At 35.2% G+C, this 144,179-nt stretch overlaps 5 protein-coding genes across 9 annotated transcripts; all 5 read right to left on the reverse strand.

Moving 5' to 3' along the window:
- Nucleotides 1–1,416: 1,416 nt before the first annotated feature.
- TOPBP1 (DNA topoisomerase II binding protein 1) lies at nt 1,417–44,623 on the reverse strand. 2 transcript variants are annotated; one of them, XM_051962660.1, is made up of 28 exons: nt 44,440–44,623; nt 44,056–44,146; nt 43,803–43,937; nt 43,544–43,687; nt 42,751–42,932; nt 41,711–41,907; nt 40,081–40,260; nt 39,176–39,330; nt 35,005–35,168; nt 34,602–34,846; nt 28,963–29,279; nt 28,010–28,185; nt 25,333–25,544; nt 23,573–23,856; nt 17,549–17,722; nt 17,357–17,466; nt 13,919–14,042; nt 12,340–12,489; nt 12,097–12,199; nt 10,328–10,520; nt 8,891–9,111; nt 7,651–7,817; nt 7,229–7,340; nt 3,629–3,792; nt 2,847–2,984; nt 2,243–2,332; nt 1,919–2,080; nt 1,417–1,629 (listed from the first exon to the last, which is right to left on the reverse strand). In XM_051962660.1, the coding sequence occupies exons 2-28, from the start codon at nt 44,137–44,139 to the stop codon at nt 1,486–1,488; spliced, it is 4,527 nt and encodes a 1,508-aa protein (XP_051818620.1). In that variant the 5' UTR covers nt 44,140–44,146; nt 44,440–44,623; the 3' UTR covers nt 1,417–1,485. The 2 variants fall into 2 exon arrangements, with proteins under 2 accessions (XP_051818620.1, XP_051818619.1); XM_051962659.1 differs by having other exon boundaries at nt 39,176–39,345.
- A 12,563-nt stretch (nt 44,624–57,186) lies between these two features.
- Nucleotides 57,187–87,158, reverse strand: LOC127538869 (DNA topoisomerase 2-binding protein 1-like). Of its 3 annotated transcripts, XM_051962662.1 has the most exons (14): nt 83,343–87,151; nt 82,482–82,570; nt 81,899–82,033; nt 81,431–81,574; nt 80,213–80,394; nt 78,418–78,614; nt 72,932–73,111; nt 72,373–72,497; nt 69,487–69,656; nt 69,089–69,303; nt 64,519–64,835; nt 63,410–63,585; nt 60,235–60,446; nt 57,187–57,331 (listed from the first exon to the last, which is right to left on the reverse strand). In XM_051962662.1, exons 2-14 carry the CDS (start codon nt 82,560–82,562, stop codon nt 57,309–57,311), a joined length of 2,157 nt encoding a protein of 718 aa, XP_051818622.1. In that variant the 5' UTR covers nt 82,563–82,570; nt 83,343–87,151; the 3' UTR covers nt 57,187–57,308. The 3 variants fall into 3 exon arrangements, with proteins under 3 accessions (XP_051818622.1, XP_051818624.1, XP_051818623.1); XM_051962664.1 differs by lacking the exons at nt 57,187–57,331; nt 60,235–60,446 and having other exon boundaries at nt 63,460–63,585; nt 64,716–64,835; nt 83,343–87,158; XM_051962663.1 differs by lacking the exons at nt 57,187–57,331; nt 60,235–60,446 and having other exon boundaries at nt 63,460–63,585; nt 64,677–64,835; nt 83,343–87,157.
- A 697-nt stretch (nt 87,159–87,855) lies between these two features.
- LOC127538870 (C-C chemokine receptor-like 2) lies at nt 87,856–99,887 on the reverse strand. 2 transcript variants are annotated; one of them, XM_051962666.1, is made up of 3 exons: nt 99,680–99,887; nt 91,812–92,042; nt 87,856–90,990 (listed from the first exon to the last, which is right to left on the reverse strand). In XM_051962666.1, the coding sequence occupies exon 3, from the start codon at nt 90,951–90,953 to the stop codon at nt 89,913–89,915; it is 1,041 nt and encodes a 346-aa protein (XP_051818626.1). In that variant the 5' UTR covers nt 90,954–90,990; nt 91,812–92,042; nt 99,680–99,887; the 3' UTR covers nt 87,856–89,912. The 2 variants fall into 2 exon arrangements, with proteins under 2 accessions (XP_051818626.1, XP_051818625.1); XM_051962665.1 differs by lacking the exon at nt 99,680–99,887 and having other exon boundaries at nt 91,812–92,601.
- A 6,287-nt stretch (nt 99,888–106,174) lies between these two features.
- On the reverse strand, nt 106,175–111,697 carry LOC127564552 (C-C chemokine receptor type 5-like). Its single transcript, XM_052001155.1, has 2 exons — nt 111,439–111,697; nt 106,175–109,485 (listed from the first exon to the last, which is right to left on the reverse strand). Exon 2 carries the CDS (start codon nt 109,472–109,474, stop codon nt 108,413–108,415), a length of 1,062 nt encoding a protein of 353 aa, XP_051857115.1. The 5' UTR covers nt 109,475–109,485; nt 111,439–111,697; the 3' UTR covers nt 106,175–108,412.
- A 15,641-nt stretch (nt 111,698–127,338) lies between these two features.
- Nucleotides 127,339–134,240, reverse strand: LOC127564643 (C-C chemokine receptor type 5-like). The gene is made up of 3 exons (XM_052001348.1): nt 134,145–134,240; nt 133,099–133,176; nt 127,339–129,440 (listed from the first exon to the last, which is right to left on the reverse strand). The coding sequence occupies exon 3, from the start codon at nt 129,427–129,429 to the stop codon at nt 128,380–128,382; it is 1,050 nt and encodes a 349-aa protein (XP_051857308.1). The 5' UTR covers nt 129,430–129,440; nt 133,099–133,176; nt 134,145–134,240; the 3' UTR covers nt 127,339–128,379.
- Between the last annotated feature and the right edge of the window lie 9,939 nt (nt 134,241–144,179).

Genomic DNA, 144,179 nt, shown 5'->3' on the forward strand with positions numbered 1-144,179 from the left:
GTTTAACTATTAAATGTTTTGATCATAGAGAAAAAAATAAATTAAGTTGCTATTCTTTGTGATTTGTGTCATAGTACTGTTAGATTAGTGGGTTATAGGCTGTATAGTTCCTACCTTCAAGAGCTTATAATTTTGGGAGGAAGATCTAACTTTGGGAGGCAAGTATGTTGAATGTGTACTAGAAAAAGAAAAATCCATTCAGGGAAATATTAGGATGGAATTAAAGGTAATCTGAATTGATTAAAATCTGACGTGGAGCTTAAATCAAACTAGGCTGGTACGGTGGCCTAGCTAAGTGGAGAGATCGGGTTCAAGCTCTGTGCTCCCCTTGCAATGACTGGAACGATTGCCTGACAGACTTGGTAAGGTCTGGATTCATGGGAAGCTGCCTCAATCTGCTGCTTGCCTGGTCCCTTGCTGAATGATTCATAGGCACCTTCTCAGGTAAGAGCGCCACCTTGTGGCACAATGGGGTTACAGCTACAGGCTCTGTGGAGTAATCTGCCTCAGATGCATGCAGGTGCAGTGTAAGATTTATAAAATCTTCATCTAGTATTGGAACACCTCCATCACATAAAAATGTAAATTCCCAGTAGGACTTTTTTCCTGTGCCAAGCCCTCTTAAAAGGGCCGGCTGTGTTCCTTCCTGTCTCCCAGTAATCTGTACCATTCGCCACCCACTGCTTGGTGGTGGTGAACATTTTTCTAGATAAGCTTCAAACTCCTTGAGGGGTGGGGACCAAGCTTCTTACAGAAGAGCTCTTTCAGTGACATAACCACCTAGGATAGTAGTACCTATGTTTTTCTGGGGGATGCTTATACTGCCTTCTCCAAATTTCTACCAGCATTTATTTGAAAATGTCACAATTTTACTTAGTGTCTTGGAGAAAACATTTTTGCCAACATCAGTATTCACTGAATAAGTACTGTAGATATTAAATGAGTATGAGATTGAATTAAAACCTAGAGATTATAGCACATTTACCTGACTTTAATTCATATAGTTCTCAGCTGTGGTTTAGCTCAGCTCAGTGCTGATATTTGAATTTCTGATAATTATACTAGAATGAATTGTTCCATCTTTGCTGCCTGCATTTATTTCTATGAATCATCCTGTGTGTAGATATTCTGATTTCTTCTCTAAAATGAGGCAAATATTTTAAAAAGCTTAAAATACTTGTAAATTACAGTTTAGCATGTCACATCTTTATGTCTGCTATAAAAACAAATTCCACTGTAGGAATACATATTTGGTGAATCTTTCTGACTCCAGGCCAGGCACTCTTATCCTGTGCCACTTAAAAAAAACAAAACCAAAAAAATAACCATACTGTATGTTAGATTTATGATTACATGATAAAATTCAGTACCAGATTAAAAAAACTTAGATAAAAATTGTAGTAATCACCACTCAAATTCATGAAATTAACATTGCATATTTTAATTTTCAACATATTTCACATTAAGTAAAAGTGCAGACCCAGATTAGTATATTCTCGGTCGCTTAAATTTATTAATTTCTGTAGGAATTTTTCTCTTCTCTGGTAATGCTGTCCCGGTTTCCTTATTATTTTGGAGAAACGAGACTGCTTCAGGTAGAGAATATTGGTCCGATAAAGGAGGAGATTCCTGTAAAACAAAACAAACTTTTTCCCCCTCCTCCTTGGTCTCAAAGTGCCATAGTGATTTCCTATCTGCTTTGGAAATATGAACTTTAGGGAAAAAGAGGTTCTTAAATTTTTAACAATAGAATCAGATGTTCTGATCTAGGTGAGGGTTACTATAAAGATGGACAGAGATGTACTTTGTTATGTCTTGTTCTATGTTATGGGAGGAGATATCAGTAAGCACCAAGGGTATGGAGAAAGCTTTTTTTGATTTAGTGCCTTCTGCAGTTAATTTTAAAAGTGTCACCAACCTGCATCAGGTAATCTGCAATGTATTCTGGCTTCAAACAGCTCACTTTCTGGGCAGCAGCTTCTGCTATATTAGCTCTGCTGTCATCTGGTTTTAGCTTACTAAAATCTGCAAAAAGGTGTGTGGCTTCTTTGAAGAGAGGCACAGAATGACCAGGTAACACCTAGTAGTAAAAAAAAGTAGGGTCACTGTCTTTATCAAATAGATCGATCAACTCCATGTTCTGATTACCATCTCAGAAAATGTGGGAAGATCTTATTAAAAAAAAAAAAAAAAACTTAGTAAAGTGATTTGATTCAATTTAGTTCATCGTGGTTCAACAAACCTTTGCTCCTCCAGACTGAAGAAGACGACGAAATCCTGCTTCTCTGGACTGATCGACATTTAAAATCACTTTCCACCCACTAAAAGCCCCCTACAGCAAAAGAAAAGCAAGTATTTAAATCAATTAGAACAATCCTTCTTCCTGACTCAAAAACCAGTGCTAGAAATTGACCCCGATAATAAAACAACAAAAAACATTAATAATAAAGCAGCTTTACTGTGTTTAGCATTTCCTTGAGTCTTTTTAAAGCAAAGAAGTATTTTTAGACTCCCTTGTTTTATTTTGAAAGTTTCTTAATTATTGCTTAAGGGCCATTTGGATCTATGTTCAGAAAGAAAAGATAAGATATAGAAGATAATTTGGAGAAAATTGGTTAGTTGAACACTAAAAATTTTTAAAAATTAGGTGGCATAAAAAAAATCTATAGCCAGATATGCTTTTCTATCTGAAGCTGTCATGCTTCATTAAGTTGCAAAGGTTTCCCACCTGTGGCCAGAGATAGCCGTTCTCTGAGAACGGTTCCCAGGTTCACTGGGTATACTGAATACATACGTACAATTTATTCACATTAACAACACACACACACACACACACAAATACGCACCTCCATAATACCCTCCTCTTGTTTTTTCTGTATCCTTTTCCTCCATCTCATTGCTGCAAGTGCTAGTTTCTTCTGTTGTATATTTATTCCAGTCAAAACATCAAGTATAGAACTACTTCCCCATTCATATTCTTCTTCCTAGAAGATTTTAGCCTCGGTAAAGATGTTTTCTAGCTTTTAATAAAATTGTAGCCTGAGGAAATGTCTGATTCTGAATAATCAAGTCACAACTACCATGGTAAACAACACTTTGAGACTAACCTACAAAAAATAAAAAGTATAAGGAACTTTTCACAACCCCATGCTGAACATGAATTCAGTGGATAGACAAGAAGATTTGATAAAAAAAAAAGGCAGTTAAGTGAATACCACGCTATCAGAGATTTTTGATTCTTCTAATGAGTTTTATTAAGCTAAATGTCCTACCACCATAAATAATATCAGAAAATAATAGACTGTAAGAGCTCTGACAGCAAATTTCCAAATGGTTATGCATATTAAAAACAAAATTTGTTATGCTGTTAAGCTCTGTTAAAAGCCATAGAGAACAAAGATTCAAGCAATTAAAATTTTTAGAATGGAATCTGGTTACTTGAAGTCTACTCTGTTAAGCTATTAACTTTTTAAAGCTTTTGGTGCCATGGAAAGGGTTGTGACTCTGTGACTTTAATTTAGATGAATTGTTAAGTGTACTTTTCAGTTCTCTCTTCCTTTAGCCATCTGAGTAATATTAAAGTGCTTGAATGGCAATAATGACTGGAAGAAAAATTACTAATACATACCTGGACAAAGTGTCCAGCTGCTCTACAAGCCTCTAGATAGGAACGATGAAGTATCCATTTCCCAGCTGCCATTGAAGCCAAATACTTCTCATTCCGAAGAGGATGTCCCACAATAATGTGTGTACAGCTTGGATCAAAGCACTGTTTCTCTAGCACAAGACCACCTAAAGGAGACAGTAATTAGCTATGTATTTAAGTAACTGATTGATTTCAAGGCACTTTTTTCTAGTAAGAAAACTCTTAAGCTGACTGTACTATAGAAATCACTCAATTAAAAAAAATTAATAAGCTTTTCATTATACAGACTAATATTGAAAATGGAGTAATCACTTATGATGTAGTCATTAATAGAAAAGAACTTTATAAAAGAGAAATTCCTAGAAAGTGGAGGTAAGCTAAAATTGACTTGAAGGAAAAAAGCAATTGTGAGAAAAGACCAAAGGAACGGGGAAAAAGCATAAGCTATTACATACTGATGTAGAATGGACTAATGTCATCACAATGCTGGGGTCAGGTACAGAAAATGGTGGATAAGCGATGTCTTGACTTGCAAGTGAATCATAATTAAGTGAAGCAGAGCTTCTCCAAGCTGACAGCCTCAATCTGGTTCCAAAGTCATGACAAAAGTTGGCCAGACTCTTCAGAGCTTGGCACTTTCCATGGCTATCCTCAACCTGGTTTAATCTGTCTGTTACTACATGGCTACTGTACCTGCTAGAATGAGAGTTGGGGTAACAGGATGACATCAAATGTGAACAAGCAGCTTGGAGAAAGACTTACAAGCTTGCACTTCTCAAGCATCCCATACCCATTAAAGGAACAACAAAAAATTACACATGGATGAAAAAGAAGGAAAAACGAAAGCTCTAATTTACACAAGCCATTTCTCTTAGGCTTTATGTGTTAATATATTTAATGGTCAGTCTTTAGGTATTTATTTTTAACCTTAAAGATATCAAACCAAAGCTTATGATTTTTATTTTTATGACAAAGCTTATGATTTGAACATAATAACATAAGATTTGTAAAGCCACTATTATGTGCTAAATAAGCATTTTATATAATTATCATCTCATTTGATCTCATCTTACTCTGGGAATGTTAAGACACCATTATTATCCCCAATTTACAGATGAAGAAACCAAAGCAGTGTTTTACATGATTGCCCCAGATCACAAAGTAAATTTCTGAAATTAGATTTGAACTCTGTTCTTTCACAAGCTCAAATACCATTTTCTTTTGCGATAGATTATATCTCATTCAATAGAGTGTATAGCACACACTGAGTGGAATAATGTTAGACCCTGAAAAAACCTTATAGATCATCTGATGACAAATAAGTAAACTGAACTCATGACTTTGCTATTCATCACAAAACTACTGGCAGATCCAAGCCTCAAACCTAGGACTTCAAAAATCCCAATCCAACATTCCTTCTACTATACTACAAAGCTTTCCAGGAATACAATAAAATTTCTGGCCTTCAGATTTATAAAAGAAATGGATTGAATTCGATTATTGCTTAAGTTCCCTCTATCTCAGATTCTATATATTTTGTTTAAAAAAAAAAATCCCATTTTAGCAATAGCAAATGTGTCTAGCAGCTAATTTAGTGACATGATAAAGGGCCTATTCATTCACTAAGAACATTACATTTTGTAAAAACAACTATTCCAAATATAGGAAGTGAGGATAGAAGGAAGGACCTAAGACAGCCACAATACTTCCTGGCAGTTGATATTTTGACTATTTGGGCCTATAATGTGAATTTTGTCAGATCAGAAAAGAAAAATCCATGCTGAAATCACAGTTTCGGTAGATTAGCACACTATCAATACTCTTCTCTATTTAAAAGATACCTGGGGACCTAACATTTTTAAAGCATTTTAAAAACTGACATGCTTTTCCAAAATGCATCAAATCTGTTGAACATACTTTTAAAATGCTTTCAAATATAGGAAAGCTTTAAAATTTAAGGTTTTCAGCAGGAGTATCAAAGTCAAATAGAAATCTATCCCTGGGAGCCCATATTATTTCAACAACCACAAGCTAAAACTATGTTGTAATTTTACATCTTTTGTTTAACATTTTCTAATTACATTTTAAACTGGTTTTGCTGCTTAATGCCTCTGGTTTTGAATATTTAAAGTGTCCTGAAAAATTCAATTGATTAAGAAAAGCTACAAGAGCAACAATCCTGACGTGTTCTCTACTAGAAATACTTTAGGGTTTCTCTCTATTTGAAGGAAGCTCTAGGAGTCCTCTTCTATATCATGGTTTTAGACACAGAAAACATTAGTTTTTTGCATATTATCTATTATCACTCTTCCTATTGCTTATAAATACATCACATACTTAGCATATGCTTTCTACACATTGAAGCAAGAAAAAGATTAGGTAATTTTAAAGCATAATAGTCTCAACTCAGTTATTTAGCATTATTCAGGAATAATCCAACAGGATTTCCTTAAGGTGGTTATTTTCTCCAAAGAAACAATTTAAACCATTCCCGTCTCTTTACTCTGTAACTACTGTTTAACATCCTATCATAAATCCACTAAGAGGGATAGCGGGATGGTCAACCCAACATATTAGGGACATTTCTTGAGTTATTTTTTACACAATGCAGATACCAGTGACAGACACCTGTGAGGTATGTCCTGACTCTATGTCCTATAAATTTTTTGGCTGTAAGCAATTCTCTCATACACATTTCCCTACTTGGCTTCAACATAAGGAAAATTGAACGCAATTTACTTTTTAATGACCTGACACTTGTTTCCTCACCAATTTTAGACAATCCTTTTATTCCTGATCCCTTAATTGATCACTTTTCACCAGAGGTTACTTTAAACCTTTTCTTTCAAGTCTACTACACCATTCTCTCTCCCAGCATAACAACCCTTGGCATTATTCCTCATTCTTTCTTCCTTTACTTCTGTCTCTAATGAAGAGAGGAATCTGCTTGCAATGGCCAACCCTTCTATGTGTATCAATGACACCCTATCCTTTCCTTCCTTTTATCCAGTAAACGCCCCATTTCATTTTAATCTTCAATCTCTTCCCCTGGACTGGTTTTTCTTACTGTCTACATACACCCTTTTCCCATCATCCATTCTACTTTGCAGTTTCTAAATAATGTGGCCTGGGATACCTGGTGATAAAGCTTATTCAAGAATTATGTTAAAAAACAATCCAAATATAGAGTTTTAAAGCTGTTATTTCAGGTTCTCTAGAGAGGTGTTGTTGCCAAGTGGTTATTATTGTAATATTAAATTAATTAAAAGGTTATTCTAACTTCTAGTGCAAGACTGCTTCAACATCAATTTTATGCAAGAGTTGAAAACTATGAATATTCAAGGCCCCAAAATCTTAAATGTAAACCCTGATGGATTAAATTATCATTACTTGAACTTCATGGCCTGATGGACTAATAAACAGATTCTGATCCTAGCTCTGATGTTGACTAATTGCCTGACACACAATGAATTTATTATTACCTCTGTCCCAGTTTTTCTGACTAGAAAAAGACTAGTAACATTTAACTACATAACAAAACTACTGTGAAAGTTTTAATGGTTTATGGAAAAATAATGTTACCCAATTCCTCAATTAGATGACAATAATCAATTCGCTCCTGAGGATTAAGAGATGATAGTTGAAATCGGTATTGTTTTTCTAATTCTTCAGGTGTCTCCTCTGTCTGTACTATCTGGAATAAACCAGAATTTCATATTTAGAAAATATTCACATTTTAAGCATATGCATATTTAGTACATTTCTTTAAAACTAATAACTTAATATTTAAAACCACATTATCATACTGGGAATAGTTTTTTTTTTTTTTTTTTTTTTAATAGTCTGAGGCAACTGGGGTTAAGTGAGTTGCCCTTGGTCACATAGCTAGTAAGTGTTAAGTATCCTGAGGCCAGATTTTAATTCAGGTCCTCCTGACTCTAGCGCCAGTGTTCTACCCATTGTATCATCTAAATGCCTTTTGGGAACTATTTTTTAAGTTTTACCTTTTCTTTGGGATGAGGAGCCACAGGTGGGTTGGCTAGGGGGAAAGCAATGCTGGGGGCTTGTGGTGTAGGGATAAAGTGGCTGTCTTTTGCTGTAGTTTCCAGGTCTTCACAAAGTAGCTCTTTTGGGGCCTCTGTTACACACTCATCTCCAGGATCACAGAGAGCTGAGAGGCAATAAAATGCAGCAGTAGGAATTTTGAATACAAATAAAAATAAATTCTGAGAAATATATTCAGTTTGGCACTTCAAGGAACCAAAAATACATGCAAAAGATGTTGCCACCTTGTATCAGGGATTTAGGAAAAGAAATTGTCAACTTTAAAGGGACAGAATTTTTTGTTTTCTCTAAATTTCTGTATTTCATTGCAGAACAATTCCAGTCTGAAAAAAGGGAAAGGAATTTACAGTGAGAACATAAGTATTAGAGAAAAGTACACAATGTATGATGTAAGAGAGTATTATGGAGAGAAAATAAAAAGCTAAGCTCTTCAGTGACAAACAAACTGAAATCGAGATGATAAAAAAGTATACATGATGCGAAGAATGTAAAGAAAGTGCTGAGAGAGAAATTGTTTTTATCAACACAGGAATGAAGAGAATCATAAAGGACTAGATATTTATCAGACATCAATTTTGGGAGGGAAGGTAATTGTGCTTGAAATGTTTTTCCAAATCCACCTTGAGGGCTTTAGTAATGATTCAAAACTGAACTTGTATTTGGATGTAGCTTTCAAGTGGCAACAGCACTTAAATTCTGTCTATGTTGTGAGTCTTCTTCAGTTCTAATTTACTTAGATTTAGATAAGGCTTTCTGTTTTCAGACTACAGAAATATATAAACATAAATTTCTTAAATATTATTGTCAAAAATGTAACCCTTTATCAAAATAGCTTTACTATCAAACAATGTTTATCTCTAGTTATATTTTAGAGCAATTTCAAAAGATAAAAAGACAAGGTATTCAGAGCTAATTTTTCAATTTTGCGTTGTAACATAAAAAGAAGCTTAAATTAAAAAATAAGAAAATTAGACAAAGGCAAATAATATTAAGTTGAGAAGAAAGGCAAGGATAAAGACCTAATCAACAAAACTTCTTATGAAGTATTGCAAATTTATGAATTACTTCTAAATTTAAAGTTATGGAATAAACATAAAATGGTTTGTATTTCCTATCTGCTATTATTAATAAGCAAAAAGCACTCTCATCAAACTAGTTAATGTATTTCTCTTTCCCTACTATGTTCAGTAACTGCAGAATCCTGCAAAGATTCCTGGAAGGCTGAATCTTCCAAATTCTTGACATTAGTTTGAAACTCCGGATACTGTGTTGGACACGTGGGCCACTGCAAGTTGCTAGCCAGCCTTGCTCTCTCCTCCCGTGCTGTAGGGTCATCCCAAATGATCTGTTCACTCTGGGAAGGCTCTGTGTTGACATCAGCAATGGCTAGACGAGACTGCCTAAGAAACACAAGTAAAAGATGATATTCAAACTATCTTTGCAGTGACAAAAACTCATCTTGTCAAAATTCCTTAGTTGCAGCTGGAATTTTATTTCCTGAACTTGTTCTTTTCCAATAACAACATTAAACAAAATTGTTCCAGTATCTTAGGAAAACATAATACATGCCCTGTAAGTAATTAAAAAAAAAAGGCATTTTATTGAGGTGTTTAATCTTTATGTGACCAAAAGGTTTCCCTTCTTTTCTTTGAGGTGGCGAAAGAGAAAGGAATACCTGTTTCTCCCATTTCCCTGTGACCTTGAGAATGAACCCTCTCATGACAAAAAATACAATAAGCAAAAAAAAAAAAAAAAAAAAAACAAAAACCCAAACACCCTGTAATTATTGAAATCTGATCACATATATAATTCTGTCTGTCCTATAAGTACCCCACTTTAGGTAATTTTTTTAGTAATCTGCAGTAGTTACTTTATCAGTAATGGCATATATTCAAATTATTACCATAAATAATGACAATAGCAATTCAATATAAACATTCATTAAGTACTTATCAGGGATGAAAACAAGAATTAAACCAGTTTCTTTCCTCAAGAAACTCACATTCTAGAAACAGATGAAAAACCATGTACATGGATAAGTAAATTACTGATAACAACTGGGGAATGAGGAAAGATTTCTTGCAGGAAGTGGGACTTGAACTGAAACTTGAAGAGATTCAGGGACTCCCAAGAGAACTACATTTTAGACAAATGAGAAAACAGGCAAAGACCGAGATAGAAGCAGACTCTCACAGATTAGAGTAAAATATCAACCAGGCCAGTTTGGATAGCACATAGAATGGAGGAGGGAAAGTAACATTTATCTTAATGCTGTATATGTAATGAGAAGACTTTATAAATCAAATTGTTACAAGGATTCAAGGTAGTTTACTCATAACAAAATAAACTCTATGGTCTTAGGTGGTTTTATTTCTATCTATAATCAAATATTATATGTTTTTTTTTTAATTGCTGAACAGTAAGTATAATTTTGTCTAAACACACCTACAAGGTCCTGGATTAAGAAAATGACCATGCTGAAAACTTTTGTTTACTTCACCTACCACACCATGCTGTTTTCTTAAAGTGCTAAACAGATGAGAAAAATAGTCTGAATTGCCTCCTTCTCTATGGTCTCTGCCCTCCCTCATGGGTCTCCCATCATCAGCCAGATACCTTAATGCTTCTAGGACTCTGCTTCGACCACTGCGTACAGAGCGGGTGCTATCAGGAGTGGATGAAGAGCTGTCACAGCCATTTCTGGAAAGGGAATTCCTCTGTCCATGGTGTTTTACTATAGATGTAGCAGACATAATCTCCTGTAGCTGCTTTTGGAAGCTCTTTCTCATTTCCAGAGTCTGTGTTAGAGCTTGGAATAATAATAAAACCAGCATCTAAGTTTCATGTGTTATTTCCTTTTTTCTTTTTCTTAAATGGGGCTTGGGATAGATTTAATTTTCAGGCTCTGGCTAAGTACAATTCCTTTATTATCTCTTCACTATCCACCTCACAGTAACATAGTAATTAAGCCTAGATGAAACCAGGAAGATCACCTTTTCAGCCCCATGATTTACAGCTGTAGAGCTTTGTTAAATGACTGGCTGCATCTGACACCAGATTCCAAATCAGGAATGTTCATTTCACTACAACATGGTATGGGATGCAAAAAACAAAACAAAACAAACTCCTGCCTTTTAAGGCTTCATATCATTTGAAGGCACATATAACACATGTGTAATAATCACAACACATACTAAGGTATAGGGATTGCTCTCCTCCTGAGATCTCATCCCATTCCATTCCTTTTGGTTAAATAGGGACATTTTATCTCCCCGGTTCTGTGAGGACAAGACTAATTGCCACTTCTAGCACCCAGCATGGCAGCTGCTCCATTAAGAATTGTGGAATGATGATAAGATTAAAGAATGGATACATAAATGATAGATTAGTTCAAAGTAACCCAATAATAAGTAGATGTTAGCCTGTTAAAGGCAGGTCATCAACACTAAAGATCATCACAGATTTACATCTGTCAAGAGACTCAAGGTTATCCAATGAACCCTATCATTTTATAACTGGGACATTGGAGGCTCCAAGAGGTAATGTGACCAAACAAGTGACATAATCAGACCTTGAACCCAAGGCTTTTCACTTTAAAATTCAGCATTTTTTTTTTTTTTTCATTTCTTTCTTCCTAGGAACAGACATTTTATTTTTATATGTGTCCCTCAACATTTAATTTTTTTCTTAAATAAACAAGCTTATTTTCTTTCCCTCTTATCCCTCTTTCACTTTTCCCATTTCATCACCACTACCTTTGGAAGGTCAAGCTCATGGTAATCTAATTTAATCTGCAGATCTACTATAGTATGATGAGGGATGAGGCACACAAAAATGTTTCCTTTTCAAAATAACTAAAATTTTTAAAAGCACTTTAAATTTTGTCTTAAAGCTCTTTTAGACAACTCTAAACAACTCTGTGAGGTAGATAGTATAAAAAGTATTAACTCCATTTTACAGATGATGAAGCCAGCATTGAGTGGTTAAGTGACTTAATTATTGAAATAAAATTTTGGCATGACCTCGGTCTCCTGACTCACAGTACAGCACTATATCCAGTGCTTAAACTGTGTACTTGTTACATATTAAGCCAAAGGGTGGCAGATATATATGGCAATATGGAGAGAGACAGTCACTAGGTATACAATGGAAAGAAGGCAATTTGTATTAAACATTTACAATTTTCTTTTCTTCCAATACTTCAAGGATCTCTGCTTTTCTCCCTTCAACAATACAGATCAATCTTTAAAAAGCTATTGATGGTAAAAAATATTTGTAATCTGGCAGCCATCCTGGTAATTCTTTACATAAAAACAAAATTTTAAAAGATATCTTTGTAATCCAATTAACTTTCTTATGACTGTGTTTGGACATGAAAATTTTACCTCCTTTGGGGATATTTGGTATTTCTCCATTTGTACTTGTAACTTCCTTTTGATCAATAGTCATATCTTCATCATTTCCTTCCAAAGATAAATGAAGAAGAGGCTATTGGGGGAAAAAATTGCAATTTCTCAAAAGACCATTATTTTGTACACACGTTCATGCACACACACACACACACACACTTTTGTGTACCCTATTATACAGTCATTTTAGTTGTTAAATGTATAATCTATATTAGATACCTCATCATCATCTTTGGCCATTTTACTAGTTGATGGAGACCGACTACTACAAACTCTGCCATCTTGCACTGCACTTATATCCAGACTCATTTTTGGATTGTAAGTATGTGGATAAAGAGATTCAGGAAGACGCCTGTATTCTTGAGCACTCTGTAACAAACATAATCGTAACAGTGTTGAAAAATTATTAACAGACCCACAATGTTATAGAATAAGGATCATCTTCATGTCTGAGATCAGTACAAAAATGTTTCCATGATTAAAGCAAATTTAATTGTTTTCCCTTTTTAAAGAGAAAAGTGTCCATTGAAGTACTTAAATTAATTTCATTGCTATGTTACTGTCACTGGCATGGGAGTGCATCTCTATATCAAACTAATATATGGAAATGATTCTCAACAAACTTTGGGAATAAACTACATATTTTTATTTTTCATAGCTTTTAACTTGTGAAAAAACCTTAAGTAAAATTTACCATCAAAAATCTAATGATTTAAGAAGAGTTTATGATTCAACTCAATGAAAGAAAATAATGATTAATAACAACTAATATACTTATTAAGCATCTACTGTGTGCCAAGCACTGTGTTATGGTGCTAGATAAGAACATAGTTCCTGCTTTCAGAGTTCATCATAGCTATGATATAGTATAAAAGTACACCAGAGGAAACTCACAGAGGAAGATTCAGAAAGGTTTTCTAGCATTTGAGTTAAGTTTTTAGGATTCAGAAATAATTTAATAGGAAGAGAGGGAGACGTTGTTTATGAGATCAGGCAAGAAAAATATGGCAGTGTCTAAATAGCAGAAGCATATACTTAATCTTAAAGATGGAGAACTCAAAATCCAATGAATTTCTTCCCTAGGATTCTGATCAGCTTACAGATGTCAAGAAGACTGAAAAACTCCCATTTCTTGAGAGCATGAATAGGGTTTTTTTTTTTTTTTGTTTTGTTTTTTTTTGGTCTTTCTTTGATTCATCAATACAACGTCTGGCACATAGTACGCACTTAATAAATGGCTGTTAACTGACTTGACAGGGAGGACACTTTTACTTCCTTAGGGAGCCCAAATGACTTCTGATGAGCCCTAATTGTTAGAAAGTGTTTTTCTTACACTGAAACTTAAATCTGCCTCTCTAAAACTTATATCCTTTGCTTGGGGAAAAAAAATGGTGAACCCCTGACTTTTGGGCACATAAGATGAATTTATCAGTGGAAAAAATGTGAAGAGTTTATTACCATATCTCAGGTCAGCGATCAAATCTGTAATGGGGTGGTGGCAATAAGAATAAAAAAGGAGGAGAAAGGTTTGAGGGATGTTGTGAAAGATATTCTTTATTTAGGGAAGAGCCAAAGAGAACATCAAAGTGATGGACAAGGGGCATTGGATGGTGAGTGGTAGCAGGTTTAGGGGGTGGGATAAGCTTTTTGGGGGACCAGAGTTTTATAATGTCAAGAATTACTTATGATAATCATAAAAACTGATCATCAGTTTATATTTAAATGAAGCTTGCTGTTACTTTAGAACAAGTTTTGTTTACATTTTCATTTAACAGAAAGGGAGAAAAATGTTACCTACTTCTAAAAGCCAGTGCTCTGAAACAATGTGTATCCCTCTTTCTTTAACAGCCTTATACTCTCGATTAGTGTCATTTGGTCGCCCTTGATAGATGAAATGAGTCACTGTTTCATCAAAACTCCATCTACAATGCAGGCAAATGAAATATAAATAAGATACACAAACCAGTTTAACACCACTGCTGCTTGGAATATGGGAATACTTTCAGATTCCAGAAAAAAGAAAGGAACTATACCATAATTGGTGTGTAAACAACTTAAATGAACTGAATGCCACTTCCTTTTAAGTTCTGACTTTAAGGAAAAATTTTTAGAAAGTACAGGTCTACTTACAAAACTTCAAATATATCAAAGAAAAAAGAGGGAAACACTTAAAATTATCCAAAAACAGAAACAAATTTTCTTCATGGATGACTAAATTTATATTAACATGCTTCATTTCCTCTAGCTCAGGTTTACTTAACCAGAGGCCATCCAGTAAGTATTTGTTTTTTCTTCTCCCTCTAACTGAAATTATAATCTACTATTAAAGTATAAAAGCAAATTTAAATTGGTCATATGAGCTACCAAAGCAAAAGATTACTGTTTGTGTTCTGTAATTATCTGGAAAATTTACCTCAATTCTTTACCCTACCATTGCAATAAGAAGTCTGTGGAATCTCTGTAAGCCCAGTGCCCAGCATATTCCAGACACTTAATAATGCTTGTAGATTTGACCGACTGGTTCAAATATTCCTTTGCTGTAAGGCAAGGGTTTGAGGCAGATCATCTCTTAAAGTCTCTTCAAATCTATGTTTCTAAAACATTAAATATTGCAGAATGCCACCTCCCCACTCCCCCCATCCTTTACCTCCCAACACCAATTTGGGGAAGGGAGGCAGGGTTAAATACAGAAACAGTTCTGACTCTTAGTGAGAAAACTGTCTGTATTTTGGGAACTCACAACCAACTTCCACTAAAGGCTCTTTAAGCACATTTGTTTTTATATAGCTCTAAGGTGAAGGAAAAATATGATATTAAGTATGACAAAAGCTACTTCAGGAAGACAAAGGACCAAGATAGTGAAGTTGAAGAAATAGTACAGTTCAGCTACCCCATCACTAATCAAGCATATTCCTAAACAACTCATCCCTTATACAATCAGGAAATAAGATCTAGATCCCTTAGGGATGAAAGTGAAAGGCTTCAGATTCCACATAAAAAGCAAAGTAAAGTTAGTCCTCACAGGTCTCAGCAGGAAGAAATTCTTAAAATGAAACTAACAGACTTTAGGGCTAAAACTAAAACAAACAGAAAATCCTCAAAACCTAGGCACTAAGGAAAAAGAAAATACCTTGGTGTAAGAAAAAAAGAACCACCAAAAATAAACTTTTGTTCAGGTTGATAATTAAAACAAACATTACGAAGGAAAAAGACTTCAACTTCTTTTCTCCTCCAGAAAAGATGTACACTGAGCTTCTCCCACGAGGGAGGAGGGCATTCTTGGCTTTAAGTGAAGATTAAAGAAAAGGCTTCTCTTATTTCTCTTTGTCTAAAGGAATGGGTTTCAACTAAAACTAATGGACAGGCAATGTCTACCGACCCGAAGAAGACCTAAAAAAGACCAAAAGACAATAATGGGAAAAAAAAAAGTCCTCAACTTCAATTGATCCATAGAGTAGACTTAGAATTCAAATCCTAAGGTATAAACATAAAAAAGAGTACAAAAAAGAATTTCATAATCCCAGATGAAGAATTAAATTTGTGTCTGAGTGTAACAAAATGCTGTAGTAAGGTAAAATAATCTGTGCTGACCTATAAGGTTGCCAAGCAGAAAAAGGAAGCAAAAGAATTGCTGATAAATTACAAGACTGTTTGTATAGGAACCTCTGGATGTCCTCAAAACCAGAATGCCTTGAGGATAAGGAAAAAAACTTAAATCAATATTATGTCAACTGGGGACCAATGTCTGGTAAACAGAAGCTAGAGATGTTTGATCAAAGGTATAAAAACTGGAGCAGTCTAGGGGAAATTTTGTATCCTTTTGCAGGCTGTTTATGCACAGAATGATTCTTATTACAGAATTCTATAATAAAACTTTTATCTTTTCTTCTTACTTTACCTTTCCCAAATTTTCCTATTTCTGTTGAAGGCATCACCATTTCAAGTTTTTGACCTATCACAAAAATGACCAAAACATAAGCCTAGAAAAGGATAACTTTAATAACTTCAGGAGACAAGAAAAATTGTTAAACCAAAGTCAAAAGAATGAGGAAAATGAAAGTACCTGAATCCTATTATTAAAAAAGAACCAGAATGTTATATTTTAAGAAATCTTATCGGGGGCAGCTAGGTGGCGCTGTGGATAGAGCACCAGCCCTGAAGTCAGGAGTACCTGAGTTCAAATGTGACCTCAGACACTTAACACTTCCTGCCTGTGTGACTCTGGGCAACTCACTTAACCCCAATTGCCTCAGGAAAAACAAACAAACAAATAAATAAAATAAAAAGCTGTAAATAAAAATAAATAAATAGATAAAAAGAAAGTAAAAAAGAAAAATTTGGAACTTAAGAAATCTTATCCAGAAATATTAAAATACAGGGGCAAAGTAAAAACAGAAGGAATTCAATAATTTCTTGAAAGAAATCTTGAATTGAAAATTCCCAAAATTTCCACCAATGAGATACTGAAGAACTAAAAACAAGATTCGCAGCTGACTGGATAGTGGAGTGCGATAATATATTCAGCTTGTTGAACCAAGAGAATGGTGCTTTAACAGAAATAGGAAAATTTGGGAAAGGGGAGATTTAATGGGAACAGATAATTAGTTCAGTTTTAGATATCTTAAAATTTAAGATATCCAGCTTGACATGATCAAAAGGCCACTGGCAACATCAGGTTGAAATTCAAGGGAAAGACCAGGAGTCTTCTATAAAGAGTTGTCCATCAAATTCACAGGAGTGGATAAGTCACTGAGAAAAAGGACAAGATATGAGAGATCTGGAACAGGAAAAATTGAACACCTATAGTTAAGAGAACATTCTCTGGATGATGAATTAACTGGAGAAACTGAAGGTGAACTCCAAGAGAGCAATATCATAGAACACTTAAGGTAAAGACAGTGGATAATAGCATAAACTGTAGTAGATAGAGCAAAACGGATTATATTTGAGAAAAGGATATCAGAGCTGTCAATTAAGAGATCACGGGTCACTTAACAAAATAAGAAGATAATTGCAAAGAGGTGAGGAGTAAGGAGAAGATGACAACTTATGAGAGTACAAGGTCCAGTGGAGATCTTATAAGAGTGGAGGAGACTTGGGCATATATGACAGCAGTAGAGAAGGAAAAAATTGATAAAGAAAGGTTAAGGACTTGAATATGGGGAAGAGGTGATTGAGAATGTAATCTCAAATGAAAGCAGGAGAACAGGGGATGCATTATTAAATAAATACAAACCTGTAATCTGCCCCGAGGGATGCTGCAATAGTATTTAGTTCGCTCTGTTTCTTACTGAGTTTTTTACTAACACATATAACTACATTGTGAAGTGGTTTGGGATCTTCCTCCTGTATGTAGAAAAAGAGAATAGATCAACCATAAATAAAGTTTCAAACCATTACTTCTAACTGTTAAGTGACCCAATTCTACCTCTTCTGTTTGAGCATTTTTCAAGACAGGGCTGGCAGTAAGAGCTACTGTGTGGCGAGTGCTATTTGCCAGAGCAAGTTTCAAGTTCTTGCCAATGACTTCAGAAAGTGGGGTACTCATTCTTCTGCTTCGTTGACTGGGACCTGATGGAGTTCCCAAAGCTGCCAATGCATCCTATTGATAAAGGAAACAGAATAATTCAGTTACATCTTTACCTAGCAATTTTATAGCCCCAATTTTTTTACTTAGCCCCCCTATCTATATTCATTCCATATGGGAGAAAATTCAGATTTTATAGCACTCTTAAAATACTTATAAAAGACTGTTTAAAAATCAAGCCTGAAAAAATTTTACCAGACATAGTCATATTTATTCACTGGGGTGTCAGAATAAAATAAATGAAATTGGAAATACACAATCATCACTTCTTATAGGAAGAATATAAATCCTATTAGCCAGAGAATTATAAGAAGCTCTCTATAGTGTACACTATAGTGTAGTTCACAATATATCTTCATCACAACAATCTTTGTGGTAGAGCAGTATTATCCTCATTTTAGATAAAACAGGATCAGAGAAGTCAAATGACTTACACATGGCTTCATAGCTAATAAATATTCTAGGATTTTCAAACATTACTCTCAATTATTCTAATGCATCAAAAGTTGTCTGTTTTTAATATATTAAGAAAGGACACATAAACAAGATGGCAGGGGGTATACAATGAAAGATGAATATCATACAAATAATCTCAACTCATGTTTACTGTTTTAAGGTTTACAAAAGAATCAGCAATATAACTATTATTTCCATTTTACAAAGGAGTAAACTGAGGTCCAGAGATATTAAAAACCCTTGTCTATGGTCTCATAGTAAGTAGAGCTGGCATTCAAACTCAGATCTTCTGAACATAAGCCAGCACTCTTTTCACTGTTATTTAACATGAAGAGTAGCTAAAGTAAACTGAAATGACTGAAGCTGGTGAAAAATGTTAGACATTGAAAAGAAATTCTTTTAAAAAAATGTTTAAAAGATGAACAGGACAGGTAAACTGGAAAAGATGGCATGATTTTTTAACAAATAACAAAAAGAAGGCAGAATGCTTCATTTTGTCTGTATTCTTCATCAAGAAATAATTTTTCTACTGTGCACAACAGACTGATAAGCAACTGAGGTAAATAGGCAGCAAGATAATACAAGACCATTCATCCCCATTCATGTTAAGTCAATCACATGCAAAATCCTCTCTAGGAGTTACTACTGCCTACTTCAAGTGCATTGATTTGTATGTAGCACAAAGGAGGCCCTAATTGGTGCTAATTTACTGATTTAAAAGATTTGTAGAAGTGACCACTTAACTCCTTCTGGTCATCTCCAAAAAGTCTTGGAGAAAAGGAGAATAATTCCAAGACATAAAAAAATATGGCACATTTAAAATCTTGAAAAATACATTTGATGTCATTCAAAATGTATATGAAACAGATAAGAGGATCACAAAGAGCAAGCACAAGCTCACTTAGAATAGATCATACTAAAATGAATTCCTTTTAGAAGCAGATAAGACTACAGATGGGGAGAAATCCCTGACAAAACATTTCTTAATCTCAATAGGCAATATCTTATTCAGGCTTGTTGGGAATAAAGGCCAACTCCAACGAGGAAATATTCCACAGATACTCATATAGATTTAATTACAAATTTTGATAGGAAAAAGCACTCAAATTCTAATGTTAGAAATAGTAATGAGGTTCCTAAATTAATCCTCCCAAAATATATTTAACATGTTACTATACTTCTGAAGTATTTTAGTGGTAGAGAATCTAACCACTATGTATAATGATGATTTATGTTTAAAATTCTAATGATTATCTTTATATCTTTATTTCTGAAGAAGAGAGAAGATACAACTCCCTTTCTTAGGAGATTATAGATGTGGAACATTATATATACTAAAAGACCATGTTAATATTAATTGGTTTTATTTTTTTATTTTAGAAAAATTTTAATGAACTTTTCTCGCTTATTGTCTCTCCTTATCTCTCTCCATTTTTTTGGCTGTTTTTCTCCTTCTACCATTAAAAAAAAAAGATACTTAAGTTAATTATCCATTGATTTACTATAACATATAGTTTAAGTTTTAGGCCTTAAAATTATTTTCTGCTAAACTTTGTTCTAGTTTTCCTAGCAGATTTTGTTATTGTCAAAAACTGTATCCACATGTAATTGGAAAAAAAAAAAAACCAAACAAAAATAAAAACAAAAAAAGGAAAAAACAAAACAGCATTATTTAAAAAAAAAAAAAAAAACTAGTTGAATTTAAATGAAACAAAATGAATTAATGCAATAACTTTCACTATTGGAAGAGGATGAATTTGGCAAAGTCCTATTTCTTTTTTTTTTTCAGAAAATGAAGAGTTTTTGATCTGGGGATTTTCACTTTCTAGAGCAGGCCAAAGTCTCCCTCTTCCAGGTATTATTTAAAGGATGAGCCCAGTGCCACCAAATGATGATTCTTTAGGTAAATATACTGAGGCTTCAAACATGTAACTCCAGTAACAATGACTGGATTTTTTCCTTCTTGCTTTAGGCCCAGGAATTCACTATTTAATTAGGTAAATTCCTTTATGAACATACATGCCAAGAAATGCATTAATATGCCCTGTACAAATTGAAAAAAAAAAAAAAAAGAAAATTGTGGCCCTATGTATTATTGTCCATAGGAAGCTTTAGGCCATCATTCCAATATACGTGCGTTGATTTCTATAAATACCAATGGACTACCAAGAATGGAGTTTTTTTGATATTAAAAATTTGTTTAAAAAACAAAAAAGTATTCTTTGTTGTTATCTTTTTAATATTCTTTGTTCCCTAAGAAGCTAAACTAATTTGACATCTTTCATAAAGAATAATAATCAAAAATCAGTAGGAAGGGCTTTGTCCTTAGTTGTTTTTTACTATTTTTCTAAAAAACTTGAAGACATAAGTATGTCAAATATGTATGTGATACAATATTAAATACAAAATTATTCTATGTAGTATAATAGATGAGACAAAAAATCACAATTATATGAACAAAAATATTATCAAAATATTAGAATTAATAAACTGAAAACTGAAATGAAGAGTAAAAGAGAAAACTATAAATGCTTAAAACCAACTGTGTAAAGTGTTGGGTGAGTGAGAAAACCTGGTTTAATAACATGGGGAAAAGGTCTAGGGATTTTGGATTACAACAGTGTCTTTACTATATTAATGCAACATCCAGATTAAACAGTTTCACTGAATTCTGGATTGTTAGAACATATCTAGATTACTGTGGCTTTTGTCTGATCTGGTTTGTTAAAAACATCTACGTGCTCAATATAAAGAACTACTTTTCTGGCTGTCTGAAATGGAATGGGGTGTCTTTTGAAGCAGTAAATACTCAATTATTGGAAATGTTCTCCTACTACATACCTACAAATTCTGAAACACTATGACCTCAGAAAAACCAAAACTGCTGTTGAATTAGAGGGAAATGGAAAGATACGTAGTATTTAGAATACTGCAGAATATTTTCAAAAATGAGGAGTGTTGTAAAGACATTATCCAGGAAATTTATGACAAGAAAAGGGCAGGCTAATTGTGTAAGAATGAGAGACAGAAGAGAGCCTGAGTGCCACTTCTGAGATAAGGAGAACTGTGATCTTTTACTCAAAGAATGAACCTTTAGTATATGGAGCAGGTCTTCTACATGGACAAGAGTTGCATATAATCAGAAGGCACGGAAGGACTGTGATCTGAATGGTAAGGGAATACTGACACCCTGAAACTTATAAATTCAAAACATGAAATTAAACTAGAGAAATCTGAGAGAAAGACAACAGGTTTTGAAAATGAAATCATATTTGCAAAAGTAAAAAGAAGTGAAGATGTAAGTCTAGAAAAGTAAAAACTTAGGAGAAACATGCAGCTCTCTTCAAATACTCAAAGATCTTTATCAAAGATATCTCAAAGATATTTATGTGTGTATACATGTATTTTTTATATATTGCTTTAGTTAACAACTCACATTTATAAAGTGCTCTCCTCAAAAAACTCTATCCTATTAGTTAGATTTTATGATCTCCATTACAAATGAAGAAACGAAAGATCTGAAAGGAGATTAAAACATACTGTTATAGAGAAGTAGATAATAGCTCAGAATGAAGGAAAATTCTGCATTTGTCCTACGCAATGAAGTGTTAATTTCCCCACTACTACAAGGGCATGAAAAGTAGCTTATCCCTGATAAGTCTGGGAGATGGTAGAAGGGATTCCTTCAGTAGGGGGCAGATTGGACTAGATGGATAATGTCTCTTTTCAACTTCAAAACTGTATGAGTCAAAGGCAGCTGGGTGACGAGTGGATAGAGCACCAGTCCTGAAGTCAGGAGGACCTGAGTTCAAACCTGATTTTGACACTTAACACTTCCTAGCTGTGTGACCGTGGGCAAGTCATATAACCCCAATTGCCTCAGCAAAAACAAAAACAAACCAAAAAACTGTATGAGTCCATAGTGCATATGGTATATGAATGACATCATTTCAATTTTTAATTAAAATCTCAATTTCTCCATAAAACTATTTCTTATGGCTTTACCCATTTTTGGGAGGGACAAAGGGGAAGGTGTTGTTCCATAGCTGAAGAGGGGAACATTCTTCTATCAAATACCACTGGCCAACAAGAAAAAAAAAATTGAGGGACATAAGTAAAAAGGAATTTTGATTTTGATTTTTGTCTTTTCTAAAAAGAAATGCTAAATGTTTTACTCATAAAATTTAAGGAGTATAAAATATAAAATTCTATTCAACATGTATAACAAATAATTTTTTTTTTCTTATTGAGGCAGTTGGGGTTAAGTGACTTGCCCAGGGTCACACAGCCAGGAAGTGATAAGTGTCTGAGGCCAGATTTGAATTCAGGTCCTCCTGACTTCAGGGCTGGTGCTCTATTCAATGCATCACCTAGCTGCCCCATAAATAATTTTTAAAAGAGTATGATGTCAGCCAGACTACTCATCCTAAATTTCTAGAATTGTTCTCCACCCTAGAATCTAGAAGTAGCTGAACAAAGAAATAAGATCCAAAGATTAAACTTTATATCCAGACTTGTTGGTTTACTGAATAGAAGATGGTATACTTTCAAAAATCTTATTTTTTAAACATAAGGATGGGGAAAAAGACAAAATGGAAAGAAAAAAAAAGTGAAGAAAAGAGATAAAGAGGTGCAAAAATTTGTAGTGATGAGTATGAAATTCTTTTAACAGCAGAAAGAGGTCACTGACTAATACAAAAGAAATAATGATTTCACATTAGTGCAATATGAGTGAAAATTATGTACACTTCAACAAAGTACCCTTTAAGATGATCCTATCTTCAAGATGGGACACTACCACTGTGTATCTTGTCCTCAGAAATACTTCAATAAAATGTCCATGAGTATCAATGATAAATCACCTTTATATGGTAATTTAAGATTTGCAAAATATTTTTAATTCATTTGATAAGACACTTTAATTGTGCAAGTGTATGGACAGATGACTCTTGCCTAATGACAACATACTTTATCATTGGAGTCAGAATTCAGAATTAGTGCTAGAATTGACTTTAGAAATAATCTGGCCTAATCTCTTCATTTCACAGTTGAGCAAAACTGATTTAGAGAGGTGAAATGATTTGTTTCAAAGACCTCCAGAAGAGTTGGGACATTCTGGTTTTCTGGACAGATGTTCTTTTCAATAGTCTGTTATAATACTATTTACTCCTTATTGCTACTATTCTGAAAGACTACAACTTTTAAAGCTGTAATGTGTTAGGGATTAACTAATACTATTATTTATTACAGAAGTCAAATCAACATTTTTATCTTCCCTTATCTTATTCAGATAATGTCAATAAAATTTGCTTGCTAACACTTTTGGGAAATATCTTATGGCACCATATGATAAGGGACAATAGAGTACATAAACTACAAGGCTGACAATACTAACCAATGAGCTCTTACCTTTACATCAAAAGAAGGTTTGAAGAGTTTGTCTTTGGACAAAAATTTAGACGGTGTGTCAAGATGCAGGGAAGGCTCTTTTGTAAGTGGCTGTACTTCAACAGGAGGGGCTGAAGATTTTCTAGTGTGCTGTGAGATCACAGTATGAAAAGTTTTACTCCGGAATCTATTTACATCTAAAGGTGTAATAGGTGGTTTTCTTTCAGGTTCTAGGACTGTACTAGAATTCTCTGAAGCATCTGAATAAGTCTTGTCTATTGTCATCTGAGTTTCAAAGCTTCCTTCTGTAGGATTAAAAGAAATGCAAATATGAACCAAAAATGCTCTCTAATGTCCAATAATGGTCCCAACAAACTTTTTTTTTTTTTTAAACATTATTTGTAGATATAACAGTCTCATATGTCCCTTATAACAGTTAAGCCAAATTTAGGGACAAGATCTGACAATGGATGAATCATTCTAAGCCCTGTGACTAATACACACGGAAAGGAGGGAGGTAATGCTGCACTCAATTTACTATGCCCTTAGCTTAGAGTAAATGTGGGTGTGTTGGAACAGGCTCACATCTATACGACTGAAAACAACTATTTTAGGAATGCATTAGCTCAATCTACCTTGGCAAGGGGAGAGGGAGAAGGGGAGGGAAGACACTGATCATTCAAAAATATTCTTTAGCAATATAAATTTTTAAAATACAGCTTAAATATAATTAATGCAACTTACACATCTTTCTGTGAGAAAACTAAAGTCCTCAACATAACATGTTCTCCTTTTCATTTTTTTTAATGTCTGAATGATCCTCACAAGATGTCTCATGTCTATTAAATGTCTACAGGTCATTGGTAGAATCAAATTAAAGGTGTTGCATGTTTATGACTAATAAAAATGAATGCACAGGTTGCTTATGTTTGTGGAGAAACAATGGAAGTTTAATAATCTGATCAAAGTTTATTATGTCCTCATATCATTTTTGTTGAGTTGAGCAGTGGTCCAGAGAGCTGTTTCTAGCACTGCTCTCAAACTCTGACCTTTCAACAGTTTGTCCTGAAATAACACCAATGAGTAAATGTTCTGAACTTAGGATCTGTGAACTTAAAAACCAAAACCAAATTTTCTCCTATTTCAACAATAACTTGTTTTCCCAAGTAATCCCATATTTTTTACCTTGAGTATTTAAAAACATTATTCTGAGAATGAGTCTATAGGCCATGGGCATCAGCAGACAGCCAAAAGGATCCATGATGCTAAAAGAGGTAAAAGACTCTTGATAGAGGGTTTTTATTCTATTTTATTTGAATGGTGACAAAATAAACATGACCCAGACCTTCCAATTTTACCACTTGTTCTATGTTCTAATTCAGCCACTTAAAAATATTTTTAAGAATCTTTGGAAAGATTTTTAAATTATTGTATATCTTAGAGGTTACAGATGATGAAAATTCTCTGTACTTATTTCCAATCTCAAAGATGATTTAAAACAGTAAACAAGTTTTAACTTGACTTTAAAATAGTGCCCAAAATACAAAAACAAAAATCAAAGCTCTTTCCTAGAACAGAGCCCTCAATGCAATAGAATGTCAAGACCTATGGGAACAGAGGCTTTTCCCATTTTTGTTTTTGAATCCTTTGCACACAGTTGACAAATCGATGTTGCTTTGATTTTCATTTGCCAAAAAAAGAGTTTTGAACTAGTAAATCTATAATTATATGAATCAAGTAGTAATAGAAATATTCATAGCAAAACAAAGTCAAATTGGCACCTGGCTTGGGCAGATTTCCAACCATGAACTTGCATTCATCTGCTCTCTTCCCCAACTTCGCAGTCTCTAATATCCATGCCATAGACACTGCAGGTAATCCCCATTTCTGTGCAGCCTGATATTTAGAACCATCTGGTTGTTTCACTATAAGATGGGTACTGGCAAGCATGTCTTTCTTTTCACTGTCCTTGCGCACAAAAAATTCCTGAACTCTGAAATTATAAAGAGTATACATATAGACACTTAATAAGCTAACTTGAATAATACAATGATTTATGTGAGCTGCACCAACCAAGGATACTGGACAAAATATAGTTGAGTTCTTCCAACTAATTAAAACTGCTACCAAAAAAAAAAAAAAAAAAAAAAAAAAAAGACTAGATATGATTACTTTTTTTTTTCAAATACAAAATACAAATATTCCTACAAGCAATAGCAAAAAAAAAAGTTTTAGCCTACACAATTATTTACCTACTTGTAGCCAGAGGCATATAAAAGTCAGAGAATAATAGTAATTTATTATTAAGAGTAATATCCTATCCAAAAAGCTGTTCTCAACTTTCCCAAGAACCAAGAGCTTTCACATACAAATCTTATTTGAGTTTCTCAACAAAGCAATGATGTTGAGTAGGAAAGAATTTATCATCATTTACAGCTGAGAAAACTGAGGCAGAGAGATGTTAGGGACTTACTAATATAGTGACAGCTGAGTAAAAGGGAAATTAGATCGTATTAAGGAAGATACCTAAATGTAAAAAGAAAGCTTGGAAGCTTATAGACAAAAGAATATATAATACAAACATATGCAAATTGCTTTATGTCTATCTGAAATGGTAAACTGAACAATGGATGGGAGTATTCAGATCATCTGTCTGAGAAGATGTGAACAATTGGAACTTTAAAAAGCTCAGATTTTTTTCCTTAAATTCCCATTTGTCTGGGAAAAGTATATTCTGAAGCAATTTTCCAAGTTAGTCTGATAGCCATGTAGCAACTAAGAGACAATGTGGTTTAGAGAAAGAAAGAAAGAAATATAAAAGCCTGGTATTAAGTCCCAATATTACCGCTTACTGGCTGTACAACTATGGTCAATTCATCTCTATGCTTTGTTTTCTTTATCTAGAAAATGTCAATACTTTCCTGCTTGTGAGAAGTTTTTCTTTTAAAAAATAATTCTTTTTGTTTTCCTTGTCACTTTCATTTCCAAACACCTTCCTTCTTCCCTATCCAGCTAGCAATTCCTTGTAAGGAAGAAAAAAGAAGATGGGGGGAGGGGAGGAGAGAAGCAGTTTGGCAAAACTCTCATGTTGCCAGAATCTAACATTATATGTAATTTTCTACACTCAAGAGTTTGCCCAACTTGCAAAGAAGGAAGACAGCTGCATGTTTTTATCTCTTCCCTGGAGCAGAAATGAAGTTCTTGTTAAGCACAAAGCTTTTGTTTTCTTTTTTTCTTAATTTTAAGAGTGCAGTCATTGTGAGGACACTTTTCCTGATTCTGCTTCTTTCACCTCTGCATCATTTTCCAATAAATCTTCCCAAGAAGATGTTGACATTTTATTGGGGAAAGAATAGGGAGGGGTAGACAGGGCAAAGACACAGGAGGAACAAACAAGACAGGCAAAGGAAAAGACTAGAAAAAGCATAATAGGACGAAGATGGGAGAAGCTAGGGAAGGGCACCTAGAGGAGGGAAGAGGAGCTGAATAATAAAACAGGAAAATCCTCAAAGATGGAGGTAAAAAAGGACTGCATTCAAGACAGAGAGATCACTTGAGCTGGAATGCACTGTGGCAGAATAGCACATCCAACTGAGAAGAAGGTGTAAAGGGGGGAGGTGTTAGGAACTAAGGCTACAAAAGGAAACTGGAAGCTGAATGGGCAGAAATTTAAATACAAGGCTCAGGATCTTGTATCTTATACTACAGAGGGAACTGGGATACTAAGAATGGAAATATAAATGAGGATATAAACACAAGCAGTTTTTGTCCTCAAGAAGCTTCTATTACAATGGGGGAGACTTTTGTGCTATGAAATCAATAGATTGGTGAGTGGAGTCATCAATAGAGCTAGCTACATTAGCAGAGGAGGGTAGCTTTGTTAGCTGGCAAGACATGTAAGGTAGATGGATGAGTAAGTCTTGGACTGGCTAGAGAGTAAGTTGGGTGGGTTTACTCTCATTCACAAAATCAGGACAGCACCAGCCCCGGGTTGGGTTCCTAGGGAAGAGTGAATAAGGAGAATATGTGACAACATTGCTGAAAGGAGACAAATATGAAGGGGAATGATGCAAAAGCTATTGTAAATTGAATGACTAGACATGGGGAGCAGAGAGAAAAGATGTCTTTAGAGTTTCTAATCTTGGGATCTGGGAAAATCATAGAGCCATGAACAGAAACAAGAGAGTTTTGGAGGTAGGGCAAATTTGAAGATAGTTAATCCTAATCTCCCTTTAATTTTGGACATATCAAATTTGAGGTACCAATAAGACACTGAGATGGAGATAATATTCTATGGGGGTGGTGACCTGGAATGGATCAGATTCACACACAGCCAGCTTGTTCAAATGACACTTCCTTCATGCCATTACTTTATACTCATATATTGCACACACAAAGACAAATTCTATTTCACATGTTAAGACTCTATCAAGGTTACTCACTAATGAGAAAGCATACCTTGCTCCAAGCAGGTTTGCTAAATATACCAAGGAATCTTTCTCTGCTCCAACAAATTGGCTGAATGAAAGAACACAGTTTTCTAAAGGCGTACCACTTCCTTCCAAGACTGGTACTGGTGTGAAGAGTGGATTTGATTCCGGGTCAAAAAGGTTTTGTTGTTCAATACAAGTAATCTTACAAGAGAGAAAACAAAAACAGGAATAAGGTATCAGGGTGTAATACAAGTTCAGTTACAAAAACTCTTGTCTAAATGGGAACCATTAATTATCAGTGCAAAATTAAATTTTGTTCTCAATATAATTTCAATCTTATATGTATTTACATTAAATGTATACACATAAAACACTGCACACTCCTTTATTGAGACTAAATAAAGAAAAAGGCTTTCAATGAAGTAAACAAGCACAGTAGATAGAAAGGTGTCTTTGGAGTCAGAAAGACCAGGGTTCAAGTCCTGTCTCTGATATCTATCATGTAGGAAGCTCTGGGCCAATGGCTGAAGTAAATTCTCAGAATCTTTGATGTTAATAAGGAGAATTTCCTCATCCATTCATTGTAACAAGGAAATCAGAGATTTGATGAAAAAAAAATTCCCTTCCTTATACAATACAAAGAAATTTATTAAAGCTAGTTCTTGAGATAAAATAATCATGTTCATCAGATTGGCCCTCCTTTAGATGAACCATGCTTTACAATTGTCCCTCCCTCCCAGAGAAGGGTCACTTCCAGGAAAGCCAATTACTTTAAATTTCAATATTTACTTTGTTTCTGAATCTAACACCTCCAGAGGGGTTAGTATAAAATCTATCAATTCATTACAGCAGAATTGTATATGCAATAAACAATCAACAACCAATAACACCAGCTATCCTTTAATTACAAATTCTGATCATTGTCTATTTTTAACAATGTTACTCGCTGATGTTTCAACTGCTACAGTTTCCTCTTACCAGCCATGTATTTGTAACAACTTCTCCTACAGTTGACTCCACTTCACACCCCAGTAAAGGAACCACAGCATAGTCAGCAATAGTTCTGCTTTGGAGGGGCAGAATTTTTCCAGCATTTTCTTTAATAACGTCGGCAATGCAAGATTCATCTTCTTCACTAAAACCCACAACAAGGAACTTCTTCCGGATAAACAAACCTTCAATAATTGTAGAGGTCTCAGGCAGTGAACTGTGGTTGAGGAAAGACTGGTTATCCCCTTGTACAGTAGTATGAGTGGAATCATTAAAGATCCCAGTTTCCAACTTCTCGCCTTCATCTGAAAAGAGAAAGGGGAAAAAAAAATTCTCAATGGGAGCAAATTCAGATTCCAACTATAATTTGTTGCTGGAGTTAGGCTCATGAGTCACATAAATGGCTTTTTTTTTTTTTTTCAGGAAGTCTTCTCATGTATTCTGAAGAACAATAATATTCAATTAAAGAGTGACAGCAGTAAAGAGAAAAAGAAAATTTTAAATAGCACATTTGCCAATGAACAATAACAAAAGAGCCACACTACGTTTAGCCATCTCAATCTTCAAGGTGCTCTCCCACCCCTGCTACTTCTCTCAGAAGAAATGGCCAGAGAGATAAAGAAGAGACAGAGAGGTAAAGAAGAGACAGATCAGATCAAGCACACATCAAGAAATCCAACATGGAAGTGATATGATGTTGAAAAAACTGAGAATTGATTTTCAAGATATCCTAAAGAAGGGAACATATTGAACAGATATATTATTATGTATATATTTCTGCTGTGTGTATATATATCTGCTACTTCCCCTCGCAAGAAAACCAGCTGGAATCAGAAAGAACATTTAGAACTGTAACCTCATTTTATAAAGGGATAAAGTGATGTCCTAAAGTTAAATGAAATGCTTAAAAATCAGACCAAAAGAAAGAAACAATGCTGGGACTTGAACTCAGGTTCTAGGACTCCAAATAATATACTTTAAAAAAAAAAAAAAACTAAATCACACTTATTTCTGAAGAACTTGTGATAAAGATACTTGAAGCGTCAAAAGAAATTAACAATTTGCACGAGAAAAATTTGCATATTAGCTATTAATATGTTTACACTGTATATATATATATGTAAGTATTGAACAGGAACTGAAGATAAACAATTAAGTTGATCCTACGATAAAAATAAATGCATAAGAAGTCAAGACTAATTGGCATACTGTAAAACTGTCTAGCAACAATTCAAATGTTTATTTCCCAGCTTTTTAACACTAAAATCTTCCCAATGATGCCTATGTGGATGCAAAGCATTATTAAGGGTCAAAAACTCTGAAGATTCAAAGTAACTTAAAAGCTGACTATTATTATTATCAAGGAAACTTACAATAGAGGATGAGGCATAAAAAACCAAACAAACCAAAAACTAATTAGAAAAGAAGGGACAACATTAATAAAAAGCTGAAATTGTATACTGGTACTTGTAGACTTATTTTTAAAATAAGGAAAATTTTTGTTGTCTATTATATACATTTCCCATATTCTTCCCTTAAGCCCTTTTCAGAGGGCAATACTTTTTAATAAAGAATTTTTAAAAAGAGGATGAAATAAGTGCCCCAAACCAATAAACAGACCCCAAAAGTCTGATATTACAAGTTATATTTCATATATGAACACCCATTTCTGAAAAGAAAGGAGATATCTTTTTACATAACTTTTTTATGGTAAAATCTGCCTGGTCATTATAATTTTGTAGCATTCAGATTCCATTCTTTTCTTATAGTTCTTCTCATTTACATTGTTGTAACCACTGGTAGAGCAATGAACCTGGAGTTAAGATCTGAGTTCAAATGTGGTTTCAGACACAAGTTTGTACATCCCTGAACAAGTCACTTAACTTTGAGCTGCCTCAGCTTTCTTATCTATAAAATGGAAATAATCTCAGGACCCACACCTCCCTGTGTTGTCATGAGGATCTAATGAAATCACATTAGCACACAGTATAAGATTTATACGTATATCAACCATCATTACTATATATATTGTTTTCTCATTTCTACTTATTTTCCTTTCTATCAGTTGCTTCGGTGGAAGAGATGTATTCAATTCAGGATCATGAATGTAGTAAAACTAAGTCTAAAATAAGTACAACATAGAGACTGTAATTAGATGATTATTCAGTTTGCTAATACTATAGGAGATCTAAGAACTCCTGATTCAAGAATATCTGAAGCAGAATTCTAATTTGGGCACTTTATTTTTCCAGTTGATCCTACTTTCCCCTTTAGCTATGATGTCAAATATATTGGATTAAAATACTCTGGGAAAAGTTATAGGATAGTTATATGTAGAACTGTTCCTAATTTGAATCAGCTTGATATTTTCCATCAGCTCATACGGGTCTTCTCTTTATTCTCCATGCTTACTTTTCCTTACATCACACTGATATCCAAGCCAATAATGTTTCAGTTTGTTGAGTCAGCCCATTTCTGGGCCCCTACTTTGCTTCCAAGTCCTTACTGCTCCCCTGGCTGTAAGAAGGTGGGCCTTCTGAGTGATTTCCTCACCAAGCCCAGGACACTCTTGGGATAACCTCATCATGCTGTAAAAGATGCCATTATGCTCACTGTGGCATCCCATCAGAGGTCAGACATCTTCTTTCTCACCCACTTGTGAGACTTATCAGTTTTTCTCTACTGTGTACTGGGCACCTTCCCCAACCACAAACCATATCCCCTCCTACCATTTGCTTTTTGGCTTATTTCTGTGTTTTCTCCTTTCCCATTAGATTATAATGGGTAGAGATTGTCTTTTTCTTATTTGTATCCCCAGTGTTTGGGCTTATAAATATTTGTGCCTGTGGAATATTTGTTTTAGTCATATACCTTGGGGTATACACAGAGTAAAGGGTACTCATGGATATTTTAGATATTTTCTTTGTATGATTCAAAATTGATTTCCAAAAAGTTCTACCAATTTACAGTTCCACCAAAAATATCTTAGTGTGTCCATATTTCCACAACCTTTCCAACAAAGATGGGAATTGCCCATCTTTAGTAATTTTTGTCAATTTATTGTATTAGCATGGAATGTCAAAAGATCTAGACAAAGGTCTATAAAATACTGGATGAATTTTCTACAGAAGACTTATAAGAGGACATAGATAGTAATCACAGGACAAGAAGGCATGGATAGGATACATTAGATGAGAGTGCTTGCATGATGAAATTACAAGTAAATCAAATTATTACCGTGAGTGTGTGTATGTGTGTATAAGAACTTATGGTAGGTAGAAGATGTTTCCTCAACAAAGAATCACAAATTTGAACCATAAACAAAATAAACTGCAGTACTGCTAAAATTCTACTTGTTTCACAATGAGGCTAGAATCTCTAACAACTAACTAACTAATCTCTAACAACTGACGTAAGTGTGGTCAAGAATTTTCAAAGGCTAACTCTTTAGAATAAGATTGAGCTGGAAAAAAAAAAAAAAAAAGGCTAACTGGACTAATGTCCACTAAATGGCCACAGACCATAAATCTCATAAAATAAGTTTATGTTCTCCAAAGTGCACTTATTGACATTGAAGAATAAAAGTATCAAATTCTTAATTAAAACCACAATATCCATGAAAGCAACAAGTTGCAAAAACCATAGGAAGAAAAAAAATTTTTTTCTTTGCTGAAGCAATTGGGGTTAAGTGACTTGCCCAGGGTCACAGAGCTAGGAAGTATTAAGTATCTGAGGCCAGATTTGAACTCAGGTCCTCCTGACTTCAGGGCTGGTGCTCTATCCACTGTTCCACCCAGATGCCCTGGAAGAAAATTATTTTAAGAGATTCTAGTCAGCCTGAAAGCTCCTCAACCATGCACCATTACTTTTATATCCTTATCAAGATTTAGCATACTTCTATGCCAGAGAAAGAACTTAAATATTTACCATTTATAAAACATGCCCACTAAACTTTCCTAATGAGATTTGATAATTTTCATTTTCCTCTTTATGGAGATGGCGCCTAAACCTGTGTCCAGACCTAGCCTCTAGCTTCACCATCTGTCTCATTTGAACTAATCTGCCCAATGGACATTTCAAAGTGGTATTCTTGAGGTATCTCCAACTCAAAGTGTCCACCACAGAACTCATCATTTTTCCCAAATCCACCCCTTCTTCCCAACTTTCCCATTTCTGTTAAGGATAGCACTGCCCTTCTAATCAACTAGAGTCATCCTCAACTGGATTTTCCCTCAACTCCACATATCCAATCTGGCCAAGTCTTGTCATTTCCACTTCTACTACATCTCTTACATTCATCTCTTCTCTATTTACAACCACCACCTGAATGAACTCAGAATTACACATTACAAGCTTATTTTAAGCACTGTGCTAAGTGATGGGGATGCAAATACAAATGTGAAATAGGCCCTGCTCTCCAGAAATTTATATTTTAGTAGGGGAGACAAAAGACATAGGGGGATAGAACCTAGGAAAAGGAGTTTTTCCCAAGCTTCTCCCTACTCAAATTCATATTCTATATGGCTGCCAAAGTCTCTTTTCAATTAATTTCAGCAACTCTTTGCTACTTCTAGGATCAGCCATAAAATTTCTATTTGGCATTTAAAGCTCTTTCCAAACTGGTCTCATTTTCCCTTTTCCACTCTTATGACACATTTCTTCCTCCCATGTAACAATGATCCAGACAAACCAGCCTCCATATAATGCTCTATTCCCATGTTTATGTAGCACAACACCCAGTTTCCTAAAAGACTTGACCTAAACAACACCTTTAGCATGAAACGCTATCCCCACATGATTATTTTTTATCTTCTTTGTGTCCACCTCTACATGTGCATAATGTTTTCCCTTTCCTTTAGAATCTAAGCTTTACAACTAGTGGATTCTATTTAGCTTTTTTCTTTTTTATTCCTAGCAACCGGCACAGCACTTGACACACAGCAGATGCTTTAACAAATCTTATTGAAGACAGGAGTTTGTCTTACTTGACTATGTATTTTTGCCACAGGTTTTTGTTTAATTGGGGAAGGAAGAAGGAAAGAACAAAATAATTAAAAAGAAAAAAAAAAACTTGATTGCTTGGAGATTCTGAGGGATATTGAGTTCATCCATAGAGCTGTTTTATTGTCAGGACTTTCAAAAAGCAGTTGTAATCAGAATTAGAAACCTATGTACAGAGGCTGCTCATTGCTGTGGTCAGTTTTTAAATCTTCAAAAGTTGTTTAAAAAAAAAAACAAAAACCCCAATATAAAAGCATCTTTCAATTTAGAAACCAAAACATAAATCCACACTACCCAAAGTTTTAATCTTAGTCTAATCTATAGTGAGATACAAGTAAAATTTACTGGATAGAGTACTGATGTAGCTGGGACTTGGGTTTTAGTTTCAGTTTAGCCACCAAGGAAATAAACTTTAAAAATACCCTTTTAGTGTCTTGAGTTTCACATTTACAAAGGAGATTAACAACTGCCCTCTATCTCACAGGAGTGTTTTAAGGACAAATAAGCTAAATTAAAATAAAAGTTGCTTTTTAAAAATCAAATAACAGTGACATAACAATTTTGGAAACAGTTTTAAGAAAAAGTTATAATTCTAATAAAATCAATCTGACTTATACAAATCTCACCTGTCATGTGGTCATTTACATACTGGGAAAGTAAATCTTCATCAGCTTTCTGATGTTTCTCTGGGCCCACAAATTCTTTCTTGGAAAAACTGTTATTTCTTTTCGAAAGGGTTGATTTCATTCTTGGCTGATCTGAAACAGTTATCTCCACTGGCTGGTAATTCAAATGAATATATGGCTCCTCAGAAAGCAGATAACCTTTACTAAAACATTCCAGTAGCCATTTTGGTCCCACTACATGAGGCCTATGAAAAAAGTAAATACAGTTACAACCCGTTACTTGATATATGAAGACCATTCTTTGTTCAATGGCCTTCTTTACAGAATTTTTATAGCTATGATTATAATTTACAATAAAGTCATTATCACCATGGAAAGTCTATAAAGTAAAAATAGTCAGAACCTGTGTGTTGATTTAGTCCAAAACTGTTTTAATTCATCATCATAATCTCCAACAATAACATGGGTCACATCTTCATTGAGCTGATTAAAACGAACTCCACCACCACAATTAATAAGTCTTCTCAGTTTGTCTAACTTTCTGCCACTAAAACCACAAAGGTATATCTGCAAAAAAAAAGAATTAAAAAATACTGCTTTAGGCTAACGTTTTTGGTTACATTCATAATCTAAATTCTACATAGCCCTTTAAGATCACAAGTATGCTTTTGGATTGGCAAAATCTATCCCCAGGATAACATGATCATGGTTCACATTTACACAGACCTTTTAAGGTATACAAAGCATTTTCCTCAAAATAATTTTGTTTAGAGAATTTGCACAAGGATTGAAATATAATCCTTATTTTACAAATGAGGAAATCGGAGATTAGAATGACCAAGTTAAGTATCAAATCAATTACTTATTCAGAGCTTCTGTTAACCTTTCTACTACACTAAGCTGCCTCCTAAGTCAAAGCTATTTGTTGACCTATTTCTCTTTGAGAACTTGATGCTTTTGCTAATTTAAGTTGCACTAGATCTTTTAAGTCCTATCATCATAGCAAAAAAGAAATGTTCCCTAAGCCATGCAACATCCACTCTACTTTTTTCCTCTTTATGCTTATTGTCTTTTTTCCTGAGATTCAGCTCAAGCCCTACCCTAAGCAGAGCCCCTTCTCAAGAATATGGATTTACAGTGGTTTCTTCTCTCATACCTTTTGTCTGCCTCACACTATTAAAACTTTGTTATATATTGAATATGTTCACACGGAATTCATTCCTGTTCCTGAATCCCAACCCTCTTACTAACTTCCTTTCCCCATTTTTCATCTTCCATTGACTTAGGTTTGAATTTTTGGTGTCCTCTTTGACTATTTTCCTTCATCTCTACAACCATCAGTTGCCATATCTTGTCAATTCTGTCAGTACAACGTTTATTTATTGTTCTGTCTTTACTGATATGACCTAACCCAGGTCTTTCTAGCTCCAAGTACCTTGACTACTTCCACTACCTAACTGGTCTCTTCCTCTAGGTGTTGCCCTCTCCAAACCAACATCCATAAAGCTGCCAAATGATATTCCTACAGCATAGGTCTTTTTTGCCCCACTCCTTAAGAAGCACCAGTGGTTCTCTAAAGCCTCTAGACAAAAAATAAACTATGTGACATTTAAGTTCATTATAAATGAAATAAAATCATGTCACATTTACTAAGCTCAACTATGTGTCAGGCATTATGCTAAACACTTGAGAGCAGTGCCTAATCTCAAGAAGCTCACACTGTAATGGGGAAGTCTCCATGCAACAACTATGTACAAACAAAATAGAAGGAACCTAAGAGGCTAGTGTCACTGGATCACAGAGTAAATAGAAAGGAAAAGACTAGATAATAGGAAGGTTCAGATAATGAAGGACTTTATAAGAATGGGTACTTTCTAGGTAATGACAGTGTCACCTCAGGATAGTATACAAGAGAAATAACAAAAGAAACGACAGGATTTGGCAACAGACTGGATACGGATGAATAGCAGATAGTGAGAAATCAAGATGACTTTTGGTTGCAAAGTCTGGAACAATGGTGATACCCCTGACAGTAGTAAAAAGAAAGTTAGGAAGAGGTGAATAATTGGGAAAGAACATATTAAGTTCATTTTCAGATATGTTGAGTTTGAGATATCTAAATCTCACCCAAGATGTTTAATAGTCAGTCATTTAATAAACATTTGCTAAATGTTTCCTTTGTGCCAGGCACCGTGTTAAGCTTGGTGGGTAGGCAATAAGCACACAATTATGTACAAACAAACTCTATACAGGATAGATAGAAAATAACTGAGGGGGAAGGCACTAGAATTAAGAGATTAGGAAAGATTTCTTATACAAGATGGGATTTAGTTGGGGTTTAAAAGAAGTCTGGGAAGCCAATAAGTAAAAGCGAGAAAAGAGAATCCCAGGCATGGAGGATAAAGAAAGAAAATGCTTTGAGCTGAAAGTGTCTTGTTTGTTAGAGGAATAACAACCAATGTCCCTGGATCAAAAACTATGTGTGTGTGTGTGTGGGGGGGGGGGGGAGGTGTAAGTTGTAACAAGAGTGCAAAGTTAGGAGAGGTTCAGATTATTAAGGGTTTCCAATTATATAACACTGGAGGTAATAAGTAGTCATTGGTTTACTGATTAGGGAGGTAACATGATTGGACATGTACTTTAGGAAAAATCACTTTAGTAGTTTGGAATAGGCAGAGACTCAAAGCAGACAAAAGTCTAGCAGTTACTGTAATAGTCTAGAAGAAATGAGAATCTGTATGTGGGACTGGGGGTGGTGATAAGTGCCAAGAAGGGGAGGCATATTTAAGAGAGGAAGCAAAGGTGAAATCAGCAAGGAAGGGAGGGAGAGAGAGAATTTAAGAATCATCAGCATAAAGATGGCAATTAAATCTATAGGAAATGATGAGGTCATCAAGTGAATTAGTATAGAGAAGAATAGAAGATCCAGAACAGAATCTTGAGAACATCTACAATTGGAGGACTAATCAGGAAAAAGATCCAGCAAAGGAGGCCAAAGAGGTGATAGACAGGTACGAAAACTGGGAAAGTGGTTCCTGAAAGGAGAGGGGGATCAAATGTCAAAGGCTAAAGAAAAGGTCAAGGAGAAGGCGTCCTGAAGAAAAGCCCCTGACTCTGGCTTTCCCATCTCAAAGACTACTGCAGCCGTTCTAAAGCTTTTATCCCTTTTCATATCTCACATGGTATTCCCTCCCTTCTCACACTCTCAGCTGAAGATCTTACCTTCAATGAAAACCCGAGGATCATTCACCTAAGGAAGCTCCCACTTTTTACTCTCCTTCTCTCACTTCCCCTACCTTATCTTTCCTCAGTGTTTCTGGGGTCTGGCATCATTCAACAGAAACTACTTTCTCAAAAGATACAAACCATTTGTTTTGATTATGGAAACGAATGGTCATCTTAGTCCTTATCCTTCTTGCCCTCTCTGTAGCTTCTGTCACTGCTGATCACCCTCTTCTTCTGCATACTTTTATCTTATGAAGGTGATGAAAACCTTTTATCACACTCCCCTCTTTCTCCTCATTTTCCTCTCACCTGTCTGACTCTTCATCTAGATTATGCCTACTAACCACAGGTATTCTCCAAATTTCTGTCCCGGGCTCTCTTCACTCAATGATATCATTAGTTCTTATTCATTCAACACTTAATTTTCTTCACAACACATAATCAACTTGTTGTCAAGCCCTACTATTTTGTACCAAACAATCTCTCGCTCACATCCTTCCTCTTCTTCTCTCTGCTCACGCAGAGACTTTGCCAGCAAGCTTGCAGATTCATCTTTCTGCCTCCAGTCACTGCCTATTCCTATCCCCGTCCATTTTTTGCTTGGCCGCCAAAATGACCTTTCTAAAACACAAGTCTGCCCATATCGTGATCCTTCTTGATATATTCCAATGTTTTCCTACTAACCCAGGATTAAATATCAAATCCTCTGGTTTTTAAAGCCATTTCACTCTCCTCCATCATGTATTCTAGGAATAAGCATCACTTGACTTTTTGCTGTTCTTCACATAGGACATTGCCATCTCCTGACAGAGTTTTTAAATTTCTTTTTTTTTTTTGGTGCTGAGGCAAGTGGGATTAAGTGACTTGCCCAGGGTCACACAGCTAGGACATGTTAAGTGTCTGAGGCCAGATTTAACCTCAGGTCCTCCTGATTTTAGGGCTGGTGCTCTATTCACTGCGCCTCCTAGCTGCCCCATGATACTTTTTTTAAAAATGAGAATATATGCCTGGAATTCTCTCCTTCCTGATTTCTAACTCCCAGATTCAACATTTATTTCAAATCCCATTTTCTGCAAGAGACCTTTTCTGTCCCCATTCTGACCCTCCACTATTATAGTACATTTGTATCTTCTATGTAGAGAGTTGTTTGCATATTGTTTCCTGCATTAGATTGTGAACTCCTTGGATGCAGACTGTTTTTGTCTTCCTTTGGATCCTCAACACTTATTGCAGTATGTGGCACATAGTAATTAAATAGTACTTGCTGATTGGTTGACTCAAAGGCCACAAAAACAAGGCTAATTAGTTAAAATGCACTAAGTATCATAAGAGTTAATTTACAAACATACACGACAGCCATCTAGTAAATCCTCAGGTGCTTGAAATGCGCTGATATCCAGATTTTGTAGATTTTCAAGAAGAGATCCCAATTTGTTGTTCATAATTGAGTTATGTGTAGACTCATTAATGCAACTTGAATTGATGTTAGATATGTGACTGACATCTGAAAGAGTACGACCTACATATCAAAATGTAATGAAGACAAGCATTCATAAATGAAGATAAATAAATCAGGTCCTCACTGATTATGTTTTTCCCCCACTGAACTTGATTTTGCAATCGAAAAGGATTTTTACTTTTCAATAAGATTCAGCATTTTAGCTAGAAGACAAAATATGAAAAGGGAAAAAAAAACTAAATGTGTTATACTACAGAAAGCTAATTTCATTTAAAAGACATTATTAGAATTCTTTCATGCTCTAATAGAAAATCCTCTCCCTTCCCCCACAAAGGCTTATCTTCTAAGTGCTAGGTTTAAGGGCTTAGAATATTTTAGAATTTAAAAAATTCCAAATTTTAATATATGTCACTCTCCATCAAACAATTTTAAGTTTAACATGAAAAATTGAACATAACACCAACAAAAATGAAGATAACAAACTATAACATGTAATAATATAGAAAATTAAACATGAAATTCAGGAATAATTTTGAGTGCTTTTCCATGGATCAATAGTGATATAATAAACCTAGCTGTCATATATCACAAAAACAAAAAACCTAAGCCCTTTATAATTCTGACAACCTATTTTTTTTTTACTGTCCAATTATAAATGAAAAAAAAAAATAGAATACTATGTCTAATTTTTAAGTAAGAAACATCTCAGTAAAACTAATTAAAACAAATTGTTCCATTCAACTAATCAGTACAGAAAAAAAAAATTACTTCATTAAATTACGGTTAGAAACTTACCACTAGCTTCACTATTCTGGCCAGTAGGAGTAGAAGTATCTGGTACGCTCTTTGCTTCTGATCTAGGCTCTATCTTGTACTTGGCTTCATCTTGACAGAAGCCCTTCTCAATACTGTGAAAAAACCACTGGATTGTCACACAATGTACATTCCATCTCTTGGCACATTCATATTTCTGACCTACCAGGTATGATAAGAAAAAAAAATTACAATCTACTAAAAATTCCTTTTATAAAATTTTTTACATTCTCAAGCATAGGGATAAAAAACTGAATTAAAATCACAGTAATAAAAAATATTTTGACACAGAGACAATAATTTATAACACTGATAAGTAACTTACTGTTTTAAAAAGAAAAAATTATTCTATTATCAAGTTGATTCAAATTAGAATCAATTCCACATATAACTTTTCTTTTCTCCAAATGTTTTAATAAAATATACTTCACACCATAACTGTAGAGAAAATGGGATCAAGTAGAAGAATAAAGTGGCCAAATTAGATTCTGTGTCAGATATTCTTGAAAACCAGGAGTTTTTGTTCTATAGCATTAGCAAACTGAAAAATCATTTAATTATAATCTCTATATTATAGTCATTTCAGACTTAGCTTTACATTCATGGTCCTGAATGAGAACATCTCTTTCATTGAGGCAGTTCAGCAAACACAAGCAAAGGTACCAGGTCCCCCTCTCAAGTCTATTTGTACACATATTGAAAAGCTCAGAAAGACATTTACAGGAAAATTCTACATACAGATCTTTATTCTAATGAGAAGCAGCACAGAGAAAGAAAAGAGCATGGACTAGCAGTGAGAAGACATGGGGTGTAGATTTAGGATCTGTGACCCTCACTATTGGTGCTGACCCCAGGTAAGTCATTTAACTTTCCTGAATCTCAGTTTCTTCATCTCTCAAACACAGATAATATTTACACTATCTACTTGTAGGAAGTGTGGTAAAGAAAAAAAAAATTTTTTTTATCAATTCTGACATGAATGTGAGAATCTGCTATTTTAGCAACATAGTAGAGACTCCAAGTTATCTTATGTTAACATATCTATCAAGTTTTTTTTTACATTCTTTGCTATCAATAGCACATCTTCTACTTTCTCTGGTTTCTGGCTCATCATTCTTGGGAAGTACCCATGCATACAGAACACAATCATTCAGTGACTAGACTGACCCTTAAAGCAGAACAAGAACAATTTGATAACTAGTGTTTAGCCAGGAGTAACAAAAATTAGTCAATTTAGTTAAAAAACGAACAACTTTAGCTAATAATATAGAAAACCATAAGATTTGGGAAAGGACTAAAAATGCTACCTACTCTTTTTTTTTTAATGTAACTAGGAGCATGATAATGTATTACAAAGCAAACTTCCAAGCAAACCACATTACCCATATGGTATTTTAACAAAGGAACAAACAAAAACTATTAAGAGACAACAGTTGTCAAATAGTCATTTTTCCAGTCATGTCTTGACTCTTCATAACCCTACTTGGGGTTTTGTTGGCAAAGATGCTGGAGCGGTTGCCATTTCCTTCTCCAACTCATTTTACACTGAACTATCTAGCTACCCTCAATCTGACATCAATAACAACAGTTATTTTTCTGGAAACATTTTTACCTTTTGGTTCATGAACAATGAGGTGTGTGCATTCATTCATTTTCAGCTGTCCCATGTATCGACCTCCATTCTCAACAGTAAGTCGCTGAACTGCCCTTCTATCCAAGCTGCATAAACCAGTCACGCAGATAGTACAGCCGAAAAATAATGGGCATTTGAAATCTTCCATATTTACATCTGTTAACTGTGTCATACATCTAGGGAAAATCAAAGTAGCAGAAGGAAAACCATTTGCTATACAATCCTCAAAATGTTCTGAAAAATTTTACTTGTTAGAAGCAACTAATATTGTATCCACTATTTTCTTCTCATGTTTTAGATTTACTGCAACATATTCAAAGTCATAAGAGGTCTGAGAAACACTCAGAAAAAAATCTGAATCCAAATTTTCTTAGGGGAAAAAAAAAATGACTTACACTTCCACAACCTCTCCCTAAATATACTACTCCAAAATTTCAAATTTCACACTAAGTGTTTTTATCCAGAGATTTAACTTTAAAAAGTTTCAATTTAAAAGCTTGAAATTACCCTCATACATCTCTCACTTAATCACTGCTTTGCAAACAATTAGGAATGCTTTAGCTTAATGGCAATTTATACTCAACATAGCCTACCCTTATTGAACCTGATATACATGTGAGCAATTCTGGGAATATAGTGATTCAAAGGAAAGTAAAAGGAGAGATATTAGGGACCTCAGATGTCATCTAATAAACCTCTTCATTTATGAGGAAATGGGAATCCCAGAGGGGTGAACTTTTTACCTGAACATTCAAACACATTCCAATGAGCCCAAATGCTCTGATTCCAAACTCAATACTCTTTCCACATCATACTGCCTACTACAGGCACTCATCAACATTCTGTGCCTAAGAAACTTTTACCCTTTTGAGTTTGGAAAAGAGAAGGGTGTTGAACTTGTTTAAGATGCTGAGTGATTAAAGAGAGAAGACAATCACAAAACTTTCTCCAAGGAAATCTTCAGATTGGCTTATATGACTTATATGTAATTTTCTAAGTCTTAACAATAAATAACTTACTTCTCTTGTGACTTCTTCCATAATTCTTGTACCCAAGAAGGAAGCATAATAGGTTTCCCTAGATTTGCAGCCACTAAATATTTTTTGCTGCCGACTTCTCCAGCAATGAGGTGGGTTACTGATATACTCAAGTCTCTGCAAACTCGTCCACCCATCATTTGTACATATTTATGAACTTCTTTCTGGAGTACCAAAGGGAGAGATAATAAGTATGTTAACATCACTATCATCAATTTTCTTCAGCAACATTATATTATATCCACAACAAATTCATATTTTATCACTATAACTGTTAAAATGCTTTTTTAAGATGAATAATTTACAAAGAAAAACAATTCTTGATATGATTACCGGCTCTGTTAGAAGACAATAGTTCACCAAGTCTTTTTTTTTTTTTTCCCATTAAAAATCCTGCCTCTAACCCAATTTACAAAGAGCATTTAGAACCATAAGGAGAGAAACAATGCTTTGAACGAGTACTTTGCTATAGTAGCTGGGGCAAGACTTGGGCATCTATGATCTGAAAGGAGATGAAGGGTTATCAGGGGCAGAAGTTAAGGAGTACCAAATTGCAAGTCCTGTTGAGTGGACCAAGTGGGTTACAACTTTTGCATGATATTAACCCCACTTGTGCTGGGTAGTCGACGATCACCTTTTTAACCTCTTATATTGCTAAATCACAGCCTTTTAGTCTGCATGATAGGAAACAAGATACAAAAGATTTCAGAGTATAGGTAGCCAGAGATTCCTATAACAAAGTACACACTGACGTTCTCATTCTACTACGTCTTACCCTTGTTTCTTTGTCGAGGCTTGTGCAAGAAATGGTGACATCGGCCATAACCATGTTATATACCGGGTACTCTGCTTTGGGGACACATCGCTGGTGCTGCATGCAGAAGATAACCACCTGCGGGCCCACGATCCTGCAGCCAAGCTGGGGAGCACACGCAGCCGACTGTCACTTAAGAGACTACGGGATGGGCCCTCCTGCTCCTTCCCCAATCGCGCTCCCTTCCCCAACAGCCGGGGACCCCAAGGGCACCAAGCACCTTTTTGAGATGATCGAAAACGAGGCCGCTGAAGGGGTCGCAGATATAGAGTGAGCGGTCATTGTGGCTAATGTCCAGTGCCTCCTGCTCCGTGATGGTCTGCAAGTACTCCTCCGACTGGAACTCCTTCATGGACTACGGGGTGAATGGACGGGAGGCTGGCCAGCCGCTCCAAGCTCCGGTGATCTCCGGTAGAAAACACCCCGCCCGCCCCCCGCCCCCGAGTCCCGCCCCCAGACCCCGTGGCGCTCACCCCGAGAGCTGCGAAGAAGAAGTCCGAGTTCCCTGGCGCCTTCACGAACTTCACGTAGTACGGCTCTCGGTCATTCTCGGACATCGTGTACCTAGGGGGGCGGAGGGATCACTGACGGCTACGAACCCCGGAGGAAGCGCAGGCCACGGGCGGCTGGGAGGGGGCGGGGCCGGCTGAGGCCTCCAGGGGTTCGAGCTCCGGCTGTCCCCTGGCCCGGCCCCAACCCCGCTCTTGGGACAGCAGACCAACGGCAGCGTCCGCCCTGCCCCGCCGTCCGGCGGCAGCCCCTCGAGCCACCGGCTCTGCCCCGCTTGCCCCTCGGGCCCAGAGCGGACACACAACGGTCGCTCTCAACGCCGCCCGCCGCCCGCCGCCCTCACTCACCACCCCGGGGCTCCGACGTCCTGAGGCGGCGGCGGCGGTGGCTGCAGACCAGAACGAGGCTCGGGGGTGAGGCAGCCGATGAGGCGTGCGGAAAAACCCAGCGCGCGACAGGGACTTGAGGGGGAGGGAAGGCGAGCAACTACGGAGCCCTGGGGCCGAGTTTCGCGCCACTCTAAGGGCTTCCTCTTCCGTCAGGTGGCGGAAGTGACGGAGGGGAAGGCGTGTGCTGAGGAGAGAAAGATTCCCCCCCCCGCAGCTCAGCTAGATTTATTTGCCAGCTTTCATCTTTTCCCACTAGGCGGAAGTGGCGCGATTCCCCGCTTCCGGGGAAAGGGAAAGACCCAAATTCAGTCACTTACTTCGGGCCCTCGCTGGTCTCCAAAGTTGTTTTTTCTAAACCTAATCCCGGAGCTTTGCCTGGCCCGGATTGTGGCTAGGCAGCCGGGATCAGGAGCCCCGCAGAGCGAACCCTCGTGGTCGGCGGGACCCTGGTCGTGGCCGGACCGACGCAGCGCCCAGGAGAATCGGGGAGGGGGTGGGGTGGGTGGGAAGGTTTGATTTGGATCTTGCCAAAAAGCTATACCCTTTTCTTCCCCTTATGGTCCTATTGTTTAGTTTGTGACCCGGTTTGAGATTTTCTGGGCAGGGATAATGGGATTGATGAGTGTGATTGAATCCCCTCAATTCCTAGTGGTCATGAAGTTAATGGCAATAAGAGAGCTGTTAAAAATCCCCTTTAATGGGTCTCAGGTTTAAAAGTGAATTTACTTATTCCCGAATTATTAATTGCAAAATGAAAGTTTATTGTTGGATAGAAATCAGTTTGCTGAGGAACTGACTTCTATAGTGGCAAAGACCTATTGGGGAAATGGAATTTGGCGCTGAGAATGCTTTCTCATCGGGCAAAAGGGTTCCTAATAAGTTGCTTGGGCCTCTTGCAAAGAGCAAGTCCAGATACTGCCCTTTTTAAAGAGCCCTGGGGCTTCAGGACTCAGGTTCCCAGGCTTGGATGCTTATCAATTTTCAACCCAGATCTCCTATTGGAATTAACAATATTTCAAAGGGGTGCTTTTGACCAGGATTTCTAATTGAATCAAAGGCTCTGGCATCCCTGAAAGATAACTTATTTGGGGAGGTGGTGGGGAGTATGCCTTCCCCAGGTGGGATTGAGACTCCAAAGGGATCACAGAACAAAAGGAACTACAGTTTCTTAAAGGGAACGTAACCTCTGTAAAGGAAATAGTTTGTTTCCCTCCCTCTTCAGAATGGCTTACCATTTCCTTCTTCTGGTATTTTACAGATGAGGAAACCGAGGCATCAGATCTGAAGTCCAGAAGATGAGGCAGTGCTCCAGGGTGCTTCTAACCTCTGCTCCCTGTGGCCCTGACTAGGCAATGGGGGTGCACATGTGGGGAATAAGGGAATAGGGATGTGGGTGTGCAGAGCATCCTTCCTCCTCCTCCCTCCTCTTCCCAGAATAATTAATTTTGTGTAGGAAAAAAATGATGATGACTTTTACAGGGATCAGTACAAGTATGATGAGTGGATCAGTACTTGACATTGCTGCAGGCAAGGGCCTAGTTCTTGTGCTGGGCTTGTTGGTCTGACTCGAGATCTGTCTGGTCTCACACAGGCACTTCTTACACTTCTCTTGGGAGCCCCCAGACCTTGGCTGACTCACCTTGGCCTTTCTCCCCTGTAGGTGTAGAACCTCTGCCTTTCATTGGGAGTGGGGAGGCCTAGTTCTGAATTAGAGAGAAACAGTTGTGAGCATGGGCCCTAGTATCTCTAAATCTGCATAGCTTCCCAGCAAGCCATTAGTGGCTGAGTTAAGCAAAATCTGTTGAAAATCTCAACCAGAAACAAGTTAATACACAGGCAAATCTGAGTTGGGACTTTGTTGAGTTTAGATAAAGAAGGCAGTGAACAGTTCCACCCCTGGATCACACTACAATGAGAGTATTGAAAACTTTTCAGGCCCCTACCTGGAGCTGTGAAATCAGCAGAAGGATGCAAGGACAGAAGCTCAGGGTAAACATTCTTCCCAGTGTGTAGAGATCAGTACTAATATAAAGTTTAGAGTCAAGACGTAGACTGAAAGAGTAAATAAAAGAATAACCAATGGACTAGTTATACAGTATATATATATACAACAAGAAATAGTGAGAGCTAATACAGTTTGAGCACAGGAGAAAAGAACTCCAGAACCTCTAAAAGCAAAGCCTTGTAAGAAAATGCAGGTTGTCTATAAATCCAAAAATAAAAAAAAATTTCTAGAACTAAAGCTCAAAATTCTAAAAACCAAAGAGGGAAATTCTGTGAAGATCATGGAATAAGACAAGAAATTACTTGACTCTCCTAAATCTCCCTACAAAAAATATAAAACATTTTGAGTGGCAGAAATAATTTAAAGTCGGGCAAAGTAATAGTCCATCTAAGTAAAATAAAGTTTGAGGAAGTTCTTCAAGATCTCCTGGAGTAATAATTTGATTGGATTGAAGTGCAAATACCTCCAGGCAGATACAATGGAATCAACAACAAACCTGTAGGCAGCTTCTGGAATTTTCACTCTGGACAGCCTTGGGATTTGATACTATTAGATCCTGGGAACCTACCCCTGCTAGATGCTGGATACGGGTGCACTCATCTGATGCAACCTTGGGCTATAGCGATGGCTGAGGAAGAATGAACCTACCAGGTGAGTATAGTCTCAGAGGGCAAGGAGCCAGTTGACTGTGGATACTTGCACAGTTTCTGGTTTTGGTTCAGGGCAGAGAGGTGAGCTGAAGCTTCCAATTACAGAAAGGATCACTGGGAACAACAGTGATCAAGGTGACAGTGTTGCAGAGGGATCTGATTGTGACTCAGGGCCTGAGAGAAATACTTCAAGTTAGCCCTCTGGATAGATGTCAGAAAAAAACAGGCACAAAAAAAACTTGAAAACTGAAATATTATTCTTCCACACCTGGGACTAGAGCCCAGCAAAAAGCAGAGAATAAGCCACTAAAAACCCCATAAAACCCCAACAAAAAAACCCACCATCACCACCAAAAACACCAATTATAAAATGAATAAGCAAAAGAGAACTCAACCATTCATAGCTACTGTGGTGACAGAGAAGATCTAGATTCAAACTCAGAATATGAAAATTAAAACAGCTTCTGTTTCAAAGTAAAACACAAAATGATCCAAGCCCAAAAAGTTTTTGTAAGAGTTTAAAAAGGACTTTAAAAATCAAGAGAAGTTTAAAAAAGAAAGTTAAAAATCAAGAAAAATTAGGGGGGAAAGGTAATGCAAGAAAATTATTAAAAATTCAACCAAATGGAAAAAAAAAAAGATCCAACTAGAGAAGAAAATAACTCCTTAGAATTGGATGAAGAGAGTAGATGCCCATCAATTGGAGAATGGCTGAATAAATTGTGATATATGAATATTATGGAATATTATTGTTCAGTAAGAAATGACCAACAGGATGATTTCAAAAAGGCCTGGAGAGACTTACACGAACTGATGCTGAGTGAAATGAGCAGGACCAGGAGATCATTATATACTTCAACAATAATACTATATGATGATCAATTCTGATGGACGTGGCCATCTTCAGCAATGAGATGAACCAAATCAGTTCCAATGGAGCAGTAATGAATTGAACCAGCTACACCCAGAGAAAGAACTCTGGGAGATGACTAAGAACCATTACATTGAATTCCCAATCCCTATGTTTTTGTCCACCTGCATTTTTGATTTCCTTCACAGGCTAATTGTACACTATTTCAGAGTCTGATTCTTTTTGTACAACAAAACGGTTTGGACATGTATAATTATTTTGTATTTAATTTATACTTTAACATATTTAACACATATTGATCATCCTGCCATCTAAGGGAGGGGGTAGGGGGAAGGAGGGGAAAAATTGGAACAAAAGGCTTGACAATTGTCAATGCTGTAAAATTACCCATGCATATAACTTGTAAATAAAAAGCTATTAAAAATTTTAAAAACAGAAACAGACTGAAATTAAAAAAAAAAAAGAATTGGATGAAGAGAAGCTAATGCCTTCATTAAGACACCAACGAATAATGAAACTAATATACATATTAGCCAATAATAATGAAACTAATAAAAAATAAGAATAAAAAAAATAGAAGAAATTGCGAAAGTTCATTAGAAAAACTGACCTGGAAAACACAGATACTGTAAAAATTGTGTACTCCCTGAAAATTATGATCAGAAGGAGTAGATACTATAATTAAGGAAAATTGCCTCATAATTTTAAAAGGAAATGGTAAGACAAATAGAAAAGTCTATCAATTACCACCTGAAACAGATCCCAAGGTAACTTGTAGGAATGCCATACCTAAATTTTGAAGCTCTCAGATCAAGGAGAAAATATTGCAAACAAGTAAAAGAAAATGATTTAAATACTGTGGATTTGAAGATTGAAGGTCATGGAGCAATATATTCTGAAGAACTAAGGAGTTGAGTTTGCAAGCGGAAAAAAACACAGCAAAACTATTATCTTGAATAGAAAAAAAATTGGATATTTATTGAACAAAAAGAACTTTCTGGTATTTGTAGAGAAAAGACCAAAACTAAATGGAAAATTTTATCTATTAGATTCAGGAGAAACATAATAAAGTAAGCATTAAAGACTGATTATAAAAGACTTAAGGTCAAAATTTTCTTAAATGGGAAAACATTTGTAACTTAAGAATGATGTGATTTGAGCAGGATTTCTGAAGAACCTGGAAAGACTTAATATGAAGTGATACAAAATAAAATGAGCAGAACCAGGAAAAAAATTGAACACAGTAATAGCAATACTGTAGATGATTAATTGTTAATGACTTGGCTATTCTCAGCAATACAGTGATCTGAGACAATTCCAAAGGTCTTATAATGAAAAATTGTATCCATCTCCAGAGAAAGAATTGATGAGTTTAAATGCAGATTGAAGCATACTTTATTTTTTTTTTTCTGTTTGGGTCTGTGTCTTCTTTCACACTATGACAATATAGTAACAATGTTTTGTATAACTGAACATACATAACATAACAAATTGCTTACTGTTTCAGGGAGGGATGGAGAAAGAATATTTAGAGCCCCAATTTTTTTTTAAAAGTTAAGAACTCTACATGTAATTGGGAAATTTTTAAAAAGCATATTACTTGAGTAATTTGAAAGAGTATACATAGATAGCTTGACATAGGGTTGAGTATAATGGGATGGTCCTAAAAAATAAAATTGGGTAGGGAGAGGTAAAAGCAATTATCTCATATAGATGAGGAATGAATGGAAGAATTGCTATACTGGAAGTTGAAGTGGGGACTGGGGTGCTAGAATCTTAGTCTCATCAGAATTAGGTTAAAGAGAAAATAATACCACTTAGAAGAGGACAAAAATCTTAATTTACAGAGAAATAGAAAGGTGAGGGAATAGGACTAGGAAGAGACTCTTAGAAGGGGGGGTAGAATTAGGAAAAAGAGAGTAAAGGGAGAGAATAAGGGAAGGGTTCTTAGAAGTGTGGATTGGGGAGACAGTGATTGGAGGTAATTTATACATTTGAGGGGGGATAAGGTAAAAGCTGGAATAGTTTCAGCTGATAAAAAAAAGCAAGAGTAACTTCATGATCTCAGAAAAAGTTAAAAGATAAAAACAGAAGGTGCCATAGATAATGAAGGAATATCAATATTAGATCTATATACTGCAAATGATATGTAATCCATATTTTTTCTCTCTCAAAACTAGATAAATCTAATGAAAAAAATTAGACATGAATTTTAGATAAGCTAGAGATGATAGGTATCTAAAGAGGATGGGAATAGAAAGAAATAAAGCTTTTTCTCAGTGGTACATAGTATCTTTATAAAAACTGACTATTAAGACACAAACATTTTGTAGTTGCAGAAATATAGAATGATGCTTTTCAGTTCACCATGCAATAAAATTATATTTAAGGGACCATGAAACAGATGAAAAATTAGTTCAAGACTAAATAACCTAATCTTTATAAAATACAGAGTGAGCTAAACAACACATTATTGAAACAATACTTTTTCAGCAATGTTTCTACTGCGCTTGTATCCTAAAGAGATTATAAAGGAGGGAAAGGGATCCATATATACCAAACTGTTTGTGGCAGCCTGTTAGAATTCTTACAAGGTGCTAAGTCAGTGGAATTGATAGAGACAGTGGTTGTTTAGCAGGGTGCTTAACAGTTCTCTCTCTCTCTTTTTTAAATAACTTTTTATTGACAAGGGTAATTTTTTACAGCATTATCCCTTGCACTCACTTCTGTTCCAATTTTTCCCCTCCCTCCCTCCACCCCCTCCCCCAGGTGGCAAGCAGTCCTTTACATGTTAAATAGGTTACAGTTTATCCTAGATACACTATATGTGTGCAGAACCGAACAGTTCTCTCGTTGCACAGGGAGAATTGGATTCAGAACATATAAATAACCCGAGAAGAAAAACAAAAATGTAAGCAGTTTATATTCATTTCCCAGTGTTCTTTCTTTGAGTGTAGCTGCTTCTGTCCATCCTTAATCCATTGAAACTGAATTAGCTCTATCGAAGAGATCCACTTCCATCAGAATACATTCTCAAACAGTATCCTCAACAACGAGGTATATAATTATCTCCTGGTTCTGCTCATTTCACTTAGCATCAGTTTATGTAAGTCTCGCCAGTCCTCTCTGTATTCATCCCGCTGGTCATTTCTTACAGAACAATAATATTCCATATTGTTCATATACCACAATTTACTCAACCATTCTCCAATTGATGGGCATCCATTCATTTTCAAGCTTCTAGCCACTACAAACAGAGCTGCCACAAACATTTTGGCACATCCAGGTCCCTTTCCCTTCTTTAGTATCACTTTCCCGAAGTAGAAACACTTTGGGATCAAAGGGTATGCACAGTTTGATAACTTTTTGAGCATAGTTCCAAATTGCTCTCCAGAATGGCTGGATGTGTTCACAATTCCACCAACAATGTATCAGTGTCCCTGTTTTCCCACATCCCCTCCAACATTCCCATTATCTTTCCCTGTCATTCTAGCCAATCTGACAGGTGTGTAGTGGTATCTCAGAGTTGTCTTAATTTGCATTTCTCTGATTAATAATGATTTAGAGCATATTTTCATATGACTATAAATAGTTTCAATTTCTTCATCTGAGAATTGTCTGTTCATATCCTTTGACCATTTATCAATTGGAGAATGGCTTGATTTCTTATAAATTAGAGTCAATTCTCTGTATATTTTGGAAATGAGATCTTTATCAGAACCTTTGATTGTAAAAATGTTTTCCCAGTTTATTCTTTCCCTTCTAATCTTGTCTGCATTTGTTTTGTTTGTACAAAAACTTTTCAATTTGATATAATCAAAATTTTCTATTTTGTGGTCAATAGTGATTTCTAGTTCTTCTTTGGTCATGAATTCCTTCCTCTTCCATAGGTCTGAGAGGTAAACTATCTTATGCTCTTCCAATTTATTTATAATCTCATTCTTTATGCCTAAGTCATGAACCCATTTTGACCTTATCTTGGTGTACAGTGTTAAGTGTGGGTCAATGCCTAGTTTCTGCCATACTAATTTCCAATTTTCCCAGCAATTTTTGTAAATAATGCGTTCTTATCCCAAAAACTGGGGTCTTTGGGTTTGTCAAACACTATTATTAAAGTTATTGGCTGTTTTGTCCTTTGAACCTAACCTATTCCATTGATCAATTAGTCTATTTTTTAGCCAATACCAGATGGTTTTAGTAACTGCTGCTTTATAATATAATTTTAGATCTGGTACAGCTAGGCCACCTTCATTTGATTTTTTTTTTTCATTAATTTCCTTGAAATTTTTGACTTTTTGTTTTTCCATATGAACTTTGTTGTTATTTTTTTCTAGGTCATCAAAATAGTTTTTTGGGAGTCTGATTGGTATAGCGCTAAATAAATAGATTAGTTTAGGTAGTATTGTCATTTTTATTATATTTGCTCGCCCAATCCAAGAGCATTTAATATTTTTCCAGTTGGTTAGATGAGACTTAATTTGGGTGGAAAGTGTTTTGTAGTTTTGCTCATAAAGTTTCTGATTTTCCCTTGGCAGATAGATTCCTAAATATTTTATACAATCAGTAGTTACTTTAAATGGAATTTCTCTTTGTAACTCTAACTGTTGGGTTTTGTTAGTGATATATAAGAATGCTGATGACTTATGTGCGTTTATTTTGTGTCCTGCAACTTTGCTAAAGGTGTGGATTGTTTCTGATAACTTTTTAGTAGAGTCTCTGGGGTTCTCTAAGAATACCATCATATCATCAGCAAAGAGTGATAATTTGGTTTCCTCATTGCCTATTCTTATTCCTTTAATCTCTTTCTCAACTCTTATTGCCAAAGCTAGCATTTTTAATACAATATTAAATAGTAATGGTGATAGTGGGCAACCTTGTTTCACTCCTGATCTTACTGGGAATGGTTGCAGTTTGTCCCCATTACATATGATGCTTACTACTGGTTTTAAATAGATGCTACTGATTATTTTAAGGAAAAGTCCATTTATTCCTATACTCTCAAGAGTTTTTAGTAGGAATGGATGTTGGATTTTGTCAAATGCTTTTTCTGCATCTATTGAGATGATCATATGGTTTTTGTTAATTTGATTATTAATATGGCCAATTATACTGATAGTTTTCCTAACATTGAACCAGCCCTGCATTCCTGGTATAAATCCTACTTAATTGTGGTGTATTATCCTGGGGATGATTTTCTGTAGTCTTTTTGCTAATATCTTATTTAAGATTTTAGCATCAATATTCATTAGGGAGATTGGTCTATAATTTTCTTTCTCTGTTTTCAACCTACCTGGTTTAGGTATCAATACCATGTCTGTGTCATAAAAGGAATTTGGTAGGACTCCTTCATTCCTTATTTTTTCAAATAGTTTATAAAGCATTGGGGCTAATTGTTCTTTGAATGTTTGGTAGAATTCACATGTAAATCCATCTGGTCCCGGAGATTTTTTTTTAGGGAGTTGATTAATAGCTTGTTCTATTTCTTTTTTTGAAATGGGACTATTTAAGCAATTTACTTCCTCTTCTGATAATTGGGAAAGCTATATTTTTGGAGGTAGTCATCTATTTCGCTTAGGTTATCAAATTTGTTGGCATAAATTTGGGCAAAGTAAGCCCTTATTATTTCTTTAATTTCCTCTTCATTGGTGGAAAGTTCTCCCTTTTCATTTTTAAGACTGCTAATTTGATTTCCCTCTCTCCTTTTTCTAATCAGATTTACCAAAGGTTTATCAATTTTATTGTTTTTTTCATAAAACTAACTCTTAGTTTTATTTATTAGTTCAATAGTTTTTTTTTACTTTCTATATTATTAATTTCTCCTTTTAATTTTAGAATTTCAAGTTTAGTAATTGATTGGGGGTTTTTAATTTGGTCTTTTTCTAGCTCTTTAAGTTGCAGGCCCAATTCATTGATCTTCTCTTTATTTTATTCAAGTAAGCCTCTAAGGATATAAAATTTCCCCTTATTACTGCTTTGGCTGCATCCCATAAATTTTGGTATGATGTCTCATCATTGTCATTATCTTGAGTGAATTTATTAATTGTGTCTATAATTTGCTGTTTCACCCAATCATTCTTTAAGATGAGATTATTTAGTTTCCAATTACTTTTTTGGTCTATTTACACTTAACTTTTTGTTGAATGTAGTTTTTATTGCATTGTGATCTGAAAAGAAAGCATTTACTATTTCTGCCTTCCTGCATTTAATTTTGAGGTCTTTATGTCCTAATATATGGTCAATTTTTGTGTAGGTTCCATGAACTGCTGAGAAGAAAGTATACTCCTTTCTGTCACCATTCAGTTTTCTCCAGAGATCTATCATACCTAATTTTTCTAATATTCTATTTACCTCTTTAATTTCTTTCTTATTTGTTTTATGATTTGATTTATCTAAATCTGAGAGTGCAAGATTGAGATGTCCCACTATTATAATTTTGCTGTCTATTTCTTCTCGCAACTCTCAACTTCTCCTTTAGGAAATTAGATGCTATACTACTTGGTGCATATATATTTAATACTGATATTGCTTCATTGTCTCTAGTACCCTTTAGCAAGATATAATTTTCTTCCTTATCTCTTTTAATTAGATCAATTTTTGCTTTTGCTTGATCTGAGATAAGGATGGCTATCCCTGCTTTTTTTTGACTTCACCTGAAGCATAATAGATTCTGCTCCAGCCTTTTACCTTTACTCTGTATGTATCTCCCTGTTTTAAATGTGTTTCCTGTAAACAACAGATTGTAGGGTTCTGACTTTTGATCCAGTCTGCTATCCGCCTCCTCTTTATGGCAGAGTTCATCCCCTTCACATTTATGGTTAAAATGACTAATTCTGTATTTCCTGCCATCCTAATATCCCCAGATTATATTTTTTTTTCTTGCCCTCCTTCCCTTCTTCCCTAGTATTAAACTTATTGGTCCCATTTGCGTCACTCAGCTCTCTTTAGTATCCCTCCCTTCTCCCTTTGAATCCCTTCCCCTTTCTTGTACCCTTCCCTTATTACTCTTTTTCCTTTTCCTTTTTTTTCTCCCACTTTTTAATGAAGTGAGAGGAGAATCTCTGTAAAACAAATATGTCAATTATTTCCTCTTTGAGCCAACTCTGATGAGAGTAGTTTTCACACAACGTTCCTCCCCCTTTCTAAGTTCCCTCATATATGATAGGTTTCCTTTGCCTCATCGTCACATGTAGTTTCCCTCTTTTTATCTCCCCTTTTCCCTTTTTTTCTGAAACTATCCCCTTTCCATTTCTACTTCCCTTTTTTATGTTATATCGGTAAAATCAAATTATACATATGGTTTTTATGTATATCCACAACAGAAATACAATTCTCAAGAGTTCTTTTTACCTTTTTCTACTTCTCTTGAGTCCTGTTGTTGGAGATCAAATTTTTTGTTTAAGTCTGGTTTTTTCCTTAGAAACAAATGGAATTCCTCTATTTCATTAAATGTCCATCTTCTTCCATGGAAAAAAATACTTAACAGTTCTCTAGATGTACTTAGTACTTATTAGAGTTCCACAAGATTCACATCTTTAAGAGAGCATATACAAGGAGGAGCCCACTAAAGGACAAGCCCACAGAAGCCCACAAGCCCACTCTTGGAGGCGGAGTCAGATTCATTCCATATTCCACCTTTGTGCTGGCTGGAGATTCGGAGGGAGCTAGAGGCTGAAGCTGGCAGGGGCAAAGGACTACAAGCAGAAACTAAGGAGAGAGATATCCTCTAGAAAGCTAACCAGGCCCAAGGAAACACAAGACTTGGACAGAGACAATAAAGGATTTGGACTTTAATCCCTGGCTGCATTTGAGGTGATTATTACTCTGAATTGAAATGAAGGCTGCTCCCAGAAGCCCCCCCCCCCAAACCTGCTCCCAGAGAACATTTAAGAGAAGAACATCACAGCAGCTCTTTTTCTAGTGGCAAAAAACTGGAAACTGAGTGCATGCCCATCAATTGGAGAATGGTTGAGCAAGTTATGGCATATGAATATTATGGAATATTATTGTTTTATAAGAAATGATCCCCAGGATGATTTCAGAAACGTCTAGAGACACTTATATGAACTGATGCTAAGTAAAATGAGCAGAACCAGGAGATTGTATACTGCAACAGCGAGATTATACGATGGTCAATTCTGATGGAATTTCTCTTTTCAATAATGAGGTGATTCAGACTAATTCCAATGATTTTGTGATAAAGCCATCTGCACTCAGAGAGGGGACAATAGGAACTGAATGTGGACCACAACATAGTATTTTTATTCTTTTTGTTGTTTGCTTGCATTTTGTTTTCTTACTTTTTTTTTTCCCTTTTTGATCTGATTTTTCTGGAGCAGCATGATATTTGTGGAAATATGTACAGAGTTGAACATATATTGGATCACTTGCTGGCAGGGGAAAGGGATGGGGAAAGGTTGGGAAAAAATTAAGTTTTGTAGGGATGAATGTTGAAAATTATCCATGTATATATTTGAAAATAAAAAGTTTTAATTGAAAAAATACTAATGAAGGTTTCCACAAAAGAGATCAATTAAAAAAAAAACCCAATTCTTTTCTTAAAGATGATAATAATGAAACATCAAAACCTATAGGATGTAGCAAAAGCAGTAATCAAAGGAAAATTTTTATCTCTTAAATGTTTACATCAATAAAATAAGCAGACTAATGAATTTACTATGTAGTTTTTAAAAATAGAAAAAAGCTCACAATCCAATGAAGTAGTCAACAAATATGCATAAATAACCCAAACACAGTGAAAAGTAGGAATTCTAAAAAAAAAAAAAAAGATGATAGAATTGAGGGGTTAGGAAAGGCTTCCTAATGATGTTGTTAGTTGGGATTTGAAGGAAGCCAGGATACAGATGGATAGTATTCCAGGAATTGGGGGATAGCCAAAGAAAATGTCTGAAGGCAAGAGATGGAATTTTCAAGAACAGCAAAGAAGCCAGTATCATTGAATCAAAAGGATTAAGGTACAAGAAGACTGGAAAGGTAGGAGCAGGTTAGGTTTGAAAGAAAGGACTTTGAATATTGAACATTTTGTATTAGTTACTGGAAGTAATGAGAAACTGGAATTTACTGAATAGGGGAGTGACATTATTGGACTTTTGCTTTAGGAAAATCTTTTTTTGGTAGTTAAATGGAGGATTTAGACAAAATTATTATCCAAAGCAACATAATGAAGTAAAATAAAACTTTATTCAGTCCACATATGAATACAGTTTAAAATTCAGTAGAATGGTGCAGTTGGCTTCTTGTAGACCATTGTTACGATTCCTCACTGAAATTAATTTCATTCTTATTATAAGGATGGAAATGTGTTATCTGAAAAACAATAGATCACAGGAATGCAATAGCAGCAGTAGGTAGCGACAATAATTTTGGTAACTTGAGACTTTTGTTTCAGGTGATAGTTCTTAGTATCAATCAAGAACAAGTATTCTTGAACAAAAGTGAGAAGGAAAAAATCCAACCCACAAGGTTGTAAGGTATAAAAACAAACATCACAGCAAAAATTAACTTACAAATCTCACTTTTTTGCTTACTTGTATATCAATGTTTTCTTATTCTCTCATAGCAACAGTTAACAATAAACAGTAAGAAGCCAATAAATGTTTCTAGGAATTTTCATCACATAAAGAACAATTAGATTTGGCAGAAAGGTAATCTCTGCCTTCCAGTTGAGTTTGGGAAGGCATTTAGGGGGAAAAAAAGCTATTATAACTCTTCTACATAGAATTGTAAAAATGCTACAAGGTACCATTGTAAATTGAGAAAAATATTTATATGTGGACAATTGTCAAGTTAACTATATTATCAAAAATCAAACTGAAAATTGTGTTTGTACAGTAGCCTGCTACATAGAATGCTAAAACAATTATAGAATTTGGGATCTCTGATACTCCTGCCTATGAATCCAGAAGGATCCAAAAAAGCAAAATAGAAACAACTAAGTTTAGGAAATAGATGTTGACCATAACTAAGTACTTTATCTTTAATCAGAATCACAAGAAAGGCATTGCCTATAACATCATGTATAAACCATGAGCAATAAAGGAATGACATAAATTGTGCCATACAGGCTTTATCATTACTTTCATGGAACTATGTTATCAAAAGAAGAAACTTTTATTAAAAACATTGTAGAAGGTTGATGAAGTATAATTGCTCATCTTGGGCTGTCTTGTGAAGGATATTTTTTTTTTTCTTTTTGTTTAAAGTAGTATCACTCTGGGAAAAAAAAGGACTAGTTTAGTCATACATTTTCTAAATCTCTTTTGGAGAACAGTATTCTAATATCGCTGAATAAAATGCTACTGGTATTTATGCAGCTTACATACATTTACATTTTCTCACTTGCAAAAATTAAGGTCATCATACTTCTCCCTCCTTCAAATTGTTATAAGAAAATCTCTTGTGAAAGTGCTAAATAAATATGAATTAATGGTATTTAGAAATTAATTCTATCTTTAAGGTCATCTTATTAAACTGCCTCATTATATGCTTGAAAAAGATTTGGAAAGGTAGGCTGACTTTCTGAAGAGCATACAGATAATAAGTAGCCAAGGGATTTGAACCCAGGTCCTTCCTTTACTTTAATATTAATCAGAATAGCCTCATATAATTAGTGAGTTGCCATGATTTGTGAAATGAAAATTTAATAAAGCCTATTTGGTCATTGTTTGGGTCCTGATTGATTCAGATTAAGTGTAAATAGCAATCTTTTTCTGCTTTGGCCAGAAACCCTGAGGGTCTTCCCCTTCCAGAGTCATTTATTTATTTAGATTTTTTTTTTTTTTTTGGACTAAGTGAAAGAGGAGATTCTTTGCCTGAATTGCTACCTTTCCTTAATCAGTGAACGGGTGTGGCCTCAGTCAAACTAAGATCTTTAGTTCAAGAGCTAAGTTGGAGACCTTTGCTCATAAAAGCCCAAGTCTTCCACCCCATCCAAGTCCATCTCCATTCGTTCTGATCTATATCCTACCATTGGACTTAGATATCTCTGATAGGGAAAGTGAAGCACTTTCCTTCACTTATATCCAATTCACTTGCTGTCATGACATCGCCTCCCTGATGTCATGGTCTTCTTTGAGAACGAAACAACCACCACCACCTTTCTGAAGCAGATTCTGGGCTCATAAAAGTATTTTGAGAGAACTTTTAAGCTCATAGGACCTAAGAGAACTGGTGTTTTCATTCATAGTTTTTATGAATGAACATTTCAATCACCACACAGAAAACAGGAAGAGGTGGCAGCCCCTTGAAAAGAAAGAATGGCATCAGGAATGACGGGAAGGCCCCAGCGTAATACAGCCAGGGTATTGGCTTGCCTTGGACTGTGTGGGTGATGGCCATGATCTTTTAGTCTGGCATCCAGGAGCCCCCAGGAGGGCAGCCTTTAGGAGGAGATGGAAGTCCCAATCAAGGAGAGAACTCTGACTCTGAGAGTATGGCCTGACCAGGTGTTACTTCTGTTTCACAGATTCTAAGAGGTCAACTAATTAAATCAAGAAACATTTATTAAGCATTTACCATGTTCCAGACATTCTGCTAAGTACTAGGAATACATAGCAGAAACAGACCATTACCTCAAGAAAGCTTACCTTCATATAGTTATTATAATTTTGGAGAATTCATATTTCTTTAATTTCTTATAAGATTGTCCTGGAACAGCATATTTATTGAAAATTGCTATAGAGAATTTTTGCCTCATTTTAGTTATATACAGTTTAGTAGAAGTCAACAACACAAAAAAAAAAAAGGTATCAGCACTACCAACAATCTAGATCTTCATGTTTTACCTCCTTTTTTTTTTTTTTTTTTGAGATTATGAAAAAAGACTGAAGTTGCTCATCTCTGGGGTACAGTCAGTCAACATTTACAAATGATGAAAATTAAATGTTATCTATTTGTACAAGCACCACTTATTCATTTTGCCATCCCCAAAGATAATATAGAATAGTAGTTTATCAGATGTTAATAAAAAACATGACTGCTCAAACTATAAAAGTAAAAAATGAAAGTTTTTCCCTTAGGAGGATATTTAGTACAATTTGGTATCTTTCACACCCTGATATTTGCCTCTAACATAAATAAATCAGTTACTTCATTGTAAAATAAGAGGGTTGGACTAGAAGAGCACTAATGTCTCTTTCAGCTTTATGCCTATGATTATGCATCAACAAGTGATAGAAATAGTCATAACAAAACAAAATCAAATTGGCAACCTTGTTTGGGTAACTTTCCAACCAGAAATTTGCATTCATCTGCTCTCTTCCCCAGTTTAGCAGTCTCCAATATCCATGCCATAGACACTGCAGGTAATCCCCATTTCTGTGAAGCCTGATATTTAGCACCATCTGGTTGTTTCACTATAAGATGGGTACTGGCAAGCATGTCTTTCTTCGCACCATTCTGCCCCACAAAAAATTCTTGAACTCTGAAATTGTTAAGAATGATACATACAGACATTTAACAAACTGACTTGACTAATACAATAATTTATCTAGGCTGCAAGCAAATAACCAAAGATGCTGGACATGCATTAGTTCAGTTGAAGACTGTGAATAGAGGGAAGGGGATGGATGTAAGAGATGTGGTAGAAGTGGAGATGGCAAGACTTGGCCTGATTGGTTATGTGGAGTTGAGGGAGAATCCAGTTGAGGATGATTTTAGGTGATTGGAAGGGCAGTAATATCCTTAACAGAAATAGCAAAGTTAGGAAGAAGGGGTGGGTTTAGGAAAAGTGATGAGTTCTGTGGTGGACACTTTGAGTTGGAGATGCCTCAAGGATATCCACTTTAGTTCAAATGAGAGTGGATGGTCAAGCTAGAGGCTGAATCTGGACACACAGGTTTGGGAGCCATTTCCATAAAGAAGAAAATGAAAATTATCATAACTCATTAGAGAAGTTTGGCAGGCATGTTTTATAATTGATAAATATTTAAGTGCTTTCTCTGGCATAGAAGTGTGCTAAATCCTGTTAAGAGTATGAAAGAATGGTGCATGACTGAAGAGCTTGCAGACTGACTAGAATCTCTTAAAATTTTTTTCCTGTGATTTTTGTAACTTGTTGCTCAGTGGTAGGCTGAGCTAATATAATAAAAATGATAATTCTACCTAAATTTATGTACTTATTCAGTGCCATATCAATCACAGTGCTAAGAAATTATTTTATAGAGCTAGAAAAAATAATAACAAAATTTATCTGGAAGAACAACAAAAGGTCAAGAATTTCAAGAGAATTTTTAAGGGGAAAAAAACAAAGGAAGGTGGCCTACCTGTAACAGATCTAAAACTATATTACAAAGCAGCAGTCATAAAAATCATTTGGTACTGGCTAAGAAAGAGCAGTGGATCAGTGGAATAAATTAGATTCATAAGATACAATACTCAATGATTACAGTAATAAATCCAAAAATTTCAGCTTCTGAGATAGGAACTCACTATATGACAAAAATTGCTGGAAAAACTGGAAATTGGTATGGCAGAAACTAGGCATTGACCAACATCTCACACCAAGATAAGGTTGAAATGGATTCAAAAAGGGTGATTACTATAAGTAAATTAGGAAAACAAGAGATAGTCTGTCTCTCAGATTTGTAGAGAAGAGAGGAATATATGGCCAAAGAACAACTAGAGAACATTATGAAATGCAAAATGGATAATTTTGATTAAATTAAACTAAAAAAATTTTGCACAAACAAAACCAATGCAGCTAAGATTAGAAAGGAGGCAGAAAAGTGGGGAATTTTTTTTTAATAGTCAAGTGTTTCAGATAAAAGCCTCATTTCTAAAATATAGAGAATTGACTCAAATTTATAATAATACAAGCTATTCCCCAAGTGATAAATGTTCAAAGGATATGAATAATTTGATAATGAACAAAGAAATTAAAGGCATTTCTAGTCATATTAAACTATTAATTAGAGAAATGCAAATTAAGTACTCTGAAGTACTATACTTCACACCCTTTAGATTGGCTAAATTGATAGGAAAAAATAATGAATGTTGGAGGGAATGTGGGAAAACTGGGATACTAAGGCATCGTTGGTGGAGTTGTGAAATGATCCAACCATTCTGGAGAGCAATTTGGAACTTTGCCCCAAGGGCTATCAAATTGCATACCTTTGATCCATCAGTGTTACTCCAAAGAGATCATAAAGAAGGGAAAAGCACTCCATGTGCAAAAATGTTTGTGTCAACCCTTTTTATAGTGTCTAGGAAGTGGAAATTGAGTGCACATCTCTTAGTTGGAGAATGGCTGAATAAGTTATGGTACACGAATGTAATGGAATATTAATGTTCATTAAGAAACGATCAGCAGCATGATTTCAGAGAGGCCTGGAGACACTTACATGAACTGATGCTGAGTGAAGTAAGTAGAACTAAGAGAACATTGTGCATAGAGCAAGATTAAGTAATGATCAACTGGATGGACTTAGCTCTTTTCAACAATGAGGTGATTCAAGACAATTCCAATAGACTTATAATGGAAAGTGCCATTTTCATTCAGAGAGGAAACAATGAAGATTGAATGTGGATTAAAGCATAGTATTTTTATCATTTTTGGTTTGTTTGCTTGTTTTTTCTCCCTTTTTCATGTTTTCCTTTTCCTTTTGATCTGATTTTTTTTTTTTTTTTTGCTCAGTATGATGAACATGGAAATACATTTAGAAGAATTGCATGCTTTTAACCAAATCAAATTGCTTGCTGTCTTGGAGAGAGGGTAAAAGAGAAGAGAGAGAGAAAAATTTGGAACACAAGATTTTGCAAAAGTGAATGCTGAAAACTATCTGAACATATTTTGGAAAACTGTGCATATTCACTGCTATATAAGAGGCAAGCAAAATCTCTGCAGGATTGCTATAGATAGTGTTCTCTATTCAAGAGACAAAGTAGAGCAACAATGTAAAGAGTAAGATTTCTGGGTTTAGATGCAATACTTGTTTTGGTGGAAAGCCATAAAGATAGTGTTTAGAAGAGCAATGCTAAAGTTTAGTTTTTAATATGTCAATTTTGATATGCCAGGAGATATTTAGGTGGAGATATCCATCAAGAAATGGGAAAGTGTTATACTAGAATTGAACAAAGACTCAAGTTTATTTTATACTGTATATTAGCAATGGATACACACAATTGTGGAGTTAGAGGTAGCATAATCTCTAGTATAAGGATAAGGGATGGAATTGTTTCACTGATATTCTTTTTTCTTTTAATTGATTCACACCACAAGAAGTACATTAACAGCATGTATAGCTTACTCAAGTAGTAGACTCTTTAAACCATTATTACACATCATAAATAGTACAAATATACAAAGTTGAATTCTATTTTGTATATTTTTTCCAATTATATTAAAAAAAGAGCACACCAAGTCTACATACTAATGAGAATACATACCTTGCTCCAAGCAGGTTTGCTAAGTATACCAATGAATCTTTCTCAGCTCCAATAAATTGGCTGAATGAAAGAACACAGTTTTCTAAAGGAGTACAATTTCCTTTAAATACTGGTATTGGCGTAAAAAGTGGATTTGATTCTGGGTCAAAAAGAGTTTGTTGTTCCATACAAGTAATCTAACAAGAGAAAAGAAAAAGCAGGGATAAGGAATTAAGTGGAATCGATGCTAGTTCAGCTATAAAAGCTTTTGTTTAAACGAGAAGCATTAGTTTTGCCTTAGTAAAAATTTAGTATTTAAATTTATTTTTAATATATTTTCACTCTCTCTACCCCTTTCTCTTCTCTATAAAATAAACAGAATAAAGAATATTTTTTTTAGTTAAAATGTAAAATATAGCAATAGCTAGAAAGCTAGTTCTAGAGTCAGGAAGAGCTCAATTCAAGTCTTGTCCCTTACATATACTGATTGGGTGACCTTGGGTAAGTCACCTAACTTCTCAATGTCTCAAGTACCTCTTTAAGACTCTTAAGTTGTGGAGCCTGTGTTGATCTACAATAGTAGGAGTTTCTTCATCAAAAATTCCCTTAAGTACTGAAATCCCAGGTCTGCCAAAATTCCCTCCAATCTTAAGGAATAAAGGGACTAATTAATTCATTAGATTAGACTCAGATTAGCCATGATTATAGTCACTGAACTTTTCTTTAAAATTAAATTTTCCCTCTGGGGTACATTAAACTGATGTTTTCCTTTCTTTCTCTCTAGTTTCATAAAAAGCTTTCTGAAAAACATCTTGAAGCAAGTTTTAGGGAAAAACCAATAAGTAAGCAAGTATGCAGGTAAAGACAGGATAGCCTGGTTGTCACCTTATTCTTATGCCAGGAATCACATGGGGCCTTAGATAGCAACCATTTACTTTCCAATTTCAACATTTATTTTGTTTCTGAATCCTAATATCTCAATCATACTCAGATCAAACTCTATCTAAAGTAGAACTTTATGTGCAATAATAAATCACCTTCTGTGTATTCAGAGCTACCCTTCAACCACAATTCTCATCCTTTTCTACTTCTAACAATACTACTTGAATCATGAAGTAGTTTTCTCTTACTAGCCATGTATTTGTAACAACTTCTCCTACAGCCAACTCCACTTCACACCCCAACAAAGGAACCACAACATAGTTGACAATAGTTCTGCTTTGGAGGGGCAATATTTTTCCACCGTTTTCTTTAATAGCTTTGACAACGAAAGATTCATCTTCTTTACCAAAACCAACAACAAGGAAATTCTTCTGGCTAAATAAACCTTCAATAATTTTAGGAGTCTTAGGTGTTAAATTGTGGCCAAAAGAAGACTGATTCTCCACTTGTCCAGTGATATGAGGAGCATCATTAAAGATCCCAGCTGCAGACATTTCATCATTATCTGAAAAGAAAGGAAAATATTTTTCAATAAAAGCAAATTTACATTTCAATTATGTCAAATTTCTGAGCAGAGATATTTTGTTGCTGAAATTATAAAACAAAGCACAATCTTCACCTGGGCATGGTGTAGAATGGAATGTGAGTTCTAGAATTATTTTTTTCACTCACTTCTACATATATGGTGAATGCTAGTAAAATTCACTTAAGGAGTGACAGTGTTCAAAAAATTTTCAGATAATATCTAAGTCACAGTTAGTTGAAAATTAAAAAATTTCAAAAAAAAGAAAATTAAAAAAATTCAAATCTAGACTACTAGGTCTCATCATTTTTTAAAGTGTATTTAGATCAGGTACATTACATTTTGCATCTGAGAGGTGCACTCTCAGAGAGGAAAAGGGAATAATTTTAAATGGCATATTTGTCAATAATCAGTAACAGAGGAACCACACAACATTTGGATTCAAAGATCCTGGTATCACTTCCCTCTGCAAACACATGTACATGGCAAGCCTCAAAGCACAAATATATGCATCAGAGGAAAAAGAAAGAGCCAGAAGGAACCAAAAGACTGTTTTTCAAAATATCCTAAAGAAAGGAAAATAGTGAACAAATGGGGAAAAATCATATAAAATGGCAACAAAGAAGACCAAAATGGAATAGATAATATCTAGTTATTCCTGTGTGCTGATATTGTGCTGAACACAACACAAATTTGAATACTACAAAGAATGATATTTAGAGCTGGATGGTCCTTAGAAAAAATCCAGTCCAAACATCTTTATAAAGGAGAAAATCGAGGTCCAGAGATTATGTAACTGGCCTAAAATCACACTAATAGAAAGTAGCAGGCATATGACTTGAACTCAGGCCCTCTGACTCCAAATACATTATTATTATTATAATTTTTTTTTATAATACCAGGACTTGCTTTTTGGGCTTTGTCAATAAGATCCATGAACACACAAAAGAGATTAACCATCGACATAAAAAAAAAAAAAACAAAACAAATGGATGAAGAATATTTATTTTTCAGAGTATAGTATACAGTTTGATATAATATATTAGTATGCATTTTTTAGATAGATTTTGAAAATGGACAATGAGCTGGCCCCAGAATCATATAGGAAGAAGAGGTAAGAATAGATTATAATATGATAATCTAACACTTTCAAAAATTCCAAGCCATTTTCCAACACAAAAACTAATCTTTCTAATACTAATATTCTCCTGGTACTTTCCACATAGCTACAAATGAAGCAATATCATAATCTCTTTAAAGATTCTAAATTACAAGTGATTCAAAGGGCAATAGAGATAGGCTATTACCAGTGATGATTTTCATGTAAGATGTGGCATAAAAGATGTCATTTGAAAAATGTATGACTGGAAAAGGAAGTTAATAGATGGCCAGCCCAAGTCTTTATAGAGTGATACTTATGGAACTTTTTGAAAAAAGCAAATATTTATTAACAGCTTTTTAAAAAATAATACTTACATTCCCCACTATATCCCATCTAACCCCTTCCTAGAGGGCCATCCCTTATAATACTAAAGAGGAAGAAAGAAAAGGGTAATTAATAAACCAAAAAAGTCTCACATCAAATACTGTATTCTGATAGCTTCTCCAATTGTGTAAAGAAGCAATAGAAGCTATTGCTTTTTATCTCTCTTTTATGGTCAAGCTTGTTTGGTCATTATAATTTTACAGTATTCAATTCCAACAGTGACAATTCCCATTTTTGCCAATTTTCTATATTAGCATGAAATGTTAAAAAAAAAATCTAGAGAAAAATCTCTAAAAAAATTGGATGGATTTACTGTAGAAGATTTACAGGATGTGGACAGCAATTCATCTAATTGGGAGATATTCTGCATTGTTAGATGGAATGCCTACTTAAGGTGATTACAAGGACATTACTATTGCAGTATATAGGATGATGACTATATAAAGTTAAAGGGTTAAAAAAACCAATCTCCTGAAATTATGCATTTCTTCAGCATGGTGTGGAGAACCAGCCTTGGAGTCAAGAAGAGCTAAATTCAAAGTCCCACCTTTAAATCATACTGAATGTGTGACCCTAAACAAGTAGCTTAACTTTAGAACAGTAGGTAGAAGTTTCTTCAAAAAGGAGTTCCCTATACTAATGAAATCACAAGTATGAACCACAAACAAAACAAACTGCAATATTGCTAAAATTTCTACTTATTTCATAATGAGGTTGGAATCTCTAAACATAACAACTGAGCTAAGTAAGTAGTCAAAGATTCCCCAAAAGGTCACTCTTTAGAATAAGGTTGAGTTGAAAAAGGGTTAACTGGACCAATAGTAAATGACCATAGACTATACATCTTATAAAATAAGGATGTTCTCCAAAGTGCATTATTGACAATAAACAAAAGTATCAAATTCCTAACTAAATCACAATATCCATGAAAGCAACAAGTTACAAAAACTACAGGAAGAAAAACATTTTAAGAGATTCTAATCAGCTTGCAAGCTCTTCAATCATGCACCATTCTTTCATATCCTTAACAGGATTTAGTACACTTCTATGCCAGAGAAAACACTTAAATATTTATCATTTATAAAACATGCCCCCCAAACTTTTCTAATGAGATGTGATAATTTTCATTTTCTTCTTTACAAAAATGGCTCCCTAACCTGTATGTCTAGAACCAGCCTCTAGCTTGATTGACCAGTCTCATTTGAACTAACATGGATATCCTTAAGGCATCTCCAACTCAATGTGTCTACCACAGAACTCATCATTTTTCCCAAACCCACCCCTTCTTCCCAACTTTCCCATTTCTGTTAAGGATATCACAGCCTTCCAATCACCTAGAGTCATTGTCAGCTGGATTCTCCCTCAATTCCACATATCCAATCAGGCCAAGTCTTGTCATTTCCACTTCTATCACATCTCTTACATACATCCCCTTCTCTCTGTTCACAACCATCAACTGAACTAATGCAGAACTACTTATTACATGCTTATTTTAAGCACTGTGCTAAGTAATGGAGATGCTAATATAAAAATGAGACAGGCCCTGCTCTTCAGAAACTTATATTTTAGTTGGAGAGACAACAGACATATGGGGAAAGTACCCAAGAAAAGAGTTTCCCCCTCAAATTTCTCCTTACTCAAATTCATATCCTACATGGTTGCCAAAGTCCTTTTCCTATGGCACAGATCAAACCATGTCACCATCCTTCTCAATAAATTTCAGCAACTCCCTATTACCTCTAGGGTCAGCTATAAAACTCCTGTTTGGCATTTAAAGCTCTTTCCAAGCTGGTCTCATTCTCCCTCCTCCAGTCTTATGAAACATCTCTTCCTTCCATGTATCTATGACCAACCCAAACTAGCCTTGTGTTCTCATATATAATGCTCCACCTCCATAGCTATGTCACAGATGTCCAGTTTCCTAAAAGTCTTGGCCTAAACAACAGACTGTTTCCCTACATGGTTATTTTAAAATCTGCTTTGTATCTATCTGTACATGTGTATAGTGTATTCCTCTTCCTTTAGAATTACCTAGGGGTCTGTTTCGCTTTTGTTCTTTTTATCCCCAGCACAGATCAGATACTTTAAAAGTTTTTGTTTAATGCAGGAGTCTGTCTTGTTTGATTACATATATTTATTACAAGGCTTTTTTTTAATTGGGGAGAGGTAGGAGGGAGAGAACAAAATAATTTTTAAAAAAATATGTTGATTGGTTGGGCCTTCAAAGGAAAATTGAGTTCACCCATAGAGCTGTTTATTGTTAGGATTTTCAAGAAGCAGTTGTAGTTAGAATTAGAAACCTATGTAGAGAGGTTGCTCTTTGAAGTGGCCACAGTTTTTAAGTCTTCAAAAGTTGTTTTAAAAAAAGTAACCAATATGAATGCATCTTTCAGTTTAGAAACCAAAACACCAGCCCATACTACCTAAGATTTTAATCTTATACTAAACTATACTGAGATGCAAGTAAAATTTGGTGGATAGAGTACTGATGAACTGTACTTGAGACTTTGAGTTTTAGTTGCAGCTTAGCTATCAAGGAGGTAAACTTAAAAAAAACAAACCTCTTCAGTGTCTGAGTTTCACAATTTTCAAAGGAAAGGTTAAAAATATCTGTTTATCTTACAGGGGTGTTTTAAAGACAAATAAGTTAAATGAAAATAAAAACTGAGCTTATCAAAACATAATTTTGGAAATAGTTTTAAGAAAGTAAATTTTTCTCAAAAACATGTCTGATTTAAATAGTTCATACCTATCATCATGTCATCATTGTCATTTTGAGAGACATTTTGCTTCTCAGCCTCTGCAAATTCTATCTTGGGAAAATTGGTATTCCTTTTCATTTCTGGTTGTTCTGATATGGATATCTCAACTGGCTGGTAATTCAACTGGCTGTATTGTTCCTCAGAAAGCAGGTAACCTTTATTAAAACTTTCCAGCAACCATTTTGCTCCAACTACATGAGGCCTGTGAAAACAGCAATAGAGTTGTAACATATTAGTTTGAGGTATGAGGATTATTTTTTCCTTGTTTTTTTTTTTTTACAAGTTTCTAAATAATAAGCCTCTACTTCAGTCATTTTTATAATTTGCAAGACAAGAAAAATTCTTATCACTGTGGAAACTATTTTAAAATGAAAACAGAAAGAACCTGTGTGTTGACTTAGTCAAAAACTGTTTTAACTCATCATCATAATCTCCAACAATAACATGGGTCACATCTTCACTGAGCTGATTAAAGCAAACTCCACCACTACAATTAATGAGTCTTCTCAGTTTATCTTGATCTAACTTTTTGTCATGAAACCCACAAAGGTATATCTGCAGAGAGAGAATAGAAAAATACTTGCTTTAGACTAAAGAGTAAATTCATTATATAATTTAGCAATAACCTCCCAAACATATTTTATATTATGAGCACATTTTTGATTTTGAAGTTGCAAAATCAGTGCAACCACAAAATAAGGTAATTTAAGTATGACATGAAAATAGTTCAGAAAAGGGGCAAGCTAAGTGGTGCAGTGGTTGGAGCACTAGCTCTGAAGTCAGGAGGACCTGAGTTCAAATCTGATCTCAGACATTTCACACTTCCTAGCTGTGTGACCCTGGGCAAGTCACTCAACCCCAAGTGCCTCAGCAAACAAACAAACAAACAAAAAAAAGAAAATAGCTCAGAAATACACAGAACTTTAAGGTATACCAAGCATTTTCCTCACAGTAATTCTATTGGGGGAGCTTTGAACAATGCCTAATATTCTCATTTTATAGATAAGGAAATGGGAGATTAAGAAAAATTACATTACATTACATTATATTCTTGTGTAGAATGACAAAGTTGGTAAGTGTCAGATCCATTACTTACTCAGGGCTTCTGTTACCCTTTCTACTATGCCTCCTAATCCAAAGCTATTTGCTGGTGTCTCTGTTTCTCTTTGAGAACTTGATGTTTTTGCTAATTTAAGTTGCACTAGGTCTTTTAAGTCCTTAATGTTGTAGTAAAAAACCCATGCAACAACCCATTCCTCCTCCCCACTTTTGGTCACATTGTTTGGCTGCAATATCCACTCTACTTTTTTCCTCATTATGCTTATTCTATCTTTTTTCTGAGATTCAGCTCAAGACCTACCCCAATCTAAACCCATTCCCAGGAATATTGGTTTTTGGCCATTTCTTCTCTCATACCTTTCATCTTCTCTACACCATTAAGTTCTTGTTATATATTTAACATTCACATTGCAATTCATTATTTGTCCCTGAATTTCACTCCTCTTGTTTCCTTTTCCCTTTTGAGGCTCTAGCACCCTTCCACTCATCTAGCTTTAAGCCCTTGGTGTCATTTTTGACTTCATTCTCCCTCACTTCCATAACCATCAATTGCTACATCTTGTCAATTCTGCCATTTAAAACATTTATTTGTTGTTCTGTCTTTACTGATATAACCACAAACCTAGTCCAGGTATTTTTATCACCAACTGCCTTGACTACTCCTACCACTAACTGGTTTCTTTTTTTCTCCAAACCAATATCTTCAGAGATGCCAAATGATATTTCTACAGCAAAGGTCTTTTTTTTTCTTTTTTCTTTTTTGCTCTATACCTTAAAAAACATAGTGGTTCCTTAATACCTCTAGAACAAAACATAAACTCTTATTTGGCATTTACAGATGTGTATAATGTGATCAACAACTTTTTTTCTAGGTTAATTATAATTACTATCTCTACCTCTGACTCTCAATATGTTTCTTATACTTGACACTCATCAAATACCTCATTCCCTCTCTTTTATGCCTATCTTCCCTTTCTTAACCTCTATCTCTTAGAATCCTTACCTTCCTCCCTCAAGCCCATGATCCTTTATTAAGCTATCCTGATATGCCTTGCTTAGTGGCATTCTTGCCTCACCAAAAACAACTTTATATTTTTTAGTTTGAATTGGTATACATTTTATCTGCCTCCAAAAACTTCCTGAAGTCAAGACTATGTTGTTTCAGATTTGAATCCCTACAACTTAATTTAGTGGCTTGAAGGTAGTGTTTAATAAATGCTTGTTGAATGAACTTTGTCCTGTTCTGTAACCATTCTGTACAATTCAGTGCATCAGTAAATAATACTATTATCAGAATATATGGTACATAATAGGTCTTAGATGAAAAGACAATAGCATGCTTTGATGATGCCTTTAAACAAGAATTTCTATCACCTCTATGTCCCACAGTAAATTATCCTGATTGCTAGGAAGTGAAAATTTTATTTTAACAAGGAAGACAAGAGACACACACATGCTGGATTTAAAAGACAAGAATAAGTAAATGATACACTCTCATAATATAGCATAGTAGAGTCCTGAACATGTACTTGAATAAATTTAAGCACTTTATAATTTCAATGTTGTGCTCATTATAAAATGGGGATAATTACATATGCCCTTTTTCTTTCACTGAAGACATGGAAAATATGAATCAGTTCACATTTATGGCTCTCTTTTTATGTGCAAAGCTGTATTCAATAGCAATGCTAGTCACTAGAGGAGATAAAATATAATATATTAACACTTTTTTTTTAAAGAGCCCAGAGTACATTTGGAGAAACAAGGCTAAAAGAAAACTATAATTAAGGTAAGAATTAAACCATGATGTAAGAAAGATCACAAAAGCTAAATAAGTGGTAGAAAAAAATTTCAGAGAAGAATAATCAAAATAGACTAGAGAAATAGAAAAATTTTCATCAAGGAGTTCAAAAATCCAGCTAGGCCTTATAAATCAAGCAGATCATGGTTAGGAAGAGAAGAGTTGGAGAAATAGAACATTCCCCAAAATAGGGACAGAATGAGCAAGTATATGGAGACAGAAAGATGCAAAAAGTACAACTGGAGATAGTGAACAGACCAATTTGGCTGAAGGAAAAGTTTCACATTTCACATAAGAGAGTAACACAAGATCAGGTTTGAAGATAAGCAGGGCCCCAACTATAGAAAGCTATAATTATAAGGCTAAAGAGTCTGAAAATCATTATAGAGTTCATCAATTTAGTAGACATACCCGACAACCGTCTAGTAAATCCATAGGTCCTTGAAATGCATTGATATCCAGATTTTGTAGATTCTCAAGCAGAGACCCCAAGCTGTTGTTCACAACTGAGTTATGTATAGATTCATTAGTGTAACCTGAATGGATGTTAGAAACGTGACATACATTTGCAAGAGTATAACCTATATATAAAATGTATCGAAGACAGTGCAAAAATGAGCCAGGTACTCAATGATTATTGTTTTCATTTGATGAGCTTGATTTTTCAATTGATATTAAGTTTTTTTTTATTTCAAAGATAAGATTCAGCAATTTTGCTGAAAGACAAAATATGAGATAAACAGAACAAAATTTGTTAATAAACATAGTGCCATATATAATATAAAATGAACTGAAACCCTGAATAGTTCTGAAAAAATATTTTTCTATTGTAGTACAATTTATAAACGAAAGAAAGCATAATACTACATTCAGTTTTTGAATAAGAAACAGCTGATGATCCTATTAATAAAACAACTATCACTGCAGTAATCAAGGCTAAAAAAATGACCAGTTATAATAAGCGACTTACCACCAGCTTCATTGTTCTGGCCTGCAGCAGTTGAAATACATGGCTCACTCTTTGCTTCTGATATAGACTCTATCTTGTACTTAGCTTCATCTTGACAGAAGCCCTTTTCAATACTATGATAAAACCACTCAACAGTCACACAATGCACATTCCATCTTTTGGCATATTCATATTTTTGACCTACCATGTACAAAAAGACAAAAAATTACAATCTATGAATTCTTTCACATAATTATTTAAATTCTCAAATTTAGGTGAAAAAAATCAGAATTAAATTACAATACTGGAAAATATTCATACTATAATGACTATAAGTTATAGTGCTCTGTGTTAAAATTGTATCTTTTGTCTACTTACTCAACCTACCCACCTCTACCCCACCCCCCTTATAGTCGGTATAGTAGGTTTATAAGTAATTACAACACTGGATATGTTAAAATTAACCTCAAGGTAGCACAGAAAACCATTTATCCCCCCCAAACATATAAGAACGAGACCTCAAACTCCTGCCCCACTGAGCACTTTTCCAACTCTATCAGATGCATGCAGCTGAGTACTCTCAACTGTAAAAACCATGATTACTTGCTACTCTTTTCCTCTTCCCTTCCCTGATCTTCTTCCAACTATGTTGCTTGCCTTCCTTCATGATTCTGTTCCCAGTTTCCATTCCACTTACCCTCTCGACAATTGTCTTGGTACCGTCTGTGCCTAATTAAACTTTGACTGCCATCCACTCTACCAATGCCTTTCTTGATGAGTACCCAAAGAACTGGGCATGCCTACTCCCATTTCATAAATTATCAGTTTATGATCATCAATAACATCATTTTTTCTCAATAAGGATGTTGGTGTTGTTCAGTAGTGTCTAACTCATGACCCTATAGGGTTTTCTCGGGAAAGGTACTGGAGTAGCTTGCCTCTTCCTTCTCTAGCTCATTTTTACAGATGAAAAAACTGAGGCAAACATGATTAAGTTACTTCTCCAGGGTCACACAACTATAGTAAGTATGTGAGGCCAGATTTGAACTTGGGGAGATGAGTTTTCCAGACTCAGGCCCAGCATTCTATCTACTGTACCATCTAGGTGCCCCCAGTCAAGTATACACAGACATATTTCAAAGTTAAAACATTATAACGTAAATAAATGTGCATTTATATATGAGAAAATGTATATATATATATGTATGTTAAAGTACAAACATAATAAAACAGTATTTTAAAAGCAAAACTAATCTAATATCAAGTTGATTCTCTATATAATTGTTCTCTTCTCCAATTATTTTAATATGCTGCATCACACCATAGCTGCAGAGAAAATAAGATCAGATGGAAGAAGTGACCAAATTAGAATTCTACATCAGATAGTCTTGAAAACCAGGAGTTCTTGGATATCCTATAGCTTTAGCAACTGAATAATCATTTAATTACAATCTCTATTTTGTACTTCAGACTTAGCTTTACATTCATGACCCTGAATGAGAACATCTCTTCCACTGAGGTATTTCAGCACAAGCAAAGATAATAAAAAAGGAAGCACAGTAGCAAGCCCTGCTCTCCATTCTATCTGTACAGATACTGAAAAGCTCAGAAAGACATTTATAGGAATCCCACATACAGGTCTTTATCTTAGTGAGAAGCTGCACATGGAAAGAAAAGAGCATGGACTAAGAGTCAGAAGACATGGGGTGTGGACTCAGGATCACAGATCACCCTCATTCTTGGTGCTGACCCCAGGTAAGTCATTTAACTTTCCTGAACTTCAGCTTCCTCATGTCTAAAACACAGATAAGAATATTTACACATCTACTTGATAGGATGTGCAGTCTGAAGAAAAAATTTTGTCAACTCTGACATGAATGTGAAAGCCTGTTATTCTTTAGCAAAATGCTAGAGGCCAAATCATCTTACCATATTTAAAAATATATATATTTTTTGCTATCAATAACATATCTTTCCTGCCTGGCTCATTATTTTTGGGAAGTACCCATGCATATAGAACACAATCATTCAGTGACTGGACTAACTCTTAAAGAAGAACAAGGATTAATTACCCAATTTAGTCAACCAATTTCAAGAACACAAGAAAATTATTCAATTTTGTAAAAATATTTCACCTATTTGTGTAGATACAGTCACTAACGATTATTATTTTTAAAATGTTTTTACTCTCTAACCCTTCTTTTTCCCAAGTAATTCATATTTGGAAGAAAAACAGTAATTAAAAAAACAGAGAAACATAAGATTTAATGAAATTATAAAAATGCTACTTAATGGCTTTTAACTTAACATGTAGCATGACAACATGCAAAGAAAGATATATATATATTTTTAATCTGTTTCTATAGAAAATGAAAGGCATGGGACCCTTCCTCAGCTCCTTTATTATCATCATCACTTTTTCAATCAGCAAAAATCTGCCCTTTCACCCTGTCCCTCCCACAAATTGAGAACAAAAGAAAAACAAAATCTACTACAAATATGTATAATATATAAGATTAATTTCTCCCTTGGTCATGTCTTTTCTTTTTTTTTTTTTTTTTCTTTTTTTTGGGAGGCCGGGGAAAAATCGGAAGAGAGGTCATGTCTTAAAAGAAAAAAACAACATGCACGTATTTGTCTCATTCTGTATTAAATCATCTTTCTATCAAGAAGTGGGTAGCATGTTTCATTATTAGTGTTCTAGGATTTTGGTTGGTGATTGTAAGGATCTATTTTTGAGTCTTTTGACAGCTTTTGATGTTTCAATTTTCTCATCTTTTGCAGTGATGAGTTCAACTTTGACTTCAGGAACTTACTAGTTATGCGACCCTGGGCAAATCACGGGCTTGCCTCAGTTTCTTAAACTAGAAAATGATAAAAATTGCACTTGTCTCACAGGGTTGTTGTGAGGATCAAATGAAATAATATTCCTAAAGTGCTTAGCACAGTGGATTAAAGCTTAATCTCTTCCTCTCCATTCCCCAATACCCCCTTTTCCCTAGGATAAATAACTCTTGGCTGTAGATCTAATCCTTTGTCTTCTAGAATATCATATTCTAAGTTTTTCACTCATTTATAATAATGGTACAAATTCTTCTATGGTCCTGTGGCTCTTAGTACTTGGATTTTTTCTTTTCTTTTTTCATGGTAATTTTTCTTTTGATGGGAAAGCTCTTACTTTTGATTCTAATGTTCCTGGTGATTTTCTTTCTTTCAAAAGGTGACAAATAGATTGCTCCTATTTCTACTTTATTCTGTGATTCTAAGAGGTCCTTTTCTTTTCTTTTAAGGTTTCTTAAAATATGATTCTAGCCCCACTTTTGGTCACTGCTTTCAGGTAGTTTTGTGATTTCTAAACTTTTTCTAAGTGAATTATTTTCCAGGCCATTTGTTTTTCCTATGTGATAGCTAACACTTTCTTCAATTTTTTCAGAATTTTGATGTTGTTTTACTATTTCATATTATCTCATGGAGTCAATAGCTTCTTTTTGGCTCACTCTAATTTTCCGAGAGTTTGTTGCTTGAGCAAGATTTTATACCTTTTGAACTAAACTGTACTTCCTCCTAATAATTTCTCTCACAACTCTCATTTCTTTTCTATTTTTTTTATCCAGTGCTCTCATTTCACAAAAAAGTTTTTAAAAACTCTTTAAACTATTGCTTAAACCCTCCTAGGAATTTTAGTTCAATTTGTAACCGAGCCGAATTTTACTTTGAGGCTTTTCTTGTAGATGTTTTGAATTACTCTCTTCTTTTCAGATTGACTTGGATAATCATGGCATCATAATATCTTTGTGTGGAAGGACTCTTTTTTTGTTTGCTCATTCTGCCAGTCTACTTCTTGATGTTGGTCATGATATTAGGACAAGGTTCTGGGAACTCTGATGGGAAGGTCTAGGCTGATCTAATGGCTGCTTTCTTGTCATTTAGGTAGTTTAATGCATTAATCACTGGGCCTAGAGTCAGAAAGAGTTCAAATTCAGTTTCAGAAACCTTGTGACTTTGGACATGTCACTTAAACATGTTTCTCTTCAGGAACTGAAAATTGAGTGGATGCTCATCTGTTAGAGAAAGGCTAAATAAGTTATGATATTTGAATGTAATAAAATATTATTGTTCTATAAGAAATGATGAGTAGGCTGATTTCAGAAACACCTTGGAAAGACTTAAATGAACTAATGCTGAGTGAAGTTAGCAGAATCAAGAGAACATTGTACACAGCAACAACAAAATTATGTGATTATCAACTCTGAAGGACTTGGCTCTTTTCAAGAATGAAGTGATTCAAGGCAATTCCAATAGACTTGTGATAGAAAGAGCCATCTGCAACCAGAGAAAGGACTGTGGAGAATGAATGTGGATCAAAGCAAAGTATTTTCACCTTTTCGATGTTGCTGTTTATTTACTTGTTTCTTTCTTGTGCTTTCCCTTTTGATCTGATTTTTCTTGCACATCATGATGAATATGGAAATATGTTTAGAATTGCACATGTTAGACCTATATCAGATTGTTTGCTGTCTTTGGGAAGGGGGTGAGGGGGGGAAGAGAGGAAGAAAAATTTGGAACACAAAGTTTAGCAAAGATGAATATTGAAAACTATCTTTGCCTGTATTTGGGAAAATAAAATATTATTTAAAAAAAATTCCTCATCTGTAATGATAACAGGACTTACCTCTAAGAGTCGTTGTGAGGATGAAATGGAGTGATATTTATAAAATACAGTGTCTGACACATAGTAGGTGCTATATAAATGCTAGGTATCATTGTCATCATCATCATCATAATCATTACTGCTGCTGTTATAGTGTGTGGTTTCTAAAGTAGTATAATCCAAAACAGCTCACTGCCTCCTAGGTCTGAATTCCACAAGTTTCTAAACTGGGTCTGGGTCTAAGCCAGAGTAAACCATCAGTGAGATGGAAAACCCAGTTGATTTAGAGTGTAAATTTCCCTCTAGTTGGGTATTCCTGTTCTTGTGTTTCTTCAGCAGGAATCACACTGAACTGGAACTAAGATGCTAATCTGTTCCTGGGAGTCTGAGCTATAGCCCAGGACCTAGGACTGTGGACTGCCACCCCTAGATAGAGATACACTCATCAGTCTGCCCTGAACTGGGTGGTAAGGGATGGAACTGCCAGGTGGCACCTCCTAAGCTGGCTGGAAGTGACCTGATATGATTCTGGATCCTCACTTTTACTTTAGCCATTGTCCCTAAAGGCTATAGGAATCTTTTTGGCATACTTCTGGTCAGTCTCCATTCTGTCTGCATCCCTATGACTTGCTATGACCTTTTCTCTTTTTTTCTTTCAGGATTTGATTGAGTACATTTCCTACATCTATTTTATTTGGGGGGAGGATTGGGAGTGGGAAGGAGAAAGCTATCTACCTCTTTTTGCTGAAATCTTGGTTCTGCCCATTACTAAGAGAAATAAAACCAAAGTATTCAAAGGTATTAATAGCAATAGCTATTTGTGATTGTGGTTTACTTTTTTGGGAATCATTTTTACCTTTTGGTTCTTGAACAATGAGGTGTGTACATTCGTTCATTTGCAGATGTCCCGTATATTGACCTCCATGTTCAGATGTGAGTTGCTGAATTGCCCTTCTTTCGAGGGTACATAAACCACTGACACAAATTGTACAGCCAAAAAATAAAGGACATTTAAAATCTTCCATATTTATATCTTTATGTTGTGTCATAGAGCTAGAAAAATAAAATAGTGGAAGGAAAATATTTACTGTACCATAAAAAGTTAAACAAAATATTTGCTCCAAAGTTTAGTTAGTAAATATTTTGCTGATGCCAGAAATAGTCTGTGCTTTTCCCATCATTTTCTTTTCTCATATTTTAGGTTTACAATCATAACAATTCAAATAAGAATTATATATACAAGTCACCTTCCCTTTGAACTTGTTAAACATGTGGGAAATTATGAGGATAGGCTAATTCATAACAAGCTAAATGGAGAAGCTGCAGGGACCTTATTGAGGTCATCTAATACAATTTTTTCATTTTACAAATAAAAAAATGGAGTCCCGGAGGGTGACTAATTCAATACTCAGACACATTCCAATGAACAAAGGTGCTCTTATACTCTTTCCTCATCACACTGCCTATCATAGATAGTCATTCTGTGACAAGGAAACTTTCATCCTTCTGGGTTTGGAAAAGAAAGTGGTGTTGAATCTGTTCAGGTCACTGGAATGACTAGGGAAAGAACATACAAAATTTTCTTCAGGGGATCATGAAGATTAGACTTAAGTGACTTCATGCATTATTTACTTTTTTTTTCCTTTTCAAAGCTTTTTATTTTCAAAACATATTCACAGATAATTTTTCAACATTGACCCTTGCATAGTCTTGTGTTTCAGATTTTCCCCTTCTTCTCCCCACCCCTTTCCCTAGATGACAAGCAATCCAATATATGTTATACATGTTAAAATATATGTTAAATCCAATATGTGTAAACATAGTTATACAATTCTCTTGCTACACAAGAAAAATCAGATCAAAAAGGAAAGAGAATGAGTATGAAAACAAAATGCAAGTGAACAACAACAAACAGAATGAGAATGTAATGTGATCTACAACACACACACAGTCCCCCTCCCCCAATCCTCTCTTTGGGTGTAGATGGCTCACTTCATCACAACATCATTGGAACTGGCATCAATCATTTCATTGTTGAAAAGAGTCACATTCATCAGAATTGATCGTAGTACAATATTGAGGTTGTCTGCTCATTTCACTTCACATCAGTTCCTGTAAGTCTCTTCAAGCCTCTTTGAAATCATCCTGCTGGTTGTTTCTTATAAAACAATAATATTCCATAACATTCATATACCATGATTTATTCATCCATTTTCTAACTGATGCACATCCAGTCAGTTTCCGGTTTTTTGCCACTATGAAAAGGGCTACCACAAACATTTTTGCAATGTGGGTCCCTTTCCCTCCTTTAAAATCTCTTTGCGATATAAGCCCAGTAGTAAAACTGCTGGATCAAAGGGTATGCACACAGTTTGATAACCCTTTGAGCATAGTCCCAAATTGCTCTCCAGAATGGATCCATTCACAGTTCTATCAACAATGTATCAGTGTCCCAGTTTTCCCACATCCCCTTCAACTTCCGTCATTATCTTTTGTCATCTTAGCCCATCTGAGAGGTGTGTAGTAGTGTCTCAACAGTTGTCTTAATTTGCATTTCTCTGATCAATAGTGATTTAGAGAACTTTTTCATATGATTAGAAATGGTTTTAATTTCTTATGCCTCATTTCTTAAAGCCAATAAAAAAACTTACTTCTCTTGTGACTTCTTCCATAGCTCTTTTATCCAAGAAGGAAGCATAATAGGTTTCCCTAGACTTGCAGCCACTAAATATTTTTTGCTGCCAACTTCTCCAGCAATAAGATGAGTTACTGACATATTCAAATCTCTGCAAAATCGTCCACCCATCATTTGTACATATTTGTGAATTTCTTTCTAGAGCGCCAAAAGAAGGGATAGAAAATACATTCATTAATAATCAATATTATTTTTCTCTAGCATCCATTCTCCTAAGCCCATAACAAAATAATATGTATCAAAACACCAAAGTTATGTTAAAATGAATCTTTTAGAAAAAAGATGAGTTGTAAAGGAAAAGAGAAGTCTTCTAATGGTGAATGAGTCTATTCAAAGACACCAAAAACATTTTAACTCTTTGTTTTGATTTTAAATCTTCTCTCTAATGCAGATTAAAGTATATTTTTCACTTTATTCTTTTTCATGTTTTTCCCTTTTGTCTCTTCTTTCACAACTATGATTAAAATGGAAATATGATAACACATATATAATAACCTTTATCAAATTGCCTACCATTTTTGGAAGAGAGGAGAAGAAGGAAGAAAAATTTGGAACTCAAAATCTTGTAAAAATCTTACAAAAAGGAATGCCAAAAATTATCTCGACATGTAAATGGGAAAGAAGTAAAATACTATTAACAAAAAAAGTGCCAAGTCCAATCTTGAAAAAAAATAATCCTATCTTTACATTCTGATTTATAGGCATAACTACCGAAAGCAAGCACTTGTTACCACCAGAACAATATTATAAAAGGAGAAACACGGGTTCTGGGGAAGGCCTGGCAGTCAATTTGATCCAATGGCTGAGGCAACTGTAGGCACATATGATCTGAAAGGAAATAATAAGGTGTGTATAAAAGGTGGAATATATGGAGTGTGAAATTACAGTTCTGTTATTGGACCAACCATGAGGTTACAAGTAGGCTTCGTGATATATGTGGAAGTCTTGTTATACTATATGAACATTGTTATGAGATGCCATTGGCCAGGATAAGTTGTGTGGCATATAACTCAATTGGAGATCAACATTTTGTCTATCATACTGCTAAGCTGCAGCCCTTTATTTTATAACATATGAAATAAAATTCAAAACATTTTGATATATAGCTTAATCAACAAAAATTTTCCATATAAGAAGTATATGCTTACATTAAAATTCTACTAAACTATCTTACCTTTGTTTCTTTGTCAAGGCTTGTACAAGAAATAATTAGATCTGCCATAATCATATTGTAAACAGGATATTCTGATTTGGGGACACATCGTTGGTGCTGTATGCAAAATACAATTACTTGTGGGCCAACAATTCTACAGCCAAGCTATAAAAAGACAAAGTTAACATCATTTAAGCAGAAAAAAGATGATTTTCCCCTTCACATACCTTCTTACCTTTAAGCTGTAGTATTTACCAGTATTTATATATGTTCTTCAAAAATTAGTACTACAATTTTGAGTACTCTCTCCACCAACACATGTAACACACTATGTTACAACTTAGCAGATAGTCTTTGAGAATTTTGTGGTTGGAAAATTTATCACCTTGTGGCCTACCTCTGTTTATAATTTGCATTTTCTCTAAACCTGATCATCCCAGAAATAACAGACATTGGAACCTAAGTAAAATACTAAAACGAGTGACAAACCTTTTGGAGATGATCAAAGGCAATGCCGCTAAATGGTTCACAGATATAAAGTGATTTGTCACTTTCTTTTACATTCAATGCCTCTTCTTCTATAAGAGTTTGCAGATATTCTTCTGACAGGTATTCTTTCATAGACTGTAGCAAAAAGTGAAATGAAAGTATACTTGTAAGTATTCACATATCTATAAGCTATATAAAGAGAAGAGAAAGAAAAAGAACTAAAAATTTACACGGCACTCAATGAATCTGGTTTCTAAAAATGCATAAAAAACTATGTTCAAGAATTATTTTTCTAAAAGTACAAGATGCTATTCCAGGAATTATATCAAACTTCAAAAAATAATGAAGTTCTAGTCGTGAATACATTGTTCTTCCAAGGTATACTGAATATCTCTAACAGAAATGAAAATACAAATGAAACTCCATAATACACAACACGAATATACAATATAATTGTGGAAATACATTTTAGTTACAAATTTATTTTTATTAGATTGTAAATATCTTGATAAATCAAAGTCACCAAAGTTAAATGAAAACAAATTCACAACTCTAGGCAATACAAATGGCCAACTGCACTTACCCCAAAAGCTGAAAAAAAAAGTTCAGAGTTTCTCTGACCCTTCACAAACTTAACACACGGAGCCCTGTCACTTCGAGACATTTTCTGACCTAAAAATACAGTAAAATGTGGTTTTAAAATTTTTTAAAAAAAATAAGACTACTGGAGATAGTGACATGAATGGATCTGCAATTTCACCTTCAGATGAAGTGCTCCTTCAGGTTGGCACTTTCTTGGCACCTCAACCTTAGAGAGCTGTCAAGAGCCCTGAGAGGTTCAGGATGTGTTGGGGGGACAGGAATTGTCTTGCATCTTCCTGGCCCTAGGGTCACTTGGCCAGACTATCTTTCACTGCTTAAGATAACTTCAATATCTATATCTGATGTATCACAGCAACAGAAAGGTTAAAAGTGGAAAATTAGGGGTCGGGAGAGATTCATCATTAAAAAAAGGTTCAATCCCTCTTTGGGGGTATTTGCGCATGCAGTTCACTGGGCCTCCCTGGCTTTCCTTGATGTTCTAAGGAATGAGAATTAATAATAATGATGATGATGATGATGATGGTGACTAACAAGGATACTAGCTAACATTTATATGGCATCTACTGTGTGCTAAGCACCTGACAAGGATTCTCCCGTTGGGTCCCCACCTTTTCGGAGTAGGAGGGGCTTGCTGCCTCCAAGCCCCGCCCCCACCATCCCTTACGCAATGCAGTTCATCCCCCATGGAAGTTCATCCCCATAGAGGAGTGCAGCCCCTCTGGAACCCAGCTCGGTTTTCTCCCTCCTTCCCAGAATTTGTGGCCCAACAGCCCACCCGCTCCTCAGACAGTAGCCCGGAGCAGCTACACAACGGCCGTCCCCCTGGGCCACTCTAACTCACCACGGACTCTTCGAAGTCTTGACGTGACTGAGGTGAAGAACCACCACTGGAGGAGACTGCGGCTGCGTGGGAGTCCAAACGAGATTCCGAAGTCAGGCTGCACTCGCGCCTCGGGCGGGGTCGAGAGAACCCATAGGGGAGGGAAGAAGTGCGCTTCCAGCGCCTACTCCCAGGCACAAGTTTCCCACCAATTGGAGGGGGGGGAAAGATGTAGCCTCTAGCCTTCGAAACTTTCCACCCCAAAGCAAAATGTACAATCTTTCTAAAATCTAAAGAGTTTACAGAAAATGTGAAACTTAGAACTAGTACAAAGCTTCAAAAGTTTACCTTTTCATCGCATCCCATCTTTGTCCTATGACACATTTATTTGGTTTATGGTTGTCTATGTATCCTGAAAGGGGGACAAGACAAAGATGGATGCGATAAAAAGGTAAATGTTTCATTGTGAAAAGTTCATATTTTATTTTGATACCTGTGACTAGAAATCATAACTAACACCGATTCTGTGGGGCAATTTTTCATTGGGAGAGGGGATCGAAAGTCCCCAGGGTCATTTCTTTTTGTAAAGATGCCAACAATGGACAGCTTGACTATTAAAAGCTCAATGTTTTCTTTGTGTTGTTTTTCCTTCTGGTTTCATTTTTGCCTTGCATTGCTGAATCCTCCTCCTGGCACTTGGCTTCCATGCAAATTCCCCCATGAAAATGTGCTGGGGGAAAGGGGAGGGCTTATGCCCCAGGGGTCAGGCTAGGTCTCTCTCTCGAGGTCCCTAGGGAAACAAGGAGGCTACTGTCTCCTTACACAGGATGTCCCCAAAGTCTTAGTGTGGTTGGGGCCTAGGTAACCAGTGCCAGAAGTATGGCACTTACTTGAGGCCTTTTCTTCTTTTACAAGGTGGAGAATCACAATTGTCCCCAAATAGAGCAACACAATAACAGGAGGAAGCCACCTACCCTTGGCCAAACACAGCTTTGAGGGGCTGCCATTCTCCCAGTAGCTGGAATTGGTAGAGTACCCATTCCTATGAGTGAGAGAAATGTCACTGGGGCAAGTTCTGCTTATTTATTTATTTATTTTTGCTGAGGTAATTGGGGTTAAATGACTTGCTCAGGGTCACCCAGCTAGGAAATGTTAAGTATCTGAGATCACATTTGAATTCAGGTCCTCCTGACTTCAGGGTAGGTGTTCTATACACTGCAATCACCTGGTTGCTCCCAGGTCCTGCTATTTCAATAAATTTACCATATCTCAGAAACCTTAGTTTTATTCTGCTTGAACACAGATTCAGGAGGTAAAAAAAATAATTCAGAGCAAAAGTTAGAATTCTAAAAAACCTACAGCAAAATTATTCTTTTACATAGTATGATCTTGTGCATTCTTTTAATCTATAAAAGTTAAAAATAAGATTTAAACCCATTATTCTTTCAGTGTCATAAAAGTTGAAAAAAGTAAACATTTATAATCTCATCCAGTTTGAATCTTATGGAGTTATCCTTATAAGCAAGAGAACTAAAAGAACATCCACTTAGAAACCCATAATTTCCCTGAAAGTTCAGAGAACTTCAATTTTTATATATCACTTTCTATATCTTTCTTTGCCTGAACCTGAATCTGATGTGGATAATGCTATCTACAGGCTGAAGGAAGAATCTTAAGAATGCATGAAGTCCTGACTTGTAAAAATGAGCCTCCTTTTTTTTCTATATCAAGAAAGGAATTCAAAATGGGAGGGAAAGATGTTTAAAAATTTCTTTGCAATTGTTAAGACTAAGTAAGATCCTTAATCCAGTTTTGAGAACTTAATATTAAAACCTATTTAGAGCCTGTATATCCTAAACAAAAAAGGAAAGAAAAAAATTCTTCTTAATATATTCAGTTGAACCTAAAGATTATTCAATACTTTGCCCTGTTTCCTCATTCTTGTTCTTCAAGATCAAAACCAAAAAGCAATTATCCAGGAACATCATGTTTACTTGTCATTTTGTCATTGTTCTTAATAAAAACATAGGGAAGTCCTCCAAGGGCCATTTAGATATCAATAACATCCTTTGTGGGCCATAAAAACTTATACATTTATAGAATTCAAGCAGTGGGAGATAGTTGTACCTAGCTTTCACCTCACCATCGCCTGTGGTTGCCTTAGCAAATGATTTCAAGGTCGCGGGTCCTACAATAATATATATTTATAATTACATATATAGCTATCTTAGTTCTTGGAGAAAATATCTAATTTGTTATTTTTTTCAAAGTAAAATTAGCTGCTCTATTAAAAAGCAAAGATTTTACATAAAATTTGACACTTGAAACTGTTACAAATCTTAAAACCTTTACATTTTTATCACATCATATCTTTGTCCTATCCTCCTTTTAGGATGCATAGATAGATATAAATATATAGATCTATGTGCGTATGTGATAGGACAAAGATATGATGTGATAAAAAATGTGAAAGTTTTAAGTTTCTTAAAATTTCAAGTTGTGGATGATGTCATGGGGCAGTTTGGTGGCACAGTCCATAGAATGCTGGGACTGGAGTCATAAAGACTCTTCCTCCTGAGTTCAAATCTGGCCTCAGACACTTATTAGCTGTGTGACCCTAGCCAAGTCACTTAATCCCATTTGCCTCAGTTTCCTCATCTGTAACATGACCTGGAGAAGGGAATGGCAAATCAATCTTTGCCAAGAAAATCCCAAAAGAGTTCACAAAAAGTTGGATACAACTGAACAATAAACAATAAACGAAATCAACAACACTTTCCCCATCATGTTTTGGATTCTGACATTAGTGTTTATCTTCCTGGTATACAATTACTGTACTTTGTTGTTGTTGTTCCTTTAGTTAAAGTTGTCCTGCTTGATTTTCTGGGGACAGAGCTAAGATGGATAATTTTCCTCTCAAAACTTCCTAACAGTGAGAGTCGTCCAAAAATGGCCTGGGAAGCTTTGGCACGGAGATTCATTCTTTCTCAGTGCATAACTCTCAGCATAGCTGGCCAAAGTCCTGGACGTGGAATCTAATGACCTAGATTTAAATCTTAGTTCTGATTCTTTCTACTTGTGCAAAGGAGCAGAATGGAAGACAGTGGAATGTGGAGGTTAGGGCAACACGTAGAGCAGGTTGGCTGGAAAATAAAGCAATGGAAGTAATTTGACACTAGTCTAGAAAGATAAACTGCAGCTAGATTGTTAAGGGCTTTAAATGTAAAATGGAGGAATTTGTAATTTATTCCAGAAGAAATAGGATCATTAGAGTCTTCGTGAAGAAGCAGTCATAGTTAGATCTGTGCTTTAGGACTTGCACTTGGCAGCTGTGTTGGGGGAAAAGATTGGAGAAGGGATAGACTGGAGACAGGAAGACCATTTAGAAAGAGGTGAGGAAAGTAGTTGCTTTGGGAATCAAGAAGATGGTACTACTGAAAGATATTTTGTGGGGCTAGAATTGATAAGATTTGGCAATTGATTGAGTATGAGTATACAGTAGACTGAGGAGTCAAGAATGGCTCTGGGGTAGTAATTTTAAGTGACTAGAAGCATTGTGGTACTTTCAACAGAAAGATAAAAGTGTAGAAGAGGGAAGGGTTTTGGGGGAAAAGATAATGCCTTCTGTTTTTGACATTTTCAGTTTGAAGACCTTATGGGACATTCAAGTATAAATATCTAGTAGGCAGTGGGTTATAAAGACTAGAACTCAGAAAACATACACACACATTATGTGTATATTTATACTATTATGTTATATGATATAATATACTATATTATAGTATAGTATTTACTATATATTATATAATATACTAGCATATTGAATTATATTAGTATATTAAATATTATGTGTATAAATACACACACATAAAAGTTGTGTATCTATTCAGGCATCTATATAGAGTTTACTTTCCTTATTTTTCAATAGAAATAATACTTATGCTATTTATCTCATAGGACTTGTGTGAGAGTTGAATGATATAATGAACAGAAACTGTTTTATAAATCTAAAAGAGATATATATATATATATGTGAACTATTATAATTTAATAAGATTTAACAACTCAGATGTAAAAAAAGTTGAAAAACATGGGTAAGGAGTAAGACATCAGAAGGGTCAAAAGTTTATAGAATTTAGAAGCTTCACGTGTATATGTAATGAACACTCTTTTTTTTTAAAGAAGGGAATTATAGCTATCGAAGACCAAGAAACATCACAAAAATGAAATTTGAACAAATAGGAAATAAATTGTCATGGCTGTCAGAGGTATTTTTGAATAAGCAATCTGTATTTAGTCAGACCACTAATTTGTTAGTTCAAAGATAAAAATCAATATCAAAATGGACTATAGAATAAAAGAGAGGAAAATATAGCTAAGAATTAAGTCAATTTCAAAAAGCATTTTAAACAAGGTGTTGATGTAAAAATAAATGGATACAAAAGAACAGATATTGGCCCAGACTGATACTATCTCTCAATAAAGTTTACACTTTGTAACTCAACTGTTACAAAAAAGACTAGACAAAAAAAAATCCTAGGAACCACAATCACTTGGTTTAATTACCAAGCAGAGAGAAATGACTTCCAAGACAACACTAGTTTAAAGGCTTTTGTAAGATCTTAAATTATTAACTGTATCATCTCATAAAACAATAAGAAGCAGTAAGAGGAAACAAAGGAAGAATGAATCCACAAATGGTGAAAAGTCAATCTAACCAGAATCATCCTAAAGGATTTTAAAGATAAAACTTGGAGGACAAAAAGTAGATGAAAAATGAAAAACATTTGTAAAAAAAAAATTCATACAATGTCTTTTCACCATAAATTCTAGGAGAGCCATCATCTTTGTAGTCCAACACTTCAGACCCACACTATACACACATACACACACACACACACACACAAGAGATCAAATCTCAAAGTACCCAAGAGTGAAATATAACCTATACTTAAACAAACAGAAAAACCACATTCTGTATTATTAAATAAATGCAATCAAGAGAATGTTAACAACTATCAACTCATATGTTCCTTTTCTATCTCTATAAAAATTTTAATTAATCAATATATTATTTGGAGAGGAACTGACCTGAATGAAAACTGGAATATGAATACTTCAAACATACTTCACTCCTCTATAACTATCCATCTCCAAGGAGTGCATCAACTGCTTCCTTGATCATCAGGCAGGACCAGAGAATTAAATTATATTATCATTGCTATTCCCAAGATAATGACAATCTGCTATCCTAAGGGTCCATTCAGTATGCTGGAAATTGTTTCGTATATATCTTATGTTTGATTTTTAGGACATTTGTTTCCTCTATTGGCTTCCCTTTCCCTCTGCCCCCTCCTACCCATAGAATTTAAATTATTGAAAGCACGAAGTGTTTACTTTTTCCTTTCTGCAGTGCCTAGCACAGTGTTAGGCATATGACAGTCACTTAATGAATGCTGGTTGAATTGAATTGACAGACATAGCAGATGGATAGTGAGTTGGCCCAGAATTAGAAGGGAGAAGAGCAAACTACATAATATTGTGGAAATTACATAATAATTTTAATGTATTAATGTCATCCCAAATGTGACACTGAAACAAAGTCCTACCTTTTAAAAGAGTATTCTTCCAGCAATGTTATCTTCAAAAACAACTGACATTTATATAGCAAATTAAGGTTTATGAAACAGGTTAATACATTATCTCTATTTTATATTTGACAAAATGGAAAGGAGTTAATTGATTTGCTGGAGATTATTTAGCCAGTGTTTGTCAGGGGACACTCCAAGTCCAGTGCTCTTTCTACTATGTCATGCTCTATCTTTGAGCTTTGAGAAACTCATAAGGCAGTGGTGCAGCTTAGAGAGGGCATGGATTGGTAGCATTGCATTTATCGTTCAGTTGTTTTTCAATAATATCCAACTCTTTGTGACATCTTTTGGGGTTTTGGGGGGTCAATGATACTAAAGTATTTGTAATTTCCTTCTCCAACTCATTTTATAGATGAGGAAACTGAGGGAAATGGGATTAAATGACTTGCTCAGAGTCACTAAACTGGTAAATGTGTGGGATCAGATTTGAAGTCTCCATGACTTTAGGCCTGGCACTCTGGTCACTGCACCAGCCAGCTGCCACAGCAGCATATGAACTGATAACTGCACCAGAGAAGTAAAAAAAAAAAAAAAAAAAAAAGGACATTAGAGAAATGTATCACTGAAAAAGGTGGTCATGGGGTCAGAGCAAGAGATAGCTAATGGGCATCCTATTTGTTCCATCAGTATTCATGCAGCATCAGGAGCAGAGAAAAGTTCCAGCATGTAGTAGAGTGGAGCTTCTTGAGAGGATTTATGGTACAATAAATAGGATCAGAAGCTACCCCTATCTTCAAGGAATTTATGAATTATGGTAGTTGGTTACATATGACATGTACTATACATAGTTGGCTGTAAACATATATGTGTATGTGTACATATGCATACACCTATACATATATATGTAAGTACATATTAGAGATTTACACAAAATAATTACCCAAAGTCAAGTAATAGATGAAATCAAGGGAAACTTTCTTTAGCCTACACTGAATATAGTTTAAAATGAAGTTGAATTGTACAGCTGTCCTTTTGTTGGTGATTGCTGATCTGGTGCCTCCCTCAAATGACATTCAGTGTTATTTTGGAGATGGAAAAGGCAATAGAAGCGTTTGCGAAATGTCTCATCTAGAAACCCATAGACTATAGGATTAATGCAGCAGTGAGTGTTAGCAATGATTTTGGTTACTTGGACTGCTCTGTCCAGATGATACTTATTCTCACAATCATTCAGGTTCAAGTGCTCTTGAAAAGTCTTAAGGAAAAGCACTAAATTGTAAGGTATCCACGACCCCATAAAAACAAGTGTCACGACAAAAATAAGTCTAAGAAGTCCATACTTCTTCTCCTTGTATCTTGATGTTTTTTTAATTCTCCAATAGCAAAAGATAGCAACAAATAGTGGGGTGAGAAGTCCCAAAATGTTCATCTTTAAAGTCAGGAAATATTTCCAGAATTTTTCATCCCCTAGAGGATAATAAGGCCGAACAAAGTGGCAGATATAATCTCTGTTTTCGGTTTGAACTTGGGAAAATACAAATTCTGGTAAAGCAGCTAATATAGCTAGTCCCCATGCGCTTGCAATGATGACATAGGTTGTCTTCTTGGCAGCTAAGTGAAATCTTCCCACGTGGACAATTGCCAGGTATCTGTGTATTATCAAAAGTGCCAGGAAACACACGAACCCATAATAGCCTACTAAGTAGAATCCAGAAATCGTTTTACACATTGTATCTCCCAGGTCCCAGCTGTGTTTTGCAGTGTGAATCCAGAAAGGGAGTGTGATCAAGAAAAGAAAATTAGAGACAGCTGTGTTCAGGAAAAAGATGTCCACCACCTCTCTGAGTCTTTTGTATTTGACCAGGATTAGCATAAGGAGGGCATTGCCTACCATACCAAGTATAAATACCAAGGAATATAATGGAGGCAGAACTTGTGCTGCAAAGACTTTATCATCATATTTATGACACTCTTCTATCATGTCATCACTAAAGTCATCTTCTATTAAAACATCATAGGTTGGAAAAGTGTCATTGTCCATCTTGGACTGTCTTGGGAAGGATCTTTTTTCTCTTACTCTGAATAAAAGAAAAAAAAACAAGAATAATAAATATAACTATACTTCCCCATTACAGAGTTGGTGTTTCATAGTGGGCAAACCATTGGCTTTAGTTAGAAGGCCTGCGGTGGCCTTCTATCTCCAGCACTTACTAGGCAAGTCACTTAAATATTCTACATTTCTTGTTGAGAAAAATACTCTTCCATTTACTGTATATAATGACTAGCAGTTAGGTAGGATTCAAAATTGGTTACCTCATCTATAAAAATGAGGGTGATAATCCTTTTACCATCTACTTCCTGCCCCCCCCATATAAAGTTAACCAGAGTAGCCTTAGCTCTCACATGACTAGTCATTTTGTTGATGTGTGGAATAAAAATTTCTCAGAATGTATCTACATTTTACCAAAACAAAGAATCCAGTTAAACAATCATTTAGCTAGATATTTATTTCTTTTCAAGATGCAATGGAAAATTTAAAAAGTATATAAATATCCTCTGAGGACCTCACGATCATTTGGGAAGTGAGGGTGGGGAAGAGAGAGGGGAGGAATAGAACAAAACATGTACGCACAAAATAATGACTAAATAATAGATAATATTCCAATATAAAATGCTAAAGAACCAAGTTTCATAACACAATTAAAGATAACATTCACTTTTAAAAGAGAAATAAATATAGATAGTATCTAATACTTTTTAAAAAATATGTATTCTTCACCAACTGAAAATTTCTTATGCAAGACTTGTTATCTTAGATCAAAGAAAACGTAGGTAAGCAACAGTTTGTGGAAGCAAATATTACTTATGTATATATATTAGGTAAAAGAAGATGTCTTACCAGAGATCTTCTGATGTAAAATTCAGTAGTTTTCTGATCCACCAAAAGAGCGACATGAATGAACAATACATTTGCCAAATAATGAAGCTTCTGTCATTTTTAGCTGCAGTTCTGAGCGCCGAAGAAGAGGAAGAAGCTCATTTCTCTCTTAGTTTTTACCCATGGGTCAGCCTTTGTAACTTCCTGAAATAAGTAAACTGGAAGCTCCCCCAATTAGATCTTCAAAAGATCCTGTTAAAATAAAGGAAGCTGTTGTTTTTCTTTTTTTTTTTTTTTCCTTCCCCACCCCCAGTCTACCTCTGGTTTTCCCGCCTGCTACTTCTCCTGACTGCTCAAGATAAGCATATTAGGTGGCTACTCTGCAGAATAGTTTGTAACTTCTCATGGCTCATTTCTATTTTAGAATGAGTCTTACATCATTCCACTCCTTATCCCAGAATAACCTCCTTTCTATCTCTACCCTTGAAATCCTACCCATCCTTTAAATTCTTCCCCAAATACTTTCTGTTCCTTGAAACTTTCTCAGATCTCATCCCACTCCACTTACAGACCAGAAATGATTTCTCCATCTTATGAACTTTCTTGGCACTATGCCTATTACTGACAGTCTGCCTCCAGTCTACTTTTCTAAACATTTCACAGTAGAGTGTAGGAAATTAAAGTCTGGAGTCAGAGTATAAAATAACAAGTGTGTATAATATAACTCTTTCAACAGTTATCTGTTGTTGATCTAACATGAAAACAAGTGAATATAAATTTCATTTTTCACAATATCCAGATAAGCTATTGATTAAGAAACAGGCAGGAACTAGAGCATTTGTTCCTATTTTAAAAAATGGTGAAGACTTAGGTGATAGGAAACCTAATGATTAGAAAGAAATACTTTTGAAAGGGCTTTGCAATAAAGTGAGATTACAACAGAGGATAATTACATCATCAACTGTTTCTTGCTGTTTTACCATAAGGTGAGAGAAGATATGGGAGCAGCTAAGTGGTACATATATTTTTTTTAGATGGAGTGCCAACCCTGGAGTCAGGAGGACTCATCTTACTCAGTTCAAATCTGGCCTCAGATACTTAGAAGCTATGTGACTCTGGGCAAATCACCTAATCCTGCCTGCCTCAGTTTCCTCATATGTAAAATGAGCTGGAGAGAAAATTTCTGCCAAGAAAACCCTAAATGGGTCACAAAGAGTGGATCATGACTCGACGACCACCACCACCACAACAAGAGGATACAAGGGTGCCATAGGAAACCCTCAAAGGTCATCTTAGTTCATCAAAAATTCCATTAAAGCAAATTTAGGGTCTCCTTTTCAGTAGCTTATTAGCTCTGTTGACCTACAAAGAATGAACAAACTGAAGATAATGAAGAAATTTGTGACTAAGGAGAAGAAACAAGCATTCCATCTTATACTCTGGGTCATTCACATATTGATTGGAAAAGTAGCCAAACTCACCTGTGCTCTTTAATTTCTTTTGCTGAACACACATGATTCAATTCATGTACATTATCTCCTCCTACAATGTAGTGACTACATTCTACTCCCCTTCAGACATGTTTCTTTACATTCCTCTTGGGTTTATTTGCCATTATCATAACTCATCATTATATCCCCTGCCTTTTTGCTTTCCAAAATCCACCCCATATGCTTCCCTTAAGGGTCAGTTTCAAAATGCTATTTCATTTAAGGCTCAACTTGCTTTTCCTGATCCTTTCTAATTACTACTTTGTCCTTCCTGAGATTAACTTTCATTTATATACTTGTCTATATTTTGTATCTCTATCTCCTTTGAGAGCAGAGATTATTTTTCAATTAGTCTTTGTCTCTTAGTACTGAAGATCAGTCTTTCCTGTAGTAAGTATTTAGTAAATGTTTGTTGAACTTAACTTAATATAATAATAGATGGAAAACTCCTTGATAATAAGGAATTATACACTTAGTTGCCTTCATATGCCTCTCAGCAGGTGTTCAAATACATATTAAATGAATTTGAATATTATTCTTAGACACAAATACTTAAAAATGGTTGCTACATGTTAGATAACATTGTGTCAAAGTAAGTAGGGAGTGGGCCCTTGAGTCAGGAAAATCTGTTTCAAGTACCTTCTCTGACTGGACTTGATGTGCGATCCCTTTGACAACTCTCTAAGCCTGTTGGTTGCATAGAACAGTTGTTGATCTGCCTTAGGTAAAGGAAATTCTGTAAACCAATGAAATCATTAATATAAACAAACAAAAAAAAGAATGAACAAAGAAAAGTCTCTACTCTAAGAGATCTTACATTTCTTTCAAATAGCTTCTCACCCACAATTTATATTGTCTTGCTCTAACCAAAAAACTTTAAATCTTTCCCTCAAACCATTAAGAGTCTGGTCTGTATTGGAAGTTTTCAGGGGCCACAGTGGCAAGGGAGAGTACTATAACAACTGACTGAAGGCAGTGTTGCCTAATGTAAAGAGGATTGGGCTGGAAATTGGCATTGGAGCTGATGCTGGCTTTGTCAATTAGCATGTGATCTTGGGCAGGTTATAGCTCTGAACCTCATTACCTTCATCTGTCATATGAGGAAGACAGTCCATCTTTCCACGTTTAAAATCTTATGATATTCCTTATGATAGTCCTTTTCTCATACTCTATGATTTAGCCACAGTGGCCTACTTGCTATTCCTAAACATGGCATCCTATCTCCCATCTCCTTGTCTTTTCAGTTGCTTTTCTTCATGTCCAGAATCCTCTCCCTCCCAATATGAGTCTTAGAATCCTTGTCTTCCCTTAAGACTCAAGTGCTATCTCCTTCAAAAGACCTATTCTGTTCCTCCCAGCTACTAAGACAATCTTGTAAGGTTAGCTTATATTTCTCTATATTTATCATGTATGTTCTGATTCATATATTTTTTCCTCCTTCAACTGTAAGCTTCTTGAGGCAGTGATATTTAGCCAAGTATCTGACACATAGTAAATTTTTATTAAATATTTCATAATTTAGTTGACTGATCAGTCAGAGCACAGGAGACAGTAGTAACATTCCTGGTTTTCCAAGTCTGGCCATATTCTCAGAGACACAGTTCTCTCCTTGATTGTGACTTCCATCTCCTCCTAAAGGCTGCCCTCCTGGGAACTCCTAGATTCCAAACTAAAAGATCAGGGGCATCACACCACACAATCCATGGCAAGTCCAGTCCTGTTCCCTTTTAGGAAGCTGCCCTCTTCTGCAGATCCTCATTGCATGATCTTGGGGCCTTCCTGTCATGGTACTATTCTATTGTCTTTCTTATCAAGGGGCTGTCACCTTTTCCTGTTGTCTGTGTGGTGGTTCAAATATTTGTTCATGAAAACTATAAATGAGAACACCAATTCTCTTTTAAGTGGGCTTATGAGTTAAAAAGTTCTTTCAAAATACTTCTATGAGCTTCAGCAGGCACATCAAAGGAAGCAGAGACTAAGCCATATCAAGCTTTTTCTCTACAAAAATTTCTAACCAGTGGTGGGGAGTCCATTAATTTGTTTGTTTTTTTTGAAGACCTCTAGTGACCAGGAGTCTGCTCCTCCCACAGTCACCCGTTCACTTTTGGCTATATTTTGTTGTCAGGATCTTTGACCTGGCCTTTCTGTAACTTCTATCCATTGTTTTAACTTCAGTACTTTGGGACCAAACAGATGCAGTGTGGTTCATTTGAAAAATGCCTCCAGAATTCTTTGTTTGTCAACCATTTCCTCTGTAAATTTGGTTATTCACATGATTTCTTTGGATTTTTCTCATCAGAAAAAAAATGGAGTTAGACTAGATGATCTTTGAAGTCCCTCCAATGTATGCTGTCTTGTTTTTAATCCACATCACAGTCTTTCAAGTTGTTTATTATTGTGGAATTGCTTCAGTTACAACTAACCCTTTGTGACCCTATTTGGGTTTTCTTGGCAAAAATACTGGAATGATTTTTTTCATCTCCTTCTCCAACTCACTTTGAAGATGAGGAAATTGAGACATACAGGGGTAAGTGACTTGCCCAGAGTCACACAGATAGGAAGTATCTGAAGCTAGATTTGAACTGAGGCTTCCTATCTCCGAGCCTAATGCTCTATCCACGGAGCCATCTAATCCTTTAAATAGTTGAGGTCAACCCTCATGTTTCTCTGTAAGGCTTCTCTTGATGTAAAATATCCCCATTTGCTTAAAAGAATCCTCCTGTGGCATGGGCTTAAGGCCTTCCACCATCCTGTTCACCCTTACCTAAATTTTGATAATGTCCTTCCTAGGATGTGGCATCCAGAACCGAAGTCCAAATTTTAGATGAGTTCTAAACAGGACAGAACATATTAAGATTAAGTCTGAAATTTAAACCTGTCTTAATGCAGCTGCTGACTCATTGAGTTTGTGGTTCGCTAAATCTCCAAGATCTTTTTCTCAATAATTAGCCCTATTTCCTCAACTTTGCTTATGTGAAGTTGAATTTTTGAATCCAAGAAATACGTCCTCCTACCTCAAGATGACTATCAGATGACAGAGTCCATCTATATAGATTATAGAAGAGCATTCTTGTCAGAGTTCTGTATGTCAGTATGTCAGTAACTACAGCTTTCTTTTCATGGAGATACCCCAAATGTTCATGAGACACCACCTAAGCTTGCTAAAAACTTTTCAGAGAAAATTACCTTTTTTTTAATCTGAGGATTTTTCTATTTTACAGCAGCCCTCTAATATACTTTCTATCACAAAAAAAAAAAAAAAACTTAAACCAGACAAGTTCAAGATTAAATTTTAAATGTCACAAATGTTATTTCACATTAGGTGAGACTGACCTTTAAAGGAATGTTAGTAGTGTTATTATTGGTTTTGGTAGAGATGAAATTGCTGTGGCTTGTGCTGTTGGAGGGCCAACCACCAGTCCAGAAATAGCTGCCTTTGGTTGTGACCCCTCATCTAAGCAGTAAAACAGTAATACCAAGTCACACAGTTTTACCTGGATGATGTAAATCCAAATCCATTTAATTCACTAAGCATGTACTGAACACTAATGTGCTGGCCACTATGCCTGGCATTAGAATTCAGAAACAAAAATAAAAGTGCCTGCCTTTGAGGATCTTATATTCTAGTAGAAGTTGAGGGACATGTGTACAGGCAAGAGAGTACAAAATAGATAGTAGATAAAAGACTTTTGGAGGAAAGTATACTAGCAACTGAGGATCTGTAGGGAGTAGTACTTAAACTGAATTTTGAAAGAAACTAAAGATTCTAGGAGATAGAAGTAAGGAGAAAGGACATTCCAAGGCATGGGGAACTACACAGAGATACAAAGAGAGGAGATGGAATATTAGGTACAATTCTGGTACCAGTATTTACAAAATGGCAGGGGAAGGGACTGAGATGTTTCTCTGTTTCTGCTAGAAATGCTGTCCTAGAGAATTTCCAGTATACCTCAAGAGGGATGAACCAGAGTCTCAGATCAATTACCCTTATAAATAGGCAGTTGGGGAAAAATTAGATAAACTGATGGAAACTGAAATAAGTCAGATGCTCTATTTCATAACTATTTAGCCATCCTTTACCCCTCTGTGTAGCCTTAGTTTCACATTTCCAGCAGCTTATTATTATCCAGCAGGTTATTATAACGTTATGTTTATCTTATAGACCTCTTAAACTCAGCATGTCTAAAAAAGAATGCATTATCTTTTCCTGCAAATCCTCTGCTTCACCTAATTTCCATGTTACTGTCACAGATTCCATCATCCTTCTAATCATCCAGGCTTACCAACTAGGCTGTCATTCTTGATTTCCCACTTTCTCTCTCACTTTTCCCCCATATCCAATCTGTTGCCAAGACCTATTGATTCTGCCTACACAATATCTCTCTTCTCCTTTCCATTCTCTTCTTTAATACTACTGCCATCTGTGTACAAGCCCTTACTACCTCATGGATAGACTATTGAAATATCTCTTAGTTGCTTTCTCTGCCTCAAGATTCTCTTTACTTCAGACCATCTTCCAAACTCATCTATCAAAGTGATCTGACGTGTTACTATAAGGATCAAATACAAAATCTTCTGTTTAAAAACCAGTGCACCTAAAATTATAAGAGAATCAGATAATTAGAGAGAAACCATGTTTCTCTGATTAAAGTTCTCATTTCTAAGGTAGAGAGGAAAATGAATGAAAACTTTGTACATTTGAACCACTCAAGTGATGGTCAAAAGATATGGACAAATACTTTTCAGAAAAAATCCAAGCTGTCAATAGCTTTATGGGAAAGTAACTCAAATCACTAATAAGGAGGACGCAAATGAAAACAATTCTGAGGTCCCACTTCTCCCCAATCATTTTGACAAAATGGACAAAAAAGAAAGACAAATGCTTCAGGGGCTGTGGGAAAACAGGTGCATGAATGCACTGTTGGGACTGTGAACTGGTTGTCATTTTGGAAGCAATTGTAATCTATGCTCCAAAATTACTACTCTATGGGGAGAAGGGTCCATCCTGCAAAGAGATCCAAGAAAGAGGAAAAGTACCCATATATACCAAAATATTTATAGCAATTTTTTGTGGTAATAAAAATGACATCTTAAGAATTACCTGGCAATTGGTAGATGGCTAAACAAATAATGGAATGTGAATGTGAATCACTATTATAAGAAATGATGAATGGGAATGGTTTCAGAGAAACCTGGAAAGACCTAACTGATGCAAAATGAGATAAGCAGAACCAGGAGAGCAATTTATATGATAATAATAATATAGTTAAAGCAAATGTTTTCCTTCTTCACCTTTGCCTTTTGGCTAAACTAGTTTCATTGAGTCTCAGCTACAATCCTCTCTTCTTCAAGAACTTTTTCCTGCTCTACCTTAATACTAATGACTCTCTTCTGAGATGATGTCCATTTTATCTTTTATATATCGTGTTTGTCCTCAGTTTTTTGTATGTTGCCTTTCCCCATTAATAGATTGCCATCTTCTTGAGGGCAGGGGTTATTTAGGGGTTCTTTATATTTTCAGTGTTTAATACTGTGCCTGGCACATAACAGGAGGTTAATAAATACTTGTTGACATGACTTGAATAGAGAAAACAAAAAATAGCACAAACAACTATGAAAAGAAGGTTAATAATGCTGTGTAATGATAATAACTAAGTTTGGTACAAAAGGAAGAATAAAAAAATACATCACTCTCTCTTTTTGAAATATGAGCGGGTTAGTATGAGGGTGGAGCAATGTCTATGCTATCAGAAGCAGTCAACGCTAGTTTTCCTGAACTTCTTTCCCATCTCCTTTTTTACTCTCTGTTACAAGGGATAACATTCTGAGTAAAGGAACTAGGAAAGATATATGCAGAAATAGCATTGGAGATTTAGAACTGGAGGAACCTTACAGCTTCTCATTTTACAGATGCGGAAACTGAGAAATGGGGAGGTTGCCACTCATCCAAAAGTATACAGGTAGTCAGTGTCAGGATTTGAATCTGCTTCTCTAACTCCAGAAGCACTGAAAACCACTATAAAACCATCAGAACTACTATAAAATATAGGTAATGTAAAAGCAAAAGCTATCTATAGCTATTAGAAAAAACCAAATCAGATAGCAACCGAGGTGGAAATTTATATATTGTTTTATGTTTATATATTGTTTATATATATATGTGTGTATATATATATAATATAATAATAATATATATACATTTATATATTGTTACCTTTTGGTAAATTAACATCCTACTCTGGAGTGGATGTCGAACACAGTCTCATTTCCCAAAGTATTCTTAGTGCTGGGGACAGAAATTCCCCAAAAGCTTCCACCCTCCCTCCATCAGCCACCTTCCCAGTAGCACCTCAGAGAAGGATTTCACCACCCTGATGATCCCCTGAACCCCTTTCCCACCTGCTGAAGCTTGACTTAGGTCAGTCAGTTCCTTTCTTCAGAGCTGAATTGTTCCTTTCCGGAGGCGACAGGGGTTGTAGCCAATATGAACTCCACCAGGAAAAGTGACTACTCTCCACCCCAGAACCTTTCCTTTATATACTGTTTACTAGGAAATTCCACCACTGCATAACAGAATGGTGATGAAATCCAGCCCCAGGCTGAGTGGCTCCAGCTCTGCTGGCATCCCCTGCTTACCAGCCCAACACTCACAGGCTCTTCTTGGCAGCTACGTGGCATGTGTGTCTGTTTTCTTAATGGGGGAAATGGAAACTCAGAGTGAAACTGAAATCAGTGCAAAGCAGGCTGTTAAAAAAGGCAGTCACAAAAAAAATTATTCTCATGGCTCATGTCACCTGATATGATTGTTGGCTTTCTGTTTGAATAGAGGAAAGGCGTCTGGAAAATGAAAGGAGTCGTCTCACCAAATTCCGTCATCATTAGGTGTGTCTGGAATATTTCATACAATTCAGAATACTATATTTTTAAAAACAGATTTTTATTGAGGTCTTTTGTTTTGACATCACCTAAATTTCTTGCAGTATCTCATCCCCCAATTCTGGATACTACTTTTTTTTTTTTTTTTCTGAGGCAATTGGGATTAAGGGACTTGCCCAGAGTCACACAGCTAGGAAGTATTAAGTGTCTGAGGCCAGATTTGAACTCAGGTTCTCCTGATTTCAGGGCTGGTGCTCTAATGGATATTATATTTTAAGAGAAATATTGGCAAATTGGAATGACCCTTAGAGTCAGGAATGGAATCAGGAAGGGCATAAAGCATCTCATGAGAGACAATTGAAGGATTTGTGATCTTTGGTTTAGAAACAAGATTGAAAGGGACCAGAATAGCAGTCTTCAAATATTTGAAAAGCTAGAAGAGGAGTCAATTTCTCTGCTGTAGGGGAAAGAACTAGGAAAAGTGGATAAAAGATATAAGGAGGCAAACTTCAGTTTAATAGAAGAAATACATTTCCAACAATGAGAGCTGTCAACAGTGAAATGGCGTGCCTTGTGAAGAATTGAAGTGTGTGTCCAAAGATTGAGTGGGCTGACTTATAAAGTAGTGAGTTTTGTCATTGGCAATATTAAGCAATGACTATAAATGACCTTATGTCAGAAATACTATAAAATGGATTCATGCATTTAAAGGCAAGTTGAATTAGATGATCCTTAGGTTGTCAGCCAATGTTAAGAATTTGTAATCTTTCAGTGAGAGTTATCAATAAGTATTTATTAAGCAAACATATGCCAGTTCATATTTTGCTATTATGTAGTGCTTCCTTATAACTATTGGATGAAACAGGTAGTATAATTAAAATGTTTTCAAATATTTTATTTTTCCCCAATTACATGGAAATTATTTTAGCATTTGTTTTTTTTTTTTTTGTTGTTTTTAAATTTTAAGTCATGGCTGGATCATATATATAAAGCTTCACCTGAAGTAAAAAAGCAGGGGAAGCAATCATGATTTCAGATAAAGCAAAACAGACTTAAAAATAGAAATAATCATAAAAACCACATTTTGCTAAAAGTTAGCACAATAAAATAATGTGCAAATTTTATACAGCAAGTTTCTCTGATAAAGGCCTCATTGGTCAAATGTATAGGGAACTGAGTCAAATTTATAAAAATAAGCTCCATTCTCCAATTGATAAATGGTCAAAAGATATGAATGGGCAGTTTTCAGAAAAAGAAATCAGAACTATCTATAGTTATATGAAAAGAGTTCTAAATCACTACCGATCAGAGAAATGTAAATTAAAACAATTCTTGAAGTGTCACCTCATATTGACAAAAGTTGGAGACGATAAAGGAAAAATAAGTAGATCAGTAAACTATTAATGAAATTGTAAATTGGTTCAATTATTCTGCAGAACAATTTGGAATTATGCCCAAAGGATTGTAAAACTGTGCATATCCTTTGACCCATAAATACCACTACCAAGTCTGTATCCTAAAGAGAGCAAAAGAAAAGAAAAAGGGTCTATAGGTACAAACTATTTTTTAGAAGCTTTTGGGAGTAGCATAGAATTGAATTTGAAGAAATGTTCTTCAGTTGGGGAATGACTGAACAAGTTGTAACATATGATTGTGATGGAGTACTATTGTGCTGTTAGAAATTACAAGGGGGATGCTTTCAGAAACAAATATGGTGAGAACTGATAAATTGCTGCAAAGTGAAATCAGAAGAAGGGAAACGTCATTGTGCAAAATTATGTGTTAGAACTTATAATGATGACCAACTGTGAAATATGTAGATCCTTTGATCAATACAATGATCTAAGACAAATCCAAAGGAAATCATGATAAAAAGAACAGTATCTACTACCAGAAAGAGAACTGATGAACTCTGAGTGCAAATTAAGGAATATTTTTTGCTTTCTTTCTTTTTCCATGTTTTTTTTTTTTTGTGTGTGTGATATGGCTGATATAGAAATATGTTTTGTATTATTTTGTATATACAACTGATACCATTTTGTTCGCTTTCTCAGTCAATGAAGAAGGGGGTAGGAAGAACAGAGAATGTGGAACTCAACATTTAAAAAGAAAAAAAGTTAAAATAAATTTTTTCTTTTCTTTTTTCTTTAATTTTATTTCTTTAATATTTCCCTCCAGTTACTTTAACAAAACAAAGTTGTTTTTTTTTACCTTTTAAAAAAATTTTTGAGTTCTAGGTTCTCTCCCTTGTCCCCACAATTAAGAAACCATATGTGAAATTATGCAAAACATTTCCATAAAAGTCAAGGTGTGAAAGAAAACATAAATCTCCCACCCTAATGAAAATAAAAACTCTCAAGAAAAATTAAGAGGGGGAGAAGGGAGAGGGAAGAGGAGAAAAAAAGGGAGAGGAAGAGAGGAGGAAGGGGAGGAAGAGGAAGAGAGAGAATGCTTCAATCTGTATTCAGACACTCTGTATTCAGAATAGTTTTGGATGATTGTACTTCTGAGAATAGCAAAGGTCATACAGAACATTGTTATTACTTTGTATATAGCACATTTCACTTTGCTTGAGTTCATGGAGGGCTTTTCAAGCTTTTTTTTTTTCCCTGAGAGCATTCCTGCTCATCATATATAATAATATCCCATCACAAACACACACCACAGTTTATTGAGCCATTACTCATTTGACAGGCATGTCCTCAATTGCCAATATTTTTGCCTTGAGAAGAAAGCTGTTATGAATATTTTTTTGTACATATAGGTCCTTTTTTAAAATCTCTTTGGTATTCATGCCTAATAGTGGAGTTGTTAGGTCAAAGGATATAAATGAATTTATAACCCTTTTGACACAGATCATATCTTTTGATCATTTATCAATTGGGACATAACTCTTACTTTTTATAAATTTGACTTGGTTCCCTCAGAAATGAGGTCTTATCAGAGAAACTTGCTTCAAAATTCATCTTTACAGTTACTTTTGTTAACTGTATTTCTTTCCTATCCTCTCTTCTTTAACTGTCTCTCCTCAAAAGTGTTTTGATACTGACTGTTCCCTCCACTCATATGCCTTTTTTTCCCTTTGAGGCAATTGGGGTTAAATGACTTGCCCAGGGTCACACAGCTAGGAAGTGTTAAGTGTTTGAGACTAGATTTGAACTCAAGTCCTCCTGACTTCAGGGCTGGTGCTCTATCCACTGCACCACCTAGTTGCTCCTAAGCTCTCTCTCTCTCTTTTTTTTTAATCATCCTCCCCCCTTCCTATATCCCATTCCCCTCCTATTTTCCTGTAGGATAAGATGGATTTCTATGTTCCTGTTGAGTATGTAGGTTATTTCCTCTTTGAGCTAAATCTGATAAGAATAAGGTTTCACACACTCCCCTCTCCTCCCCCCTTCCCCTCCATTTCTTCTAACTGCCATAATAATGAGAAAGTTCTGAGTTATAAATATCATCCTCCCATGTAGAAATGTAAACTGATAAACCTTATTAAGTCCTAGCTCCATTGCTCTCCAAAATATCATATTCCAAGCCCTCCGGTTCTTTAATTTAGAAGCTGCTAAATCTTGTATTCTTCTGACTGTAGCTTTACTGTAGTTGAATTGATTCTTTCTGGATGCTTGCAATATTTTCTCCTTGACAATATTATTGTTCTGTAAGGAATGACCAGCAGGATGAATACAGAGAGGACTGGTGAGACTTACATGAACTGATGCTAAGTGAAATGAGCAGAACCAGGAGATCATTATATACCTCAACAACAATACTGTTTGAGGATGTATTCTAATGGAAGTGGATCTCTTCGATAAAGAGAGCCTTAATTGATCAAAGATGGACAGAAGCAGCTACACCCAGAGAAAGAACACTGGGAAATGAATATAAACTGCTTGCATTTTTGTTTTTCTTCCCGGGTTATTTCTACCTTCTGAATTCAATTCTCCCTGTGCAACAAGAAAACTGTTCGGTTCTGCACACATATATTGTATCTAGGATATACTGTAACCCATTCAACATGTAAAGAACTGCTTGCCATCTGGGGGAAGGGGTGGAGGGAGGGAGGGGAAAAATCGCAACAGAAGTGAACGCAAGGGATAATGCTGTAAAAAATTACCCTGGCATGTGTTCTATCAATAAAAAGTTATTAAAAAAAATTTTCTCCTTGAGAGCAAGTTCTGAAATTTGGCTATAGTATTCTTGAGAGTTTTCAAAATAAAGACAAAAACAACTGATGAGCATCTTAACAGGGAGAATAATTAGAAGGGAAATTATGGGAAGATAGACATAATTTAATCATGTGAAACATGAATGGATTATGGGAGTATACTTGGATATACTTGGATTCCCTGTCATGATATAGACATTTTTTCTACCCATGCATATCGCAATCCATTCATGTGTTTTTATCCTCTTTGTGTTCTATCCATTTGTTAAATGCTTTAAAAGGGGGATGTAGCCCCTGGAGAGGCATTCATTGGAAGCCTTCCTCTAATTTTTTGACTATTTTGGGAGTTCCAGAGCAACTTGGCTAGATAGTTCTTATTCTACAATATCACTTTATGCCTTGTCAATACTTTTTTTTTTTGATGATATATGTCCTTTATGACCTCTTTTACCCCACTTCTTATACTCAAAGTCACAGCGGTTAATGCTACCTCAGACTTCTACTCATCATATGTCCTCTCTATTATCCTCTGACTTCCCTGCAATTTTGCCTATTCTTAGATCACTATATTCTGTGCTTTATAGCCATAGATTACAAGGAGAATTTGGTATTTAAAAAGAGATCAATTTTTACATCAAGGAGCCATTTTAGATCAATAAAAAAGATTATTCTCTTTATCAAATGCAATTCAACCCAGTTTTCCCCTCTTATTCAGTGCTCAAGACTTTGGCCTTCTGCAGACCTCATCTAAAATAAATATACTGATGACTTGCCTATACAACTACATATTGTAACCTGGGCAATATGGATTCTTTATCTGCTTGGTTTTTCCTGTATGGATTATTAAATACATCTCTTTTGAGTGCTTGTGGATTTATTAAGTACCTACTATGTGCCAGACATTGTGCTCATTGTTTTATAAATAATATATTATTTTTATATTATTATTCCCACTTTATAGTTGATGAAACCAAAGCAGATAGAGATTGAGTAATTTGCTTAGGTCACATAGCTAGTGGTTAAGGCTGAATTGAATTCAGGTCTTCCTCTTTTTAGATCCAGTGCTTTATCCAGTATGCTACCTACCTGGTGGCTACAATCAATTCCATACCTTGTTCTATATAACAGGAAAATTTATATGTAAGTTTAGAGGCACTGAGAGGTATTTTTGTCTAAGACAGTGAACTTATTCCTGTTAAATATATTACTGTAACTTCACATTAAAAATTTAACCTATTTGTATGAATCACATGTTCCTTGAAGAATGTTTTTAAAGGATAGCTCTATACCCTTAATCATGACACATGTATATCATAGTGGAGCCTTTTGCCTAATGCTCATAATTACTATAATTATAATTAATAATTAATATAAACAAGTTAGAAGAAAAGAATTAAAAATCAGTGCTACAAATTGCTTACCACTTTAGATCACAGATTATGTTATGCCAGTAGGTAAATCAGTTAAATACACCTAAAACAGCACTGAGAATAAAGGCAAAAGAAACCTTGACAGGCAGTGAAAACATAGCAACTACTCTGTTTTATAACTTTTTTTTCCTGAGACAATTGGGGTTAAATGATTTGCTCAGGGTCACACAGTTAGGAAGTGTTAAGTGTCTGAGGTCAGATTTGAACTCAGGTCCTCCTGATTTCAGGGGTGGTACTCTATCTACTGTACCATCTAGCTATCCCCATAGGAACTTCCATCCATAGGTACATGTCAATATTAGACTGGTCAACTGTACTTCTGGAGAAGTAGAAAATGGAGTTTATATACCAATTTTGTGGACCAGGGCTACATTTCACTTATTTTCCATAGTTAACATCCTAAGAAAATAAAAGCCTTGGGTGATCTTTTTTTTTTTTTCCTCTGTCAATTGTATTTATTTCCACCTAAGAATATTTTTGAAAAGACAGTTGTGTCTTTATAATGCAATTATGGAACAAGTCCATTTTCAAAACAGTACAATTGAAGGTGAAATGTTTATTATTAAATATGTGAATATTAGTTCATCAGGTCTTGAAAGAAATCAGATCAAGGCATAAGGAAAACCAGAAAGAAGAATCTTGAGACCAAAACCAATCTAAAATTATTTCATAAATTTTTTTTCATCTTTCCATTAAGATCTAATCCTTATTTCTGTAATCTCATTTTCTTTCTCCTTTCTTTTTCTTTTTTCTTCAATCTTTCTTTCTCTTTCTTTTCTTTTTTCTTTATCTTTTCTTTCTTTCTTTTTCTTACTTTATCTCTCATTTTCTTCTTTCTTTTTTCTTCCATCCTTTCTTTTTCCTTCCCTCCCTCTTTTCTTCTTCCTTTTTCTTTTTCTCTTTCTTTCTTCTCTACCTCCTTCCTCCCTTCTTTCTTCCCTTGCTTCTTCCTTTCTTCCCTCCCTGCCTCCTTGCTCCCTTTCTTCTTCCTTCCTTCCCTTCCTCCCTCCTTACATCTCTCTCCCTCTCTTCCTTCCTTCCTTTCTTTCACTTTCACCCTTTGAGTCTCTGTCCTCTGTTCTCAGTACTTATTCTCTTTCTGACTTGAACCTTTCTTCCTGGCATCACTCCCACGTCATTCTGATCTTAGAAATAGTAATATAAACTCTGAATCCTCAGTTCTATTGGAGGTCTCCAATAGAAATAAATGGTGTTATAAGACAACTCTCCTCAACCTATTGAGACTGATGTTTCATTTTGAGTCATCATAGAAAACCCCACAAGTTTCATTTGATGACACGATATGCTGACAATTCTTTCTTCTTTGCTCCTTTTTCATCACAGCTTGCAATAGTAGACTGAGTTGTAAATTCAGTATCAAAAGATTTATCTCTCCTGAATCTTGGTTCTGTTTCTTAATAGTCACATGATTTGGAACAATTTATTTAATCTCTTTGGCCCACAGTTTTTCCCTCTTGGGTAATGTGAGAGGGTTAGATTGGTTGATTTCTAGTGTCTTTTCCAGATAGACTCATGCTGTGAAACGCATGCCTATCTTTTTATTTTCTTGACTTTTCTTTGACCTTTTTTTCTCTGTCTTTATTGAAGTATTTCACTCTGAAATGTTTTAAGGCTCATTACTATAATCTTTGAGGTCTGCTTCCACCACAGAGCATGGATAAACTGAACATCTTTTTTGTTGTTCTGGGAGGTTAGTAGAGATGGGATATTTTTAAAATGGTTCAGTGAGTAGTGGTTTTAGAGGAACAAGAAAAGGTATGAGAGAATCAAAATGCATGGACCTGGCACAATGGATACACAGGTGAGATCTTGTCTTTACACTTTTTGTTCATATACTTTTTCCTATTTAAAATAAATCTCTTTCCATCTATCCAATGGCAAAGTTTGAATTCCTTCTCCGTGAATCCTTCCTTGATTGTTACAATTAGCTCTCGAATCTTAGTATTCTCCAGTGTTCAAGGTCTGGATTAGGGTACTTAATATAGGGTCTGTCAATCCCCAAGGCATCCATTGGAAAATTTCAGGGGTCCATGAGTTTATTTTTAAATATTTTCATAACATTATTTTAGTATAGTTGGTTTCTTTTATAATCCTATACATATTATTTGATGTATTTGAAAACATTTATGAGAAGGGATCTTCAAGCTTCAATAGAGACTGCCAAAAGGATCAATGACATAAAAAATAAAGTTCAGAATCCTCAGTCTAGAACTTTTTGGGGGGCAATTATGTTCTTCCTATTTTATTTTTTTCTTGTACAGTTATACTGAAGTCATTTATTTCTATATTTCTTGACTGCTTATGTCTTGTTTTCACAACTAGATAGTAAAAGCCATGAGAATAGGAGTAAAGACTATACCTCATAATTCTTTATATACTTTGTGGTACTAAAGGCAGAAAAGGCAATCAATTTTTTTGATAACTTAATCTGAAAATGGCTAGTACAAAACACACAATGGCTGCTTAATAAGAGGTTGTAGAAGTAATAAGTAAATGAATTATTTCAATCACTATAGCTGTAAACTCAAAAAAGATCTATGAAGACTTTTTTTTTCACTGAAGACTTTTTTTTAAATGAGGATTTATTTTTAAAACCTTTATGAAAAAACTATTAATTAAAACAAAGACAGTATTAAATCCACTTCAAAGGCCAGTTGAAATGTCCTGTTCCCCAGTAGATCTAGTAAATGTTGAGCTCACTCTATCAAGTGTCTCCCCATGGAAAATGGGACATTGTTTGCAGAAATGCCGGACAATATATTTGTGGAAGAAAGTAGAGATATATCTCCTAAACTTTTCCCCAACAAAGGCATAAATCACTGGATTGATACAGCAGTGAGTCATTGCAAGTGTCTCCGTTATTTGCATGGCTCTGTCCAGCCTCTTGGAGCTATCACAATTGTTCAGACCAAAGAAAGATTGGAATGTGTTCAAGAGACACACAATGTTATAGGGAGTCCAGAAGAGAAAGTAAATTATCATAATTACAAAGATTAACCTCACTGCTTTATGTTTCTTCTTCTCATTTCGGCACCTCAGCAATGTTTGTATGATTCCTGAGTAGCAGATGATCATAACAACGAGGGGTAACACTAGTCCCAAAAGATTCATCTTTAGAGTTTGGAAGTGCTTCCAGAAATCATACCAATTTAATGGGAAATGAGGGCTGCAGGTGTATTGGTTGCCTTCTTTTTGAGATTTGATAAAGATAATTTCTGGGAGAGAGACAAATCCAGTCACCACCCAGGTGATGACACTTGTCAAAATGCCAACGGTGACTGTCCTAGCTTTTAGGGCAAACACAGCATGGACAATGGCTAGGTACCGATCGATGGTCAGGAGAATGATGAAGAATACTCCTCCAAAGAACCCCATCTGATAGAATCCTGTCAGCAGCTTACACAGGACATCTCCAAAGATCCACTGATCTGCAACATAGTGAGCCCAAAATGGGAGGGTGAGGATAAAAAGTAAATCAGAAATGGCCAGATTGAGTAGATAGATGTCAGTCATGCTTTTCAGCTTTTTACATCTTATCAAGACTAGAAAAACTAGGGCATTGCCCACAAAGCCAGTAATGACCACCAGGGAGTAAAGTGGGGGGAGGAGCCATGATGCTGTATGCTTCACATCAAATTTTTGACAGAGTATTATGGCTTCATAAGAGTATTCGTCATAGAAAGGTGTGGTTGACTCATTCTCCATCTTTCTTTGTCCTGTGAATAAAGAGATAGTCCTTTTCAAACCATAGAGTTTACTTAATGTGGCCCCTTAAATTCAAACCATCCTACAAACTAAAATTATAGTTATGTACACAGACACATATATATGAACTCTTCTTTATATATATTTTACTTGTAGGTTATTTACATAGCTCTGTATATATATCACTTCACCCAAACAGAATGTTAGGTTCTTGAGGGAAGGGACTTAGTTTGTATTCCCAATTCTACATTGTTTACACAAAAAGTACTTAATAACTATTTGATGAAAGAATGAGTGAATAAATGAATGGAAAATCATTGACTATTTATAGGGAAATAGATCCAGAGGACTCATATCCCACCATTTGCCAGTCATGAAGGTCATGTCTAAGTTATTTCACTTTTTAGGTCTCAGTTTCATAATTTGTAAAATGAAAGGGTTGGGCTAATTGATATCTAGACTCTCATCCAGCTTCTGACATTTCAAGAGTTGGTGAGAGTTTGCCTGTCATTTTCACAAAGCAAAGAATTCTGTTCTGTTGGGAAGAGGGATGGACATAATTTTCCACTGGTAGAAATCTGCTGGCTTTCCACAGTGACTGGGAGGGAAAATACCACAGTTTCAGGTTAAGAGAGAGCTCCCACTTCCTCAGCATGTGTTGTCTTAGGAGAACATTCATTTCAGCAGCATGTTGTAAATAGGCGGACTGGGGTCTCAAACTGGATTAGCTTGGAGTCTTTACAATTTAAATTAAGAGAAGAGATGCAGTCTTCCCAGCAGTTTTCTTAATTAATACAGTCAATTTAGATAATCAAGGGCATGCCATCTACTTGCTCTTTTCAACTCTTTTTTTTTCAAGGGAATGATGAAAGTGCTCCTAAATTTATCAATTTCAATAGTTTCTCATTCTTTTCTATTTTATTTAATCATATTTAGGGATCCTCCCTCATGCATATAGTGGTAAAATAGAAAGGACATACATAGTCAGCACATTTCTTAGGTTTCCATTAGAAATTTCACATCCTCTTTAACCAAAAGGCTGATCTTTGCCTACACACACTCTAGGGAGTAGCATATTCTTTCTCTCCAGCCCTTAACAAAGGAGTGTAGAAACCTTTCTTTATCTAGGTAAAGCTACTTCAAGGAACATATACCATGCAGAATGATGTATATAATGGTGAAGTGGAAAGTATAATCCAGGACATAAATGGCATCCCACTTCTTAGGTTCGAAATAAACTTGGAGGGTCATAAATAGAAAGCTGGAAGCGATTCTAGAGGTCACTTTGTTTTAAAGGTAAAGAAACTAAAGAAAAAGATTAACTATCTTGTTCAAAGTCAACCCAATAATTAAGTATTCAAAGCAGGATTTTATCCAGGGGTCCTTGATTCCAGAGACAGTTCTCTTTCCTGGTAGACTATCTCACTTCCCACTTGCAGTTGACTTTGCTCTACATTTAACAGAGGCTCTAACAATAAGTTTTAGTGGGTAACTTGCTGTCAGTTTTGACTTTGTAATGGTTTTCCTTCCTTTGGAGAAATAGGACCCGAGATAGATCTGGAGGAATTGGGGAGATCAGTTTAAATTTCCTGTCATACAAAAGACTAATTTTTTTTATTAAGGATTCAGTAAAGTCTCTTCTCTCTGAATAGAGATTAAATTTACAATTTGTCATCTGACTGATTTTATTCTTCAGAGTTAGCATAGAATTCTATAGCAATTGTCCTTCATCACAATTTTCCTCAGACTCTAATGTGATCATAGGTAGAAATACATCTCAAATTCTCTATTTTCCTTATGTTGATGATTTTTCCTTTAAAAAGATAATTTTGTCATCATCTTGACATATTGTCAAACACAATCTTCCCTCTATGAGTTATTTTCTGTTCTTCTCTCTGATTTTAATTTGACTTATCTAAGCAGCATTGATAATTAGTAGGTAGAAGAGCTAAAAGATGACTTACCTGACGAGTTTTCAGTCTGTCAGGGGAACTTCTGTTCTTCTGGCCAAGTGAACTGTGAAAATAAATTATGTATAGACAGTATAGTACCAAGTGGGAAATAATGTTTCCTGCCTTCAGAGGGAGGTAGGTTGGGTTTTTTTTTTTCCTTTTGTCTAATTAGATGAAAAAAAAAGTTCTTCTTTTTATAAATAGATCATCCAATTTTGAGGGCGTATGGAACATCTTCTGAAACACCCAGTCACTTGTCTTGCCAATTAGCTTCTGCTCAAACACTGAGGGGTGAGATTCATTCTTACAAAGGGAAGGGAAGTCAAATATCTCTGTGATTCTGATTTCCTTAAACTTTGTCCACAAGATGGCAGAATAAGCAGTTGATTTAGGCAGCTTGGTCCCCAAGTCATTTGGGATTTTTATTTTGCAGTTTGTGGGTATTTATTTTACTTTATTTTATTTTTGCAAATGGGTAGCCCAATTGATTGATTAAGTGTTACACTGATTGGGTTATATCAGTGTCTGGAGTAAGCCTTTAATTGCTTTGTGACTATGGTTAAGCTGGGTTGCATGTACACTCATGATCTTGTTATGGTGAAATTTCCCTAGGAGACTGAATTTCAGAGCCTCATCTATGAGCAAGTATAGTGGGAAATGGTATAGGAAGGTTTCACTTTTAAAAATGTCAGTGCCATCTAGAGAGGCAGCTTGGAGAAGTAGAGAGTACATTGAACTTCTAGCTGATGCTTTTTCCCCCCTTTTTATTTCCAAAATATATGCATAGATAATTTCCACATTCACCTTTGCAAAACCTCATGTACCGTATTTTTTTTCTCCCTCCCTTCTCTTCACCCCTTCCCTTAGATTAGCTGATGTTTCTGAGAAATCATTTTCTTTATCTGCAAAATAATGATAATAAAAATTGCCCTTATGAGGAAAACACTGGGAGCTTATCAAGGAGTTAGAATTATTAGAGGCATTAACCCTGGCCATCTGATCAATTAGCTTTGATCAGTATCCTCAGGATGACCCACATTATATAACGTGTTTTAAAGGACCTCAAGGAAGTAGTAGATATGCTTTCTCCCCTTAAGTAGCTTGTAATCTTAGTCGTTAAAGTTAAATAATTTATGTAAAACAACTATTAGAGAATATTTGTCATTGGTAAGGGAAGCATTGAATTGAGCGTTAACCCTTGGAATAGCGAAGATCTGAGTTCAAATCTTCTCTTGGACACTATGTGACCTAGGCAAATCATTTAACTTCTCTTTGCCTCAGTTTCTTGATCTGTAAAATGGGACTAATAATAGAACCTATCTTCCAGGGTGGTTATAAAGCTCGAATGTGATAATATTTGTAAAGTACCTAGAAAACCTTAGAGTAATTTATAAATGCTACTTACTATTAATATTATTAACCTTATCAATAATAAGAGATAGGGACTATATCACAGACTTATTGTGAGGATGAAATGAGAGAAGCTAAAGTGCTTTTGCAAACTTTAAAGTACTATATGAATGATAGCTCTTATTATCATTGACAAAAACAAGAAAGCGAAACATCTTATTTATCTGATAGCCACTAATCTGGATATCCAAATGAACCTGAAACTACATGAAGCGCAGTTGAGAAGATAGCATGGTGTCATAGTGCAGAGCTTTTTAAACTTTTTCCACTCATGATCCTTTTTCTCCTGAGAAATTTTTATAAGACCCCAGGTATTTAGGTATATAAAATAGGTATACAAAGTCAAACATTTCCTGATAATAAGTCATAAAGAAATTTGTTTTTAAAAAGTTTTTTTGGTATAAGTATACTTTTACCATTTATTAAAGACAAAAGCAAATTTGCATACTAATAAGATGGAGGTGCTTGTTTATTTTTGCATAAAGAATTCAATCTTGGAGAAATATTTGATACCTTTTGCTGTTGCCAATTTTTTTTTTGCCATCCTTGGATTCAATTACATTATCCATATGGGATCTCAACCCATGGATTAAGAAGCTTTGCCATTGTTAGGAAGGTCGGTAGTTCTCCATTGCTAGAGGTCTTCAAGTGATTGAAAATTAATGGTTTGTAGAGAAAGTTCTTCAGGTATTTGTTGGACTAGATAATATCTCTAGTCCATTTCAGTTTTGAAATTTTATGACTTTCATGATTATAGAAAAAAAAGACAAAATTGGCATGTTGGGAATATAGGTTCTGGATCTGGTTCTCCCACCCTTCAGTGAAAGAAATATTAAGTAGAAGTATGTATAGTATGTTTATAAGTTTATATCAAATGGTTTCCTTCTTTAGTACCAGGTAAGGAAGGAGGAAGGGAGATAGTTTAAAATTATGAATATAAACAAAAATAAAATTTAAAAACCTTTTTAAAAGGAAAATTAAATTCCATCTGATAGAACAAACATTTTCACCTTTTAAGATCTTTTTGATCCCTGATTTTATTGTCTTCCTTAGGTATCCCTTCAAGCTTTATATAACCTTAAAATTTGAGAAATATGTCCTTTGAGTCTGTATCTAAACCATTGCTTAAAATTTGAGAAAGTAGGACACCCAAGCAATTTTCTAAGCTGCAGAAGAGTTTCCAATTTGCGCCAGTAGGGGGAGTTTCCTCACTAGGAGTTTCTTTCCTCACTAGGAGTTTCTAATCCATTCATAGAAACCTCTGCCCTCTCCCCACTCTCTTACCCAAATTCCATTCCCTCTTCCAGGTGATTTTTAAATTTAGATAATGCATTTCTTGGAAATTTATGGCTGTATATCATACTAGGTATTAGTATAATTACATTTCCTACCAAACTCTTCTCTAGTAGTTTTTTTGAGAAATGAGTTCCTTTCCCAGTAATCTATTTTTGGGTTTATCAGATGTTAGACTACCATATGCATTTGGTTCTATTTCTTGTTTATTTAACTTATTTGATTTTTTTGAAATAAAGTATAAAATTATTTTGATAAGCATTAAATTATAGAATAATTTTAGGCCAAAAAGTATCATTATCCATTCTCTCTTACTTTTTTTCATTATTTATTTTGATGTTCTTGACCTATAATTTTCCACATACAAATTTTGCTATTATTTTGTCTAAGTTCATAAAGTATCCCATTGATATTTTTTATTGCTATAAAATGACATTTTTTGATTAAGTTGGGTAGTATGGTCACATATTTGTGTTAGTTATCTCTCAAATATTTGATACATTTTATTGTGATTTTAAAATAGTGTTTCTGTTCTTTTTCCTTGTAAAAATAATATAGAAATAATACTGTTGAGTTTGTGGGGTTATTTTTTATTGTTACTTTGTTAAAGCTTTTTGATTTTTTTTGTTGATTTTATTGAATTTTCTAAGCAAACTATCATATCATTTGAATAGAGTCATTTTAACCTCTTTTTGTCCAGTGTTTTTCTCCCTTTTTTGCCTTATTTTGAGTTCTTTCAGCAATTCTTTTTAGACATAAGACCAATTCACATTTTTCTATGAGGCTTTAGATGTAGCAGTTTTGACTTGTCATCTTTTGAGTTTATACTTGTGACCCTAGTAATTTTCTATGGTCAAGATCTTTTTTTGTTGTTTGGTCATTTTCCCAGTTTATTTCTTGACTTTTAAATTTATGTTAAAATTCAATTTGGCTCCCAAGATAGTGGGACCACTATCCCAAGTGTCAGGTTTTTTTGTTCAGCTATTTTCAGAGTTAGCTGTGGGGAGATTGTGATTTTTAGTTCTTCTTTTAAGGAAAAGTGTATTTATTACTCTCCTGGCCTGTGTTCTAGTCTATGAATGACCACAGATGTTGGAATCTTTACAAATTGTTAAGTCATTAGAGTTGATAGAGACAATAATTATCTAATTTAGCATGGATCAGTATCACTGCTCTGATCTTACAAGGAGATGTTTTGGGCCAGAACCTGAAACAAGGTACTAAGTAGAACTAATTGATACAATGTTTGTGTTCGTACCAGTTCACAAGTATGGGAGATTCACAAAGCAAACTTTGTAACTTTGTGAATTCACACCTCCAGAAGGTGTGCCTTCAGAAGGAGGAGTCAACCTTTGGGAGATGATATATAAGAAGCAGACTCAGTCGGGAGTTCAGCTGAATTTAGATTGAGAGGGGAGCGTCAAGTAAGTTCAGCTAGAAGCTCTCTCTGAGTGAGGAGTTTTACTTTGGAACATTGACTAGGGTCGGAGAGGAGCACTCTGGGAGATTGAGAGCCAGAAACCCTCTCTCAGAGGCAAGACAGATTTACCTTTGTGCTAGCTGGGCTGAAGGACAAACCTTTGGAATTGGAGACATTTGGAGGGAGCTCTTGGAACCAAGAGGCTGAAGGACAAACCTTTGGATTTGGAGACATTCAGAGGGAGCTCTTGGAACCAAGCAGAGAGATAGGCCTCTAAGGTAACCGGGTTATATTGGAGGCAATAAAAGATCTGAACTTTTCATCACCTGTCTGCATTTTGAGGTGATTATTACTTTCAACTGCAACTAAAGCTGCCTCCAGAAAACCTCGCCGAGAAACCTGCTCTTTCCCAGAGAGAACTATTATTTTAAAAGAAGGAAAACACCACATTTAGGCTCATTATCAAAACATTGTGCAAGGCAAAGTCTCAAACTAGCATATTTTGTATCCAGTTGACTAATAAGTTAAACCAGCAGTCCTCAAACTTTTTGAGTATGCCACAAGAAATAAAAACAGATAATGGACCTGCATATACTTCCAAATATTTTGAATACTTTTGTGCATAGTATAAGATTTTACACACCACTGGCATACCCTTTAATCCTCAAGGACAGGCAATTGTAGAAAGAAGAAACAGACATTAAGACACTCCTCCAAAAACAAAAGAAAGGGGGAGCCACGGGTAACCCTAGAGAACTTCTAAATTTAGTTCTCTATACCATTAATTTTTTAATCTTTGATAAATATGCACTGGCTCCAGCAGACAGGTTTTATAACCCATCAGAAGAGCAGTGTCCAGTGCGAGCAGCTCCACTATCTTTAGATAATCGCCAGGTGATGTGGAGAGATCCAGAAAGTGGTGAATGGAAGGGACCAGATAGGTTAACTGCTTGGGGAAGAGGGTTTGCTTGTATCTCTACAGGTGGAGAAGGAATCAGATGGGTGCCAACGAGCTGTATTCGTCTTGTCCATCAGAGAGAAACAGAAAAAGAGAAAAAACTTCAAAACAAAGGAGAAGATTTAAGAAACATCTAACACTGAAAGAGCATGGCTGATAATGAGACTGTTAAAAGAACTTTTAAAATCTTCAGGAATCATTGGATTTTCTAACACAAGATGAGACTGTTTTAGTTCTTGAAAAAACCAGCAAGAATCATTGGATTCCTTGAGATGAAAAAAATTGTTGATAAGACTATTGCAGTACTTTAGAGCTTACAGGAACTATTGGATTCCTGGCACATGAATTAATGGACAATGGATTCCTTTTGGACTATTTCTAGGACTTATGGACATGTATAAATTTTCAGGTTGATTCATGTTATTTGTACATTACTACTAGCCTGTGTTATATTGCTATGTGCTTATGTAAATTATGTGTAATGCCTCCCATATTGATGGATTTATATATACTATGTGTATCTGTTTCAAGTTTTGGCCCAAAACATCTCCTTGTAAGATCAGATCAGTGATACTGAACCATGCTAGATTAGATAATTATTGTCTCTATCAGCTCTAATGACTTAAGTTAGTAAAGATCCCAGCACACAAATACCATGGAAACATGACTAACATCCCTACTACCTTGAGTCCCCAAGATCTGGTGTGGTAGTGTTCCTCCTAACCCTAGGATTGGGACCCAAGCCACAATCTGGATCCACATATGGACAATGCAACAGAATCCTGCCCAAGTGCTAGCAAAGAAATTCCTGTAATCTCTTTCTAACCAATTGTCTGACCCTTTTACCATCTGTGGGCTGAGAGCTCTGGAAGCCACTGATGCTATTGCTGTTTCAGTCATCCCCAAGGTCTGCTTCTAGTTTGCTGGGATGTGGCCTGGGCTCATTCTCATTCTAGTATGACAGATCTTTCCTATCAACATTCTAAGTTTTCTTGGAGTGGAAATTTGTTTTATTTAGTACTTTTTGTGGGTTCTGCCACTTCAGAATTTGTTTTGAAACATTAAAGTTTTTTGAATTTGAAGGAACTCAGGTAAGTACCTGTTTTTTTCAGCTATCTTGACTTCATCTCTGTGCTGAATGTTTCAAACTGAATAATGCTATAGGCAACTCAAACTCACCATGTCAAAACTGAACTAATTTTCTTCCTCTGAAAACATATCTTTCTTTCAAATATCCCCTTCCCTGTTATGGGTACCATGATCCTTCTAGTCATCTAGAATTGCAACTTCAGGATTTTCCTTGAGTCTTTCTTTTTTCTCACCCCATATATACATAAGTTGCTACTTATCTTCATAATATCTTCACATATCTTTACAATATCTCTCCCATTTATTTCCTTCAATGCTTTGGTTCATATTCAATCTCTATATCTCTCTCTCTAAATGTGGTTAGCACTTTCCATCACAAGTCTAATGGAATTGCCTTGAATTACCAAATTATTGAAAAGAGGCAAGTCCATCATAAGTGATCATTGCATAATTTTGTTGTTACTATGTACAATGTTCTCTTAGCAAAATATTATTTTTCCATTAAAAAAAGAATGGAAAGATTATGTGATTCATTTCTTCCATGCTGTTTCCAAAATCTCATTGATTTAAAGATTGGATGAGCCTAATTTGTGATTCTTGTATGTTGGCATCCTGTGTTTTCTGTTGACCTTTACTTTTTCTTCAGTTTTATCTAGCTGTCTTTTAAAAATATAATTTCTTGAAACATGGTATTAAGACTCTTTCTAAATATTTTTTCTGAGAGTTTTGTCTAGTTAATTGTTCTGCTTTTTATTAATTATTTTGTTATTGAATTCTTCAGGGATTCTAACATCTTAGTAAGAATCTCCACCAATTTTTTTTTGAACTTCTGAGTCTCTTATTTGTCTATTTTCACTACTCATTGATTGATTTTTTTCATTTTTCTTCTTTCACTAATTTCTTCCTTAACTTCTCTATGCCACTTAGCTTTTCTGAAGAGTTATATATGAGTTCCATATTTGTTCCAGAGACTTTTTTTCCTTTATTTATTTTTTTTTCATCTCAAACTACTCATTGTGTGATGTTGCTCTCCCCTTCTCTTTTACAATCATAAGTTGATTCTCCCCTCCTCTTTCAGTGAGGATATATTCCCTATGAAGTTTTTTGTTTTTGTTTGTTCTTTTGAATTGGTACATTTCTTGCTCCTTTTTTTTTATTGATGTGGAGGAATTGGGTTTGAACATGGGCACTTGTTCCACCATATTTTTCTCCTCTCAGATCTCTCCTTCCTATTCCATAAAGCTTGCCTATTCAATTTCTGAGTAGTTGAAAGTGATGTCTAATACAGTAGATAACAGAATCAAAATTGAAAAAGATATGAAATAGGAAAGAATGGATGGAAGTGAACAAAAAATGCAAAGTCTTACTCTCAATGTTTAAAAAAAGGCAAATGCAGTAATAATATAGTACAGAAGAAACCTAACTTAAGGGAAGTTCATGTGAAAAAAATTGGCAATGCTTTTATTTGGCAACAAGCTCAATACAAATCAACAGTATGATTATATTAACAAAATAAATTATGCTATTTTAGTTTGCATCAGTGGGAATAATAATGCCCCAAGTTCCACTGGGGCAACTCCTTGTCTCATTACATTCCATTATGCTAAGACTACATCTAGAGTGTCATGGTTAGTAGTGGAAGACAGATTTTCACAGTATCATTGACAAACTGGAACATATCTAGATGACAGACAGTTATTAGGGTGAAGAGGCTGAAAATATTATATGAGGAAAGCTGAAGGAGCTAGGTATGTTTTACTAAGAACAGAAACTTTATGATTTTCCTTTATTTCAAACAACTCCAGAAGGCAGAATTTAGGCTAATAAGAGGAATATTTTTAGCTCAATATAAGGGAGCACTTTCTAACAATTAGAACTCTCTAAGAACCACCTCCTGAAGTTGTGAATTCTCTGTCATTAGAATGATTCATGCAGATTGCATTTCATAGGGTTATTTTCAAAAAGAGAGTGTTACTGGATCTACTGGACTAGATGACTCCTAAAAGCTCTTCTAACTTTAGAATTCCTTGATCTAAACACTTTGGTCACATCTGTTTTCTTGATTGATGACTTCCTCCAGGGACCTATCATTTTAGGAAGGACTGCAGTCATATTTCACCTCACTCACACCTGCACCCAGTGTCCAGACTTCTCTTTGCCTGTTAATTTGCATTTGTAGAATGCAAATTCTCTCTTTTTTATTATAGCTTTTTATTTACAAGATATATGTATGGGTAATTTTTCAGCATTGACAATTGCCAAACCTCTTGTTCCAACTTTTCCCTTCCTTCCCCCCACTCTCTCCCCCAGATGGCAGGTTGACCAGTACATGTTAAATATGTTAAAGAAAAGTCAAATACAATATATGTATACATGTCCATACTGTTATTTTGCTATACAAAAAGAATCGAACTTTGAAATATGGTATAATTAGCCTATGAAGGAAATAAAAAATGCAGGCGGGCAAAGATAGAGGGATTGGGAATTCTATGTAGTGGTTCATAGTCATCTCCCAGAGTTCTTTTGCTCCGTGTAGCTGGTTCAATTCATTACTCCTCTATTGGAACCGATTTGATTCATCTCATTGTTAAAGAGAGCCACGTGCATCAGAATTGATCATCATATAGTATTTGTTGAAGTATATAATGATCTACTGGTCCTGCTCATTTCACTCAGCATCAGTTCATGTAAGTCTCTCCGGGCCTTTTTGAAATCTTCCTGCTGGACATTTCTTACAGAACAATAATATAGAATGCAAATTCTCGTAGAAACCTCTGTTCTAAGTCCCTGCTTTTTTGATTGAGGTTTCCCTCCCCAAGACTATCATTTCAAGAAGGAACCCAGTCAAGTTTCACCTCTCTCATGTTTGGACTCAAGTCACTAGACTTCTTGTTCTTTTTTTCCTGATGCCTTATCCCAACATGGGTACCCATTCCCCCACTTTTTGGCTTCCCTATATATGTTATCTTTCTTCAGTGGAAGATAAGTTTCTTGAGGGCAGGGACTGTTTTTTTGGCTTGTGTTTGTATGCATGGAAGTATTCATAGAGTGTGAGTGCACACTTTCTCTCTCTCTCTTTCTCTCTCTCTCTCTCTCTCTCTCTCTCTCTCTCTCTCTCTCTCTCGATCTTCCTTTAGACATTGAGCAAATACCATGAAATCTATTTATTTTTTTAGCAAAAAAGTGAAATTATTTCTTAGATCTTTATCAATAATATATATTTTTTGACAAATCTCCCCTTCTATTTTTTTTTTCTGAGTTCCTTACCAAATGATTCCAGGACTCTATGAAATCTAACATTTCCCATGTATTTACTCCCTTTTTAGAAATTAAAATTTTTTTACATATATATTAACTTTTTAAATGCCCATTTCTTTATGAATCATGTTGGGAGAGAAAAATCAGGACAAAAGGGAAAAACCTCTCATGGTTTTTCTCTCATGGGAAAAAAAACAGAAATAAAAGTGAAAATAGCATTATATTGATTTACATCCTATTTCTATAGTTCTCTTTCTGGATGCAGATGGTGTTTTCTGTCCAAAGGTTACTGGGATTGCCTTGTATAACTGAACCGTTGAGAAGAATCAAGTCTTTCAAAGTTGATCATCTCACAATCTTGTTGTTACTGTGTACAATGGATTCCTGGCTTGTTTCACTGAGCATCTTGTAAATCTTTCTAGGTCTTTCTAAAATCAGCTTGTTCATTTATAAAACAACATATTCCATTATTTTCATACATCATAACTTATACAGCCTTTCCCTAATTGATGGGCCTCTAGTAATTTTTCAATTCTTTGCCACCACAAAAAGAACTGTTACAAATATTTTTGCACATGTGGATCCTTTCCCCCTCCTCTACAATTTCCTTAGGATACAGATCCAATAGTGGCACTGCTGGGTCAAAGAATATGCAGTTTTATTTCCCTTTGAGCATCGTTCCAGATTGCTCTCCAGAATAGTTGGATCATTTCACAATTTCATCAACAATGCATTAGTGTCCCAGTTTTCCCACATCCCATCCAACATTTATCATAATCATTTCCTGTCATTTTAACCAATCTGAGAGGTGTGAGGTGGTACTTAGAGTCACTTTAATTTGCATTTCTCTAATTAATAGTGATTTAGAGTATTTTTTCATATGTATATAGACCTATAATTTAATCAACTGAAAATTGTCTTTTCATATCCTTTGATCATTTATCAATTGGAGAATGACTTGTATTCTTATAAATTTGACACAATTCTTTATATATTTTAGAAATGAGGCCTTTATCAGAAACACTGGCTGTAAACATTTCCCTCCAGCTTTGTACTTCCCTTTTTAATCTTGTTTGTGTTGATTTTGTTTGTGCAAAAGCTTTTTAAATTTAATGTAATCAAAGTTGTCCATTTTGTCTTTCATGATGTGCTCTAGTTCTTCTTTGATCATAAATTCCTCCCTTCTCCAAAGATCTGAGAGGTAAATTATCACTTGCTCTTCTAATTTGCTTATGGTATCACCCTTTCTGCCTAAATCATATATCCATTTTGACTTTATTGTGTTATGGGATGCAAAATATATTTCTATGATGAATTTTTCATGAGTTATTACCTTCTTGATATGATTAAATAATTATTAGCAAAGTAATTATGGCAGAATGTGTAAAGAATTGATCTTGGAATGAAAAAGACTTGGATTCAAATCCCATCAGTTCTCATAATAGGGGCTGATGATGTCTGGGGATTTTCATAAAATTTGTTGACTTAACAACTCTGGGACCAACTCTAAGCCTATTAGAAAATAAAATGAGGCAATATTTATTTACTTATTATTTATTCATCTATTTTATTTATTTATTTATCAACCATCCATTTCTTTCTTTCTTTATTCATTCATTCATTTATTTATCTATTTATTTATTCATTCATTCAATTGGTGTTAAGTGATTAGCCCAAGGTCACACAGGTAGTAAGTATTAAGTGTATGATTTAAACTATGGTCCTCCTGATTTCAAGACCAGCGCTTTATTTCCTGCACCATATGTCTACCTCCTGAAGTGATATTTATATAGTACTCTGCCAACCTTCAAATGCTACATAAATCTAGCTGTTGTTTATTAAGTCATAGAGCATTTTGAGCTCTATCTATCTATCTATCTATTGAGGGAGTGTCCATTGCAACAAAAATCACAGAGCTCTGAAGTGTTCCTTAAGGCATGGAAATGTGATATTCATGCACTCATTTAAAGGCACGTAGATAACAAGTTATACCTCAGCACAGATTCCCATTCTATTGTCAGTCTAGATCTAAATGGGATCTAGATGTTTTGTTTTGTTTTGTTTTGTTTAGCAGAAATCACTTTAGATTTTTAGCATAATCTGACAAAAGGAAGGCGAGGCAAGAAACACTTATTCAGTACTTACTATATGCCAGCCATTATGCTTCGTGCTGGAGATCCATATATGAATGAAAAGAAAAATAGTCCCTCTACTCAAGGAACTTCCATTCTAATGGAATATACTATTCTGGCAATATCACAAAAAAAATGGAGGTATTTTTCCAGACTGACTCTAGACAAATGGAAACTATCCCTGATTTACACTGTAACATTAAAGGTTTCATGTACTGAAATTTTACTTGGAGTCAAATATTATTTGGAAAAAATTAGATCCTTATTTTTCAATTCTTCTGTCTTTTGACATAAGTGGTATTGTTAGGATGGAGAGATTCTAAGGTCTTTTTTTTTTTTTAATCTCTAGCATATGCTAATACATAGTAAATACTGAATAAATGGTTATCCCCTACACCAGAGACAGAGTCCTAGAGGATTACACTCTTCATCTCAAAGTTTTCACCCTGGGTCTCCAAAGTTCTGGTGGATAAGTATCTCATGTGTGAGCTACCAACTGTCTAGCTGCAGACATGCTTCATTTTATTCCCTGGACAGCTCTTTGCTAGTTGTTTGTGCCTCCAACATTTATATAGATCCCCATCTCTTCTCTTGCTAACTTTCTAGTTCTGAAACTAGAATCAAATCAATACAGTCCTGGCTGGCACCCTGTGGGAGAGACATGAGGTAACAGATTCAAGGCAGGTCAAACCACTATCACCACCTTGACCACCAGATTTTACAGCCACAGCTACTGAAGACTCAATAAAGAAAGTTCTTGTCAGTAAGAATTGCTCAATATTTCAACTTTTAAAAAACAGATATGATTTTATCAGTGAAAATGACATCAGGGAAGAGCTATGATCATCTGCTTTGCTTTCCTTTCCATCTGACTTGCAGCTGAAGCCTTCCTTGTTCCTTGTCTCATTCATTAGAATGTGAGCTTCCAAAAAAGGAGGGACTGTCTCTACCTGTATCCTCAGAACGTGCTTCACAATTCATTCTTCATAAGTGCTTTATTCATTCATTTGTTCATTCATTGTGACTTGAAAGGATGTATCAATCTATTCCCTATGGCCTTACAAATCACTCCTGTAACTTTTTAAAGCCAATATATTTCTCCTTGTCCACCACTTCTATATATGCTGTCTCCCCATTTCAGGATACTTGAAAGCAGGAATTAGTCTTTGTTTTCATGTTTGTATGCCTGGAGATTAGCACAATAATATACATTCATTCATTCATTTATTCATTTGTTCATTCAACAGAATAGCATAATAAAAAGAGAGCGAGTCCTATTTCACAGTACATAGTAATACCATTGAACAGTTCAAATATTTTTGAACACAATTTATTTTTTATTATAATCAAAACTGAGAAACTAATTTGTTAAGAGAGTGCCAAGCTTTGTTTAGTACATTTTGATTCAATATCCCCCAAATTTGTGTAATTAAATAAGGAACTCCAAATGGAAGTTTCATCTGAGTCTTGCCAACACCCAACCAATGATCCACAATTCTAATTCATGATAAATGATAAATCAGCTTTGAATAATAATGATATAAGAACTTCCATTTATAAAGCACTTAACATTTTAATAAAATATTTGTCCCTTCATTATCTCATGTGATTCTCACATTATTCTTCAAGGTAAATAACTTAAATAATTATCTTCCTCATCTTTAAGTTGAGGAAACTGAGGGCAGAAAGTGACAAGAATGATGTAATTTGCCCAAGATCATAGGTAAGTTATTTAATCCAGTACTAGAATCCAGATCTTCTTCTTCTCCTCCTTCTCCTCCTTCTCCTCCTTCTCCTCCTTCTCCTCCTCCTCCTCCTCCTCCTCCTCCTCCTCCTCCTCCTCCTTCTCCTCCTCCTCCTCCTCCTCTTTCTCCTCCTCCTTCTTCTTCTTTTCTTCTTCTTCTTCTTCTTCTTCCTCTTCTTCTTCTTCTTCTCTTCTTCTTCTTCTCTTCTTCTTCTTCTTCTTCTTCTTCTTCTTCTTCTTCTTCTTCTTTCTTCGGGGTGTGTGTAAGTATGTAATTGTATATATTTATTTATATAGGCATATGTCTGTATATATACACATTTACATACATATATTTACACATATATGTATGTATTTGATGCTTTTTAAATACACTATAATCATTTCCTAATAACTGCCTCTTTCTCCACTTCCCTACTTCTCTAACCAGTAGAAATTTCTATTGCAACATCAACAGAGAAGGAAAAATGGTGAGGGAAAACCAACTGACTCAGAAACTTGCTCTCACAATATATGCCACATTTTATACCCATAACTACTAAGCTATGCTAAGTGAGTGAAAATATTCTTGGCATCAGTCTTCTGGAGTCAAGATGAATTGAGAGCTTCTAATTCAAAATTCAGAGTCCTTTCCCCCACGGTACATTGGATTTTAGTATAAGAAAAATTTATCTTAGCTCTTTGCTTATGTACTTAAGAGTTTTTAATTTTGTAGTGTTCAAATTGAATTTCATGCCCTAGTCCAAAGACTAACTCAGAAAAAATTCTGAGCAAGGCAAAGAGAAAGAAGGTCAAGGAGAGAGTAGAAGGAACTATAAAAGACATCTTGAATATTGACTTGAATTTTTTTTCACAAATTGTCTCATGAGTCATATATGTTTTTCCACAACTTATTTTTCCCTCCTCCCTCCCTTATCTTTTAAAGTATTTATTGATGTCCCTTTGTTTTTAAGGGACTATGATCATTTCCTATATGTTCCTCTCCACTGCTGAACCATCTTTTTTTTAAAAATAAAAACAGCAACCTTCCCTCCCCCCAAACAAACAGCTAAATGAAACCAACATATTTGGCAATCCATGGTATACTCTATTCTGTACTTAGACATCTCTACCTGTTTCCTGATTGAAGAGAGTTAAGTTTCATTATCAGTTCCCTATTTCTCCCATTATTTCAGAGTGATGTTTGCCCATAAAGTCCACATTTGGACAAAAAGGAAAACTTCTTATTCAGTTTTACATGAGTTGGGCATGGTAATTTTAGTTCATTAAAGCAGTTTTGTTTTTAGTTGTCACATGGCAAAGTACCTATTTGATAAAATATCTGTTAAAGGAAAACATGTTTTCCAGTGTTATGTTTGAAATTGTCCTTTCATTCTCATATTCTACTAATAATATTCCCTAACAGGAGTTTAGAAAGAACTGATTTTTCCAATTCTTAATCATATAGTGGGCTAGGTTTGAGAGGATGTCATAATGTACAGAACTCTGGACCTGGAATGAGGAAGATTTGAGCTTAGATATAGTTTAGATATTTAGTAGCTGTGTGACTCTGGGCAAATTACTTTAATCACTCTCTGTTTTAATTTTCTTATCTGTAAAAATGGAGATGATAATAGCAACTGTTTTTGAGGGTCTGGTGAGGATCAAGTGAGATATCTGTGAAGTACATTATAAACCTTAAAGAGCTCTGGAGATAAATTATAGCTGTTATTATTTTGACAAAGTAGAGAAGATTGACATTATCTGACTGCCCTTAAGGAATACTTAATCTGGAAGGGAAAAAATAATGTTTTGGGGCAGATTTCTTCATTAAACTTGACCTTCCAAACACATTATTGTTTATATCCTTTTGTGTATGTCTTATCTCCTGTCCATCACATAGATGCTTCTGGTATGGAATGGGGCTTTAAATTGCCCCAGTTAATTAAGTTGTGAGATATAATTGTTTCACAGGATGCTGATGTAGGAAGGTATTCTGTGTTAGTCTAAACAAAATTAAAGAGGAGGCTGACTGCATGGATGGTTTCTAGTTCTACTTACCAGACAAGTGACCATAGGCAAGTCTATGACTCAGTTTCCTCTTTTGCAAAACGTGGGTGATTCTTAGACTACCTATCTCATAGGGTCGTTAATAAGATCAGATGAGATAAAGACAGAATATGGATTTGAATCTTTACTCTTGCTACTTTTACACTAGATAGTTGTGTGATTATGGGCAAAGCCCTGGATCTCAATGAGCTTTGGTTTTCTCATCTGGAAAATGGGGGTAATTCTTATAGCTCCTGCTTCATAAGTTTGTGGGGTTTTAATGAAAAATTTAAAATGCTATAATGAATATCAACTATTATTGTTATTTCTCTGACATTAGTTCAGTGACTTCATATGTCTGGACATCAGTTCCCATATCTATAAGATGAAGGAGTTCATTTGGATAATCTCCAGATAATAAGACACTTTACAGCTCTATGTCTTATGTAAAATTACTTCAAAAGCAATATACAGCCACACTAAGACTTTTGGGATACCCTATTCAAATACATCCTCAGGGTCTTATGTTTCCAGTACCAACCTGAAGCCACTTGTACCCCCTTTAGAAAGACAGACAGTGTTGTTAGGAAAATTTTATTTTGTAAATAAAGTCACATCTAGATAAAAAAAATGAAGTTCTAGAAAGCAAACCAAAGAGTCTATTTTTTGAGCAGCACCAACAAAAATATCAGCTTTGGCCATCTGAGCTGACCAAGTTTCTAAGTTATATCCTGAAGATGCTTTAGGAAAAAAAAGAGCATAGCCATTTAATAAGTTCCCTTTAAATGAAAGCTGGAGGCTCCTTATCCAGGATATTGTCTACATTCTTATCCAGAATGATCTGATGGAGTAGATAGCAAATATATAAAAGGACACAAACAACATGAATAAGCCAGTACTTTGCATCTGGGAAGTTGAATTATCCAACTTGTTCTGAACATGTCCAGTCTTTAGGGTTAAAGAGCTAGTTTCTCATTCTCTCCCCATCTCTGGGCCTTAGTATTCTCCACTGGGAAATAAGGGATTTGCATTAGATATTCTAAGGCTTAGAATGACAGTGACCATGGCCTGGCCTATGATGTGACCATTTCTACACTGAACTTTTAAGTCATCAGCAGTCTTCCTCTTACCTGACTAGCTGCATTTTGGCCCAGGAGACATTGCTATTCCACTCCTTATCAGTCCTTACCAGTCCACTTGTCTCATTTCTATGTTGTCCTATGCCCATCTCCTTACCTTGCTTAAAAAAAATTAGGACTCAAGGAATTTCCATTCCTATTTCATAAAATCTTAACATTCCAAAAAAATTTTGGTCTCAGTCTTATATTTCATTTTAAGCACAAAAACTGTAGCATATATGTAGTATATATATATACAAGAAAGCATTCTGTTGTAACTTAGAAGAAATCATTTGATACACAAAGAGTCTTCTGATACTGTGGGATGATGTATTTCTTGAGAGGTGGGAATATTAAGTTCAGTTTTGTACCTGAAATCTGATTATTCTTATGTTTCCTTGATTTTTAGGGCTCTTTGTTCTTGAATCTTTAAAATTTTCACTTCCTTTCAAGACTTGTAGGATCCCCCAAAGAATATTTTTAGGGAAAAGAATTTTTTTTTTTTACAAACCAGCAGAGACTTCTTGCTCCCCAGTAGATGGGGTAAAGGTTGAGCTCACTCTGTCAAGTGCCTCCCCATGGAAAATGGGGCATTGTTTGCAGAAATTCCGGACAATATATTTGCGGAAGAAAGTAGAGAGATATCTCCTAAATTTTTCCCCAACAAAGGCATAAATCACTGGGTTGATACAGCAGTGAGTCATTCCAAGTGTTTCTGTCAATTGCATGGCTCTGTCCAGATTCTTGGAGCTCTCACAATTGTCCAGACCAAAGAAAATTTGGAATGTGTTCAAGAGAAGCACGATGTTATAGGGGGCCCAGAAGAGAAAGTAAACAATCATAATCACAAAGATTAACCTCACTGCCTTATGTTTCTTCTTCTCATTTCGGCATCTCAGCAATGTTTGTATGATTCCTGAGTAGCAGATGATCATAATAATGAGGGGTAACACTAGCCCCAAAAGATTCATCTTTAAAGTTTGAAAGTTCTTCCAGATAACAGACTGATCTGGTGGGAAATGATAGCTGCAGGTGTTCTGGATGCCTTCTTTCTGAGATTTGGTGAAGATAATTGCTGGGAGAGAGGCAAACCCAGCCACCACCCAGGTGATGACACTTGTCAAAATGCCAAAGGTGACTGTTCTAGCTTTTAGGGCAAACACAGCATGGACAATGGCCAGGTACCGATCGATGGTCAGGAGGATGATGAAGAATACTCCTCCAAAGAACCCCATCTGATAGAATCCTGTCAGCAGCTTACACAGGACATCTCCAAAGATCCACTGATCTGCAGCATAGTGAGCCCAAAATGGGAGGGTGATGATAAAAAGTAAATCAGAGATGGCCAGATTGAGCAGATAGATGTCAGTCATGCTTTTCAGTTTTTTACACCTTATCAAGATGAGAAAAACTAGGGCATTGCCCACAAAGCCAGAAATGAACACTAGGGAGTAGAGTGGGGGGAGGAGCCGTGACGCTGTGTACTTCACATCAAAGTTTTGGCAGGGAGCTTTATAATCATAGTAGAATGGGGAGGTAGTCAAGTCGTCCATCTTGGTTTGTCCTGTGAATGAAGAAAAAAGTAATGTGCCTGCAGTTCCTTCGATACAGTATCACCAGAAATCACAAGACCATAAATTTAGAGCAAACAAGAACCTTGAAGGATTTCTAGTCTGACCCCCTTGTTTTATAGATGAGGAATCTATGGCGAGATAGGTTAAGTTACTTAATATTAAATACATAGTAGCTTAGGTCTAGTTTAAATCCAGCTTGCCTAACTCGCAATTTTTTCTCAATTGTATTTTATTTTTCCAATTATATGTAAAAATAGGTTTCAACATTCATTTTTATAAGATTTTGAGTTCCAAATTTTTTTCTTCCTCCATCATTTACCTCCCCTTTGTACCCAAGACAGTAAACAATCTGATACAGGTTATGCATGTATAATAATTTTGAAGCATATATTTAACTTCAAATTTACTGCTCTTTTCATTAGAGCTCTAACTCATTAGAGCTGCCTCTCAAGTAGTCTATGAGTCTATCTATCAATTAACCAATAAGCATTTAGTGTTTGTTATACTGCAGGTACTGTACCTGAATCAGTTCATATTTAAGATAGCATTGATGGTGTTATTTTTTATTTAAGAGGGTGATGCTTCTCATAAACTGTCTAGCATTTATAGTTTGTTTTAAGGTTCAAAAAGCAGTATATATAGGTTATCAGATTTGGTCCAACTTAACAACCCCATGAGGAAGTTGCTTTTACTTGTTCCCATTGCACAGATATGGCAAGTCAGTTTGACAGATTTAAACTCAGGCTTAACTTTTAAGTTCAGCACAGTGTCATTCAGAAAGTTATCTCTCAATGTATCTAGAATGTGCTCTTTTAATGTCCTTCCACTCCATTCCCTCTTGTGACTATAGGCAGATTTCATTAATATTAAATTTCAGACATGGTAATCAGATTCAGCAAATTCTTTTATCTACATGGCATAATAGAAAGAACATTGTGTTGGGGAATCAGAGCATATGCCTTCAGCCCAAGATCTGCCATTCACAAACTGCATGTCCTATTTCTGGGACAAAAATTGTTGGTTTTGCTGTTATTGACTCATTTCAGTCATGTCTTGTTCTTTATGACCCCATTTGGGATTTTTTCAACAAAGACACTGGAGAGATTTGCCAGTTCTTTCTCCAGCTCACTTTACAGATGAGGAAACTGAGACAAACAGGATTAAGTGACTTGTCCAGGGTCACACAGCTAGTCAGTGTCTGAGACCAAGGCAAAGTTTACTCATTTGTAAAATGAGGACATTAGTCTAGATTATATCCAAAGCTCTTCCTAACTCTACTTCTGCTGAAGGTAGAAAACCAGACATTAAATATTCATCTCAGTGAACATAAGGGCAAACATGCAAAATATATGGATTTGCTAGCTATTCTTACCTATTGCAGGCAATTTTGGCTCTTGGTCTGTTGCCTTTATATAGGTTTGTCTGTGAGCACATATTGATTGCATCAGACAACTGAGTTTGTCCACTGTATTATGGCCAAAGGGTCAAGAGTGAACCGAGGCACAGGCTGTCTAAAAAGTATCTTAGGGGGACTAATATGAAAACATATTCCTTGCCTTTTGCCTTTATTATGGCATTCTTCCTTGGCTTTGGGGTAAAAAAGACCACCAAGACCACAAGTAGAGTGGAGTGTTTCTTATTTTTTTATGTGGGTGGAGAATTTCACTTTCCCTTTAGAATTATATGCAATAGATATAGCAGAACTTCTTGTGGGCACAGGGTGGGAGAGGTAAGTAGAGATGGACTGGACCAACTAAATGGAGTGGATTGTACTTCTTGTTTTGCATTAGGTGAAGCCTTTTTTTTTTCTGGAGGGGGAGGGGAGAGTCCAACTTTATCAAGGAGGTACTCCCAATAAGAAAATGCCTTTCACTGATACAGATCAACATCTCATTTTTTAATTACTTTTTTTTTTTTGAGGGGGGAGAGGAAGGAAATTGGCCACTGGAGAGTTAAGTGACTTGCCCAAGTTCATACAACTAGTGTGCATTAAAGGCAGCTCTTCCAACCTCAAGGCCAGTTCTCTTTCCATTAAGCCACACTGGCTCTCATAAAGCTTGTAGAGATAATGATTGAAGCCATGATTTCATTGGCCTGGGGAACTTCTGAATGAGGAGATTCCTTCCATCAATGCAGAGCTCACTTTCTAAAACTTTGAGAGTTTAAGTGGCTTGCCTAGAGTCACATAGTTACAGTATATCAGACACAGTGTGTATCAGAGGCAAACTTTAACTTAGGTCAAGCTAAGGCTTTCAGAAAGCTTGCAGGTATCACATATGATACTAATTGTCTTTAATTTCCCATCGGGGTAGCAAGGTGGTACTGTGGATAGAGTACTGGACCTGGAGTTAGGCAGACTTATCCTCCTGAGTTCAAATACAACCTCAGATATTTGGTAACCGTGTGAACCTGGCTAAGTCACTTAATTCTATTTGTCTCAGATTCCTCATTTGTAAAATGAACTGGAAAAGGAAATGGCAAATCATTTTAGTTTCTTTGCCAAGAAAACTCCAGATGGAATCTGGACACAACTAAACAATAACAACAACAGCAAGCCAACATTCCCCCCCAGCTGTGCAAGCTTTAATCTGGATTTCCTGCAGATTTTTATTTTTTTTAATATTTGATCTTTTTTTTTAAAAATTATTTTATTTAATAATAACTTTATATTGACAGAACCCATGCCAGAGTAATTTTTTTTACAACATTATCCCTTGCACTCGTTTCTGTTCCAATTTTTCCCCTCCCTCCCTCCACCCCCTCCCCTAGATGGCAAGCAGTCCTATATATGTTAGATATGTCCTGCAGATTATTTTTAATACTTAAAAAGCCTTCAGGTCAAAGCATCAGAGCATCATAAATTCAGAGGTAGAGAGGACTTCAGAGTCCAGTCTGGCTCATCTTACAGATGAGGAAACTGAAGCTACAGAAAAGTGGACTGACTTTTTTTTACATGACAGTTCCTTTAGCATAAATAGCTGAAATAATTACCTGAATCAGAGGGAGAACTGTGACTCCCTCGAAGTCCAGTCAAAAGTTATTTCTATATTAATCATAGCATGAAGAGAGGCAAAGTGTTGAGGTAAACAGAGATCCAACCTTGGAACCAAGAAGACCTGAATTCACATCCTTTCTCTGATGCATATTGATTGTATGCCACTGGGCAAGTCACTTAAACTTTCAAGGTTTTAGAAAGTGAGCTCTGCTTTGATAAAAGGAATTTCTTTCTTCAGGAGTTCCAAAGGCCAATGAATTTATAGCTCCAGACTTTATCTCTATTCCATAATAGAAAATAAGGGTTCTTATACTTTTTTTGTGGCACAGATCCTTTGGACAATCAAGGGAAGCCTTTGGATCCCTTCTCAGAATGTTTTTAAATGCATAAAATGAAATACAGAGGTTTGTCAAAGCAAGCAATCACATTGAGATCCAGTTATTAAAATATCTTTCCATCCAAATTCAATGACTGCCTGAAACTTATCTAGGGACCCAGAACCAGATTAAGCATCCCTGATTGAAAGTTATGCAAGAAATAAGTTATTGCATAAAAGGAGGCTTTCATTGCAGTTTGCACTGGATTAAGCAGATTTATAGAAATACCATATGGAGTCTAAATGCTACCACCTAAATGAAAAGAAAAACTCTCACCTCAGAACAGTGACTCTCAGAATATGAATCACTGGATTTCAGAAGCCATCTAGTCCAGTCCACACCCGAATAAGAATCCTGCAAGAGGAGAGAGATAATGAGCCAGTTGCTTATATTATTATATATGTAAAAATTTTAGCAAGAGATGAACAATTACCTTCCACAATGGAAATTAAGATCCCTGATTGAAAATTATGTAAGAAACAAGTTATTGCACAAAATGGGGCTTTCATTGCAGCTTGTACTGGACTAAGCAGATATATACAAATGCCATATGGAGTCTAAATGCTATCACCTAAATGAAAACAAACTCACTTCCCAACAGTGGCTCTCAGGAGATGAATCATTGGATTTCAGAAGCCATCTAGTCCAGACAATAACTAAATAAGAATTCTTGATAGGAGGAGAGATATAGTGACTCAGGTGCCTGTACTATAAATGTAGAAAGTTAGCAGGGGAAAAATATTGTCTTCCACAGTGGAAATTTTTAGCACATGATTTTAAGCCATTCCATCCTTCCCTGAGGTAGAGGAAAAAGAAACTGGATAGTGTGAGAATGGAGCAAAGATAGAAGGAAGAAAAGTTAATTCTGCTTAATTTGGGGGTAAATTTTAATTCAATAGTTTTTCAGCAAAAATCTCTTCTGTCTCACTTAAATCCTGGGGGGGATTCACATTTCCCCCTTTCTTGATGTCTAGGTTTATAATCAGAGGAACCTGGTTTGAATCACCTGTGCATTCTTTGGGGCTCAGTTTCCTCATCTGAAAGATGAAGATATTGGACTAGATAATCTTTCAGATGTTTCAAAATCCTACCATTCATTGCAACCTCTCAAAATGATCTAGAGATAGATCTAGTCCAGGGGAAAATCCTTTGCTCTTATCTTGCTGATTATTTTCAGAATTAAATGCTACCCAAATGTAAATGTACAATACATTTATCTTGGGATGCATGCTTGTAATAACCTCCTCCTGACTCCCTTTTAGAGAAAGAAGTCATGGTAGCAAATAACAAAAAGTAATAATAAGAACAACCCCACAACTTACCAATAGACAGTTTTCTCCAGAAGGCACAAAAGTTTTAACCTTCTCATAGACCTTGCCGTGAAAATCAGTAGATAAAGCATGCTGTGCAAAAATAGGAAATAACATTTCCTGAAAAAAAAAAAAAGAGGGCGGGGATATACTGAACACATATACATAGTATAGAATTGACCAAACCTCTCCCACTATACTCACACAAATCCCTAAACTGAAGTGCCATAGTTCTCCTTGTTCCAGTACTCAAATAGAATATATCTGTTGAAATCTTGTTTCACAATCCTGGATATGAATTTGGCACACCCTGGTATGTGGCCCAGTGTTCCATAATTCTCATTATTTTACAAATCTAGAAGCCTCCTCAGATATAACCAAGCATATGTCCCCTGCCCAATAGCAGCAAATGGTACCGATGACCCCAGTGATGTACTCATGGTAAAAATTCAATTGCTATTGGGTGAAACAGGAAGACCCTGTCTCAAAATAAACCTAAAAAAGAAAGACTACCTAGCTAATGAACCCAAAGGAAGAATCAGAACACAAGCTTTGCAGGTTGTCATTAACAACCTTACTTTACAGATGACCTGGCACATACTAGGCACTTAATAGATGATTTAAAGTGACTGACAGGAGAAAGAAAAAGAGAAAAGTGAGACTTCAGATTATCAGTGGCAGAGTTAAAAATTCCAAAACTGAGATAAGCCATGTTTTCGATACTCATTGACTTTTCACCAAACTAGAACCTGTTCTCTGCCAAGAAATATAGTCCAGAAAATTATGCCATGGTAAGAGAGAACTAGAGTCAGGGATGGGAAGAAGGGAGTATGGTACTTTTATTTTTTTAAAACTTACTTAACATTTCATTTTTCCCAGTTCCATGTAAAAACAGTTTTTAAAAACATTCATTTTTTAAAACTTTGAGTTCTAAATTCTCTTCCTTCCTCCCTTTTCACCCTCCTGCTCGCATCATTGGGAAGGTAAGCAATTACATATAGGTTATACATGTGTGGTCATGCAAAACATTTCCTTAATAGTCATGTTGTTGAAGGAAACATAGACCAAAAAAACCTCCAAACCTCTCAAGAAAAATAAAGAACGTAAAAAAGCATGCTTCTTTTTGTAGTCAGACCCCATAAATTCTTCCTTTGGGGATGGATAACATTTTTCATCATAAGTCCTTCAGAGGTGTCTTGGATCATTGTTTTGCTGAGAACAGCTGATCATCTTACAACATTGCTGTTACTTTGTACACAGTGCATCTCATTTTACATCAGCTCTTGTGAGTCCTTCCAAATTTTTTCTGAGAATATCTCACTCATCATTTCTTATAGTACAATATAACATAATCACTTACCACAATTTGTTCAACCATTACCCAGTTGATGGGCATCTCCTCCATTTTCAATTTCTTGCCACCAGAAAAGAGCTGCTATAAATATTTTTGGTAATATGGGTCTTTTCCCTTTTTATTTGTTTCTTTTTTAATCTCTTTTGGGATATAGAATTAGTCATGATACTGCTTGGTCAAAGGCCATACATACAGAATGGACAATTCAGTTCACAATTCCACCAATAGTACATTAATGTCTCATTTGTCCTAAATTCCCACCACCATTTATCATTTTCCTTTTCTGTCCTATTAGCCAATCTAATAGAAATGAGGTAGTACCTCAGAATTTTTTAAATTTGCATTTCTTCAATAGTGACTCAGAGTTCATATGACTATAGGTAGCTTTGATCACTTCATCTGATAACTGTTCATATTTTTTGATCATTTGTCAATTGGAGGAAGGCTCTCATTTTTATTTTGTAGTTCTGTGTTTGAGAAATGAGGCCTTTATCAAAGAAACTTGCTTCAGTTTTTTATATAATTACTATTGCTATTTTCCCAGTTCCTATTTATTCTTTTCTTTTGCCTTGTTCCTCCTCAAAAGTGTTTTGTTTTTTACTACTCTCTCCCCAAATATGTCCTCCTTTCTATCATATCCTACACCTTTATCTTATCCCCTTCCCCTCCTGCTTTCCTATAGTGTAAGATAAACTTCTATCCACAATTGAATGTGTATGTTACTACCTCTCTGAATGAATTCTTTTGAAAGTAAGGTTCACTTATTCCTCTCACCTCCTCTTCTTCCCCTCCACTATAAAAGCTTTTACTTGTCTTTTTTTAAGTGAGATAAATATCCCATTCTACTTCTTTATTTTCCTTTCTCTCAGTGCATTCCTTTCTCCCCCTTTAATTTTATCTTTTTAGATATCATCTCTTAGTATTCAACTTATTCTTGTGCCCTCTGAATGGAGACATGCTCCTTCTAATTTACTTAATAATGAGAAAGTTTTTGAGTTACAAGTGTCATCTTCCCACATAGGAATGCGAATAGTTAAATCTTATTAAGTTCCTTATGATTTTCCTTTTTTGTTTATCATTTTATACTTCTCTTGAGTCTTGTATTTGAGAGTCAAGTTTTCTGTTCAGCTTTGGTCTTTCATCAAGAATATTTGAAAGTTCTATATTTCATTGAATATACATTCTTTTCCTCTCTAGAATTATACTCAGTTTTTCTGGACAGGTGATTCTTGCTTGTAATCCATGCTCCTTTGCTTTCTGGAATATTATATTACAACCCCCCTAAACTTTTAATGAAGAAAATGCTAAATCTTGTGTCATTCTGATTGTGGTTTCATGATTTTTGAATTGTTTCTTTCTGGCTTCTTATAATATTTTATCCTTGACCTGGAAGTTTTCATTTTGGGATCTCTTTCAGGAGGTGATCAGTGGATTCTTTCGATTTCTATTTTATTCTCTGGTACTAGAGTATCAGAGAAGTTTTCCTTGATAATTTCTTGACAGATGATGTCTAGGCTTCTTTTTAAACCATGACTCTCAGGTAATCCAGTAATTTTAAAATTATTTCTCCTGCATCTATTTTCTAGATTGTTGTTTTTCCAACGAGCTATTTTGCTTTGTATTTTATTTTCATTCTTTTAGTTTTATTTTCCTACTTATTGATATTTCATAAAATAATTAACTTTCATTTGTTCAATTCTAATTTCTAAGAAATTATTTTTTTCCCAGGGAACTTTTATATTCTCCCCCTCTTCCATTTGGTGAATTCTATTTTTTAAGAAGTTTTTTCCTTCAGTGAATTTTCATGCCTCTTTTTATATTTGGCCAATTCTGCTTATCTTAAGGCATTCTTTTCCTCATTGGCCCTTTTACCATTTGATTTAGTCTGTTTTTTAAGTTGTTATTTTCTTTAATTTTTTTTCATGTTTTCTTTGTCAAGCTATTTATTCGTTTTCATAATTTTTCTTTCAATACTCTCATTTCTCTTCTCAATTTTTCTTTTGCCTCTCTTACTTGATTTTCAATATCCTTTTTGAGATCAATTCATATTTTGTGGCTTGAGATCAATTCATATTTTTTCTGGAGGCTTTGTATGTGGGGACTTTTTTTGATCTTTCTTGTTACTGAAGTAACATCTTTTTCTCATTCTTGCTTACTTTCCTATCCTATTTCTTGACTTTTAATTCTTTGTTAAAAAGTAGAGCTCCACTTCCAGAATGGAAAGCTTCAGGGATTTTGTGCAGCTGTTTTCAAAGATTCTTCTAGGACCTGTAAGTTTTCAATTTTTCCAAGGTGATGTGAAAAAGGGAGGTGTGTTTATTACTCTTCTGGTCTGTGAATGACTACAGGCCCTCTTTCCTGCCTTGGAACTCTGAGAAGAGTCACTGCTCCACTGTGCTATAAACCCTGATGTGCCCTGGAATTGCCACCTAGGACTGTGACCCATATCTGGGCAAAGCAACAGAGTCAGTGTTAATAAAGAGACCCTTGTAATCTTGTAACTAGTTGTTTGAGCCCCTTATTGTCCGTGGGCTGAGAGCTCTGGAAGCTGCTACTGCAATGGCTGATTCAATGACACAAATTTGCTGGGGTTGGGTCTGTGTTAGCATGGCTTGCATTGGATTGTGCTCCATTCTTACCCAACTGTAACAGAGCTTTCTTGCTGACCTTCCAAATGATCTTTGGCTGGAAAATTATTCCACCCTGGCCTTTTGTGGGTTTTGTTGCTCCAGAAATTATTTTATGGAATTATTTAAAAGTGTTTGAAGGGACTTTGAGGAGAGCTCAAGTAAGTTGATGCCTTTTTTGCCATCTTGGCTTGGAATCCTCCACCTCCATCCCAGTGTTGTACACTTTAAGTAGCCTAGATTGGGTCACGTAAGTGAGCCATCTAATCATGCATAGAATAATGGTTTTGATACGGAAGTGACTTGACAAACTACTTGGTCCAATGTTCTCACTTCAGAGATGAAGAAACTAAGCTTAAAAGAGATTAAATGACTTGTTTGGGAGCTCACAGTAGCTAAGTGTCAGCAGCAAGATTTGAACCCAGATTTGCCTAATTTCCAAAATGATACCTTTATGGACTTACATGTTGCTGAACCTTTTCACTGATTCTCTTAGAAAAGTAAAGATACATTTACTTTCAGTAAAAATAAACTCTTGCCACCTAAAAATCAAATGGACCAAAATTCTTACTTTTTAGAATAGTCTGGGGTGTAGATATATGTAAGTTTTGGGGGGTTCACATGCTTTCTTTGACCTAGTTAACAAAATTCAGTGTAAATTCTAGGTTTTAAACATTCCTTGTTGAAAATTAATTTCTGCCAGATGGGAGTACAGAATCCACTGGACCATCGTCCTTCTGAAGGGATCCATACCTGTGCCAATTCATAAAAAAGAAAAGGAAAAATTGATTCATCAAGAAGGTTGAATTTAGCTTTTCTGGGGCTCTAGTTGCTTTGTCCTGGACACACACACACACACACACATACACACACACACACACACACACACACATACTTACCACACACATAATTCAACTGTCCCTAACAGAGACACTTGTACACTCATGCTCATATACACATGTGCCTTAACCCTGTCTCTGCCAAAAAACACATCTTCTCTATATTAGATCAGATTTCTCCAGCCACATTGGTGCAGTCTTAGCAAATGAAAGGAAACTTTCCAAAAATGGCTCACAAAGTCCTCTCTCAGTCTTCAAGTCAAGAATAAACAAGGAAATGAAAAAGGAGATAAAGAATATTATCTCTGACTTTGGAAAAAAAAGTTAAAGATTTTGTCCAAAGATAAAGAGCTGATATCTGTCAGCCAATAAAGGGGTAAACCACCTAACAGTAGAAAGGGAAAGAAACCAACTTTTCTTCTTTTGTTTTTGCAGATTTTCAAAGTACTATCCTGAGTAACCATCAACAAAGACATTCAAATAAGCTTTTTTTTTTTTGTTTTGTTTTTGCAGATTAAAAAAATACTATATTGAGTAGCTATCCACAAAGATATTCAGATTAAGTACTTTAAAATAAAATCCAAGGGAAAAATGTAAATGATAGTTAATACAAGAGGAATCAAACTAGGTAATTTTTATTCTCTCTTCCAACTTGATGCAGCTCATCCATTGACTTAGCACATAAAAGTTAAATGACTCATCTAGGATCTCTCAGCTAGCGTTTGTCAGAGCTGTAATTACAAGCCAGACCTGACTCCCAGTTTAGCACTCTATTCATTATATTTTTTGCCTTTCTGATTTATTATTTATAGTTTGTTTATTTAATAACACTTTTTAAACCAAATTATAATGTAATATAGTAGAGAGCACATTACACTTAGAGTCCTTTGCTATTTACTAGGGATATTATATCAGGCAAGTTCCATAACCTTTCTGAGGGTTGGTTTCCATAGCTGTAAAATGATTGAACTAAATTACCTTTTCAGCTCTAATTTTTAATAACAAAAATATCCCATTTGTTCCTTATCTTTTTTTCTTCTGTGTTTCTTTTTCTGAATCTTGTTGCTGTAAATATGATTATGATTTTTTTATCTTGTTCTGTTCATTCATTAGATGGAATTAAGGTAGAAATGGTCCTGGAACAAATAACTACCTTACTATTATTCTCTTCTGCTTATTGTTTTATGGACTATTGCACAGGTGGATAAAATGCCCGTTTTCTCCCCCTCCCTCCCCCCCAGCCAAATTGACTAAATATGTCATGAAGGAGCTCTCTTTTGGCTCTTTGAAAACTTTTGAATACCTTCAATATCAGATAGAACAGGATGGGTGCTTCCTCATGTTCCTACATGGTTTTATTTTGAAAGCTTATCACTAAATATAACTTAGAAATCACAGTCATTTGTGAAAAATATTCTTAAATTTTTATAAATTGAAGTTATATCTGGAGGATAGTGGGCAACTGTTTTGTCTGTTTTGCTATTGATATTATTTCCTAATCTTGTTTAGCAGGGTTCAGAAAATAAGTGGTCGTAGGTTAAGGTCAATAATCATTGAATGAGTAATAAGTTATTCTTAACACTTCTGGGACTTTGGGATATGTCTTTTCTTCTCCCCAGCCAGTAAATTGTTTTCTTGAAAATGTTTATAATTTTTTTTAAATGATACAAGCTGTGAATACTTTATAGAAAATACACAAATATATATAACATGTATACCCATGTGAGATGTGTGCTGCCTTGTGTGGTATAAATGTATAGATACTGCTTGTGTGTATCAAGCCATATTCCACCCCAATGAGGAGGAAGAGAGCCAAGAGTCATGCCTACAGTAGTTAATATGGTATGGTGGGATGGTAGCAGGTAGAGCATGAAATATCTTAAGGCTGGGTAATCTTTTCTCAAGCGTTTAAAAGGAGTACTGTGCTAGAATAATATATATTTGTCCTAATTCCTTAAATGTCTTTGGTTTAAGGATAAAATGATAAATAGTTTGTTGGTCACTCTTAGAGGGTAGGGTAGCTCCTAGCTTACTTTCAGGCTTAAGCACCTTCCCACCAAATTTGGGTTATGTAAAACCATGTCAAACTCAACTAGAAACAGGGGTCACTAAATCATACATAAGGATTCTCCTGAGCTGTATATTGACTCAGAAAACTACATATTAACATTATCTTGTTGTATTTTTATTTATTTTGTTAAATTTTCCCCAATAACATTTTAGTCTTGTTGCATTTAGGATTATAATAGATACTCTGATATCAAAGTCCATCACAAATGTGGTGGGTTTTTTTCATTATTTTAAAAATGTTATTAATATAAATCTTATAGACATATAACAGTTATCAAAATGCTAGTTATAGATATTATGTGTATAGTCATACTTATTTAAGTTTTTATAATCAGCTGTACATAAAATAAGATCTTCAAGGTTGATATCTACTCAAATCATAACTGTACTTTAAATATGATACAATTTAGTAAGCCTCTCGATTTGCTAAAAAGGATACAAAAGGTTAATATAGTTGAAATCTCTATAATAGTTGCAGCTAGCCACTGGAATACTAAATGATACCTCACAAATAAAATATTCACTAGAGTCCTATTTTACTACTACAATTGACACAAACACAGAAAAGAAAGATCATCAGAAGTAGAGAATAGCAAGTAAACCCATTTATCCAAGGAAAAGTTCGAATAAAAATTAGAGAAAAACTGCATATTCTAATATGCCAAAAATACGTGAGAAAATAAGCTCTTCAGCTGGGAATAAAATAATATTTCAGCTCAAACCAAAAGAGAGATACTAGTCTCACACAAAAAGGTCCATTCTAGAAGTCTCTAAGAAGGCAAGCTTGAAAATGAACATGTTGGACCCTGGATTTTCCCTAGCTGTCTATAACCTCTCTCTTCCCTTGTGCTTTTCTAAAGATTCTCTGAAACTATATATCTCTCTTTGAGAAAATTGATCTCTGCAAAGTCTTTTTTTGTTTTTGAAGATACTGTCAGCCTTCCCTCTCTTCCCAATCAGAAGTCACTTCTCCTTATCTAGATGGAGCACAACTCTGCAAACCATCTCCCAGGGTCGGGCAAAAGCAAAGTAGATATTTTTATGTATATAGGTCCTTTTCTTTTGATCTCTTTAAGGTACCAGTGGTTCTCAAAGTATGGTCTAGAGAATCCTGGAGATTTCTGAAACCCTTTTAGAGGGTCTACAAATTCAAAAATAGTTTTTATTTCCAATATGGTAAATGTCTATAAATATAACCCAGATTTTTAAAAAATGCTTTGGAGAGATCTTCAATAATTTTTAATAGGATAAAGATATTGAAAACAAAAGTTTGAGAACCACTGGTATAGACTTATTAGTGGTATTACTGGGTCAAAGAGCATGTAGTTTTAAAGCCCTTTGGACATAGTTCTAAAATGTTCTCCAGAATTATTTACAACTGTACCAAGAATGCACCATTTGTCAATTTTGGTAACTACGAGGTGGTACCTTAGAGTTGTTTTAACTTGCATGTCCATAATTAATAGTGATTTAGAAAAATTTTAAAATATGACTATAGATATCTTTGGTTTCTTCTGAAAATGGTCTGTTTATTTCCTTTGACCTTTTATCAGTTGGGGAATGTTTTTTTTTTTAATGAATTTGATACAATTCTCTATATATTTGGAAAGTGAGGTCACTACTAGAGAAAATTGCTATAAAATTTTTGATATTACTTCATTGTCTATGGATATCTTTTAACCAAATGTGGTTTCCTTCCTTATCTCTTTTAATTATATCTATTTTTTATTAGGTCTATTTTCACATTGGCTGAGATCAAGATTTCTACTCACCTCTCTTTCTACTATAACTGAAACATAGTAGGTTCTTCTACAATCCTTTATTTTTAACTTTGTTTCTTTCTGTATCAATTGTATCTCTTGTAAACAACTCATTGTTTGATTCTGGTTTCTAATTTATTTTGTGGGTTAGATCATCCCATTCACACTCACAGTTATGACTGTGTGTTTTTCTCCTTCTATTTTCTTTTGCCTATCTTCTCTCTCCTTTTATCTTGTCCTTCCTCAAAAGTATTTTTTGCTTCTGAACACTGCCTCCTTTAATCTACCATCCTTTTTGTCCAATCTCCCCCATATCTTCTATTACTTTTCCTCCTGTTTTATTGCTGAGTAAAAAAGATTGATATGCTCAATTGAGCATGTCTACATATTTCCTTCTTGAACCTGTTCTGATAAGAATGAAATTTAAGCATTGTATGTCACGTTTACATCAATTTCACCTTTATTACTATTAAAAGCTCTTCCTTGTGTAATTATTTTATGTGAGAAAATTTCCCCATTCTACTCCTTCCCTTCCTTTCCTCTTCTTCCAGTTCATCTCTTCTTTCTCATTCCTTTTTTGAAATCATCCCAACAAAATCAAATCACACTCATACCTTCTGCCTATGTAGATTCCTTTTGACTGCCCTAATAATAATAGAGTTCTTAGGAGTTACATATATCCCTTCCTATAAAGAATATAAAGTTTTACTTCATATTTACTTTATGAGTCCTTTATAATTATTCTTTCATGTTTACTTTTTTATGCTTCCCTTGAGTTTTGTGTTTGAATGTCAAACTTTCTATTTCTGTTTTTTTTTTTAAATTAGGAATGCTTGCACATTCTCCATTAAATATTCTTTCTTCTTCTTGAGGAATTGTACTCAGTTTTACTGAGTAGGTTATTGGTTGCAATCTTAGCTCCTTTGCATTTCAGAATATCATACCCCAAGTCCTGATCCTTTAATTCAGAACTTGCTAAATCTTTTGTGATCTTGACTACAGCTCCATGATATTTGAATTTTTCCTTTCTGACTGCTTACAATATTTTCTTCTTGACTTGGAGCTCTGGAATTTAGTTATACTATTACTGGGAGTTTTCATTTTGGAATATCTTTTAGGAAGTGATTTGGGGATTCTTTCAATTTTTATTTTGCCCTCTGGATAAAAAATATCAGGGCAGTTTTCCTGAATAATTTATTGAAATGTGATGCCTTTTGTGATCAGAGCTTTCAACTAGTCCAATAATTCTTAAACAGTGTAAAAGAATCTGGGTATAAACCAATATCCTATATTATATGTCAAGATGAAGTCAAAATGAGTTCATGATTTATACCATAAACAAATTAGGAGTTCAAGGAATAACTTAACTGTTAGATCAGTGGAGAAGGGAGGACTTT

Source organism: Antechinus flavipes, chromosome 5 (assembly GCF_016432865.1).
Source record: "Antechinus flavipes isolate AdamAnt ecotype Samford, QLD, Australia chromosome 5, AdamAnt_v2, whole genome shotgun sequence".
Classification (NCBI taxonomy): domain Eukaryota; kingdom Metazoa; phylum Chordata; class Mammalia; order Dasyuromorphia; family Dasyuridae; genus Antechinus; species Antechinus flavipes.

Bases quoted from the DNA above. Each gene is read 5' to 3' on its own strand.
- TOPBP1 (XM_051962659.1), bottom strand. From the start codon at position 44,139: ATGTCCGAGAATGACCGAGAGCCGTACTACGTGAAGTTCGTGAAGGCG. The intron at 29,280-34,601 runs GTGAGATTTGTA...TTCTCTTTTCAG, and splicing joins TGTAAATGACCACATGACAG to ATGAAGGCGAGAAGTTGGAA. The intron at 7,341-7,650 runs GTAAAACTTAAA...GGTTTATTCCAG, and splicing joins CTCCTCATCCCAAAGAAAAG to ATAGTACAGACAGAGGAGAC.
- LOC127538869 (XM_051962662.1), bottom strand. From the start codon at position 82,562: ATGTCTCGAAGTGACAGGGCTCCGTGTGTTAAGTTTGTGAAGGGTCAG. The intron at 81,575-81,898 runs GTTTGTCACTCG...GTCTTTTTATAG, and splicing joins CCTTTGATCATCTCCAAAAG to CTTGGCTGTAGAATTGTTGG. The intron at 60,447-63,409 runs GTATGTATTCTC...TAACAATTTCAG, and splicing joins GCAAACCTGCTTGGAGCAAG to AGTTCAAGAATTTTTTGTGG.
- LOC127538870 (XM_051962666.1), bottom strand. From the start codon at position 90,953: ATGGACAATGACACTTTTCCAACCTATGATGTTTTAATAGAAGATGAC.
- LOC127564552 (XM_052001155.1), bottom strand. From the start codon at position 109,474: ATGGAGAATGAGTCAACCACACCTTTCTATGACGAATACTCTTATGAA.
- LOC127564643 (XM_052001348.1), bottom strand. From the start codon at position 129,429: ATGGACGACTTGACTACCTCCCCATTCTACTATGATTATAAAGCTCCC.